Here is a 121896-nt window from a genome sequence, read left to right on the forward strand (position 1 = left end):
GGGACCATGAGGACTCCGATCTGCTTTGTTTAAAAGTAGGAATTGAAATTGAAAAGCGGCAGTCTCGGTCCGTGAACACTGCCTGTGGCCCCGTGCTCTGCTGGCGTACGATCCAGGGCAGTTGGCACGGAGCAGAGTGAACCAGTCTATCCCGAGCGTGGCCTGCCTGCCTCTCGGAAGCGTGGCTTGCAGGCAAGTGAGAAGTGGCTTAAAACCCTGCCCAAGGCTGGTGCTGTGAGTGTGACATGCTGCTGGGCCTAGATGGGGACGGAGCTAAACCTGTCATTGTCCAGGCAGCCTTTCCCTCACCTCCACGCCAGGACCCTGAGTCTAGGCAGGGAAACCGTTCTCCAGCTTAGCCCCTGAGCTTTGTCTTGGGCATGGGTCCAGGACAACAGACCCCTCTGAGATACTGATTCAGGATGGGGGTGGCTAGCCCCAAGGCCCCTACTGGCTTCCCAGAGACTAGTTGTCTCCCCAGGACCTTCGGTCCTCAAGTTGCCTCAGGGAGAGAAAGAAAGAACTGCGGCCTCAGGAGATGGTCTATTTGAAGGGTGGATAGTTGAGAGCCATGGGCTTCAAGGAGTTTATCAAGCTAGGTTTCAGGGTGCTGTGGCCTGGGACCCTGCTCCTAGGAACAGAGAGGTGACCCTGGGGACAGGTGGCTCTGAGCCTCCATGTGATGTGCAGAGCTTGGTGGCTGTCCCAGAACCACAAAGAGGCAGATCTCAGTGTCCAGCTGAGCAGGAGAGGCCCTCTTGACCCTGAACCTCTTGCGTCTTCAAGGTGGCTGCTACCCACCTAGGGGGCTCTGTGCAGGGGGAGTAAAGGGGCAGTGATTTGTCAGCTTCTCTGGCTGGTGCAAGATCCCTCTCCTTCTGCCAGAGGAAATTAGGTGATGTTATCGGCTCCGCAATTGTTTTTCTTCCCTCACAAAGGGAAATATATGCAGACCCCTCCAAGAGCAAAGCCGAATCCTCCCCTTCTGGGACTGGCTGGAGAGATAAAGATGGTGGGGCACTTGGAGGCCCTCTCAGAAGCCTATCCGTGGCAATTTCAGACCATCTTCCAGGACTTATGACAGTCCGTCCTGCGGTCTACCTTGAATCCCCCTTCCGTCTTCTTCAAGCCGTCAGCAGTGCCAGGTGCCACTTTCTCTGAAGACCTCTCTGGCAGGTCACTGGCCTCTCCTAACCCATCTCCTCGCCTTGGGAATCCACAAGTTCAAGGGCCATGACAACTTGGTCTAAAAGAGGCCCTTTGAGCCCCACGTTCACTTCCTTCTGGTCTAGACATGGCTCTGGAGACCAGGAATCATTTGGGTTTGACAACAGTTTGTTCTGTGCCTTCCTCTGCAGGGGACATCCGGAATCTCCTTGTCTGGATCAAGAAGAATTTGCTAAAAGAGCGGCCAGAGTTGTTCCTCCAGGGAGACAGCGTGTGAGTCCCTTGCGTCCCTTCCATAAGGAGGGCGGGTGGACAGAAGGAAGTTTGAGCCCCTGGCCTGGGTTCAACCACAGCCTCTCCAGTCCCATTCTCTTCCTTATCCTCCCCTTCTTGGAGGAAAGAGCTGCTATCCAGCTCTGTCATAGGTTTATTTTCAGTTTTCTTTTTACACACTGGACTGTTGGGGATTTTTTAAAAGCCCAGGTCAAAAGACTGATAAATTTCTCAGAAAACTTCGTTTCCCCCTTCTGGTTGCTGCAAACATGCTGTGGAACCTTAGGTAAGTTATTTCACTACTCTGGGCCTCAGCTACTCTCTCCTTACAGAGAGTACTGAGAAAAAGATGCTGCCTAAAGTCCTTTCATCCCTCAACAGTCTAGGGCAGTGCTATCCCAATAGAACTTTCTGCAGTGATGGAAATGTTTTATATCTGTGCTGTCCAGTATGGTAGCTGCTAGGCACATGAGGCTGTTGAGCCCTTGAAATGTGGCTGGTGTGACTGAGGAACTAAATGTTCAGTTTTATTTCATGGTAATTTAAATTTAAATAGCAAATGTGGCTAGTAGATACCCTTTTGGACAGCGCAGGTCTAGGATTCCAGGATGTCACTGTGCCTGTGTGTACATGCACGCATGTGTGCACATGCACGCACGCGTGCTCACTGGGGACCCCCCTCCCCCCAGCCCAAAGCTTCTGTACCTGTTCCAGGCCCAGCTCAGCCTCCTAGGAAAGGAGCCAGGTTCCATGTGCCAAGAAGTCACTTTACTTCTGCAGCAGGGCCAGCCTAATGTGTAAAGAGGCAGGCAGGGCACTTGTGGCACTCATTCATCTGCCTTGAAGCAGAGGTCACCAGCAGGCCCTGGGGGCTAGTGCTACCCTCTAAGCCCTGGCTCAGGTCATGGTCCAGCAGTCATGGAGGCCACCCCCAAGGACAACAGTGCCCCTTGGGCCGCTGCCAACAGGAACCAGGCTAAGGGGCCTGTCCAAATGTCAACCTAGCCTGCCTTATGCCAAGCAGGGCTGCCCTCTGGCACTCCGGTACTCGGGGCCTCTGGCAGCCTTCCCTGATTCAGAGGAACCAGAGAGCCTCCCTTCCAGCACAGGCCTGTGGAAGGCTCAGGAGAGTGAGGTCAGACCCTGGAAAGTATGCTACTACCAGTGGTTACCATGACAAACCCTGGCAAGCAAGCCCCACATGCATGATCCCGTTACATCCTCGCACGGACCTTGAGGGGAAGGCACTGTAATTCACCCCATTTTCAGATGAGGAAACTGACACTCAGAGAAGCAAAATGCCCTGCCCGAGGCCTAGGAGGTGGTGCTGGAATGAGCACTTTTTCCATCTGGCCCCAAAGACCATGACTATCTGACCTGATTTCCTTTAGACTGGGACTGTCGCCTCTACTTCCTGGGACATCTTTAACCAGAACCTCAGGAAGAAAGGCTCCCACCACACTCTGCTGCAACCCAAATGTCTAAGCCTCTCCACCCCTGCTCCTGCCCACCTCCCACCCATCACTCCCTGCTACTCACTGCCATCTTTCCCACAGGCGGCCAGGCATCCTGGTGCTGATTAACGATGCCGACTGGGAACTGCTGGTCAGTACCTCAGGGGCCCTCCTTCCCCCAACCCCTCCCCTCACTGCTTTAGTAGGAAAGCCTGGGGCCTCTCACCAGGCCCAAATAGGGTGGCTGGATAATCCTCTCTCTCACTTTGGTCTCCAGACTGGGGCTACTCAAGTCTCCCACCTCAAGTGAGGAAGGAGTGGGTAGCTGGGGGGAGTGGGGAGCTTTCCTCCATCCTGGAGATTTGCAAGTTAATGGATAGGGTACCCGTTTTTCTGCTAGATTCTGTCTTTCTCTCCCAAAGCAGCCAGGCCCCCACTCTTCCCCTCCCAACACCTAGGGAGAAACCTAGGGAAAATTGCCCCTGATGGTCTCCTTCCCATTTTTCTTCTGGACCAGGGTGAGCTGGACTACCAGCTTCAGGACCAGGACAGCGTCCTCTTCATATCCACGCTGCACGGCGGCTAAGGGCTCTCTGTGCCTGGGCCCCCTTGGGGTGGGGGGAAGAGAACAATCAGACATCCGCTTGGGCCCTGCTTCCAGATCTCCCTGTCCCCCTTGGCTGCTTTCTTCCCTGCTCTGTCCCCTGAGCTCCCTCCAGGCAGGGAAAAGAGGCCAGGTGCTAAAAATGAGCCTTTCTCAGGCACGTGAGCAGGGGAAGGCAGGCAGGCGCCTGAGCCTGGCACTTCCTCTCCCAACAGCCGAGGTGGGGGAGGGTGCCCCTGGTTTGTCAAGAGTGGAGGGGGCTTTGCAGCCGGGTGACCCAGCCGCCTTCCCCTCCTTGTGTCTCAACCTAAACACTGAGTGACCGCTGACAAGACCTGCCAGCTCCTGGGCCGCAGTATCTTCATGGGGAAGACGAACGAACCTAAATAGCTGATGGGAGGCCCTTCCTTTCTCAAAGACTGAAGGAGTCTCCGCCTCAGTTTCCCCATCTGGACAGCAGAGGGCTCTGCCTGTCCCCCACTGATATCATTATGGAACCCCAGCTGAGGTCCCCTATTCAGTGCTGACCCCCTCCCCCCAGCCAGCAGCTGCTCTTCTAACCACTTCCCTCCTCCTGCTCCCCCCATCCCCAGCCCTTGACCCTGGCTGGCCTTCCCCCCCATGGGCCACCAGATGGGCTCCTGAGACCCTCCCCCAGCAAAAGGCTGCCTACAGCTCATTCTGGAGAGAGAGAGGGAGTGGGCTGAACCTTGGACTGGCAAATAGAGGCCTAAGGGGGAGAGTCAGGTCAGTGTGCCTCAGTTTCCTCCTCAACAACAACTGAATATTTATAGTATCTGAAAACTGGGGTGATATTTGATGGCACAAATGTGTACTTTATGTCCCTTCCCACCTGCTGCAGGAAGCAGGATGGGGGCAGGCAGCACCTGGTAGGCAGGATGGTTCTCCCCTCCTCCCTCCATCCCTTCTGGAAGTCTTGGGGCCTCAGTGCCTGCAACAGCTGGCCTTGGGCAAATAAAAGACTAGGTTGTTTACTAGCCTTGCCTGGAGCTTCATCCTTAGAAACCAGTGGCACCCCACATCCCCCCAGCCGTGGTCTCTGGTCCATCCTCTCTGCACTCAGCTTAGGGCTCTCAGAGCTGCCCTTCACTGAAAAAGGGGACAGGGGTTGAAACGCAGACTGTCTGGTAGGGGGTGATCTGATAGGGCCATCTGGAGAAAGGGGTAGCAGAGCCAGTCTGTGCTGACCAGTCTGGGTCCCAGAACACTTCCGTACCCATCTGTCTGAGGCCAGGCTTTGTCCCACCAGCTGCAGCCCCAGAACCCAGGATGGGAGTGGCGTAGATAAGACTGCTGAGCCCCCCTTCCCATGACCTGGAGGAAAAGCTTTGTTTTCTGGAGGGAGACCTCAAAAAAAAAAAAAAAAAAAATTAGGGCATTAATATCATCCTGCCCAAAACTTTGCTTTTCATTAAATGTCAATAAGTTAAGGTGGAATTTCTCTCATTTGGTGGAGCTAAAGTGCCAAATGGTGGTGCCAGCCGTGTTGGGGGGATGTGTGTACATATCACTGTCAAGGCTTAGAGGACAGACGACCCCCTGGCTGGTGAGCTTCTCTTCAGCACTGCTGCAGGTGGAGGCAGGGGGATCAGGGGACCCTGGGGGTGGTGGGGGTGGCCATGTGGGGGTTAGTGGTAGGAGCTGGTCTGGGTGCAAATTAAGGTCAGCGTTGGGGTCCAGGTGGGGTCCTTGAGAGGCTGTATGAGCAACCCGCTCTAGGTGCTGAGGTCAGGGTCTCCATGTTAGGGAACAGAGGAAGGGACTTGAAATGGCCCCCTACCAGCCTCCCTGTAGAGGATTGGCCTGTCCCCTGATTGCTGTAGTCTGGAGGTCATTCCCTGCCTCCAGCCCCACTGGTTGTCCCAGAGGGGATTCCAAGTCCTGGAAACTGGGCAATAGGATTCCTTTCCGCCTACTCTGGGAGGAGGAGAGGGTAGACATGGGATATCCCTTCCCCCACCGCACCCCAATTAATGCTGAGGAGCAGGGCAGGAGAACACACTGGGAAGACTGGGTTCTCCGCAGCTGTGAGGGATGCCAGTCCCGTGGCTGAAATTGGCCAGGGCCACGCTCCACAGCATTTCGGGTCATTTTCAGCCCTGAGCCCAAGAGGGGTCAGGGACAGGTGACCTGGGCTCAGCCCCATCAATGCCCAACTGCCCCTCCTCCCCCAGGCAACTCCTAACCCCCGCTTTTGAGGAAATAAACGAATAAATAAACCCCACTATCTCGGAAGATTTGTCTTTAATGAAAAAGATTCGTTTGTCCAAGTTCCGTTTCCAAGGCCGAGGCGATTGCCCGCCTGGAGCACATCATTCCCGACGCTTCTCCGACTCCGGCAGCGGCTGGAGGAGGCTCAGCCCATCGGTCCCCCTGGAGGGGCTGGGGGTAGGGGTCGGTTTATTTGGGATTTACGGGTCGGTTTAGGCTTTTTTGTTTTGGGTGTATTAGTCGGGGAATAGGTTATAACCATTTCAAAACGAGTTGGCGAGCGCATTCCGCCGGCATCTTATTTCGCCCCCGACTTCCTGCGGCTCGGGCCGAGGGCGGGCTCCCCGGACCACGTTCAGGCCCCGCAGCGGCGTGCCAGCTTCGTTCCCGGCCGAAATTTGAAAAAGGGAAAAACGATGCGATCGACTGGAGAACCCCGCCAGCCAGGACTGGTCACCCGCAGAGGAGGAGGAGGAGGACGACGACGACGACAAGGATGAGGATGGCGGCGCTGGTGGCAGGGACCGGCGTCCCTCCTTTGCGCGCCCGGCCGGGGCCGCGATCCTCGCGCTGGGGCCAGCCAGCCGCCGCACCCAGGGGTCTCGCCCGCGCTGAGCTCGTTCCCTGCGGCTCCCACCCCTGTTGCGCCCGGAGCTCAGCCACAGATGTCCAGCCACAATTCTCGGTTGGCCGCAGACTCGTACAAGAATTGCGTTTGGACAATCAGTGGCGAAGCCCCTGAGTTCAGGGACCCGGTGTCCTGCGGGGTTCTGCTTCGCTCCTTAAAAGCGCCGGACCAGATCTCCAGAGCTGCGCGTCCGGCAACCTCGCAGACGCTCAGCAGTCGCGGCCCATCCGGCGGTAAGGTGGACGAGCAAGCACGCGGATCCGACCCTGCGTGAGGATCCCCATCGCCCCTGGCGTGTCTCTCCTTCAGTCGCGGCTCCAGGTCCCTAGAGTAGCCCGCGTTGGGTCTCTGCGCCGCCCCAGGTCGGGGGAATCTCCTCTGTCAGGCCCGGGGAACCCCGACTCCTCTCTCCCCGCCCCCTGCCTGGGCTCCCCGGATTTGCCGGGAATCGGAAAGCAGGGGCCCGAGGCCGAGTCGCTTTTCCGAGCCCCGGGTCCGGGCGGCCGGACTCGTGGGTGCCCCGCCCCCGCCCAGCCCCGCGCACGCACCGGCTCGGGCGCTCTCTGCTTCCCTGTGGCTGAGTCGCGGCCGGGACGCCGGCGGTAGCGGTGGCGGCGGTGGCCGGGGCGGCGGGGAGCGCTGGAATGCGCCGCCGGGTCACCTGCAGCGCCCGGGGAGCCGGGCTCCGGGCTGGCGAGGCGCAGGGCTGAACCCGAGCGGGCGCCTCTGGCGGCTCGGGGCCGGGGCGGGCTTTTAGTGGGCCGCTCCAACAATACGGGCCTGGCGCGGAGAAAGGGGCTCGGCTGCAATTGGTACTGGATTTGAATAACGCCACGGGGCCATCAATGGTCATTGTGTCGGCGGGTAATGAATCTCCGCTGTCTCTCGGGCTGGCCAGGCAGCTGCAACCTGCGCTCAGGCAGCTCTTAAAGACATAGCGTGCCCCTCCCCGGGGGCTGCCCCCCCTGCGCCAGCCGGACCCCTCACCCTCCCACCTCCACCCCCGTCCTAGACTCCCAGTGCCCTGCCTGCTCCCTGGGTTGAACCCTTTGCTCATCGCCCCCTCCCTCCTCCTGGGCCAGGCACCCACATCTTGGCGCTGCACTCCCATGGACCTAATTCAGGCCCCTGGTCTTGGCTGAGCTCCCCAAGAGTGCCCAGGGGACCCCAGAATCTTTTAAGGCCCAGCCCTGGCCTCCTATCTGCATCTAAACTTGAGTCCTCTGGAGCCCTCCTTCCTTAAGCTCCTGCCCCAGGGGCTTCTAGCTGGAGGGTGAGTGGGAACAGCCTGGAGGTGGAGATCAGAGAGTCACCGCCTTAAAAGGCTATACTGAAGGGTAAGGGAAAGGATTCAGTCTCAACTTCCAGGCTGAAGGTGAGCCTGGAGACCACACCCCTACTAGGCATCTGGAGACAGCCCTCTCCCTGACCAAGGACAGGAGCTTGACTCCCAGGATGTCTCCTGCAGGCTCCTGGATACGTTGGCTCTAGCAGGGGGGTGGGGTTGAGGGGAACAGGGGGATCAGAGAGGGGCGTGGAATCTATTAATGCTTGTCTTGTCATTGTCTCTTCCACTGGGCAGCCCACCGGTCCAGGAGTGCAGGGGCTCTGTCTAGGTCTGATGTCCTCTCCACCCCAGCTCAGCCAGGTCTGGTGCGGAGAAGGTTCTCAGTCTGTTGGGGGCATACATGCCCACTTTCTCACTCGCAGAGCTCAGCCTCTTTCCCCACAGATCTCACACCCTGCAGGGGAGTGTGTACCCATCCATCCCAGACAGCCTGCCCTCCGTGCACCCCAGGGTTCCCAGGCACCCAGAGCGCCCTGCCCTGCCCTGCCCTGCCCTGCCCTGCCCTGCAGTCCTCTCCTCTCCTCACAGGCTGTGGGCCACCCCGCCACCTGCCCCCACGGAACTGTGGTTATCAGTTTGTCTATTCTTCATTCGGACAGGAAGTGGGTCCTACTGATCTTCATGCCTCCAGGGCCTAGTACAGTGCCTTCCCCCAACCAATCATTGACTATCCATCGGTGACTTAAAAATGAACCACATAAACTGCTTGGAGTTTCTTATAAAAGTTGAAAAAATGTGGCTTCTGAGTCAGGGTTTTAGAGAGGGAGGCTTGCTAACCAGGTCCCAACTCCCGGGAATGCTCCATCTGATAATAATAACAACAACTATAACCACAAGGAGTGCCATGTGTGCCAAGCACTAAGTGCTTTAAAGGCAGTAGCTTGTTGACTCCTCACAACAACCCTGGGGAGTAGGTACTATCATCAGCCCCATTTTACAGATGAAGAAACTGAGACTGGTGGCAGTTAAGTCCCTAGCCCCCAGCTGGCAGGTGATGGAGCCAGATTGGGACCCCGGGCTGTCAAACCCACTGCACACTATAGTTCCCCAGCCTTTACTTAGCAGATACAGAGGGCACAGGCGTAAATGCACACTCAAAACGGCGAGATCTGGGAGACACCCTGTGTCTGCTTATAAATTATAATCCAGTCCCATCCCCACCCACGCCTGGCAGGAACACAGCCTTGACGGAGCGGGCCATAGTGGTCTCTGCATGGTTGAGGCAGCTCCATTCTAGGAGGAGGGCTTTTCCACCCCTAGGTGTGTCACAGCTCCATAAAGCCATCCGTCCTGGGCAGAGAAGGGTCAATTCACCTAACCCTCACCCTCAGCGAAACGGAGGAACCCAGAAGCGTCCTAATGCTAGTCATTGGACAGATGTTTATAGAATGCCTACTGTCTGCTAGTTGGGGACTCAGCAGTGGACAGATGTCCCCAAAGGAGATGCACAGTAGAGACAGAGCTGCCTGGGGAGTGGGGAGTTAGGTGAAGCGGGCAGGGTGCTGAGGCTGGCACTGCTCCAGGCGGAGGGAGCAGCCCGCCCCAAAGTTAACAAGCAAAATAGAACTTGAGTTCTGGGAAGGAAAGAAATTCGCGTGGCGGGAGCGTGGAGAGGAAGAGGAAGTGCAGGATAAAGCTGGGGTTGACCCTGCCGGGCCTTGAAGGACATTGAGAGGATTTGTGATTTTATCCTAAACACAGTGGGGATCCTGAAAGGTCTGACAAGTTCAGATTTACATTTTTAAAGATTTGCTGGGGCTGGAGTGTAGAGAAGGCGGGGCAGGCGGAAAAGAGGCAAGCTGGATGACAGGAGACCAGTTAGACTACTGCTGGTTTGCAGGTGAGAGCTGGTGGTGGTCTGAGCTTAGGTGGTGGCAGAGCAGGGTCCTGAACTGTGTTCTTGACAATCCAGATGACCTCAGGCAGGTCACTTGGCAATGAGCAACATTTAGTGAGCACCTGAGGTGTACTATGTGTATGCTGGAAGCTGGGGAGAGAAAGATGAACAGAGTCTGATATTGCCTTTCCAGAAGTATCCATCCAGTGGACAGACAGACACACAGATACCCAGCCAGCCCCAGTGAGAGGAGCAGAGCCACAGGAAAATGCTTTTGCTGAAGTATTAGCAAAATTCTCTGGGATTATAGAAGACTGATTCGTTCCAGCAGGGAGGATGTGGGAAAACTTCTGGAAGAGGCAGCATTGCCTTGGGCTTCCAGGGCAAGTGAATTCCGATAGACTGAACCTTAGTTATTGCCTCTGTAAAATGGGGCCGTTATGCCTGTCCTGCCTCCCTAGAGATCATTGTGGTGTTGGGAGGATCCAAACACACCTTGCATTTGCTTGCAGTAAGATTTTATCATTATCTTCCACCACCACCACCACCACCACCACACACACACACAAACACACGGATCCGTGTTCAGGCTCATGCATGCACTCAGCTGTTCCTAGCCTCTGCTCTCTACTTTCTCCCTTATTAAGACCAGCTCTCAGAAAGACGGTGACAAAGTCATGCACACTGCCAGTTAAGCATGCCCTTCCCCCAGGACTGGCATTTTACCAAGGATTTGATAAAATGCTGTGCCCAGCACAAAGGACATGCTCAGTAATTATCTGTTGAATAAATGAATGAATGAATGAATGAATGAATGCTTTATTGAAGTAATAATTAAATGAATGAGTGGATGGACAGACAGATGAATGAATGAAAAAACAGATGTTGGGACAATTGAATGAAAGATGAAATGAATAAAGAATTGACAGTGGGTTCATGAATGTAGCTAGTCAGCTGAGGTTCTAGGTGTGGAACTACAGGCATTGCTGTGGGTGGGGCTCATTGTAGGGGGCTTCCTTCATGCTACAGCCTCCAGTCTGGGCTTCAAAGGCAGGTCTAAGACCCGGAGTGTGGCGGACGGGTGCCCAGGGAGCAGCTATGGCGACAGGTCGCTCAGGCTGCACCTCCGTGCTGGATATTTCCAACCGTGGAGTCCTGTCCTCAAATGCTCCCATCAATCCAGGTTTCACTGTGGCCTGGCCTTGCAGCCTGGGTTGGAAGAAAGAGCCCCCCCTCCTCAGTGAGCCTCCCCGGGCCAGGCCCTTGCCGGCTCCCGGCTCCGACTGCCCCGTCCCTATAGAGTTCTCTAACAGTGGCCAGCGCTCTTCCGTGGTGACCGGCTGAGTGGCCTGGCTTGGAAATTAACTGACAACCTGACATATCCCCAGTCTCAAAAATGAAAAAGCCAGTCCACGTCCCCACTCAGAGGGGATCCTAAGAACCCCTTCACCCAGCAGAGCATGTTTCAGTTCACAAAAGATGTTCCTCTTCATGAGTTGGGTGAAGGCAGGGCAGAGAAGCCTTCCAATCTAAAGTACAGATGGTCCTTGACTTACAATGGTTGGACTTATGATTTTTCACCTTTACGGTGGTGCGAAAGTGATATGCATTCAGTAGAAACCGTAGTTTGAATTTTGCCTTTTGATCTTTTCCCAAGCTAGCGATATATGATACAATACTCGCTGGCAGCGAGCCACAGCTCCCAGTCAGCCCCACGATCACACAATCACAAGGGTAAACAACCGATACTCTTAGAACCATGCTGTACCCGGACAACCCTCCTGTTTTTCACTTTCAATACAGTGTTCAATACATTACATGAGTTATCCAACACTATATTATAAAGTAGGCTTTGTGTAGATGATTTTGCCCAACTGTAGACTAACATAAGTGTTCTGAGCACGTTTAAGGTAGGTGAGGCTAAGCTCTGATGTTCAGTAGATGAGGTATCTTACATGCATTTTCGACTTATGATATTTTCAACTTAGGATGGGTTTATCAGGATGTAACCCCACCATAAGTTGAGGAAGATCTGTAGTTACCTCCTCCCACCTGGGATGCTTCATTCCATCATGCTGTGCAGTTGTCTTCAGCCCCAGTATCACTCTCTGAAAGCCTCTTATTTATCTGCTGTCTTATTTGTCTTGCCACTAGATTGTAAGCCCTGTGTGGACAGGGTTCACGTCCTGTTCATCACCATACCCCCAGCACTTAAATAATGCCTGACGGTTAGAAGGTGCTAACTTTTTTGTGTGTGTGTGTAGAAGATTAGCCCTGAGCTAACATGTGTCACCAATCCTCCTCTTTTTGCTGAGGAAGACTGGCCCTGGGCTAGCATCCGTGCCCATCTTCCTCCACTTTGTATGGGACGCCGCCAAAGCATGGCTTGACAAGCGGTGAGTCCATGTGCGCCCAGGATCCGAACCCTGGACCGCTGCAGCAGAGCATGTGCACTTAACTGCTGCACCACCGGGCCGGCCCCAGAAGGTGCTAACTTTTATTAAATGCCTGAGTGAAGGGATAAATAGATGGGTGGATGCATGGACCATTGTAGTCCTGTTAACAACTACCATATATTAAGTACTGGGCTCCGGGCTAAGCACTTTTCATGGGTCTCTAGAGCTTTGTGAGACATGCCATTACTTGCCCCACTTTACAGACCAGGAACTTGAGGCTCAGAGAGAGGAAGCTGAGCCAGGTTTTAGACCCGAGTCTAACAGCAAAGCCCACTTTCTTAGTGATGCCACAATCTGACACCTCTTACTCTATTACCCCGGTCCCCAGGGAGCTTGGAGCCATTGAAAGTTAAGAGTTGGGCCTCTGGGCCAGCCCGGTGGCGCAAGTGGTTAAGTGCACGCGCTCCGCTGCAGCGGCCCGGGGTTCTCCAGTTCGGATCCCGGGCGTGCACCGACACACCACTTGTCAGGCCATGCTGTGGCGGCGTCCCATATAAAGTGGAGGAGGATGGGCATGGATGTTAGCCCAGGGCCAGTCTTCCTCAGCAAAAAAAGAGGAGGATTGGCATGGATGTTAGCTCAGTCAGTGCTGATCTCCTCACAAAAAATAAATAAATAAATAAATAAATAAAACTACAATGCGATATCATTTCACAACCGCTTTAAAAAAAAAAAAAGAGTTGGGCCTCAGACATATTGTCTGATTCCATTTACAGAAATATCCAGAATAGGCAAATCTTAGAGACAGAAAGCTGATTACTGATTTGCCTAGAGCTGGAGGGAGGGGAAGTTGGGGAGAATGGGGAGTGAAGGCTAATAGGTACCTGGTTTTTTGGGGGGTTGATGAAAATGTTAAAAATTGATTGCTGTGATGGTTGCACAACTCTGTGACTATACTAAAAACCATTCCGTTGTACATTTTATTTTTTTAATTTTATTTATTTATTTATTTTGAGGAAGATCGGCCCTGAGCTAACATCTGCCAATCCTCCTCTTGTTTGCTGAGGAAGCCTGGCCCTGGGCTAACATCCGTGCCCGTCTTCCTCTACTTTATATGGGACGCCGCCACAGCATGGCCTGACAAACGGTACGCTCGCCGGGATCCGAACCGGCGAACCCCAGGCTGCTGCAGCAGAGTGCACGCACTTAACCGCTTGCGCCACTGGGCCGGCCCCCCGTTGTATATTTTAAATGGGCAAATTATATAGTGTGTGAATTACATCTCAATAAAGCTGTTGTTAAAGAGTTGGGGGGACTGGCCCGGTGGCGAAGCAGGTAAGTGCGCACGCTCCGCTGCGGCGGCCCGGGATTGCAGGTTTGGATCCCACGCGCGCACCGACGCACCACTTGTCAAGCCATGCTGTGGCGGCGTCCCATACAAAGTAGAGGAAGATGGGTTCGGATGTTAGCCCAGGGCCAATCTTCCTCAGCAAAAAGAGGAGGATTGGCATTGGATGTTAGCTCAGGGCTGATCTTCCTCACAAAAAATGTAAATAAATAAAAAGAATCTCACCCCTGGCACTTACCTGCTAGGCAGGTCACTCCATGTCTCTGAGCCTCAGTTTCCTAACCAGTAAAATGGGAAAAATAAATGTCTCATGGGGTTAATGTGAGCATTAAATGAGATAATATATATTATGATTCCCATTTTTATCAAGGAGGAAACTTAGGCCCAGAGAAAGGAAGTGACTTGCCCCAGAATGCACAGCTGGTGAGTGACAGGTGGGGGACTCGGGCCTGGGTCTCTTGGCACTGCTGCTTCTTTTAGCATTATGTGGACTGGATCACTGCCTGTGTACCCACCCATCCCATCACCACCACCACTGTCTTCCATCTTCCAGCTTCTCTTAGGCTCTAAGGTCCTGTCTCCCCACTGCCCATCCCAGAGCAGACCAAGGTAGCAAGGTCCCTCTAGAGCACAAGAAGCCCTGGCCCCCAGCCCCTACCCTGCTCCCCTCCTGGGGCCATGATGCTGTCTTGCTTTTGCTTGTAATAAAGAAAATATCTCAGCTACCCTTCCACGGTTGCTTGGCAACTCCAAAGCGGGGTGGGGGGAGCAAAGGGGAAGAGGGAGGGGGGAGGACTCTGGAGCCAATCTGGAGACAAAGAGTAGGATTTGGGTGACATGGAGCCCGTTCTTAGTGCTAACCTGGCCTGGCTAGGGTGGTGGGTGGGGGCCGGGGGCTTCCTCCCACCCCAGTGTCTCACACCAATAAATATGGATTAGGGAAATGGGCAGAGTTTTTCCCACGGGCCTGAAAGGCCACATCTGACCTTTCTACCCCCTTTATGTACCAACGTGACAGTCAGAGAGAGCAAAGAGCAGGACCCCTTGAGATGCCTCCCCCATGGCCTTCTGACTTAGGGAAACTTTTCACCCTCCTCCTTCCCCTGGCCCCAGACCAGGTCACAGCCCTGCCTGGGTCCCTGTCCCAGTGATGAGGAGGAGGCTGGTTTTCAGGTGGGAGTCAGAAGCTCCCAGCCTCAGGGTCCATCTCAGGCCCTGCCCACCTTGATGGCACAGAGCTGGGCAGGAGGCCCTGAGTCAGCTCCCTGCCTCCTGTGCCAGTCTCGCCCCACGGCTCCCCATTCTGTGCCGCTTCTCCCCACCCCACCTCTGCCTGGGGCCTCCTCCATGAGGAGCCCTGTTCTGCCCCCACGCCCTTTTACATCCTTCTGTTCCTCTTCTCTTTCCCGGCCTCACTTCGTGGCCCTCTTCTGCCACCACCCTCTTCTCCATTTGGTTTCCCTCTTTCTCTCTTCTCCTCTGGGGTGGGCCCCCTCTGCCCCAGTCCCCCTACTTCTGCAGTCTCTCCCGAAAACTAGGAAGCCCTCGTGCTGACGTTCCTGCAGTGAATATGGCAGGAGGGGGTTGCAAAGGAGAGAGGGTGGGGGCAGTGATCTCTCTCCCTGGTGCCCTGGCTCACTGGCCGCTGGCCGGGGGTGGAGAAAGGCCGCTCTGAATGGAGTCAGTGTAGAGACTGGAAAAGCAAACACCTCAGACTGGGCCGTGCTGGCCTGTTTGGGGCGGGTGGGGCAGGATGAGGCAGGATGGGGCAGGGGCCTGCTCCTCTCAATCTCCCCAAGTCAACCGGCTCCTGGCCCCTGAGGGCCCATGGCTTTCTGAACCCTTGGCCCACAGTGTCCAGAAAGGGAGTGGGTTTAGGGACTGGGGACAAGGAGACACCTAGGAGACACTTTTGCTGAAATCTTTCCAGGCCCCTCTGCCCAACCCCCTGCCAGTGCCCTCCTGCCTGTCAGATGCCAGGAAAATCTATGCCCAGAAAGGGCGGTCTGGCACCTGAGGGCCTGCCTGACCAGCCTGTCTCAGCAGCAGGAACTGGGTAGGGACGTCACCTTGTGCCAGAGACGGCCCCAGCAGTGCCATCTGCCTCCCGGGCCGAGGGGGACCCCAAGATGCTCTGCCTGGGTGAGTGTTCCTCTCGCTCCACAACCAGGCAGTGAGGGAGGGGGAGGCTGTCCTTCTTGGGGCTCCCCAGGACCCCCCCACACACACACACACTCCACAAGTCCCTAAGAATCTGTGACATTTTCCAGTAGACTGTCTTGCCCTCTGTCTGTGATGCATGTGTCACTGGCGGTTTGGTGAGGGGAGACGAAGGGATGGTAGAGAAGCTGGAGGTGAAGTCTAGGGATGCGGGAAGCCAGGAGGGGCTGCAGTCTGGGGAGCAGGACTCCTGAATTCCAAGCCAACTTTTTTATTAGACTTGTGGACTCACAGAGGGTCCTGTGCTAGTTTCCTTTGAACACTCCAGATTCTAAAAGATGTTTGGAATGAGCTCAGAGAGGGGCAGCAACACATCCTGGGTAACACACAGCAAGTTGGCAGAGCTGGGACTCAAAACCCACCAGCCCTGTGGATGCTGTCCTTGGCCACCTCCCCTTCCCTCTCCACAAACAGTTTGGTCCCTCTGGATTTAAGGGGCAGGGGGCAGACTCGGGATAGCACCTCCGAGGGCCTCCTTCCCTTTCTGTCCTTTCCACAGACACCTTGCCCAGGGCTGAGTAACCCCTGCCCAGGCATCAGAGAAGCTACAGTCTCCTCTGACTATCCCTGGGAAGCCATGGTTGGTCTTGCCTTACAGATCGCAGAGAACAGGGCCCCATTTGCTTTCAGTGTCTAACCATAGTCCCTCATGCTGTAATCAAAGCCCAACCTCTTCCTGAAAAGCAAAGTCAACAGCTGACTGCATGCCACAGTGTCCCAGCAGTGCCCACCTTGAGGTGTCCTGGCTGTGGGACCTGGCTGGGAGGACCTTGCCAAATAGGAACAGGCAGCCCTCACTGAGTCAGGCACTGTTCTAAGGCCTTCCATGTACCTCACTGAATGGTCATCACACTCGTACCAGGTGGGTTCAATTTTACAGGTTGGAAAACTGAGGCACAGATTGTTGAAGTAACTTGTCCATGGACACACGGCCAGAAAAACCTAGAGCTGGGATTCAAACCCATAGCCTGGCTTCAGAGCCCTGAGCCCTTACATGTTCTCCTGTCTTGCCTCTAATTCCTGGGAGGTCTCCACTAGAGGTCATTGTGTCCAATCCCCTGCATGTAAGTGTCTGCCCAGGCCAACCTCTGTTCACAGATAAGAATCAATCTCTTTTTTAAAGGCACCTGCTCCGAGGGTAGAATTCCCCCTGGGGGTAATCAGACATTTATTTATTCATAGCCTTCTGGCTGGGAGGAGAGGCCCTCCCACCCAGAACTCACCAGGATCCAGCTGCCTCATTGCCCCTTTCTCCTTCCCACTGCAGCATAATCAGAAGTGAACCAGCCTTGCCTTGTGTCTCGGCTCCACAGCCTCCAAGCTGTGTGGCCCTGGACAAGTGACTCAATTTCTCTGAGCCTCTGTTTATCAGCTGTAAACTGATGTTAATTATACACCTGGTTTGTGAGGTTGATGAGCATTAAATGATAAAAGAGGATGAAGTGCCAGAAAGGGGTTAGTGATCACAGTGCCTGGCACCTAGGAAGTGCCCAGAATGAAGCAGTAAATACTTCTCACCATCATCATCATCATCATCATTATTATTATTATTTTAGAAATGTTTTATTTATTTAATTTTATTATTATTTTTTGTGTTTGTGGGGAAGATCAGCCCTGAGCTAACATCTGTTGCCAATCCTCTTTTTGGCCGAGGAAGATTGGCCCTGGGCTAACATCCGTGCCCATCTTCCTCTATATGGGACGCCGCCACAGCGTGGCTTGATAAGTGGTGCGTTTGTGCACGCTGGGGATCCGAACCTGCCAACCCCAGGCCGCCGCAGCGGAGCACGCACACTTAACCGCTATGCCACCGGGCCAGCCCCATCATTATTATCGAAACCCTTCTGCCTGCAAGATCAGTGCCTTCTGCTTTCAGCCTTACAACTTAGCCTCCTTATTACAGATAGGGAAACTGAGGCCCAGAGTGGAGAAGGACTTCCTCAGTGTCACTTAACAAATTGGTGGCAGAGCAGGAAGCAGCTCTCAGGCCCCCTAATTCCCACTTGGATCCCCCATCTCTTTTCCTTTGCTTCCTTCCCACCTCTGCTCCTCCTCTGGCGTGCCCAGGGCCTGGGGCCCTGGCACCCACTCCTGCCCAGGCAGAGCCCAGGAGAGAAGTCAGCTGCACTGGATGAGTAGGCACAGAGGCCGGCTCCTTCTCAGCCCTGGCTCTTTGTCTGCTGCTTTGTGATGGTAAGTGCTGCTCCTAAATCAGTTCTGTGACACTGTTATTGTTGCCCAGGGCGCAAAGAGTCTAAACTTTTCCCCTGAGGTCAAGAATGTGGCCGGTCCCCAAGCCGCCTGGAGCAGGGGCCTGGGTGGCTGGGGGTGGGGCTGGGGCCTCACCCCGAGCTGAGGCGAGATGTGGAGGGGAGGGGGTCAGTGGGAACAAAACGCTTTGAAATGCCTCCTCTCCATCACTGCCAACATTGTCCGCTGCCCGCGGGGGGCCTGGCACCGCCTCGCCGGGGCTCCGGCCCCCAGCCCTGGCCAGGCCGGGCCCGGCATCTGAAAATGGACAGAAGGTTATTGTCCCTCCTCGCAGCTCTTTGTCTGCCCCAGTTCCAGATGTCTAGGCTGGGACCAGGGAGCTGACCCATGGTGGGCAGGGGGGAGGGGACAGAGGGGAGACCACGGGTCACTGCGTCCTGAGGGGTCTTTCCCAGACCCTGAGATCCCACCCAGCCGCAGCCCAGTCACCTTCTGGGCTGTCTCAGCCCTGGGATTGTCCCTATTCCTTGTCCCTGCTTCCCCTCCCACCAGCCCAGGTTCTGGCCTTGGGAGAGAAGGGGTGAGGAGTTACGAGCAGGGAGCTTGGAATCCCCACAGCTCTACCCCCGTAACTGTGTGCTCTGGGCAGGTTATGCCTCCTCTTAAAGCCTGCTGACCCCACATAGGTACTCCCAGATCACGGTTCATGCGTTCACAAGTAACGACAGAACCCTCCTATGTGCCAGCTCCATCTGGGCGTGGGGGCACACAGTGGTGGGTGGGCCACTCAGATCCTTCCAGATGTGTTACTAGTCATAACAGTAAGGGGTAACATTTCCCACCCGCTACCTCTGTGTTGGGTACCAGGCTAACCACTTTACCTAAGTTATCTTATCCTTTTCACAACAAAATCGAAGACGCAGTAGATACTGTTTTTATATCCATTATTCAGTTTTGGACACTGAGACTCTGAGACGTAAAGTTACTTGCCCGAAGCCAGGCTGCTGGGAAGCAGCAAAGCTGGGATTCTCGCCCAGGCTGACCGCTGCCAGCGAGAGGAACGAGCTGTTAATAAACACTTGGGAGGTGTTGAGGACGGAGCCTGGCACAGCCCTGGACTCAGCCTATGGGAGCTGGTAGTGGTGTTAATTCAACCCATCAGCGTTCCCGTTTCACAGATGGTGCTACCGAGGCCCAGACCAGGGAAAGAAAGCCTGGGTGAGGGGCTCTGGGAAACTTAAATAGCAACACCGACAGTGATTCCGGGGCCACCAGAGCTGGCCTGAGAGACAGGCAGCCCAGTTTCAAACCTCAACTCTGTGGGCTTGGGCAAGTGACTTAGACTCCCACGCCTCAGTTTTCTCATCTATAAAATGAAAATATTCCCTGCTTCACAAGGTTGTTGTGAAAATTAAGTTAGATAATACATTTAAAGCACTTGGCACAATGCCCAGCACACAGCGGTCAGTTAATGATAGCTCTTATTATTATTACTCGGAATGGGGTAACATTTATCCCTTTGAACCTTCCTCTCACGTGGGGTCACCTGAGGACAAGGCTCTGTTGCGGGGGGCGGGTTAGCGGTTGTCGAGGGGGTGGGGATAGCAATGCTTGGTCTTCTTGGGGTCTCTAGAAGTCTTGTGACAGGCTACTCCTGCGGGTCTAGGGGGTGGAGGGAGGCAGAAGGGATCTGGCTGGGAGAGGAAGGGGCTGCCTGGGCCCAGAGGAGTTAACAGCTCCCAGGCCCTGGCCCAGCGGGGCTGCCACGCTGCAGCCCAGCCACAGCAAGGATTTTAGCAGCGGAGCCAGCGCAGCTTCCTGATGGGCAAAACAGCTGGCTGCCTGGGAAAAACAGCTGGCCTGGCCCCAGCCTCCTCAGGACAGAGGCAGAGCCTCAGAGGAGGATAGCTCCACATCTGGGCTCCTGAGAGAGGAGGGCATGACCAAAAGGGAGAGAGGGTGGTCCCTTGGAGTGAGTGTGGGTGTTGGGTGGGACCCCTGGAGAGGAGGGCGTGGGCAGATTCTTAGAGCAGAGGCCAAGGTATGCTAGTTCTAAGAATGGGCAGAGTGACTCCAGCTGGGATATGGGGGTCTCAGTCTCCCCTCAGATAGGAAAGATGTGGGGCAGAGGAGCAGATGGGAGGCAAGCCTCTGCTCAGCCATGGGTTCTCTTGGAACCGGCCTTGGAACCTGAGGTGGGAGGGAGCCCAGGCAGGGCTCCTGGACTCCGTTTTGCTGAGCTGCACCCAGGACCAGGAGTGGGGTGTGGGCCCCTCCTCTGGCCAGGATCCTGGGCTCCCTTGGCCACAAAGCAGGACAGGGGCCCAGAGAGCCCCCAACCCAGGAGACGTGAAGCTGGCAGCTGGTAAGAGCTCCATCCAAGCATCCCCCCTGCCGTCGGCCCCCATTCCCAGCCTGCTTGGCTGCCAGGCTCTGAGGACCCCCAACCCTGGGCCCTGGGGTACCTCCAGGTTGCCCCCTGCCATTAGCAGGGAAGTGGCACCTGAGATCTCAAATGAGGTTGGGCAGGGTAGGCAGAGGGTTAATAGGGGTGTGGCCAGAGTCCACTGGACCAGAGCCGGCTGCTTGGGCTCCTGACCCCCAAGTCCCACAGGCCAGACACCCCTAATTTCTCTCTGACCAAGGAGGCTCCTCTAGCCACCCTCCTAACCTCCAGGAAGAGGGGGTTGGCCCCCACCTTGGGCGTGCCAGCCTCAGCGCCCCTCTCCCTGAGGGAGGCCACCCTGCAGAGACTTTGCCAGTGTGCAGGCCTTGGAGCTGAGGCCCCCAGGGGAAGCATGCCCTGGGGAGGGGACAGTTCTTCCAGGGTCTCTGTTTCACCAAGCCAGAGTGAAGCCTGGGGCACTGGCGCCACCACCTGGCTTTGGCCAGAACTACTACTGGCTGAGGGATGGGAGTGAGGATGCTGTGGTGAGGAGAATCCCGCCTAGATGTTGGTCCAGGGTGCTCTGGGTCCTATTGAGCCAGATGAGCCCAAACAATCATTTTTTTCCAGGCATGTATCCTATATGACCTGGAGAATGAGGCCTTAGGCCCCCTAGAACAGCAGCTTTAATCTTTAGCCTGCGTCAAAATCACCCAGAAGGCTTGTTGGTTTTATCTCTATTCCCAGAATTTCTGATTCAGTGGTATGGGGAGGGACCTAGGAATTTGCATTTCTTTCTTTCTTTTTTTCTTTTTTTGTGAGGAAGATCAGCCCTGAGCTAACATCTGATGCCAATCCTCTTCTGTTTTGCTGAGGAAGACTGGCCCTGGGCTAACATCCATGCCCATCTTCCTCTACTTTACATGGGATGCCGCCACAGTATGGCTTGACAAGTGGTGCGTCGGTGCGCGCCCGGGATCCGAACCGGCGAACCCCGGGCCGCCGCAGCGGAGCGCACACACTTAACCGCTGTGCCACCGGGCCAGCCCCAGGAATTTGCATTTCTAATAGTTTCCAGGTGAGGCTGACGCTGGCTGGCCCAGGGACCATGCTTGGAGAGATACTGCTTTAGAATTTCTGTGAATTTGGCCCAATATTACCTTTGAAGAGTAGGTCTTATTATATTTTGAGGCAAAAAAATGTGTAAGTGGGAGTACAGGTGCTCGATCAGCCCACCTCCATCAGTGACCTCACCATATTTCGATTGAGAGCCCACCCGATGCCCAGCTGGCCCTGCTCTAGGGCTGGGGGTGAAATGGTGAAGGAGGCAGACGGGTCCCTGCCTCAGAACTCACAGCCAGGCAGGTCTGGCATGTGATCTTTCCACCTGCGAATCTAAAAGGCAGCTCAAAATAAGGTCCCACACAGAACCCGATTCACATTCCACCTGTTTCTTCTCGGGTCTTCCCCATTTGGTGACTAGCCCACCACCCAGCCCAGTCCCAAACACTGAGTCACCCCATTCCTCGCTCCGTCTCCCGTGTCTAATGCCGCGAGGTGGTGGGCTCTGCCGCCATTATACATCTCAACCCTGCCCACCGTCATCTCTCCCTGTATGAGGGTCTCCTGCTTCCATCCTTGCCCCCATGGTCCACCCTCTGAGCTGCAGCCAGAGCCATCTTTTTAAGACAAATCAGGTCACTCCTCTGCTTACCCCCTCCAATGTCTTTCTTTTTTTTTTCTTTTTTTTTTTTTGTGAGGGAGATCAGCCCTGAGCTTACATCCGTGCTAATCCTCCTCTATTTGCTGAGGAAGACCAGCACTGAGCTAACATCTATTGCCAATCCTCCTTCTTTTTTTCCTTCCCCAAAGCCCCAGTAGATAGTTGTATGTCATAGTTGCACATCCTTCTAGTTGCTGTATGTGGCACGTGGCCTCAGCATGGTCGGAGAAGTGGTATGTCGGTGCGCGCCCGGGATCCGAACCCAGGCCGCCAGTAGCGGAGCATGCGCACTTAACCGCTAAGCCACAGGGCCGGCCCCTCCAATGTCTTTCTATTGCACTTAAAAAAACATCCCAAATCCTGCCAGGGCTTCCAGGCCTGAGGCGGTCCTCGCCTCTCACCATACCCTCGTTGCTCAGGTAGCTCCTACTACGCTGGCCGTGCCTGTTCCCACCGCAGGACCTTGGCCCCACATGTTCCCTCCATCTGCAACACTCTTCCCCCAGATCTGCCCTTGGCTGGCTCCCCTTCTGCTCTGAGATGTCTTCACTGACCCCTCTATTCAATGTTGCCTCACCCCCAGCTACTATCTGTCCTTATTAACTTGTTTTATTTTGTTCATAGTATTTACCATCTTTTGAAACTATCTATTAATTAGTCAGTTTGGTTGTTTCCTGTTCGTCTCCCTCTTGTTTTATTTTGTTCATAGTATTTACCATCTTTTGAAACTATCTATAAATTAGTCAGTTTGGTTGTTTCCTGTTCGTCTCCCTCACCAGAATGTGAGCACCCTAAGAACAGAGATTGTCTCTCTTGTGCACCCCAGTACCTCGAGTCCTACCTGCACCTGGCAGGTGCTCAATAAATATTTGCTGAATGAATGGGATTATACAGGATGCCATGTGGGGTCGTGTCCCCAAACATGACATTGGGGAAAGCTTTCCAGGGGAAGGAAGTTCAAGCTGAGACTGCAGGGACTGTAGGATTTGTCCAGGAAGAGAAAGACTCGTTGAAGCAGAGGAACAAAAAAAAAAGGATGTGGGAAGGTCCTAAGGCATGGAATGTTCTGGAAACTGTACATAGTCCAATTTGGTTGGAGCAGGAGATGGGGGGTGGGGGTGGGGTGAGAGGATTGCAGAAGTATCAGGCAGGCCATGGAGGGCCTCACTGCTCCTTGAGGGGTTTGAGCTCTATGCTGAGGGCAGTGGGCAGCCCCCGAGGGTGTTAATGTCAGGCATTTTAGAAAGGGCCACTGAATGCAGAATGGTTTCCAGGGAGAAAGCCTTGTGGGAGTGGGGCTGGGAGGTGCAGTGGCCCAGGTGAGTGGTGCTGATGCCCTGAGCCAGGCAGGTGGCAGTGCAGAAGGAAAGAGGCAGCCATGTGCAGGGGACGAGGAGGAGGTGGTCTTGCCAGGATAAGGAGATGGAGTGGGCTGAGAGAGAAAGACATGTCATCGGTGACACCCAGGTCTCCAGCTTGTAGGACTGGGTGGGCAGAGGTGCCATTCAGAGTAGGGGCACTATAGGGGGAGCAGGTTTAGGGGGAAATTGGGCTTCTGTTTTGGACAGATAGAATTTGGGTCTAGGTGTGCAGTGGGGCACGTGTCAGTTTTCCAGAAAGAGGGAGTGTCCGTGTGGTCAGGTGCTGAAGAGAGCCTTCTTGGATGAGAAGGAAGTGTCCACTGGGGGGAGTGGCTAGGAGGACGCTGGTCTCAGCAGGAGCAGTTTGGCTGGAGCAGCCTTGGCGTGTGTCAAGCCATGAAGGGAGGTGAAAAGCAAAGCACAGATCTGCCTTTCAAGAGGTTTGGAGGGAGAGAGAGAGGGCTGCAGCTGGGGGCCTGCAGGCGGCTGGGTGTTTTTGTATTTTAAGTTGGGGGGGATTTAAGTCCTTTGGAATGTCAAGGAAGGTTCCAGAAGAAAGGGAGGTTGGCGGTTCAGGAAGGGCAAGGGGATGGCATTTGGAGCCCAGGGGTGGTTCTGGAGTGAGGAACTGGCCTCTTCCGTTGTCCCAGGTGGTGGGAGCAGAGGCCATTTGGGGGCAGGAGGTAGAAGGTTTGAGTTCCCAGGTGATGGCTTCTCTTTTCTCCAAAAAGTGGCAGGGAGATCCTTGCTAGGGGGGAGGATGAATAGAGTGGGGGCTTCAGGGGACTCTGGGCATGTGAAATGCCACTGAGGAGAGGGTGCAGGAGCACAGAGGAACTGGACTGTTGGGCTTGGGGAGGGTCCAGCTGAGGGGAGAGATCATGAGTTTGCAGTACCCCACCCTTCCCCAAAGCAAGATGGTTGTAGGGTTTTTCCAGGCAGGGATGATGGAAGAACCCTGGGGCAAGGGAGTCAGTGACAGGCTGGACCACTGGGTGGGCTGGGCAGGGAGGGAGGTGAAGATGGGAGAGGTCAATTCATCGGAGGAGGAGGACTTGAGGCAAGGGAAGAATCTGGAAGCCCTCATGACTAACAGGATGGGCAAAGGCTCTGGGATGACTCTGGGTAGGGTGGGGGACATTACTTTGCTTCTGAAAGGGATTCCCACTCTGGGGTTGGGAGTACCTTCCGTCCAGAGGCTACCATGCAAGGAAAGGGCCTGTTGTATTTCCCCAGGATGCTTCTATGGGCCTCAGGCCTTCCACTGCAGGGCCACTGGCCAGGAAGCGGCCCCACCTAGAAGCTTTGACTGGGGCCTGGTGGTGGCTTTGGGGCCAGCTGGAGACCAGGACTATGGGGTTTGATGCCCCCACATGCTGCCCCATCACTATGCAAGTCCGTTCCTTGTTGGGCCCCCAGCCCTCCCCTCTCAGTGGAGATAGTGTGCACAGGTTTATTCCCCCCTTCCTGACCCTAGGAAGAGGCTGAAGGAAGTCCCAAAGGTGCCATAGGAAAGTAGGTTCCCTGTGGGTGGGGGGGTGAATGGAAGGAGAGCCTGGCTTCTCCAGCCCTGTCTTCCCGCCCCAGGAACTCTTCCTGGGTTGCCGGGCTCCATGCAGAGAATTCAAGTGCATTCATTCTCTCAAGGAATCCTTGCAAACTTTGCTAGGTGGGTGGTGTTATCAGCCCGATTTTACCCATGAGGACCTGAGGCGCAGGGAAAGTGGCCTGTCTGAGGTCAGTGGCAGATACCACCTAGAACCCACCAGTGCCTCCAGGTGCCTCCCCTTTCCTGCCCTCTCCTAAGAGAGGCTGGAGACCCCTTTCCATCTCAGCAGGGGCCTCAGGACTCCGACTCTGCCCCAGGGGAGGCTGTATCCCCTGCTTTGGAGTGGGGCTGGGTCACCGTGAGGGGCTGTGTGGTGCCCCCTCCTTCTACAGTCTAATAGTGGGCTTTGCTCTCCTAAAGGGCCCGAGGAGTACTGCCAGTGCTGGCGACGGAGGCAAGGACGATGACACGCGGGGGACGCCAGGCTCGGACCGCGGCGGGATGGCACGCCCAGGTCAGTGGGGGGACCCCCACCCCGCCCCCCAAGCGGGTCTTGCTCTCGGGCCTCGCTGGTCTGCGAAGTTCGGTGCTGGCCCGCCAGAGGGCGCCCGGGGGCGGAGGCGGAGCGGGGCCGGGTAACCCGGGAAGCGCCGCGGCGGGTCGGTCGCGCCGCGCGGGGTCTGCGGCTCAGTCCGAGGGTCGGATGGATGGCCAGGGGATCCCGAGGCAGGACCGTCGGGCGCTCAGTGAAGCCGGATTCCGGGGGTTGAACGCTCGGGGATTCGGAGCCGAGCGTTCTCAGACGCCGGGGCGGCTCGGATGCCGTCACCCCAGACCCTCCCCTCGCCCCCCCCGCCCCCCTCCGGCGTGCAGCCGGGAGGGGGCCGCTCCTGGGTCGCGTCCGGGGCGGGTCTCTGGGCCCTGGCCCTCCGGTGCCCCTGGCCTAGGAGAGGACACTTGAGAATCCACGAATAGGGGTAGAGAGTGAGAGCCCACTTTTGGGGGAGTGCGTACTCCCCCAGCCCGCTCCGGGCCGGCCTCGGCCCCGCCCCGGCCCCAGGCCCCGCCCCGCCCCGGCCGCGCCGCCCACTCCCCTCGGCGGGGCCCGGAGCCCCGGGGGCCGCCGCCGCCGCCGCCCGAGCGCCCGCCATGCGCGCTGCCCGCGCCGCCCCGCTGCTCCAGCTGCTGCTCCTGCTGGGGCCGCGGCTCGAGGCTGCGGGCTTCGCGGAGCCCCCGCTGCCCGCCGTGGTCCTTGCCATCCTGGCCCGCAATGCCGAGCACTCACTGCCCCACTACCTGGGCGCGCTGGAGCGGCTGGACTACCCCCGGGCCAGGCTGGCCCTCTGGTGAGAGACCCGGGCACTGGCATCCACTGGGCATCTGCCCCCCAGCCCCACAGACAGCCGCCGCCCCAGATGGCCCGTCGGCTCCCCGCCCAGACGCCACCCAGACAGGCCCCTCCCCTCGCAGACAGGCCCTCCACAGCCCCCAGACAGCACCCCTAGCCCCCTGGTCCTGCAGACTGACGTCTGAGGCGTTAGATTGACCCAGGGGCACCCATTCCTCATTTCGGCTTCTGCTCCTCTTCTTGGGACCTCCTCTGGGTGTAAGCTGGGCCCAGCCCCTCATGCCCTAGCCCCCAGAACCCAAACTCAACCAGTGGGCCCTGTGGTTGGCGTGACTTGCAGTGGAGCAGGCAGGAGCAGCTGGCGTCCCCTGGGGCCCAACGGGGCAGAGATCAGCAGGACTGGGGGTTCCTGGGGAACGAGTGAGGGTGCCCTCAGCCCTGGGCTCCGTGCTGTCCTGCAGGGGAGTCAGACCCCTCCTCTTCCCCCTGGGCTGGTTCCAGCCTCTCTCAGCAGAGGAGCTGCGTCCTGCCAGCTGATGGTAGCGCCCCCTCCCTGGGGTCTCCCCGCAGGCGTCCCCACAGGGGACTGGAATCAGAGGCCACAGTCTGTGGAAGCCACAACAGGGGGAGTCCTAAGCTGAGGTTGGGGATAAACTGAGAGAAATGACAAACTACCCCCCACAACACACCAAAGTTGGGCTTGGGCTTGGGGTGGAGCCGTGCCTGGGAGGCCGCCCACAATTACCACAGTTTGAGTTAGTTAGTTCCCACCCCTCCAAGGCTTGACACGTAGTTAGTCTTCACTTCTGGGGAATTGGCTTAAAGAGGCAGCATCACCTAAAACCTGGGCTCTTGGCTAAGCCCCCGCACCCCCCTCCATCGTGGGAGCCGCTTCCACAGGAGAGGAGAGGCTGTGCTCTGGCCACGGAGCTGGCGCCCGTTAGCGCTTCTCAGGGACGCTCCGAGTGTGGTTTGGTCCTTACAACAATTTTCTGGCAGAGGGAACAGCAGCTCTTCTGTCCAGTCCTGACTCAGAGAGGGGAAGGGGCTGACCTGTTGTCACACAGCAAGAAACGAAGGTAACCAGGGAATGTTCCTCAAAGTTTAGGTACTTTTCATCATTCAAAATGCATTTGCATTCTGTTGTCTCCATGAGCTCAGCAGAACAGCTACAGTTACAGGGGGAGAAAGAGAAGCCCAGAGAGGGACGGGACTTGCCTGAGGTCACACAGTGGATCACAGACCTGTGATTCGGACCTGGCTGGTTGCCTTCAGCTCCTCCTCTGTAGCACACTTACCTCCACCGCTGCCAGGAGAGGCCAGCCTCGCAGGTGTTGGTGCTCCAGGGGTCAAGGCTGCCTCGGGGTGTGGTCCTTCTGCGGCTGCTCCCCCTCACCCTTCTTCCTCCTGTGTCTCCAGGTGTGCCACGGACCACAACGTGGACAACACCACGGAGATGCTGCAGGAGTGGCTGGCCGCTGTGGGCAATGACTATGCAGCTGTAGTCTGGAGGCCTGAAGGGGACGCCAGGTGGCGATCTGAGGGGAAAAGCCCTGGGGAAGATGGGCAACAGCTGCCACCCAGACAGGAAAGGGACAGCCCTGAGCCTCAGCCTCCAGGCCAGAGCTCTGTCCGCTGCCTTCCGAGGGGGAGACCACATGCACCTACCGCATGAGAACATCTCATCTCTTTACGCACTCAGGTCCTACCCAGACGAAGAGGGTCCCAAGCACTGGACCAAAGAAAGGCACCAGTTTCTGATGGAGTTGAAGCAGGAAGCCCTGACCTTCGCCAGGGACTGGGGGGCTGACTATATCCTGGTAAGAAAGCCTGGCCTAGGATTGGGCTTCCCACAGGTGGTGGTGTCTGTCCCTGATACAAATCTTGGTGTAACTTAACCACCTTTAGGCTGGATCCTTCAGCTAGCAACCTGGGTCAGAACCCAGACCAGCTATTGAGCTTGAATCCCTATGCTTGAGCTCAGACTAGGTACTAAGCCTGGATCCCTGACACAGATCCCAGCATATATACTGAGTCTAGATTCCTGGGCTAGAGCCCAGAGTATAAACTGAGCCTAGTTCCCTGGACTAGAGCTCAGAGTAGATCTTTGGATCTACTCCCTAAATCAGATTTCAGATAAAGTTCTCAGATCAGCAGTTGAGGTCTAATCTCTGGACCCAATCCCTGAGCCAGTGCCCCAGGTGAGATCCTTGGTCCAGAAACAGATCTACTGGTTTGTAGGTTAGACCTCTCTAAGGGAACTCCACTGGATCCTGGGAGCCAGGCTGGGTCTCTGGCAATTGGGAGGGATCTCACTCAGTGAGTCCTTGGGGGGCTGCAGCCCAGACAAGGCTGGGGCCCGTGACATCCCCCTCCCCGAAGTTTGCAGATACAGACAATATTCTGACCAACAACCAGACACTGCGCCTTCTGACAGAGAAGGGGCTGCCTGTGGTGGCCCCAATGCTGGACTCCCAGACCTACTACTCCAATTTCTGGTGTGGGATCACCCCCCAGGTAAGACCGGGGATGGGGCCTCAGGAGGCTTGAGGTCCTAGGAGGAGGGACATGGAGAGCAGAGAGCCCGAAGGCCTCAGGTCGTGGGCCGTGGCAGAGGAGCAGTGTTCTGGGGATGGAGGGAGCCCTCTCACAGCCGGGGCAACCCCCTTCCCCAGGGCTACTACCGCCGCACAGCCGAGTACTTCCCCACCAAGAACCGCCAGCGCCGGGGCTGCTTCCGTGTCCCCATGGTCCATTCCACCTTCCTGATAGCCCTGCGGGCTGAGGGGGCAGCCCAGCTCGCCTTCTACCCGCCTCACCCCAACTACACCTGGCCCTTCGATGACATCATCATCTTTGCCTATGCCTGTCAGGCTGCAGGTGAGGACCAGCTCTTTCTGAGCGTTCAGTGGAGCCCTCTAGGCCTTTGCACATCCTGTTCCCTCTGCTTTGCATGCTCTTCCCCACTCTGCAGTTCATCTTGTTAACTCCTGTTTGTCCTTCGGGTTGTAGCCTTTCTTGAGCCCACTGCCCCAGAAGGTTAGATGTCCTTCTGTCTGTCCCCATCATGGCACTTTCGTATATTCCTGCATCAGGCAAATATTTATGGAGCGTCAACCGTGTGCCAGGCACTGGGGAGACAGTGTAGCTAAAATCCAGCAGTCCCTGCCCTCCTGGAACCTCCAGTCCAGTCAGTCAAAGGATCACCCAAGTCGATGTCCAGTCACAACTGTGACAGGAAGAACTTCTTGATTATAGGTGCTCTGGGAGTTAGGCTAGTGTTGACCTGGTCAGGGAAGGCTTCCTGGAGGAAGTGAACTTTGGGGCTGAGATCTAAAGTGTGGGCAGACACTAACAAGGCAAACAGAGCAGGAAAGAGTGTTTCAGGCAACAAGACCAGCAGGTGCAAAGGCCCTGTGGTGGCAAGGAAGACAAGCAGGCAGGTGGCTGGAGCACAGTAAGCGAGGGGGCAAGGTGCAGGCCGAAGCAGGAAAGGCAGGCATGCTGGGCATGGGGTTAAATTTTAAATAGATACTGTGTGCCTGCCTCTGAGGAGTTCACAGTCTATAGAAGATAAAGAGTAAATAAATAATTATAATAAAGGTGACAAATATTGATGAAATAAAAAAGCCACTCTAGTTGCCAGTGGAGGACAGCATGGAGTGGGCAGGAGAGAGTGTGGGGTTAAGTGTAAAGATCTGGGTGAGGGCTGATAGTGCTGGATCTGGCGGGGCGATGGGGTGGGCAGAGGTGGGAGAGATTTAGGGGGTGGGGCAAAGCCCGGTGGCATCGTGTGTGGTCAGGTGGGAGTTTGCCTGCTCCTTCCTCGCCTCAATGCCCGAGGGCAGGGACTTTTGTCCATCTTGCTCACCACTGTCACCCTGGTGCCCAGCTGGTGCTCTGACACATCTGTTGAATGAATAAACCATCTCAGCAGAAAGGTCCCTTAGATATTGTCTGAGCCAAGCCCTTTCTCCCTCCAGTCCCACAGGTGGGGATACCAAGTCCCAGAGAGGACTCACGCACTGGGTCGCTGGCAGGACTGAGCCTAGGACTTCTCAGCTGGGTTCTGGGAGCCCTGCCCCCCTCCAGCACTCACTCAGCCTCTCTGCACAGGGGTCTCCGTCCACGTGTGCAATGAGCACCGTTATGGGTACATGAACGTGGCTGTGAAGTCCCACCAGGGGCTGGAGGACGAGAGGGTCAACTTCATCCACCTGATCTTGGAAGCACTGGGTGAGGACCGGGAGCTGGTGCATCTGTCTGCTGCCGCTGCTCCCTGCCTCCCCTCCCCATGTGCCCCTTCTCCCAGGCCCCAGACCCCAGACCTGGCTGGGCAGCGGGCTGGATCCCAGCCTCACCCTAACTCGCTCCCTGAATCCGGGCAAGTCCCTTTCCCCACTGAGCTTCAGGCTCCCCGTCTCCCTGCTGGAGGGAGGTGGATCCTGTGATCTCAGAGGCCCGTCCTGCTGGGCACTCTGCTGAGGGGGCTGGAACTCCAGAGTCGCCCCTGACCAGAGCCAGTAGGAACTCATGTTTGGGGTGCTTTCCTCTGCAGTGGACGGGCCCCCGATGTGGGCCTCGGCTCATGTGTCCCGGCCCCCAAAGAGGCCCAGCAAGATGGGGTTTGATGAGGTAAGTCCCCCCAGCCTGCAGAATTGGGGCCAGGAGGTGGGTGGGCTCTCCCCTCCCCCTGCACCCACTCCCCTGCCTCCTCCAGGTCTTTGTCATCAGCCTGGCCCGCCGGCCCGACCGCCGGGAGCGCATGCTGAGCTCGCTTTGGGAGATGGAGATCTCCGCGCGGGTGGTAGACGCTGTGGATGGCCGGTGAGGCTCCCTGGGGTCCATTGGAGCTCCCTGGGAGTGGGACAGATGAGTTGAGTTTCCTATTCTAGAAGGTGTTCAACAGGACCTGAGTAATTCTATCTTAGTGAGTCCCAGGGCAGACAGAAGCAGGACAGGATGGAGGGAGGAGAGTACAGTGGTTAAGGCCCAGGCTCTGGAGCTCCCAGGCTTGGGTTCCAGCTCCGCCACTTACCAGCTTTGTGACCTCCGGCAAGTTACCTCCCTCTCTCAGCCCTACTGTGTAAATGGCAAACAATTGTGTCTTCCTCTTAGGAGTTGGTAAGTGTCAGTGAAGATTTAGCCAGGGTCTGACCAATGGTTAGCATTCCAAAGCTTAGGTGTCTTTATTATGATCAGGGTTCTTCTTCATTCTGGACTCAGGTCCCTGGTGGGGGGGGGGCGGGAGCAGGCCGGTCATGTTCCCAGGGGAGCCAGGGGCCACATAGCCCCACATGCCTGCTGCTCTTTGCTGCATACGCCACCAGCCCTTTTGACCACAGGATTTCGTTTTTTGCTGGGCCTCTGCCCAAGGAGTGTCTGCTGTGTTCCCACATTCGTCCCGGGGTGCATCCTTCTCAGGCCACCGCCCGCCTCCCCATGCGGCCACCCCGTCACCTGAGGGTCACCCCGCAGGCGCTCCCTGGGTCTAGTCACTGATGGCTTCAGGCCACACGAAGCAGTAACAAGGCTGAAACCTCCTTCAAACCAGATCCCGGTGTGACTGTCCCCACATGCACAGGCCGGGCCTCCTGGGTGGGGCCGTGGCGGGCACCCCTCGCCCCATCACACCCGTCTTCCTCAGGACACTCAACAGCAGCACCATGAGGATCCTCGGCGTGGACCTGCTGCCCGGCTACCAGGACCCCTACTCGGGCCGCACGCTGACCAAGGGCGAGGTGGGCTGCTTCCTAAGCCACTACTCCATCTGGGAGGAGGTGAGGACCCCGGCCCCCGGTGCACGCCCTCAGGGAGAGCAGGGCCACCCTATTCACTGCTCTGTGCCCAGCGCTCGAGTGAACCAATGGGGGAATGAACACATGAAGACAGGGCCGGCCGGCAGCTTTAAACTTGTGTGTGTTCAACCCTATACCTTATTCATTCTCCAGTCTCTATTGAGCACCTACTGTGTGCTAGGCCACATTCTGCTTCAAGCATACAGAGGTGAAAAGGAAAATGCAGCTCAAGAAAGAACCAAGCTTGCCAGGGAGGGGAGATGTCAGGCTGTTCTAGGGTGTGGACCGGCCTGGACTCCTGGCTTGGTGTGGGGTCAGGATGGGCCACACCATCCAGCGGAGGGGAGAAGAGCCTGCTAGGCAGAGAATAACAGTGAGGGCAAAGGCCCTGAGGCAGGAAGAAGTTGGGTGTGTTCAGGAGTGGGAAGAAGAAAGGCCTGCTCAGCACTCGGCCGGGAGGCCTCAGCCCGGGGCTGGGATGTGAGCACCAGTGGGAGGCCTGGACACTAGAGAACTGAGGCACCCCCTCCAGGAGGGGCTCACAGACTCACTTTGTCTTTATTTCTACTGTAGCCAAAATATATGCATGTGAGCTTATATTTCTGTTTTTCTACTGTCTTTGAACAGATTGAAGAGTGATGTACATTTCACCATTTGCTGAGCTGATTTCATGTTCTTTCCACATTTCCAGAAGTTACAGAAAGTACTTTTTCTTAGAGATGTTGGGGGCCAGGATGGTCCCTCACCCCTGCCCAGCCCAGCTTCCTTTTTTTTTTTTTTTTTTCTGAGGAAGATCAGCCCTGAGCTAACATCCATGCTAATCCTCCTCTTTTTGCTGAGGAAGACCGGCTCTGAGCTAACATCTGTTGCCAATCCTCCTCCTTTTTTTTTTCCCCCAAAGCGCCAGTAGGTAGTTGTTTTGTTTGTCATAGGTGCACATCCTTCTAGTTGCTGTATGTGGGACGCGGTCTCAGCATGGCTGGAGAAGCGGTGCGCCGGTGCGCACCCGGGATTGAAACCCGGGCCACCAGTAGCGGAGCGCACGCACTTAACCACTAAGCCATGGGGCTGGCCCCCAGCCCAGCTTCCTTTAGGGAAGTTCAGGAGGCCGAAGTGAGGAACCAGGTCCCGAGTCCAGCAGATGCAGGGTCAGATCCCCATTCTGCCGCTCCCTGTCTGTGTGCCCTTCGACAGGTGGTTTCAGCCCCCGCACCTCCATCTCCTTACTGCAGCTCAGGCGCATCACGTGTCCCACCTCCTGAGGGTCCCAGAGGGCCCCAGAGGGCCTTGAATGCCAGAGCGAGGCATTGGGATTTTAGTCCCCAGCTGGCTTTGGAGCAGCTGAGTGACATGGCCGGGGCTGAGCATTTGGCATATAACTGAGGGAAAGTCTGTTGATGTTAGCCAGGTGGAATGGGGCAGCCCAGGTCTAAAGAGTCATCCCCCACCGTGTACCACAGGTAGTTGCGAGGGGCCTGGCCCAGGTCGTGGTGTTTGAGGACGACGTGCGCTTTGAGAACAACTTCAGGGGGCGGCTGGAGCGGCTGATGGAGGAGGTGGAGGCAGAGAAACTTCCATGGGACCTGATGTAGGCAGCCTGCACCCCCAGGGGCAAGAAAGAGGGGCGGGCCTCTGGCAGTCTGCCTCCTCCTGCTTGGAGCCCTAGCCAGCCCTCGCCCTGAGCGTGGCCTGTAGGATGGGGTCCGGGGAGGGGCCCTGTGACACCCCAGGACCTACAGTGACCCCTGGGACCCCTGGTGTCACCTGCAGCTACCTCGGCCGGAAGCAGGTGAACCCTGAGGAGGAGGCAGCAGTGGAGGGGCTGCCACACCTGGTGGTGGCCGGGTACTCCTATTGGACACTGGCATACGTCCTGAGCCTGGCAGGCGCCCGCAAGCTGTTGGCCTCCCAGCCGCTGCGCCGAATGCTGCCCGTGGACGAGTTCCTGCCCATCATGTTTGACCAGCACCCCAAGTGAGTCTCAGATGGGGCAGGGCAGGGGCTTCCTCTCCTGGGAGCCCACCTCAGCAAGTGGCAAGTCCTCTCGCTGGGCAGGTGGGGAGGCTGAGGCTGGCAGGGTTGGGTCACTTCTTCCAGGTCACCGAGGAGTGGCCCAGCTTCGCCCTGGAGTCAGACCAACCTATGTGTGAATTCTGTGCTGCCCGCCCATGTGGGTTTCAGTCAAGTGACTTCTGTGTTATGAGCCTCAGTTTCCCTATCTGGAAAATGGGGATAAGAGAAACCCTGCCTCTCGTGTTCGTTGTGAGGTCTAGATGGGGAGGGCAGTAAGGTGCTTCAGGCAGGTGAGGTGCCCGGCTCCAGGCAGGTGTACGGTCTGGTTGGAGGGACCCCCCTCTGCCCCCCTGAGCCGTCCTCCCACCTCACAGTGAGCAGTACAAGGAACACTTCTGGCCACGGGACCTGCGGGCCTTCTCGGCCCGGCCCCTGCTCGCTGCCCCCACTCACTACGCGGGGGACGCCGAGTGGCTCAGTGACACGGAGACCTCCTCGCCCTGGGATGATGACAGCGGCCGCCTCATCAGCTGGAGCGGCTCTCACAAGACCCTGCGTGACCCCCGCCTGGACCTGGCCGGCAGCGGTGGGCACAGCCTCCATCCCCACCCCCGGGATGAGCTCTAGGTGAGGGTGGGCTGGGAAGAGGGGGACCTGGGTTTTCCCTCCCTCTGCAGCTGACTCTGTGTGTCTGGGTCTCAGCCTGTCTTCTCTCTCCCTCTCTCTCTCTGCTTTGTCTCTGTCTCTCTTTGTGTCTGGCTGTCTCTGTCCACCCCTAGCTCTTTCTCTCTGCCTGCCTCTGTCCCTCTGTCTCTCTCACACTCTCTGTGTCTGCTTCCGTCTCTGCCTCCCGCTGTCCGACTCTAGTTCTTTCTCTTTCTCTCCTCTTGCCTCTCCTGTCCCGCCAGGTCTGGGTGGTGACTCCAGAGGAGGGCTCGGGAGCAGGCTGCAGCCGTCCAGGGAGCAGAGTTGGAAATCGCTGGCAGAGGCTGCCACCAGGAGCCACAGACCCACAGCTGCGACCTCAGGCGTGGCCACTCTGCCCTCTGGACCCATCTTTCATCAGGAGAAACCACTCCAAGATGGGGCCCTTCCCTGAAGGTCATGTGGTGAAAGGGCAGGGATCACAGGCCCTCTTACCCTGCCCGGCCTGACTCAGGGCCTGGGGTAGAGGGAAGGAGGGGGCTCCCCAGCCTGCAGTTTCAAGCTGGGCAGACAGGAGCCCTGCCCTCCCTGAGGACCCGGCTGCTGGGGCCCCTCTGCCGCCTTCTACCTCCACCTCAGCCACCTCTCCAGCTCGACACCTGGGTCTCACCTGCCTGGGCCCACCTTCTTCCCTGGCGGGTGGGAAGTGCAGGGAGGTAGGAGGACCCTTGCAGACCTGATGCCCAGCACACAGTAGGCCCTCAATAAAAGCTAGCTGGTACTTGCACTTTGTACTTTTTAACTCATGGCTGTGCCTCTTTGTGTGTCACAGGGTCTGGGAGGGAGGCTTCCCAATCTGTGGATGAGCAGGTGGAGAGAGAGAGGGGAGGACAGCTTGGAGGAGCAGGGCTGACCTGGCGTCATCTCCTTGCTGGGTGGTCCTGGGTGGGTGCCGTTCCTCCCTGCGGCTTAGTCTGCTCGTGGGTAAAGTGGAGCTGGAAGAGAAGTATCTCCTGGGCTGGGTGGGTGTGAAGGCGCCTGGCCGGGAGCCCAGCCCCCAGGGAGTGCTCACCCGCTGGGCCTTCATGATCATCACCGGCCTCACCTTGCTGGTCAAGGTGGGCCCAGGCCAGACCCAGGGCTGCTGATGCCTCCCCGCCTTTGGATCTTCACCTGTGCAGCTGGAACCTCCCCTGGAAGTGGCTGGGGGAGATCCGGGGTTCCCCTCAGGCCCTAACCAGTGTGGCCACCAGAGGGCACGAGGTGGGAGATCTGGACCTTGTGGGCCAGGGCGCCCTCTGCTGGGTTTGGGGCAACAAGGGGGAAGGGAGCCTAGGCGCTTGGAATCTGCCCCCGGGCTGTGGGCTGCCTGCAGCAGCTTGACACCTTCTGCTCTTCTGCTTGGGAACTGCCGGCCTTCCTCCCCGCTCCAGCCCTGATAGGGTCAGGCGTCTGGGCCCAGCAGCTGTCTCCAGTGCGTGCACTCAGGGAGCTGGACAGGGGGAAGGGGTTGGGGGGGCGGCTCCTTGCCTTGGCCGTGGCTGCCTCGGCCTCCACCAGCACAGGACCGAGGCACTGGCATCTCAGGTTTCCTTCTTCAGAGGAGCCCCTCCCCCGTGGCAGCCCCTTGACTCGGTCATGTAAACACCTGGGTCCCCGCAGGTCGGACAGGCGCACCCTGAGGCTGGGCCATCCCTCCTTCTGTCCTGGGGATGAGGTCCAGCAGCCCGGCTTCGGATCCAGGCCCTGCGTGGCTGTGAGAAGGACTTTGGGCCAGAGCTGTGGGATCGGTGCTTTGTTCATGCCAAGAGTGAAAGCCATTGATTCTGGATGGCTATGACCTTGAGCAAGTCCCTTCTCCTCTCCAGGCTTCAGGTGTCCCCTTCATTCATTAAAATGAACATTTATCGAGCACCTCCTATGGGCCAGGTTTAGGCACTAGGGATACAGCCGTGAATATAACTGAAAAAAAATCCCTGTCCTCATGGAGCTGACATTCTAGCAAGGGAGATACAGAAACAAATAAGGAAATATTACAGGGTGATAAGCGCTATAGAGCAAAAGGAGGGAGGAGAATCAAGTGTGAACTGAGAAGTTAACATCTGACAAAGACTTGAAGGAGGTGAGGGGGCCAGCTATGGGGATATCCAAAGGAAGACCATTCCAGGCTGAGGGAGCAGCATATGCAAAGGTCCTGAGGCAGGACTGATGGGTTCAAAAGACAGCAAAGAAGCCACTGTGGCTGGAACAGAGTGAGCAAGCAGGAGCAAAGTTCTGGAGATGATGGAGCCGAGGTGAGGGCCAGAGCAGGGAAGGCCTTGGAGGCCATTTTGGCTTTTACTCTGAGATAAAGAGCCCCTGGAGTGTTTGAGGCAGAGAAATGACACGATCTAACATACATTTAACATGATCACCCTGCTACTGTGCTGATAATGAACTGTAGGTGGGTCCAGCATAGAAACAGGGAGACCGATTGGGAACCCATGTAATAATCTGTGTGAGACAATGATGCCTCAGACCAGGGCAGAGGTGAGAAGGTAGAGCCAATGGAATTTCAAGAGAAGGAGAGGAGCCCTTGTAGACGCCGACGATGCCACCTACCCGAGGCGCCCTGCGCTGCCTAGCCACGGTCGACCCCACTATATTCTCCAACATCGACAGCAAGCCCTTGGGCCAAGTCTCCTTCAAGCTGTTTGCAGACAAAGTTCCAAAGACAGCAGAAAACTTTCGTGCGCTGAGCACTGGGGAGAAAGGATTTAGTTATGAAGTTTCCTGCATTCACAGAATTATTCCAGGATTTATGTGCCAGGGTGGTGACTTCACACAGCATAATAGCACTGGTGGCAAGTCCACCTCCAGGGAGAAATTTGATGAGAATTTCATCTGGAAGCACACAGGTCCTGGCACCTTGTCCGTGGCAAATGCTGGACCCAGCACAAGCGGTTCCCAGTTTGTCGTCTGCACTGCCAAGACTGAGTGGCTGGGTGACAGGCATGTGGTGACAGGCATTTTGTCTCTGGCAAGGTGAAAAGGGCATGACTACTGTGGAAGCCATGGGGTTCTTTGGGTCCAGGGATGGCAGGCCAGCAAGATCACCATTGCTGTCTGTGGACAACGCTACCAAATTTGACTTGTGTTTTACCCTAACTGCCAGATGATTCCTTCCATAGCTCAGGAGAGCACCTCTCACCCCTATCTGCTCACACATCCTCGAATCTTCATGCTCTGGCTGCAGTTCTGTGGGTCCCACTGTCTCCTTCTCCCCCTCAAGTCTAGCTGGACTGATGAGTTAAGTTTATGATCATGAAATACAGACTAAACAACAACAAAAAAGAGAGAGAGAGAGAAGGAGAGGGATTGAGGATGACGTCGTTTCTGGATGAATGGAACTGCCATGAACTGAAACACAGAGGAACGTGGGAGGGGCTGGTTTGGAGGTAGGTCAGATCAGTTTTAGACGTGCTCAATTTGAGATCCAGGCGTGGAGGTCAGGGAGTGGTTAGATCCACGAGTCTGGGACTCAGAGTTCAGGTCTGGGCTGAAGACAGAAGCTTGGAATTCCCTGTCCTGACCCAGAAGTCCTGGCCCCAAACCACACACTCCACCGCTGGTTACCTGGGGAGCTTGTTAACATGCAGGTTCCTGCCCGCTCCCAACTCCCCCGCACAAGGTTCTGATTCAGTAGCTTGTGGGTGAGGCCTGTTTTTGAACAAAACCACCCCAGGTGATTCTGAGGAGCTGACAGGTTTGGGACCTGCTGCTAAATCTACATACAGTAAAATATACTGTGATGATTTTCGACAAATGTAAGCCGTCATGTCACCACCACTACATGAAGATAGGGAATACATGCATCTCCCGGAATAGCTCCCCTGTGCCACTGTGCAGTCAACGCCCTCCTCCCCCCGCCCCTGGAAACCACTGATCTGCTTCCTGTGCCTATGGCTTTGCCTTTTCCAGACTGTCATATGGATGGAATCACACAGCATGCGGCCTTTTGTGTGTGTCTTCTTTTATCTAGCATAAGGTCTTATCTGGAAGTTTTATACAAAACTGAGTTTTAATATCATCCCTAATACTTTATACTATAGTTTCTCATCCTAATATATACTAGGAAGAATGTGTCAGGAAATTTTCAAGAAGACTTCCAGATACCCCCAATACCCTCCAGACTGTGTGTGCCCTGCTGTGAGAGTGTCGGGAGCCTTGCCCCGAGGTACACCCGCTGCTAGGGGGAGGCATGGATAACTAAAAGAAAGCGAGAAAGCGAGAAAGCGGGGATGGGCTCAGTGGGCAAGAACCACCTCTACTGCACCTCCCTTCTGGTGTACTGCTTCTAATCTGCTCTGTCCCCCCGAAGGTCGGTAGAATTGTGCTCAGACCAAGAGACAAGGGCTTACCTATGAGTAAACTGCAGTAGCTTTTGGCACTGGCTCTTTGCCAACTGTTGTGCCTGCTCTGGAAGCTTTTTGTTTCCCTTCCAGTTTCTCAGCCGAATTGCGGATGCTGGAGAAGAGCCCTTCTCGGCCAGTGGCTGTCTCTGCAAAGTGGTGTGGCCCCGTTAGGCACAGTATGCGCTTTGGGAGCAGAGAAAGCTAGTTTGAGTTCTGTCTCTGCCCTTGCTAGCCCTGTGACCTTGGGCAAGTGTCCTGACCTTTCTCTCGCCTCAGTTTTCTCCTGGGTAAAATGGGGTTAGCACTCCTGGCAGCCTCACTGGGTGTCGTGAGGATTCATTGAGCCAGTGCAGGTGAGCATGGTGCGTGGCAGAGAGGGGGTGCTGCCCTGATGGTGGCTGGCATCATGGTGACCCTCCGGACAGTGACAGAGTGAATCAGGACAGACTTGGGTGGTCTGCCTGAGTCAGAAGAAAGAGTGAGGGGCTCTGCAGACAGATAATCTACCTTCCAGTTTCACCTCTGCCACTTCATTGTCTGTGTCCCTTGAGCCAGATCCTTCTCCTCCCTGTAAAATGCCTCAGTTTCCCCCTCTGTAAAATGAAGGAGCATGACGAGATTTGCCCTCCAGGATCCCTCTGCAATGGTCCGGGAAGTGGTTCTCAAACTTCAGAGTGCACCCAAATCCCTGGAGAACTTGTTAAAATAGACTTCGGGGACCCATCCCCAGAGTTTCTGACGCAGTAGGTCTGGGGTGGGGTCCACGAGTTTGCATCTCTAACAAGTTCCCTGAGGATGCTGATGCTGTTGGTGCAGGGACCAGACTTGGAGAACCACTGGTTTGGGCAACTGTAGAACCAGGACTCTTCTCAGCTGAGCCCAGCATCCATACAACCTCAGAGGCCCAGGGCCAGTGAGGCGCTGTTCAAAGGGTCTGAGAGGAGCCAGACCTTGATGGGGCTGCAAGAATTTTCTTTCCCAGCTCCATCTAGGACTTGACATCTCTCAAGTAACCTGAAAGAAAAGCCAGAGCCACTCTGGAGCACAGATTCCTTCTCCCGGGGCAGTACTGCGACGGTTACATCAAGCCCCTGGAGGAGGTGCTCCTGGTGGAAATAACTGGTAATCAGACCCTTGGGCAAATGGAGAGGCCAGAGCCTGAGCCGAGGGGCATCCCACTGCCGGGAGGCGCACGCAGGCGGGGGCCCGGCGCTGGAGCGCATAGCTCCTCCTCCACCTGTGGTCATTGCCAGCTAACAAGGGAAGCCCACGCTCATTGCCGAAATTTAGGAAAAAAAAAACAAAACGAGGAAAATAAAATCGCCAGTGTTAACATTTTGAGATAGTGTCTTCTGTTAAATTTTTTTAAATCTCTTTTATTTCTTAAGCTAGGCCATGGCTCCGTTAGTGTTTATTTTATTATACATCTTTTGTGTGTGTGTGTGTGGGGGGAAGATTGCCCTTAAGCTAACATCTGTTGCCCATCTTCCTCTTTTTGCTGAGGAAGATTGTCCCTGAGCTAACATCTATGCCAGTCTTCCTCTATTTTTGTATGTGGGATGCCGCCACAGCACGGCTTGATGAGCAGCGTGTAGGTCCGTGCCTGGGATCCAAACCTGCGAACCCAGGCCGACAAAGCAGAGCGCACGAACTCAACCACTACACCACCAGGCTGGCCCCCTATTATACACCTTTGAATGGAACATATTCATTATGGTGTGAGTTGAATTGTGTCTCCAACTGTTCACATGTTGAAGTCCTAATCCCCAGTACCTCAGAATGTGACCTTATTTGGAAATTGGGTCACTGTGGAGGTAATTAGTTAAGATGAGGTCATACTGGGGTAGGGTGGGCCCCTAATCCGGTGTAATTGGTGTCCTTGTAAAAAGGGGAAATTTGGGCCAGCCCTGGTGGCCTAGTGGTTAAGTTTGGCTCGTTCCGCTTTGGCGGCCTGGGTTCATTTGGTTCCCGGGCATGGACCTACACCACTCATCTGTCAGTGGCCATGCTATGGTGGTGACTCACACACAAAAAGAGGAAGATTGGCCACAGATGTTAGCTCAGGGCGACTCTTCCTCAGAAAAAAATAAATAAATAAAAATAAATAAATAAAAAGGGGAAATTTGGACACAGACACACACACAGGGAGAATGCCATATATAGATGGGAGCTCTGCTACCAAGGAACTGCCAGAAGCTGGGAGAGAGGCCTGGAGCAGATCCTTCCCCAGCACCTTCAGAGGGAGCATGGCCCTGCCGACACCTTGATCTCAGACCTCTGGCCTCCAGAACTATAAGACAATAAGTTTCTGTCTAGGTCACTAGGTTTGTGGTGTTTTGTTACAGCAGCCCTAGCAAACTAATACACATTATGTACCCTCATTTGAAAATATAGTTCACAAATTTAAAAATTTTTTCATAAGTACCAAAAAAGAGTATATAATATAAGAAACACCCAAAATTTGCAGTCTTTTCTCTGTGAATTTATATCTACATCTCTCCCCAGCCCCTCAAACACATACATAAATTTATACTGAACTTGTTGTTCTACACCTGTTTTGTCAACCAATATGTCGTGAATATCTTCTCCAACAAGTTTTTAATCTGTTGATTTTTTTTTCTTTTTTGTAAGGAAGATTAACCCTGAGCTAACATCCGATGCCAATCCTCCTCTTTTTTTACTGAGGAAGATTGGCCCTGGGCTAACATCCATGCCCTCTTCCTCTACTTTATATGGGACGCCACCACAGCATGGCTTGACAAACAGTGCGTCAGTCCGCACCCAGGATCTGAACCTGCGAACCCCAGGCCACCAAAGCGCAGTGCGCAAACTTAACTGCTATGCCACCGGGCTGGCCCCTTTCATCTGTTGATTTTTTCTGACTAGAAACACATGTATTTCTTTTCAAAAGTACTTAAACAGAAACTTAGAATTTGCATGCGCAAATCTCCTCTAATTCCACTTTCCAGAAATAATCCATCCTGATAATTCAGTTGTATATTCCTTCAGACTTTTTTTATATGCATGTATTGACATACACAGGTTATTTTCATGCAGAAATGGCATCACGGTCCACTTAACGTGATGATGAAGTTTTGCACCTTGCCTTTTATTTTTCTCCGCTAGTATATGTTGGAGATCTTTCCATGTTTGAACCATAGATCTTTTATCATTTTAACGGCCCTGTAGTATTCCTTGGAATATATGTAACATAATTTATCAAGTGGCTAGGATTCCCCAAGCTTCTCCAAATATTAGTCATTTTATTGAGGTCTGAGATTAGATAGATCTGTGTGCTGGGATCTGGGACCTATGAGATCCCCCTACCCCACCCTAACTACCCTCTATTCCTAATTGCACCGCATCACTCATCCTTGCACCAGATTCCAGAGAGAAATAATACGTACAGGGCATGCACCGGGCAAATGCATATTGCCTATTACTAATTGGCTTTTGCTCTGAACCCCACAAAGTTTCCTGGTCCGCAAGTCTGGACCATGTGGAGCCCTCTTTTTGCCTGAGAGGACTCCTTTCTCCCTCTCCCTGAGTTTCTCACCCCCTCGGGAAGGTAAGGAAGGGTCAGTCCAAGGAAAATCATGTTGAGGAAAACAAGAACTGAAAGGGGATTTCTCTTTAAGGTCTAAATCTTTGCATACCTCCTTGATTATTCCATTAAAATACATTCCTAGGCGTGAAACTGCTGGGTCAAAGAGGATGTTAGTGTTTAACGTTTTTGATACATAATGTCCAATTGTCAAAAGGTGTCATCAACTTTTAAACCTACTAGCAATGTACGAGACTGCTTGCTTCCCAGTGTCCTCATCAGTGCTGGCTATTGCCTTTGAAAAAAGTGGCCAATGCTAGCCAGGCTCAGAGTGGTTTGCAATCAGAATACATGGTCCAGCAATCCAAAATAATATCAGAATACTCAAGTTCTTTACGTCCATTTCTCAAACACCACAAAAGGGACTGATACCCAGACCACAGCTATACTTTTAAAATTCCTCTTTCCTTTTGTCAACACAAATAATCCATAATCAATCTATAAATCAAAATTGGGGTGAGTTTATTATGAGCCAAATTTGAGGACCATATAGCCCAGGGCTTTCCTTCCCCAAGGAAGGGGTTATATACAGAGGGGTTATATACCATCAAAGAGCACATATCACATATGATTGCAATGTCCCTTTTACAAGTCATGAGATTGCCCCGTCAGCACAGTGATTGATGGACACAGCAGGTATCAGGTCTGCTGTCTTGGATGGGCACAGCAGGTAGCAGGTCTGTTGTCTCAAGCTGGGTGGTCACAGGATGAGTGCAGCAATTAAATCCTAGCCTAGGGAGAAATGCTTATCCTTAAGGAAATGCCAATGTGGGGGAAGTTGCATCTTAAGGGCATTTGTTCTTGTCTTTGGGACATGGTAAATGCTCAAAGCAGACATACAATGCATGTTCAAAGGCCAAGTCAGGCCCTTTTGGAAAAACAAGGTCAGGCCGAATTAGTTTTACACCAAATGTCTTCCTCATATGCTCCAATATATCCTATTGCTTGCCGTTTATTTATGACTTTCCCATCCCACATCCTTCACACACTACCAGTCCCTGTGCCATTGTCTTCAGCAGCTCTTCCCCCAATCCCTCCCTATTCCCTGTCTCCTGAGGAGCATTTCCTCCTCCTCCTTCCTGTCATCCAGCTCTAGTATGTGTGTGTGCGTGTGTGTATGTGACCTCCCAGTCCTGTCCATTCTCGGATTCTCCATCACAAACACCCCAAAGAGCTGCACTGGCAGGGAAGGACACTGGTCAGATGGTGGGGAGAGTACAAAACCACACAGGCAAACTCCTTCGATGGGTGGGGAGGGGAAAGCTTTAATCATTTTATCTGGTTACCTTAGAGTGGTCAACCATGGGCTCCTTGAAGATTGGGTGGGATGTATTGGTCTAGTGGCCCTCGAACTGGGGGCTTAGCACATAGCAGGGACTTAATAAACATTGGTTCAATGAACACAGGAGCACTGAGAAATGATCAACAATTCTCTCTTGGGGGTAGAAAGAGACATTTTCAGAGATGTTTGACCTAGGCCTGCAAGCAAGAAGTTTATCTTGGGGCAACAACAAGGACATCTCTTCCTCTGAAGGGGGTACTTAAGGATGGGGGAAGTCAAAGATGAGGGAGGGTGGAGAGAAGATGGAGGGAATTCCACCTCTTGCCTTTATTTTTCTCTATGGAAAAGGAGAATTGGAGTACAGAATGGGGAAGAGCAAAGTTTCAGAAAAGCCATGGGGGAGTGGGAGGAGTCCAGGGACAAAGAGAACAATTGCTGGGCAGTGGTGAGGGCTCAGATAAGGGTGGAGCAATGATTTGTGGACTTGGTCTTTGCAGAGCCTCAGGTGGTTGGGTTACAATAGGGATTGGGGATCCATCATTTATTCAACAAGGAGAAAATGAACAGGCCAAGGGAATGCAGGAGTTCCTAACACTGAGGAATGAATGCGGTAAGCATTAGACGGTGAGAACAAAGGCAGAAAAGCAGGTTCTGTTTGGAGAGGGGGGAGCTGGAATTTAAGATTTCACGTGGACCAGTTGTGTGACCCTGGGGTTGCATGGCTGAGGTGTGGGGCAAGGTCATGGAGATGAAGATGTCCAGGGTAGGAGAGGAAGAGAATTTCTCTACCCACTGGGTCCTTCTGGCTGGGCTACAAATTAAATTGACGTGAGACAGAATAACAGGAGAAAATCAAACAAAGCTCTATAACATGTATACATGGGAGAGACCCAGGAAAAGTGGGTAACCCAGCCATCTGGCTGAGGTTGTCATCTTAAACAGCGTCTTCGACTAAAGACAAAGGAGGATGCTGGGGGTAGCCAATTGGGGCTTCAAAGAGGAGCAAGGCAATTCACATGGAAATGGAAAAGCAAATGTTTGGTAAACAGAACTTTAGTAAGGATGGGCTTAGCAAGGACCCTCCCAGTCTACAGATACTGAGAGTTATCTATGGTGATGGCCCATCCTGGGGACAGGTCTTTTATCTTAAATTCTTTTAGGCAGTTAGGGGGGAGGCCAAAGTTCCTTTCAGAGTCTTTTGTTAAAAAGAATCAAACCAAGGCAAAGAGACACATTATAGGGTGGCCAATTCTGATTCTCCACACCAGGACCTGAGGCCAGGTTGGCCTTGAGGATGTTAAAGCCTCCCAGAATCCAGGGCGTCACTGTGACCCACGTGACAGCCGCCCAGGATTGGTTGACAGTGAAGCATAGTTGAGAAGATGGCGGCCCAGCGAGAACCTCATCCGAGTAGGTCTGTACACACAGCGGCAGGAGGGCCATGAGGAGCAAGGGGAGCGCGAACCCTTCCTCTTGTCTGGACAAAGACAGAGGGGATGTGGGGCAGGGGACAAAGTCTGGGTGGTGTGCAGGCTCCATCTCTGCACCACCAGTGGAGTACAGGCAGGGTTGGCTTTTTAGAAGCGGCGCGCAGCTCCGGACACTAACTTGTCCTGCGACCCCTCTCTGGAGCGTTTCCTAATACGATCAAACGAGCGGGCTCGAGTGTTAGCGTTTCTTTGATTCATGGGAATCAGGGAGGACCGAAGGCAGGGCAAAAATGGCGGAGGGGGGAAGCCAGGCCTTGAACGGCGGGGCAAGCCCAGGCGAGGCCGGCTGGTGGCGTCGCGCGTCACCATGGCGACGGGACGCGCGCCCGGAAGTGGGCGGAGCCTCGGGCGGGGCGGGGCCTGTCTGTGACGCCGGGGGCTGGGTCTAAATGGCGAAACCCGAGAGGCTCCCGGGGGGGTTTGAACTGGCCAATGGGCGAGCTGCCGACCGGCTGTCGGAAAAGGAGGCGGAAGAGGGGAGGAGCCGCCGCGGGAGCCGGACTGCATCCGCCGCGGCGTCTCCATGGCACGACCCTGGCCTCCGACTTCAACGACTTCATAAGGAGGCGTTTCTGGGCGCAGCCGTGTCGCTCCTGGTGAGAGGCCGCCGGCAGGCGGGACCCAGCGCGCTCCGGGGCGCCCCGCGGCCGCCGCCGGGCCCGGTCCCACGGGCAGGATGGCCCCCGCCGGGGTCGCTGGGTCCCGCTGCCCCCCCGGGCGCCCCCGCCTCCAGCCCCCGGCGCGCTCGGCCCGCTCCCGTCAGAACCTGGCCCCCTGCCCCGCCCCCCGGCGCGGGCCTTCTCCTCCTCCCGCTAACGGGCGGGCCGGCCGCCTCCCTCCTCACCTGGCCAGCGGCAGGGCTCCGCTCCCGCCTCCGCTGCCCTCCGGCAGGGCTCCGCCCTTCTCTCTATGGGCAGAAACTGGGCCCCTCCTGCCCGCTGGTGGGTGGTCGCCCCTTCTCCCCGCCGACGGAGACTGGCCCCGCGCCGTCTTGCCCGCGGTGGGCGTCGCCCCGTCCGCCTCTCCTTCCCCGCGGGCCTCGCACGGCAGTTATTTGCCCGCTCCTCGCAGGCAGCGCCGTCCCCCGGGGACCGCCTCCGGGACGCCCGACCCCGCTGGAGCCGGTTCACCCGTCCAGGGGGCCTTACCGGGGGTCCCGCCCCGCTCCCTGCACCGCCCGGCGTCTAACCCGCTCTAACTCGGATACTAAACCCCAGCGGCCGCTGCCGCGCCCGGGAGAATTTTCCCTCCGCGGTCGGGGGTACCGGCTCGCGGCCGAGCGCCCTTTCGCCCTGTAGCCTCCGCTCCTCCCTCCTTCAAATACTATTGGTCCTCTCCGGGTACCTATTCTGCCAGGAACGCCCCTTCTCCTAGGAGACACTTGCCTGGCCCCGCCCCGAATATCCCCCCAGCACCGTGCGCTGGGTCCGGCCCTTTGGGGCCCGCTTGGGGCCTAGCGGTTCTCTCCCGCCCTCCACGCACGCCAGCCTGCACCGCAGGTTTTCCCCCTGGTGGCCACCCACCTTCCCTCCCGGGTGGGGCCGGGCGTGGTGGTCGTTTCCCTCGAAGTTCCGCCCCCCGTCCCTCTCTGGGGATGGGAGCTCCCACCGCGCCCCCCACTCGCTGCCCCGCAGGTTGCTCAGCCTCTCCTATCTCCCCCCACTTTGGCAGGACAGTTGCTGTGCGACTTGGACAGTAGAGGAGCGCCTCCCAAGTTTTCATCCACCTGCCACCCCCAAAGCTTCCACCCTCCTCCCCTCAGGACGTTTGATGCCGGGCCCCTGAGATTCTCATTGACAAGCCCCTCTGGGTCCCCCTGAGCAGAGCCTGCTGACCCAATTGCCCACCTTTGCGGCTTTGATGCCTAGCCATGTCTGCCTCATCCTCAGGCGGCTCCCCCAGGTACTGCCAATGTGGGGGGCGCCTGTGCCATAGGGCAGGGAAAGGTGGTCAGGGGCCCCCAGACCAGGCTCGCTGAAGGCTCCTCTTTTCAGCTTCCCTGTTCAGTGTACTGAAAGTCGGGACCAAGACATTTAAAAATCACTTTTAAAGGGAAGGAGGAAAAATGCATGCACACAATCCCAGCTCGGCCTCTCCCTCCCTAGGTTCCCCATTTCCTTGTTTTCTGCTTATAATTTTCTGGTAGCAATCAGAGTCACCATTCTCTTCTCAATGGAGTACGAGGCTCAGATCCTTTTTGAAAGGAGGCCAGGTGTAAATAAATTACAATGATACAGGAGGTGGATGTGGCAGTTAGCAAGATGTTGGTGGAATCCAGGTGGTTTGATGGGAAGCCCACTGAGGGAGAGAGATTTCCCAAATCTATTGGCTTAAAGTGAACAGAAATGCTCTAAGTGAGGAGGGAAAAAAATCTTGTCTACTCAGATTTGGTGTTCCTTGAGTAAATGATTATAATGTAGGACTCAATAAATATTTTTTTCTTTTTTATCAAGGTGTCATTTACATACAGCAAAATGCATGCTAAAGTGCCCAAGAATATTTATGTTGCATTGTTTTCCCCAAGTATTTGTGGGGAGGGCGAGGTCATATTTTGGAGCTGTTAGGAGGCAGTGGGATGGATCAAATGAACTTTCCAAGTCCCTTCTCATCCTGGACATCTTGGATGTACTCCTGCCAAATTCTGGAGATTAAACTTTTGCTGTATTTGCAAATCTGGTGATGGGACTATTTATGTATAAGCAAGATGATTTACGCATGGTAAAAACAAAAACAAAAATAACCCTGCTTCTTAGGAGCTTAGAGGGTAGCAAGTGGAATATTTTGGGAAATAATAATTTTTCATCCTTTTCATTCAATATTTGACTGTTAATTTTATGAATTTGAGTCAAAGGGACTTTGTTTCTGAGCCTAGTGCTCTGTCTTTTTATGTCAGTCATTCACCGAGCATTCCCCCGGGGCCTCCTCTGCTCCAGGCCCGATCCTGGGCACTTTCACCCTTGGCCAAACGAGTACCTTGGCTGTTGCTCACGCGCTGCCTGTTTTTTGTCACCTTACAGATAGGATGACAGTTGGGCTTTTCAGCAAAAGGTCACAATACGTGTGATGCGATGGCAGGTTAAAAGGCCAGCCCTGTGAATGCCTGTTACCCCCTTTTTCCATCCCACTGCCGAGCACACCATGTGTATTTGGTGTAAAGGGAGCCAAGCGATTCCAGACTGGTTCTCCTAGCCGTGAACTTGTTAGCCACCATATGTAGTGTGTAATTTCGGGAGATCTAGTAGAAGAGCCCTAGTTTTCTGCTTGTAATCTGGTTCTTGTGCCTGGGTGCAGGTTTCCATCGTGTGGGAAGAACGGAGTAACAAGTCTCACGCAGAAAAAGGTCTTGAGGACACCCTGTGGAGCACCCAGCGTGACTGTGACGGTAGGTGACATGCTCATGGAGCAGCCTTCAGGTCTGCAGCACTGCCAAAATGCTTCTGCACACCTTTTCCAGGAGCTGCCGTACCCTGCTGGCACCACTGTGGCCCAGCGCTGTGCTAGCGGATCCTGCTGATTGATTTGGGTTTTTTTTTTAACCTGTGATAAGGCTGCCGTGTATGAGGAGGTTGTCTTAAGCTAATCCTTCCAGAAAATTCCAAAAATCCTTAGAACAGATTTTCCAAAAAAAAAAAAAAGAACAAGAAAGTAAAAAGAAGAATGCAGAGGGGATAGGAGCTGGTGTGGGCAAGGGGTAGCTAGCTAGGGTTTTGCCCTGATTCTATTTTCTTTAGAATTTCTACAACCTTCTCATCTCGGCATTTCCTCCAGCTTTCTGTTTTCATCGTCTTTTACCTGCCTGCTGCCTGATTGATTTTGCACCCTAACCATTTTGTGTTTTTCTCGTGCTAATCCACATGCCCAGTTCACATTCCAGTGTAGAGGGATTCACCTGCTTTCCGGCTTTGCTACGCTAAAATCTAAGGAGGAGCGATGCATTCCAGCAGGCTTGGAGGGAGATTCAGCTCTGAGGACGCTGGGGCATGGGTTTGGGCTCTTTTGTGGAACCGGCGGGTCTTGCCCCTCTCTTGAGTGGTCCTGGATCTCCCCAGTGGTCTTCAGCTGGGATCTCTGAGGAGCCTGCTGAATGGCACTCCTGCCTTGGTGCCTGCCTGCATGTCAGTAGTTGGTAGCTGTCCTGCTCGCTTGGTGGCTAGGCTTTCAGTGGCCCCCAGAGGCTGTGAGCTCTGTTTTTTATGCCCAGTTTACTCATCCACAGATCAACCTTTTTTGTGTTGTCCTCCCCCGCCTGCCAGAAGCGAACCATGAAGGACCGCTCTTCAACTCCCCCCTTACATGTTCACGTGGATGAGAACACTCCTGTCCACGTCCACATAAAAAAACTCCCGAAACCATCAGCGACCAACAGCCAGGTAGGAGCATGCCAGTGGGACAAGGCGAAGGCTGCGGAGCTGGGTGACACCTCCCAGCTCAGCCTCCTCGAGCTTCTAACTCCAAAAGTTTGAGAGAAAAACACACTCGTTTTCAGAGGTCAGTTGCCTGGTTAGAAGGTAGGCAGGACTGTCATCCAGAAATAGCGGCAGTAGCCTTAGTCAGAAGAGGCTCCCCAACAGAGTTGAAAGTGGATGCCACCACAGTGATGCCACGGCCCGCTATGTGGGAAGTGACCCTGCGTTTGTCCCTTTCCACAGAAATCTCATAAGCGCGGAATGAAAGGGGACACCGTGAATGTGCGGCGGAGTGTCCGGGTGAAAACCAAGGTACCTTGGATGCCCCCTGGAAAATCATCCACCCGGCATGTGGGATGCAAGTGGGAGGTAGGCTCACTCCTGTTCAGGCTCTTCTTCTCGGACTGGTCAGGTTCTAGCAGGCCTCAAACTCGGTACAATTCAGGGTCAGCTGTAGCTATTAGAGACATCCCAGTAGGTCCTGTTGACTGAGCGCCTTGCTAAACCCTGAAAGTGTGTGCCTTTCCTTGAGTCCTTACAACACTGCCATGTGGTAGGTCCTGCCTGCCCAACGTAGAGATGAGGAAACCCAGGCCTGGAGAGAGGAAGTCTCCCGGAGGAAGTCACAGAGCTGGAGCTAGGACTCAGGGTGTCTCCTTCTAGAGGCTCTACTTTTAGCCTCTCTGATTTGTATGCGAGGAACCACATGTCTTTTCCCACGTAACTGTGTTAGTATCTGAAGCACAATTTAAAAAAATATATACCAGTATAAAAAAATATATACATATCCAAGAAAGCATCGCCTTTTTTGAGGTAGTCCCTGTAAAAGACCATGGCTGTATTCCATAGATGTCATCAAAACCACTTTCGGAACCATCTCCTGGGGAATAATTGCCGTCAGTATTAGTTGTCAAGGTGCCGAGAGGATGGTTGTCATTTTTTAGCCACACTTCATCATGTTTTGCTTGTCCCTCCAACCGTCCATCTATCCATCCATGCAGTAATTCATGCAGCATACATTTATTGGGACTTGTGCCAGACCCAGACGCTGCTGGGCATTGTAGCTACAGCTGCAAACCGGCAGGCTTGCCCTCCTGTGTTATAGTCTAGTCAATTGCAATGCAAAAACTCAGTGATAAGACAAGGCTTTTGGCCGTGTTAGACAGAGATCTCATTATTGGGACAAGTAAAGGACTTGAGACTGTTTTAAGATGATGATGCCTGATCTGTTTTGAAAGATTCAGTCTTTTTCTTATAGTTTATTACTTTTAAAATTAGAAATAAAAAATAAAAATAATTACTCTGAAGTTTATAGTCATACTTCATGGTTTCAACTCCCTGGTTTACCAGTTTATCCCTAAGAGACAAAGGGAGTATGGGGTATATGGAGTGTTCTAGGGAATAAAGGAAGAGTGTTCTGACCAGTGTGTGTGTGTATATATATATAAAGTACAGAAAAGATGGGAATTAAAATGCCATCTTACATTTTTTACTACGTGTACCTCACTAATAGTGATATGTGAATTATAAATAACTATATTTTAAAGACAAAAACAACAAGCTATCATTTTTGTTGAAAGGATTACAAAGATCTCGTGTTGGCAAGCACATGGAGTATCAACGAACCTTTTTAGACAGTTTTGAGAGGATTGTGAAACTGATTCAACCATTCTGGAGGCAGTTTGGCAGTATCTAAATGTTGATTCTAGGGCCGGCCCCATGGCTTAGTGGTTAAGTACGCGCGCTCCGCTGCTGGCGGCCCGGGTTCGGATCCCGGGCGTGCACCGACACACCACTTCTCTGGCCATGCTGGGGCCGCGTCCCACATACAGCAACTAGAAGGATGTGCAGCTGTGACATGCAACTATCTGCTGGAGCTTTGGGGGAAAAACAAATAAATAAAATTATAAAAAATAAATAAATGAATAAATAAATGTTGATTCTATAGTTTTACATCTAGTAATTGATTTTATAGTTTTATACTTAGCAATTTATCCTAAAAATGTCACAGAAGAGTACAAGGATCCTATATAAAGACATTTGTAATAGGAAAAAAACTGGAAGCAACCTAAATGTCTATCGGGAGGGTATTGGTTAAATTATGATACATCCATACAATGGAACACCATGCAACCATTACAAAGATCGACGTAGGTAGGTATACATGATAATGAAGCATGGTGCTGCACGGTATGTAGAGTTCAGCCCTATTTGCACAAAAGGGGTATCTATGTCCATGTGTGTATGCATATGTTTGTATATGCATAACATTTTCTGGGAGGATATACAAGAAGTGATAAGCAGTGATTACCTTTGAGATGTGGGGGGCTTTATTTTTTATGGCCTGCTTGAAATTCTGTGTAACAAGCATACTATATTTTGTAATTAAAAATGCTTTTTAAACAAATGAAAAGACTTGGTAGTTTTCAAAGTATACATAAAAGATGTGCTGCTATGGAAATTGACTTCCCTGTTAACATGGGTTGCTAGGAGCTATGGTCCCATCTGGAAAGCTCAATGCCCCCTTCCAGTCCTGGGGCCACAGAATCCTAGAACTGGAGAGGCCCGGAGAGGTGACTTGTCTCTCAGATAGTAGCTGTCTTTCATGCTGCCCTCTTAGGCCAGCCCCTTTCCACTTCCCAGTGGCCCTTCGCGTTTCTGGGAAGCCCCAGCTTGACCCTCTCCATTATGGACAAGAGAGAAAGACCCTGGGAGGAGGAAATTTGGGGTGAGCTAGATGTGGGCCAGAATTTGGACCCAGAAGCTGCTGGGTGCATGTGGGGATTCTTGTTTGATTTTTTTCTTTAGTATATAAGATTGTTTTGGGGAGAAAGAGGGTCTGAGTTTTCTCTCTAACCTGTTGTTAAAAGTGACCTATTTTTATTACAGAAAGTTGAAAATATAGAAAAATAATCACCTGTAATTCTACTCTAATCTGGCTGCTATTAAGTTGTTTTTTTTTTTTTTAATTTTTATTTATTTTCCCCCAAAGCCCCAGTAGGTAGTTGTACATCATAGTTTCACATCCTTCTAGTTGCTGTATGTGGGACGCGGCCTCAGCATGGCCGGAGAAGCAGTGCGTCGGTGCGCGCCCGGGATCCGAACCCGGGCTGCCAGCAGCGGAGCGCGCGCACTTAACCGCTAAGCCACGGGGCCGGCCCCTATTAAGTTTTTTTTTAACATTTTATTTATTTATTTATTTATTTTTTGTGTGTGTGAGGAAGGTCAGCCCTGAGCTAACATCCATGCTAATCCTCCTCCTTTTTTGCTGAGGAAGACCGGCTCTGAGCTAACATCTATTGCCAATCCTTCTCCTTTTTTTTTCCCCAAAGCCCCAGTAGATAGTTGTATGTCACAGTTGCACATCCTTCTAGTTGCTGTATGTGGGACGCGGCCTCAGCATGGCCGGACAAGTGGTGCATCGGTGCACGCCTGGGATCCGAACCCGGGCTACCAGTAGCAGAGCGCGCACACTTAACTGCTAAGCCACGGGGCCGGCCCCTGCTATTAAGTTTTTTTTTTTTTTTTGATTTTTATTGATATTTTAATGGTTTCTAACATTGTGAAATTTTGGGTTGTACATTTTTGTTTGTCCATCACCCCATATATGACTCCCTTCACCCCTTGTGCCCACCCCCCACCCCCACTTCCCGGGTAACCACAGTCCAGTTTTCTCTGTCCATGTGTTGGTTTATATTCCACATATGAGTGAGATCATACAGTGTTTGTCTTTCTCTTTCTGGCTTATTTCACTTAACATAATACGCTCCAGGCCCATCCATGTTGTTGCAAATGGAACGATTTTGTCTTTTTTTATGGCTGAGTAGTATTCCATTGTATATATATACCACATTTTCTTAATCCAATCGTCAGTCGAGGGACACTTAGGTTGCTTCCACTTCCTGGCTATGGTGAATAATGCTGCAATGAACATAGGGGTGCATAAGCCTCTTTGGATTGTTGATTTCAGGTGCGTTGGATAGATTCCCAGTAGTGGGATGGCTGGATCATAGGGCATCTCTATTTTTAATTCTTTGAGGAATCTCCATACCGTTTTCCATAGAGGCTGCACCAATTTGCATTCCCACCAGCTGTGTATGAGGGTTCCTGTTTCTCCACATCCTCTCCAACATTTGTTGTTTTTTGTCTTGGTGATTATAGCCATTCTAACGGGCGTGAGGTGGTATCTTAGTGTTGTTTTGATTTGCATTTCCCTGATGATTAGTGATGTTGAGCATCTTTTCATGTGCCTATTGGCCATCTGTATATCTTCCTTGGAGAAGTGTCTGTTCATTTCCTCTGCCCATTTTTTGATCGGGTTGTTTGTTTTTTTGTTGTTCAATTGTGTGAGTTCTTTATATATTATGGAGATCAACCCCTTGTCAGATGTATGTTTTGCAAATATTCTCTCCCAGCTGGTTGGTTGTTTGTTCATCTTGATTCTGATTTCATTTGTCTTATAAAAGCTCTTTAGTCTGATAAAGTCCCACTTGTTTATTTTTTCTTTAGTTTCCCTAGTCTGGGTAGGCATGTCATCCGAAAAGATTCCTTTAAACCCAATGTCAAATAGTGTGTTGCCTATATTTTCTTCTATGAGTTTTATAGTTTCAGGTCTCACCTTCAGGTCTTTGATCCATTTTGAGTTAATTTTTGTGAATGGCGATAGCACATGGTCCACTTTCATTCTTTTGCATGTGGATGTCCAGTTTTCCCAACACCATTTATTGAAGAGACTTTCCTTTCTCCATTGCGTGTCCTTAGCACCTTTGTCGAAAATTAGCTGTCCGTATATGTGTGGTTTTATTTCTGGGCTTTCAATTCTGTTCCATTGATCTGTGTGTCTGTTTTTGTACCAGTACCATGCTGTTTTGATTACTATTGCTTTGTAGTATGTTTTGAAGTCAGGAATTGTGATGCCTCCTGCTTTGTTCTTTTTCTTTAGGATTTCTTTAGCTATTCGGGGTCTTTTGTTGCCCCATATAAATTTTAGTATTCTTTTTTCTATTTCTGTGAAGAATGTCATTGGGATTCTGATTGGGATTGCATTGAATCTGTAGATTGCTTTAGGTAATATAGACATTTTAACTATGTTTATTCTTCCAATCCACGTGCATGGGATATCTTTCCATTTCTTTATGTCATCGTGGATTTCCCTCAATAATGTCTTGTAGTTCTCATTGTATAGGTCCTTCACCTCCTTGGTAAGATTTATTCCTAGGTATTTTATTCTTTTTGATGCAATTGTAAATGGTATTATCTTTTTGAGCTCTCTTTCTGTTAGTTCATTATTAGCATATAGAAATGCAACTGATTTTTGTAGATTGATTTTGTACCCTGCAACTTTGCTGTAGTTGTTGATTGTTTCTAACAGTTTTCCAACAGATTCTTTAGGGTTTTCTATATATACAATCATGTCATCTGCAAATAGTGAGAGTTTCACTTCTTCGTTACCTATTTGGATTCCTTTTATTCCTTTTTCTTGCCTAATTGCTCTGGCCAAAACCTCCAGTACTATGTTGAACAGGAGTGGTGAGAGTGGGCAGCCCTGCCTCGTTCCTGTTCTCAGAGGAATGGCTTTCAGTCTTTCCCCGTTGAGTATGATGTTAGCTGTGGGTTTGTCATATATGGCCTTTATTATGTTGAGGTACTTTCCTTCTATTCCCATTTTATTGAGAGTTTTTATCATAAATGGATGTTGTATCTTGTCAAATGCCTTCTCTGCGTCTATTGAGATGATCATGTGGTTTTTATTCTTTGTTTTGTTGATGTGATGTATCACGTTGATTGATTTGCGGATGTTGAACCATCCCTGCGTCTCTGGTATAAATCCCACTTGATCATGGTGTATGATCTTTTTAATATATTGTTGTATTCGGTTTGCCAATATTTTGTTGAGGATTTTTGCATCAATGTTCATCAGCGATATTGGCCTGTAATTTTCTTTCTTTGTATTGTCTTTGTCTGGTTTCGGTATCAGGGTGATGTTGGCCTCATAGAATGATTCAGGAAGTGTTCCATCTTCCTCTATTTTTTGGAATAGTTTGAGGAGGATGGGTATTAAATCTTCTTTGAATGTTTGGTAAAATTCACTGGAGAAGCCATCTGGTCCTGGACTTTTATTTTTTGGGAGGTTTTTGATTACTATTTCAATCTCTTTACTTGTGATTGGTCTATTCAGATTCTCCATTTCTTCTTGGTTCAATTTTGGGAGGTTGTATAAGTCTAAGAATTTATCCATTTCTTCTAGATTGTCCAATTTGTTGGCATATAATTTCTCATAGTATTCTCTTATAATCCTCTGTATTTCCATGGTATCCGTTGTAATTTCTCCTCTTTCATTTCTAATTTTATTTACTTGAGCCTTTTCTCTTTTTTTCTTAGTTAGCCTGGCTAAGGGTTTGTCTATTTTGTTTATCTTCTCGAAGAACCAACTCTTTGTTTCATTAATCCTTTCTACTGTTTTTTTGGTCTCAATATCATTTATTTCTGCTCTGATTTTTATTATTTCTCTCCTTCTGCTGGCTTTGGGCTTTGTTTGTTCTTCTTTTTCTAGTTCTGTTAGGTGTAATTTAAGGTTGCCTATTAGGGCTTTTTCTTGTTTGTTAAGGTGGGCTTGTATCGCTATGAGTTTCCCTCTCAGGACCGCTTTTGCTGCGTCCCATATGGTTTGATATGGCATGTTATCATTTTCGTTTGTTTCCAGATAGTTTTTGATTTCTCTTTTAATTTCATCAATGATCCATTGGTTGTTCAGTAGCATGTTGTTTAATCTCCACATTTTTGTCACTTTCCCAGTTTTTTTTTGCTGGTTCATTTCCAGTTTCATAGCCTTATGGTCTGAAAAGATGCTTGTTATGATTTCAATCTTCTTAAATTTATTGAGGCTTGCTTTGTTTCCCAACATATGGTCTATCCTAGAGAATGTTCCATGCGCGCTTGAGAAGAATGTGTAGTCAGCTGTTTTTGGGTGGAGTGCTCTGTATATGTCTACTAGGTCCATCTCGTCCAGTTTTTCATTTAAGTCTAATATTTCTTTATTAACTTTTTGTCTGGATGATCTATCCATTGCTGTAAGTGGGGTGTTAAGATCCCCTACTATTATTGTGTTGTTGTTGATTTCTCCTTTTAGGTTTGTTAATAGTTGTTTTATGTACATTGGTGCTCCTATGTTGGGTGCATATATATTTATAAGTGATATGTCTTCTTGATGGAGTGTCCCTTTTATCATTATATATTTCCCTTCTTTGTCTTTCTTAACCTGTTTTATCTTGAAGTCTACTTTGTCTGATATGAGTATGGCAACACCTGCTTTCTTTTGTTTGCCATTAGCTTGGAGTATTGTCTTCCATCCTTTCACTCTGAGCCTGTGCTTGTCTTTAGTGCTAAGATGTGTTTCCTGAAGGCAGCATATTGTTGGGTCTTGCTTTTTAATCCATCCTGCCACTCTGTATCTTTTGATTGGAGAGTTCAATCCATTTACATTTAGGGTAATTATTGAAATATGAGGGTTGAATGTTGCTGTTGTGTCACTTATTTTCTGGTTCTTTTGCATTTCCTTTGTTTCTTGTCCCATTTGTTTTGGACTGCCAATTCAGTTTGGTTGTTCTGTCTTATGATTCTCCTAGTTTTCTCTTTGTTTATCATATGTGGTTTTAATTTGATTATTTGTTTAGTGGTTACCTTGAGGTTTGGGCGAAAAATCTTCTGTATGAGATAGTCCATTATCTGATAGCCTCCTATTTCCTTATACTAAGTCAATTCAGTCACTTTCCTCTTCCCCTTCTAAGTTGCTCTTGTTATACCTTATTCTATCTTGTGTTGTGGCTGTGTGTTTACAGTGATGAGGTTAAATTTATTTTTGGTGAATTTCTTCCTTTGATCTTTGAGTTTAGTATTTAAGTGGTTGCTAACCTATTCCGGTAAAGATCTACTATTTCTCTGATTTTGTCTACCTACTTTTCTCCTTACTCCAAGCTTTGTGTTCCCTTTCTCTTCTTGTTTTCAGGCCTGAGGGCCTTCTTGAGTATTTCTTGTAGTGGCGGTCTCGTGGCCATGAACTCCCTTAGCTTTTGTTTATCTGGGAGAGTTACTATTTCTCCATCGTATTTGAAGGATATTTTTGCTGGATAGAGTATTCTTGGCTGAAAGTTTTTGTCTTTTAGTATTTTGAATATATCATTCCAGTCTCTTCTAGCCTGAAAAGTTTCTGTTGAGAAATCCGCTGAGAGCCTGATGGGAGTTCCTTTGTACGTTATTTTTTGTTTTTGTCTAGCTGCCCTTAATATTGTTTCTTTGTCGTTGACCCTGGCTAGCCTTACCACTAGGTGTCGTGGTGAAGGCCTTTGTCTGTTAATATATATAGGAGTCCTGTTGGCTTCGCTTACTGGTATTTCCTGCTCCTTCCCCAGATTTGGGAAATTTTCAGCTATTATTTCCTTGAATAGGCTCTCTGTTCCTCTTTCCCTCTCCTCTCCCTCAGGAATACCTATAATTCTTATGTTACATTTTCTGATAGAGTCCGATATTTCTCGGAGTCTTTCTTCATTTCTTTTTAGTCTTAGTTCTCTCTCTTCTTCCATCTGGAGTATATCTGTATTCCTATCCTCTAAAGTACTAATTCTTTCCTCCATATTGTCAGCTCTGTTCTTTAAAGATTCCAGATTCTCCTTTATCTCCTCCATTGTGTTCTTCATCTCCATCAGCCCTGATAGGTTTTTCTTTATGATTTCAATCTCTTTTGTGAAGAAACTCCTAATCTCATTTAATTGTTTGTCTGTGTTGTCTCGTATTTCGTTGAGTGTTTTTATGATAGCTATTTTGAAATCTCTGTCATTTAGTTTATGGATTTCTGTGTCTTCGGGGTTGATTTCTGGGTGCTTGTCATTTTGTTTCTGGTCTGGTGATTTCATATATTTTTGCATTGTGGTTCCTGTGTTGGTTTTGATTTTCCTCATCCTGGAAGTCTCTGGTTGCAATTTCCACCTGCCGCCACTGTGTGGTGGTAAAGGGCTGTGTAGTCTAAGCCCCCTGCGCTCTGCCCCAGTTTTTCTGCTGCGATCCGCAGTTTTGTTTTGTTTTGTTTTGTTTCTTTTCCCCACTGCGATCCACGGGTCCAGTCCAGTTTATTCAGGTCTGCCTCGGACCGCTAGATCTGGTCGAGCTGCAGACTCCGGGTTGCGGGGAGGGGGGAGCTCTCTCTTTTGCCCTCTGGGTCCCTGACGTGGGAGGCTTCTCGTTTGCCCCTCTTTATCCGCTCTCTGGGTTGCTCAGATGTTGATGGTAGCCCTGTGGCTTCTCTGAGCCCTCTGTGCGGGAGTTTCCCACTGGCTGAGAGAGCCCGAAGAGCTACAGTTTCCCGCCGAGGGCCGCCCCTCCCCCCTCTCTGGGAGCCGCGCGGACCGGATCGCTGATCTGATGGGGAGGGAGCGGAGTTCTCCTTACCTCTCCCCACTTCCTCCGGGGGCCCAGCACGTTCCGCTCTCAGATGTGCGGCAGTGTGGATCCCTCCGCTCCAGCTTTTGACTGTCTGGGATTCCGTTGTTGGTCTGTGGCTGTTACTTTTGTTGTATTTTGTGGGGGAAGAATTCACGGGAAAGCTCACTCCGCCATGATGCTGACGTCACTCTCCTGCTATTAAGTTTTAAATAAGAGTTTTTGTTGACAAGTGCAGGAAAGTACACACATCAGAAGTGTGTTGCTTGATGTATTTTTATAAACTGAATGTACCTGTGTAACCATCACCCAGCTCATGAAACAACATCACCAGCTTCCCCAGAAGGTCTCTTCTGGTCCTGTTGCTGCCTCTACCATCCCTGAGGGTAACCACTGTCCTGAAACTACTACTATTTGGGTACATTTACTGTCACACTTTTCCCTATGCATAGTTTTGGGTTTTTTAAGATAGCATTGTAATCATCCTGTCTATATGTTTTCCTATTATCTTCGTTTTAAACATTAAAAATAACTTTTTTTCTTATAGAAGCAATGCATAGTCATTGTTGAAATAATAGAAAATCCAAATCAGCCCAAGGAAGAAAGTAAAAATCGCCTGTAATCCCACCACCCTGAGAAGACCCATGTAGCTTCTAGGGGCAAGCCTTCTGATCTTTTCTTATGAATAGACTCATTCTTTTGATTTTTTTTTTTCCTTTGGTGAGGAAGATTAACCCTGAGCTAACATCTGTTGCCAATCCTCCTCTTTTTTCTGAGGAAGATTGATCCTGGCCTAACATCCGTGCCCATCTTCCTCCACTTTATTTATACATGAGACATCTGCCACAGCGTGGCTTGGTGAGTGGTGTTTAGGTCTGTGCCCAGGATCCGAACCTGCGAACCCTGGGCTGCCAAAGTGGAGTGCACGAACTTAACCACTACACCACTGGGCTGGCCCCTCATTCTTTTGATTTTTGTAACAATGGGATCATATTTTACTTATCATTGTATGACATTCTTTTCAAACATATTTTGACTATATTTACATTGCACATTATTTTTTTAAGGCAGTATTCCATTGTGTGTATGTTTGTACCGTTACGTATTTAACCAATACTGCCTTGTCATACATTTCTCTCTATCCTTGCCTTGAACTTAAATATTCACATTCTTAGATATTCTTGATATATCCCTAGAAATAGAATTACTGGACAAAGGGCACATGGCATTTTTTAAATTGCGCCCTATGAGTCCTATTTGGTTGACATAATAGTTACACCCTCATTGAACCCTCCTTTTATTCCTGTTAACCATCATCTTCCCCTGGAAGTTGGCACAAAAGGTCAGCCACCTCAGCATAAGAGGAGCAAAGAACTGTACAAATCATGAGAAATAGCGATTACTTAATAATGCACCAGAATAAACTTAGAGAATGAGAGAGTCAAGTTCAATATATCAAAAACCCATGGAAACCTGGCCCCCAGCTTATAATATCTTTCTTTCTGGAGTCTTAAAAGCAAAATGTTATACAACTTTGCATAAACTTTTCTGAGGAGCACATGCATTTTAAAAAATGTATGTTTTTATGCTGATGTATTTAAATAAAGATTTTCCAGACATCATACTCTTCTCCCCCTAAATGATTCAGTATGCATTTCTAATAATATTTTCCTACATAACCAAAATAACAATGATCAGTTCTAAAAACTTCATTTCTTAATATCATATAATATCTGGTCCATATTCAAATTTCCTCACCTGTCCCTAAAATACCTTTTACGGCAAATTTGTGTCCCTTTGCAACTATACACTGTCGTGCATTCATATTCATTTAAAAGATTTTGACATATTTCACTTCTACCCTGGGTATTGAAAACATTTATTGCCCCAAACTTTTGACAATTTTGGGTACTATTACTATTTTTGCTAATTTGTTATATCCTTTACTTTAAACTTGACATTGCAACACAGGCTGTTTATTTCTGTTAGAAAATCTTCCAAAACCTCATTTAAACATGGGCAGTTGATGTGCCATCAAGAAGGTGCAGTGTGTTCTTCCTCCCAGGGTGCCTGGGGTTGGTCTTCTAGCAGTTTTAGCTCTTCCTGCCCCCAGTGCACAGCCAGGTGTGGTGGAACTGATGGTGGCAGTTTTGCCTTATGAGTTCATGTCTCTCTCCCTCCTCTATGTCAGAATCCACCTCATTGCCTGGAGATCACACCACCCTCTTCAGAAAAGCTGGTCTCAGTGATGCGGTTAAGTGACCTCTCTACAGAAGATGACGACTCGGGTCACTGTAAAATGAACCGTTATGATAAGAAGATTGACAGTCTAATGAATGCGGTTGGTTGTCTCAAGTCTGAGGTGAGGGAGGTTGGGGGGCTGGGACAGCTAGTGCCCCGAGGACGTGCGGGACTTTCCAGGTGGGTTCCTGGTGGACACTTCCTTCTGGCTGCTTCTCTGCAGGGCTCCCCACCTTCTGAGCAGGCTGCCCAGGGCTTCGGATGCCCCCAGGGAGGTAGCGGGCAACCTGGGATGCCCTCACCATCCAGCACTTAGCCCTGGCCTGCCCCTGATCTTGCCTGGTGCTCTATATGGATGGCCTGGTTTGATTTTTCACAACAGTAAATGAAGCTGGTGGTATTATTGTCCCCATTTTGGAGATGAAGTGACTGGGACACTGGGGACTCTGCTTTCCATTTTACACAAAAGTTTAAAAAAAAACAAAGCCCCAAAGAGGTGAAGGAAGTTTGTTTTCAGTCGCTGTGTCTTTGGGTGGGATGTGGAGATGGAACTGGAAACAACCTGGAAGTCCAAAGCCCCACCTAGGAAGTTGGCAGAGCTGGCGTGACATCCAAGTTTTGACCGCTAACGTGGCCTGTGTCCTTAATCTTCCACCCTGCACTGGGGGCCCTCGGGCCCTCCTGGAGAGCCTGGGGCTGGCTGCCTGGCAACAGTCCCTCCTTTCTCCATAGCCTGCAGTGCAGGCGCCTTTCTGTGAGATCCCTCCTCCTACAGTGTGCAGCTGAACCATGGTTTGTATCCTAATCTGTCCCCAACCAGCAAGTCACTCAGGCTCTCTGTACTCGGTTTCCTCAGAATGAGGAAATGAGAGGGATAATATCTGCCCAGCGTGTCTCTGTGACGATTAACTGAGATTGTGCCCAGAAAGACCTAAGTCCGTATGTAGCTCTCAATCAGAGGTGCCCTTGATTTGGTCCAAAGCAGTGGGCTGAGTGATGTGGCAGAAAGGAGGAGCCTCCCGTCAGTGGCCCCTGCTTCCGTGCCCCCACACAGGTCAAGATGCAGAAGGGAGAGCGCCAGATGGCCAAAAGGTTCCTGGAGGAGCGCAAGGAGGAGCTGGAGGAGGTGGCCCACGAGCTGGCCGAGACTGAGCATGAGAACACGGTGCTGAGGCACAACATCGAGCGCATCAAGGAGGAGAAGGACTTGACCATGTAAGCTGGCCCTGCCCGAAGTGTTGTCCCTCCTGGAGGCTGCCCCAAGCCCTGGGGATGGAAAGCAGTGGAGGAGGCAGGCCCAGGCACTGTCCCTGGATGACAGTCTAGCCCAGGTCACAGCTGTTCAGCACGGTCACACAGTCAGTTACCTGATGGCATTGGGTTCACAGTGTGAGGGAAGAGGAGGAGCCCACTGAGTGCGGTGTGGGGAGGGCTCAGGCAGGTGGGTGCCGGGGAAGAAAGCATGCTAGGGAGCGGGAACACCTTGTATGAAGGCCCCAGGGTGGGGGCACTTTGTGACTGAGAAGTGGAAAGCAGGCCAGAGTGAGGAGAGAGGATGAGCAGAGGGCAGGGGGTGCCACAGAGGTTGGCAGGGGCCAGCTCTTAGCGTCCACTTTGAGGAGTTTGCATTGAGGGCAGTTGGGAGCCATGGAAGGGTTTTCACAGCAGAGAATAATGTGACCAGACTTGGCTCGTGTGGAGAGTGGATGGGAGGGCTCAAAAGCGGATCCAGAGATGGTGGTTCGGAGACCGTGGCAGTGGCCGGGGGCAGACGTGATGCTAGTGGCTGTCTGAGAGACAAGCAGGGCTACAGGTGGCGTATCACCTGGTGTAGAAGCCCTGCTCTGGTGCCCAGGTGTCCTTCCAGAGGGCCGCTTGGGCCAGAAGGGCCGTCCTCTCCCCTCCCCCACTGTTCCCTGGCCAAATGAGGCTTGCAGGGCATTGTGAGGCGAGCCTCGGAGCTCCGGGCAGGCAGGGGCCTGGGAGGGCTCACAGAGCCCTGTTCTCTCTGGCCCCAGGCTTCAGAAGAAACACCTCCAGCAGGAGAAGGAGTGCCTCATGTCCAAGCTGGTGGAGGCTGAAATGGATGGGGCTGCTGCTGCCAAGCAAGTCATGGCCTTGAAGGACACCATCGGGAAGCTGAAGACGGTAGGTGGCAGGCAGAACAGCCCAGCCCTGGACTGGGCCCAGAGAGGGGCAGCTGCAAGCCTGGGGGGGCGGGTCTTTACGCAGTCATCAGGCTGACTTTATGACATCTCCGGGCCGCGGGAGGGCACACTTAACTCCTCAGCCCCCACCCCCACTCTCATTTCTGAGGCCTAACCCTCGAGGATGGCCTCTGGTGGCCAGGGCCTCTGAGGAGACCTCATCATGGTCTCTTGGGATCACAGTGAGTTGAGGCATGCATCTGAATCCTGCAAGTATCAGCTACCAGCTGTCCTCCTCCTGCTGCGCCTCCTCCAAGAAGCCTGCCCTAACTGCACTCGCCCACACTGAGCTCCCCAGTCCCTTTCCCTACTTTTCACTCTCAGCAGGCTCAGCTCCTGCCCATCCTTCCACCTCCAGGAAGCCTGCCTTTGACCCCTCTGGCCCTATACACAGCCCAGCTCTTCTAGCCTGAGCCTCCTGACACCAGCATCTCTTAAGTCTCCCACGGGGTCTGCCTCTCCTGGCTCCTGCCTTCTCCCCCTGTACCTTGTAAGACTGCCTGCTGTCTTCCAGGAGAAACAAATGACCTGCACGGACATCAACACTCTGACGAGGCAGAAGGAACTTCTCCTGCAGAAGCTGAGCACATTCGAGGAGACCAACCGCACCCTCCGAGACCTGCTGAGGGAACAGCACTGCAAAGAGGTGAGCTCCTGGCCGCGGCCCCACCCCTGGGCACTGGGACTCAGCTCCACCCCTCTAGCACCGCATGCCCCTCCTCTCTGAGCTTCAGTCTGCTCGTCTGTCAATAGAAGATACCATTGGTGCCTGACCTGAGAGGGCTGTAGAAAGATTTAAAATCATTCACGTGAAGTGCTGGGACCTGGTAGATGAGTGCTGTGTTAGTTGTTGAAGCTGGACCTGGCAGCACAGGAAGGACCTTGGAAGTCAGGAGAAGGGCAGTGGGGAGTCAGGGAGGGGTTCAGCCCGTTCCAGGGGTCGTGCAGCAAAGCGGGAGAGTATTAGACCTGGGATTGGTGAAGCAGAAGAATGACTAATGGCTGGTGGACACAAATTGTATGGTATCACGTTGTTTTCCTAAAAGATGGTCTCTGAAATATATTTTATGTTAGTGATTGATTCTGGAAAGCCTGACAATATAAACAGTTGTCTTCCTGTTTGATTCAAACCAAAGGGATATCAGGAATCTCAAAATTCCCGTGCTGATGAAATGACACTTTTCTTAGTTTGCCATCTTTTTCTTTTTCCAACATTGTCAACTTGTTTTTATTTTTAAAAATTAACATTTAGGGGCCGGCCCTGTGGCTTAGTGGTTGGGTGCACGCGCTCCGCTACTGGCGGCCGAGGTTCGGATCCTGGGCGTGCACTGGCGCACCGCTTGTCCGGCCGTGCTGGGGTGGAGTCCCACAAGCAGCAACTGGCAGGATGTGCAACTATGACATGCGGCTGTCTACTGGGGCTTTGGGGAGAAAAGGGGAAAGAATGGAGGAGGATTGGCAATGGATGTTGGCTCAGGGCCCGTCTTCCTCAGCAAAAAGAGGAGGATTGGCATGGATGTTAGCTCAGGGCTAATCTTCCTCACACACACACAAAAAAATTAACATTTAAAATAAGTAATATAAAGTGTTATACTCACTGTCCAGCTTTCCAAACAAACCCTTGTCCACAGAGTGAAATCCCTTTTGTGTCTCCTTTGGTGATAACCACATCTCCCTCTAGTCAGAGGGAACTGTTATCTTGAATCTAATTGTTTTCATCACTTACATATGTATCCCTAAGCAACATATAGTATTGTTTAGCATGTTTTCTTTTTTTTTTTGTGAAGAAGATCAGCCCTGAGCTAACATCCGATGCCAGTCCTCTTCTTTTTGCTGAGGAAGATTGGCCCTGGGCTAACATCCATGCCCATCTTCCTCTACTTTATATGGGACGCCGCCACAGCATGGCTCGACACGCAGCGCGTCGGTGCGCGCCCGGGATCTGAACCCGCGAACCGGGGCTGCCGCAGCAGAGCACACACACTGAACCGCTTGTGCCACCAGGCGGGCCCCAGCATGTTTTCAAAGTTTACATAAATGATACTGTTCCATATGTATTCTTCTTTTTTTTTTTTTTTTTAATGTTATCTATTTTATTGGTCAATCATCAGCTTTTGTTTTTATTTTATTTATTTATTTATTTATTTTTGTGAGGAAGATTAGCCCTGAGCTAACATCCATGCCCGTCTTCCTCCACTTTATGTGGGACGGACGCCGCCACAGCATTGCCTGACAAGTGGTGCGTCGGTGTGCGCCCAGGATCCGAACCCAGGCTGCCAGCAACAGAGCACGCACACTTAACTGCTATGCCACGGGGCTGGCCCCCTATATGTATTCTTCTGACTTTTCTTTTTTCACTCAATTATGAGATCTTTGTCCATTTTCTATCCTTGAGGCCTAAGGTAATTGATTTTCACTGCTGTATTCCATTTCTTGACAATACCACAATTTATTTATCCATTCTTCTATTGATGGAGACATATTTTCAGTTGTTTGCTATTACAAGCAGTGTTACTTTGAGCATTCATGTACACTCTCCTGGTGTACTTGAGAGTTTCTAGAATATATTTGTATGACTTTTACTAGTTATAGCTAAATTATTCTCTTAAAATAGTTATACTTTGTCGTTTCTAGCCTGGTGTTGTTCTTTTTTTTTTTGTGAGGAAGATTGACCCTGAGGTAACATCTGCCAATCCTCCTCTTTTTGTTTGCTGAGGAAGACTGGCCCTGGGCTAACATCCACGCCCATCTTCCTCTACTTTATATGGGACGCCATCACAGCATGGCTTGACAAGCGGTGCATTGGTGCACGCCCAGGATCCGAACTGGCAAACCCTGGGCCGCCGCAGTGGAGAGCCCACACTTACCCGCTTGCGCCATCGGGCCGGGCCCTAGCCTGGTGTTCTTGAGTGGGTGATTTTTACCTCTCTGGCCCTCAGTTTTCCCACCTATAAAATGGGAATAGCATTTTCCGCATGAGATTGTGTGAGAATTAGAGAATTAGAGATGAGGCAGGGACGAGGGATATGCATATTGCCTGGCACGTGATAGGTGCTTGGTCAGTGGTGGTGCTCCTGCTGTTTGTCCTGGGAATGGAGCCTTAGAAAACATCTTTTTACTCAGTTTTTTTCCGTTTGGATTCTAAGCTTCTACCATCCTGGAATCCCAGAATCTCTGATTGGAGGAGAAGGGCAGCTAATTTGAACTGCCACCCCCAGCAGGTGTTCCCTGTTTGGTGCAGGCTCTCATCTTCTGCTGCCCATGTGGCACTTGGGGCCACACTGCCATCTCGGTGCTTACTAGGGAGCGCTCGGTGTTGAGGGGACTGCTCTGGCTCTGGAGTCAGCTGGTTTAGGGCCCAGCTCTGCCATTTCAAGCTGTGTGATCACGGGCAGCTCACCTCACTTCTCCCAGCCTCGATCTCCTGATCTGTAAAATGGGGTGGGGATAATGCATGGCTCCTTAGAGTGGGGGCTTTGGTGACATTGTGTGTTAGTTTGTGTGGTGTCCCTGGAGGCTCGGAAGGCATGGCATAATGGGCAGTGAGGGCAGCGTCAGGCTCTGGGTCCCTGGCCTAGGCTTTCCTCCAGTGTTCTTTGCCTCTTCTTATTGCTAGAGAAACCACAATGCTGGCCTCTTTCAGTTCCTAGGTCCCCAGGAAACTTTGGGACCAAAGAGGCCTTTTCTCTTGGCTTGTGAAGGGGACCTGTGGGACTAAGAGGGAAAGGGCTGGTGAGCCTCCTTCTAGGAACACTTTGTTCTGGTGCCTGGGAAGAACAGAGATGGTTCACAAAGAGACATCCCAGTGGGAAATGGGCAAGGATATGAGCAGGCAGTTGGGGAAGAAGAAACTCAAATGGCTAATAAACATGAGCAATTAGAGAAATGCAAATTACAACAGCAGGAGTCGTGCTGGCAAAGGCTGGCACCAGGCAGAGGTTGGCTGCTGCCCGGTGCTCTCATGTCCTGCTTGTGGCTGTGGGAATCGGTGCAGGCATTTTGCAGGACATTTCAGCCACAAATGACAAACCTTCTGGCCCAGTCATTCCTCCTCTTGGTATCAACCTAGAGACACACTTTGCACATGCCCAGCAATGTACATGTCCATTGCTGCAGTGTTTGCAGTTGGAAACCCTGAGAACAACCTCATTGCCCAGAGGTTGTGGGAAGAGGTTAAAAATGCAATGGCATGTGAGAAACAGAAAGCGGCTTAGCGGTTGCTGGGGGCGGAGGGGAGGGGAAAATGGAGACCAACTGCTTGACAGGTTCAGGGTTTCCTTTGGGGTGATGAAAATGTTCTGGAACTAGATAGTAGTGATGGTTGCACAATATTGTGAATGTTCTATATGCCGCTGAATTGTACACTTAAAAATGGTCAAAATGCAAGGTTTGTATTATAAATATTTTACAATTTAAAAAAATTAGTAATGTAATATGCCAAAAACCATTGACTTGTACATTCTAAATGGGTGACCTGTATGGTATCTGAATTTATATTTCAATAAAGCTGTTTTAAAAAAATCAAGTTTTAGCACAAAAATACAGTATAATATCATCTTTGTAAAATTATACAATAATCCCTTCACACTCCCCCATCCCCCAAAAGATAATATTTCTCTAGGTATAGCTATATACACACGCGTGGAGAAAGGATGGTCAGGACACTCTTCAAACTAGTAACAGTAGGGTGGGGTTTGGAGGTGGGGTGAGGGGACCTTCAGCTTTATTGGTGTTCACTCAATATTTTATAATGAGAATGTAATTTATTACTTCTATAGAAATATAATTTTTGGAAAAGGAACAGAATCAGTAGGATGTAAACATCTGGGTTTAATGCTTAATGACTTGGCCTTCCTTTTGCCTTCCCTTGAAGGATTCTGAAAGGCTGATGGAACAACAAGGAGCATTACTGAAACGGCTGGCGGAGGCAGACTCAGAGAAAGCGGTAACATAAAGTACCCCCTGCCGGTTCTAGTGGGTTGCAGGCAACGAATCGTAGAGGTGCTGAATGGAGGCAGGAGGGCTGGGGCCTCACTCTGACATTTCTTTGGGTCTTTGTTTCATGCTCTGTAAAATGGGCTCATGTCGCCTATTCGGCCTACTCTGCTTGTCTTGTCTAGTTGATCGCTTGAGAGCTTGAGCCACCAAGCTGGACACCAACATGAGGGATGGTGGTGATGATGATGATGGATCTATAAACCATCAAAGTCTGTTACCTAGATTTCCTTATTTGTATTATGGATTAAAAGCCATCAAAAAGTACAGACTTTTTGATCAAGAATTCTATTTCTAGAAATCTCTCCCAAGTCGGCATGTTCCAGAGTCTATTCCATGGAACCCTATGTTCCTCAAGATGTTAACGGGTATAAGAAACAAAAGGGGGGAGTGATCCATGGCCAAATAAATTTGGGAAACTACTGGCTGGCCTGAACAAAAGTTCAACGAGTTTCTTAACTCCAAGACCTTTCGGAGCCTTTGCTCTATTAATACCTGTTGTGAGTCTCCGAGAGAGAGAGATGGAGGCCATGTTCCGAAGGTTTGGCCCTTGGCCCTCAATGCCTGGCCGGACACTGCTGTAGGAGATTCAGTGGCAGTGGTGGTAACACCTAAACCTGCTTTCCCAGCTCGAGAGGCCTGATTCAGTTGCGGTACGTCAGTAAACTGAAACGTTAAGCTGCTCTTTCAAAAGACATAGAAGATTGAATCACGTTATGGTGAATGTTGTGGAATTGTAGGTCATGGAACAAAGTGTGCATATGACTTTGTAACGTGTATTAACAGTGCTTGTTATCTCCGGGTGGGGGATTCTGGGGATTCTTTAGTGTTTTTTGTGTGTTTTTCAATGTTTTCTCCAGTTAATGGCACTTTATTTTAAATTGCAAAATAAATACATGTTTATCGTTTTAAAAAAATTTTCATGCAGATGTTAGGTGCTTCCCGCCAGGGTCTCTGTGACATGGGCCAGCGTGTTTGAGACCTCGGGCTGCAGTGGCCAGGCGTTCACAGGAGTGTGTCTCCTCTCTGGGCTGGGCCTCCTCGCCCTCCCCAGGGAGCTCATGATGGTGTACGTTCTCCCCAGCGCCTGCTGTTACTGCTGCAAGACAAGGACAAGGAGGTAGAAGAGCTCCTCCAGGAAATACAATGTGAGAAGGTACCGTGCCTGACACCGGCTCCTTCTTATGGGCCAGTAGAGCTTAGTGGTGGAGTGTGCTCTGGGATTGGAAAGCTGGGGTCAAATCCTGGCTGTCGCTTTCTCCATCTCTCCAAAGGCTCAAGCAAAGACAGCATCTGAGCTCTCTAAGTCCATGGAGTCCATGCGTGGGCATTTGCAGGCACAGCTTCGGTGCAAAGAGGCAGAGAACAGTCGCCTGTGCATGCAGATCAAGGTACCTGCTGGCCCCACCGGTGGGGAAAGAGGGGGCGGGGGCCTGTCAGTCCAAGGGTGATGGCCTGGCCAAGGCTGTTGCACTCAGGAAGGCTTTGCCCCCAAGGTTTATGGGGCAGCTGCTGCCAAAGCACTTGCGCTTCAGAGAGACTCTGGGACAGTGGCGAGAAGAGTGGACAGAGACCCTGGGGGTCTTGGCCGCCCCTCCCAGCAGTGATGGGATTGGGTGCTATGCCCCTGAGCCAATCACTTAATCTCTTAGGCCCTCAGTTCTCCTAACTACCCATGGGGAGGGGATGGTCTCAGATGCTGCTTGCAGCTGTGAGCCGGGGGCCCTCTGAGGTCACAGCTCTGCTGAGTGACTCGGGGAGATCTCTGACCTCCCTGCTGGGAGTTCAAGGAAGAATTCCAGAAGAGTCCTATCTGAATATTAAGACCTGATGGTTCAGCAGTCTGGAGAGGTGCTGTGGGGAGCTGGGAAGGGCCTTCATCTCTGGTCTACATTAGGGGAGCCCTGAGCCCCCACGCAGTTGGTGACCCATTTTCTCTCTCTCTCTCATTCCCACTTCTCATTGGTCCCTTTTTCTCCCTTTCTCCCCTTTACTCACTGTCCTGCCTTCCCCCGGCCTTTCTCGTCTGTTCTTTCTCTTCTCATCCCTGTCCCTCTCCCCTGATCTGCTCCCTGGCCCTCCCCTCCCAGAACCTGGAGCGCAGTGGGAACCAGCACAAGGCGGAAGTGGAGGCCATCATGGAGCAGCTGAAGGAAATGAAGCAAAAGGGAGACCGAGACAAAGAGGCCTTAAAGAAGGCCATCCGAGCCCAGAAGGAACGAGCTGAGAAGAGCGAGGAGTATGCTGAGCAGCTGCACGTGCAACTTGCTGACAAGGTAGCAGGCCTTCCCTGTGGAGGGCTGGCTGAAGGTGGAGGTGGGGGGTTAGATAGGTGGGGGGTGGATGGTGGAGGTGGTTTGGGTGGGTGAATGGAGGGATGATGATAGTGGAAATGGTGGATGGCTGGTGGGGTGGATGGCTGGGTAGTGGGGAGGCCGTGGGGGGATTAAATGGGTAAAAGGATGATAATGCCATGGGTGGCTGGAGATGATTGGGGGGTTTGTAGGTCAATATTGTGGGTGGGAAGGATTTACAAACAGGCTGCATGGCAATCTAGTAATTGCTGGAAATCTAGAAGCAACAGCTAGGCTCCCACTGTCACTCTTGGTGCTCTCTAGAAAGGGATTGCAGGAGTGAGGTTTAAGTCATCAGGGTGAGGGATCGTCCAGGGTGACCCAGTCCCCAGCTCCTTGGCCTCAGCACTGACACCAGGCTGATGGGCCCTGTTGTCCCGTGTTCCCAGGATCTTTATGTCGCTGAAGCTTTATCCACTCTGGAGTCATGGAGGAGCCGCTACAACCAAGTTGTGAAAGACAAGGGAGACCTCGAGCTGGAAATTATTGTCCTGAACGAGTACGTCTGTGTTAGGAGAGGGAGCGTGGGCCGATGGAGGGAAGTGAGTGTGCAGGTGGAAGGAGCCTGGTGACCTAAGGCAGGTGACATTGCTCACACGGCTGTGTTTGGTCTGCCCCAGTCAGGGGCTGCATTGGACTGAAAGGTGCGAGGCCCTGAGCCGGGCTTTCTGGTTGGGGCTGGGGTGCAGGCTCCAGTCCCAGTCCTGGGGTCCTACCCGCTGGTAGGCACTGTGGAGGAGCTAGGCTTCTCCGGTCAGAGGCCTGGGCCTGACTCTAGTGCCTGGGCCTGAACTGGGTCCCAGTCTGCACAGTATGAGGGACAGGGCAGCTGGCAATCCCTGTGTCGTCTTCTCTCTGTTGTTTTGCCCCTGAGTCAGTAGGTCAGAGGTATGGCCTGGGACTGGGGGGCAAAAGTGGCCTCAAGTTGCGTGTGACTCACTTCACCTTTCTTGCTGCTGGTGACCATTCTCAGTGTCAACTGTATTCACGTGTTCATTCATTTAAAAAATATTGATTGAGCATCTACCATATACCAGGCTCTGTGCTGGCCTTGAGGGTTATGGCACTAAAAAGACAAAGGCGTTCCCGGCTCTCGTGGAGTTAACTGGGTACTCTAGTAGAGGAGATGGGGCTACAGAGCCCTGGACTCCCTGGGCTAAGGATGGGTCACAGGGCAGCGAACTTAGTCTCCAGGTCAGAAAGGTCTTCCCTGGGCCGGCCCTGTGGCTTAGTAGTTAAGTGTGCACGCTCCGCTACTGGCGGCCTGGGTTCGGATCCCGGGTGCGCGCCGACGCACTGCTTCTCCGGCCATGCTGAGGCCGCGTCCCACATACAGCAACTAGAAGGATGTGCAACTATGACATCTACTGGGGCTTTAGGGGGAAAAAAATAAGGAGGAGGATTGGCAATAGATGTTAGCTCAGAGCCGGTCTTCCTCAGCAAGAAGAGGAGGATTAGCACGGATGTTAGTTCAGGGCTGATCTTCCTCCCTCCAAAAAAAAAAAAAAAAAGAAAGAAAGGTCTTCCCTGAGGCAGTGACTTTGCCATATTCAACTCAATTAGGCAAACCACCTGAGAAACTGCTATGTGCCAGACCCTACATGAGGTGCTGCCCTCAGAGAGTTCTCTGTCTAGTGGGAGCAAACAGATAATTAAGGGAGAAGGATGTATGGTACAGATGAGAGGGATCGGGAAAGAGATGCCCTGAGGAGGGAAATCTGAACTGGGTTTTTAAGGGTGAGTAGGAGTTTGCCAGGTAAAACAACATGATGTGTTTGCTTGGGCCTAGTCAGTGTGCAGTAAATATTTGCTGGATGAACTATAATTGATCCATACTGAAAGCACAGAGTGTGTGAAGGTTCTGTGTTGCGTCTGTGGTCAAGATAGACAAGCATCTGTGAGCCCCAATGCTCCTCTCAGGCCACAGTCTCTGTTCTTGGGTTATAGCCCTGCTGAGTGACTGAGGGGGAGGAGAAGGGAGCGAGGGCACGGGACGCATTTGTCTTTTTACTGCTCATGGCACCTGCCCTCGCCTGGGATAGAGACAGACCCCAGTGTGATCTGTGCCTGAGGGGGAGGAATGCCTGCGCTGTCCCTGAACCCCAGCCTGGGAGTGCTCTCCTAACTTCAAGACCTGATGGGCTAAGAGATCCACGGAGTGCCGTGGGGGCTGGGAGGGGAACATGCCTCTGGTCCTTGTCTTCAGGGAGTGTCTGTCCTCCTGGGAGAAGGCTTCTGGAGGGGGTGATATGGGAGACAAATCTTAGAGGCTGTCATAAGAGGTGGGAGGCATAGGAATGCCACAGCGGCAGTGCCAGGGCAGGGCAGGGCAGCTGCTTCTCCGGTGGAGACTGGGGAGCAGGCAGAGTGCCAAGAGGAGGGACATGACCTGGGCAGGAACTCTTGACCGCCTGCACACAAAGACTCCGGCTCCTCAGAACCTGTGTATTGATTCTCTCCATCTGCTTTCACTGTGTGACCTTCCAGCCGGGTGACAGACCTCGTAAACCAACAACAAACCTTGGAGGAGAAGATGCGGGAAGACCGGGACAGCCTGGTGGAGAGACTACACCGGCAGACTGCCGAGTACTCTGCATTCAAGCTAGAGAACGAGAGGCTGAAGGTCTGTCGTGGGAGCCGGGCCCGGGACAGTGGGGCGGAGAGCAGGAGGCCGATGGCTGGGCACTCCTGGTTGGGCCCCAGAGGTGACCATGAGGGCCTGGAGGCAGCAGCATGATGAAGAGGGCGTGCTCTGGAGCCAGAAAGGCCCAGATTCAAGTTGTGACTCTGCCTCTTACTAGCTGCAGGACTTGGCAGGACAGCTCACCCTTTGTTGCTGCAGGTTCCTTGGCGGGAGGAAACTAAGCCTTTGTGCGAGTGTGGTGATGCACGTGCAGTGCTTAACGTGCCACACCCAGCCCGTGCTCATGAGCTAGACCTGACCTTGAGGTTAACGTCGACTCTCCTGGGCGACTGCTGGCCCCTGCACAGGCGTTAGTTCTCACTTTAACCTCCTAGCCTCCCAATAGGGTGATGATTAGCTCTACTTTACGGAATAAGGAAACTGAAGCCTAGAGAGAGGTCAGGTTTCTTGCCAAGATTCTGCCCTTGGAAGTGTTGGAGTTGGGATTTGAACCCGAGTCTGACTCTGGAGCTCTAGCCTTTAACCACTTGCTGTACACCCTCCCAGCATGTCAGGGGCGTGAGGACCTGAACAGAGTGGACATTTCAGAGTCAGGTTTGAGCTTGGCTTTTAACTGATGTGGGCAGTAATATCTAGGTTTATTTTTTTATGGACTTGTGTTTAAGTAAGATTGATTTTAAGGAAGTATAATATACAGAAAGGTACACAAAATGAACCCATTTTGTCCATCAGTCACCCTGATTGAACCTTACCAGCATCCCAGAGACCTTGCCTGGTTACAAACCCTTCCTGCATAGGTGACCGTTTTTCTGACTTCTGTCACCACAGATTAGTTTGCCTGTTTTTGGACTTTGTGCCTGGCTTTTACTCAGCGTCATGTTTGTGAAAGTTAGCATGTTGTGTGTGGCGGTTTATTCATTCTCGCTGCTGTACACTATGCCGTTGTATGAATGCACCACAATATATTTATCCACTCTACCGTCGATGGACATTTGGGTTGTAGAACATCTTTGTACATGTTTTGGTGCACATACTTGGTGTTTTTTACAGGTGATGTACCTTGAGGTAGCATTGCCAGGTCATCGGTGGTGTGCATAAGTTCAGCTTGGGTAGATGTTACCATACAATAAAGTAGTTGCACAGACTTACACTTCCATCAGGAGTATGTGAGAGTTAATAAGTTGCTCCTTGTCTCCTCGGCAGCACTTGGCATTGTCAGTCTTTCATTTGAGCCACTCTGGTGGGAGTGTAGGAGTGTCTCATTTGTTGTAATGCAATTGTTGGATGAAGGAAAGACGACCTCCAAGTCTAACAGTGAGTTAGAGGATTACTCACAAGATGATATATCTGTGTAGTGTAATTCAGTGTGGCCATTCAAAATGATGTTTGTACAAGGGCATTTTCTTAGATATTACCATTACAAAGGTAAAATATGCTCATAGTAAAAGCTTAAAATATTACAGAAATGGGATACAAGAGTGAAGGTCTCTTTTAACTGTGCATATGTATTTTTCCAGTTTTTTCTCCCAATACTAATATACATATTCAAACACATACATGCCCATTCATCCATCTGTTATTCTGCAGCTTGCTTTTTTCATTCAACCACATTTCATGGATGTCTTTTTAGATCTTTTTTTTTTTTAGCTTTATCTCTCTCAAATGACTGCTTATCATTTTATTGAGAGACCATGATTTATTTTGTCTCATCAGCTAAGGTGAGCATTTGGGTGGTAGGAAGACATTTATTGACTTGAGAAGTAGTTCACAACACAATTGTTCATTGAAAAAGTATGTTGCAAAGCAGTAAGTACAATGTAATTCCACTTTTGTTGAAAATATGAGAATATCTATTCAGCTATTGATGTATAACCATATATCAAGGCATCATGCATCATGCTTCAGTTTTCTTCATTTTATCTCCATTTCCTGTAATGATTCTGTATGGCTTTTGTAGTAAGAACAAGAAAACACAGGAGCCACTTATTTGCCTCTATAGTGACCTGAGTTGGTCCCATTAGGCATCCTGCCTGGCGCCCCTCTGAGGAAAACAGCTGGCGTGGGTTTGAGTAGGCTGGGCTTCCCGTTGCTGGCCCCTTGGAGTTGGAGCTAAGGGTGGGATGGCCGCCTGCTTGGAACCTTCCTGTCGGTTACTCACGAGCCACCCCTTCTAGGCTAGCTTCGCCCCGATGGAGGACAAACTCAATCAGGCCCACATCGAGGTCCAGCAGCTGAAGGCGTCGGTGAAGAACTACGAGGGGATGATTGACAACTATAAGAGTCAGGTGGGCCTCACAGGGGTCGCAGCCCTGCCCGGGCAGCACCTCCCAGTAGGCTGGGAGATTAACCATGGGGCCTGTCCTGGGAAGGGTGGGGAGAGGAAGGTGTTTTTCACCAAAACTTGGCTCTGCCCAAGACGGCCCCATCTTTGTTGGTCCACAGGTGATGAAGACCAGATTGGAGGCTGATGAAGTGGCTGCCCAGCTGGAACGCTGTGACAAAGAGAATAAGATCCTTAAAGATGAGATGAACAAAGAGATTGAAGCGGTACTGCACGCCTTCCTCGCTCTCTTCCCCACCCAGTTCCATATCTGTCAATCTGTCTCTCTTGTTTGCCTTTGACCTTCCCGATGTGGAAAAAGATTAACGAATTGTCTCACTGCTGGGCTGGTCCACTCTACTGTGCACTTGCCCTCTCCTTTCTCTCTTCTCTCCCTCATGCTTCTTCTTAATCCCTTTTTCCCTCCTGGTTTTCTTCTTTCTCCAATTTCCTTAAAAAAAAAAATCTCTCCTGCTTGGAGCATTCAAGTGGATTCAAATCCACAGGTATGCCAGGTCTTAGGCATGTCCATTTCATTCTGTATGGTGGCTTTATTTTGTGCCAACCAAAAAAAGTGCCTCCCATCCCCTTCCCCGAAGAGCCTATTCTTCTAGAGACGGCTTGGCTATCTAGAAGCAACAGGATTATCTTAATAGTAACCTTAGAGATGAGTTGAGTCCAGGCTCAGTCACTAATGTGTTGCAAGTCCCTGCCCCTCTCTAGTCCTCAGTCTCCTTGTGATTACAAGGATGGACTAAGACTAGCGAGTTCTTACCTTTCCCTCTGACCTACAGCATTGTGATTGCTTTCCTAGGGGCCCTGGAGTTAGACTAGACTTTAATCCCAGCCCTAGCAGTTTCTAGCTGAGTGACCATGGGCAAATGATCCTTTGATCCCTAGGTTCTTATATGGGAACAACAGCACCTAAACATACTTTATAGGTTGTTATATGGATTAAATGAGTAATTCAGAGAGCCCTTAGCACAATGCCTGGGTCCTGGTGTTTGCTCTGTGGTTGCCCTAGTTATTCAATGACTAAAGGAGTGGCAGGCTCAAGGGGCAAGTCAGGGCCAAGTGTGTCCTCCCAGAGAACAACTGGACATCCTCAGTGGCTTGTGGGGAGGGCAGGCCGCGCTTCTGCCTGTGGATCTTGCAGGATTCTCTTCTAGGGACCGAGGGCAGCCCTGCCCTGACTCTAAAGGACTCTGCCTGGCCCCTCCAGCAGCCGGGCCCTTGCCAAGGGTGGGCTTTTCTCCCTCACTCCAGGCACGTAGGCAGTTCCAATCCCAGCTGGCTGACCTGCAGCAGCTGCCTGACATCCTCAAGATCACGGAGGCTAAGCTAGCAGAGTGCCAAGACCAGTTGCAGGGCTATGAGAGGAAGAACATCGACCTCACGGCTATCATATCAGACCTGCGCAGCCGGGTAAGGGACTGGCAGAAAGGGTCCCACGACCTGGCCCGAGCAGGGGCCCGCTTACCGAGATGAGCTGCACGCCCCCGAGGGAGGACCACTTCCTTTTTCTTGGCTGCCGCTTTCTGAAAGGAGTGAGCTATCATCAGTGCTGTGAAATAAAAGTCTGGTGTGCCAAATGCCTCGTGTTTGCACCATGTGATTGTAGTTATAGGAGCCGTCACGCGACTGGAGTTGTTGGGCCCTGCTGCAGTTGCCCTGCCCCGAGGGCTCCAGGTCCCTGCCTGCCTCTGTCCTTCACGCTCTGCTGCAGACACCAAGCCATAGGTTTTCTTTTTTTCCATCTTTCTCTTGCTTTAGCTGCCTTTCCCTACTTTAACAGACCCATTGCCGGAGATTCTGTCCTGAAAGAGAGCTCCCTTTTTCCCAGGAGAAATCTTCCTCTGGGTTACTAAGACCACGCTTATGGTGTCTAAGAAATTACATGCCTCTCATGTGCAGTGTGACCTTGGGCAAGGCCGTTCCCCCCTCTTGACCGGCTTCCTTGTAATAATAAAAAAAGCAGCTACTGTTTTCCGAACACGTGCTTGGAGCTCCAGCATGCTCTCTTTAATTCTTCCAGGAATTTGGTGAGGTATATTATTTTCCCCACTTTACAGAAAGCAGCCCAGGGCATAGAGGGGAAAAGTAATTTCCTGAGGTCACAGAGCTAATACTTAGTAAACAGGGATTGGAACCCAGCCAGCTCTGTCTGGTTCCCAAGCCCGTGTTCTCGGTACTCTTAAATTGCCTGCCTTCTGAACCTGACACTCTCGGGGCTTTTCGAGCCCTGGTATCTGAGGCTCCGGCGTAAAGCAGCCCTCTGATAACTTCTCAAACTTGGCAGCCTGCAAGACTGGATAGATTTCTTGTTGCTGTGCCTGCACTGCCTCCAGTTAAGGGGAGAATGAAGTCAGTGGTACCAACAACGTAACTGGTAAAGCTCCGTGTTGTGTCATGTGGGCCACTTAGGCCTGCCCTCTGCCTCTGCCTTCTCTCATCTGCCCCAGATCCCAGTGAGTGGCCTCTCCTGATCATAAGAGCATCGTCGTGGTTCTTCAGGAGCAAACCTGGCTTCTCTCGGTGCGGGAAAGCCTTCAGTCTTAGGAGCTGGGCCTAACCTGTCCCTGCTCTCCTCTCTCCTCCAGGTTGTGCGTTGAGACTTGGTCGCCTGCTGAGGGCAGCGTGCCTCTGTACTGGGTGTGGATGCCAGGTCACAGGGAGAAGGGAGGGCTGTACCGGGAAATTCTTTTGTAAACCAGTCTGTGTTCCTGTCCTTTTAGATCGAACATCAGGGGGACAAGCTGGAGATGGCGAGAGAGAAACATCAGGCTTCCCAGAAGGAAAATAAACAGCTGAGTCTGAAGGTGGATGAACTGGAGAGGTTAGAGGCACTTGGTCCCATCTCTGTCCTCTTCCTAGGACCTGAGACTTTCAGCCACTTAGCTGCTTTGGGCTTGGTGTGCAGAAGTGTTTGAGGGACTCAAGGCCTTGGAAGGTACTAGGCAGACCTCAGACGAGAAGCTGCTTCCATTGCAGTGGTAAGCACTATGGGAGAGAGGAAGGTGGCCTCTCGGCCAGGGGGACGCTCCGTAACTGTGTGGTCAAGATCACAGCACTCATAGGCACCACCTATCAGAAAGGCATGCTTCGTCCACACCCACCAGCAGGGCCAGGATACTGTGGTGGGGGGCATGCCCCCATTCGGTGCTTTGTTTCCGAGTGTCCTTCCCCAAGACCTCTCTGATCTGATTCTTGTCTGTTACTTATGGGCTACTGGAGGCAGTCAGAGCACACCTTTTGGAATCGGAAGCGCTGGCTTGGGTCCCAGCTTGGCCACTTAACTTGCATTGTGATCTTGAGCAAATCATTTAACCCTTTGGAACCTCTGTTTACTCATCTGGAGAAAGGGATCCACGTAGGGATAACCATCTAGCTCATGGGTTATTGTGAGTCTTCAGTGAGATTATCCTCAAAGGGCTTAGCACGTTACCTGGCATAGAAAAATGCACAATATAGTTAGTGTATATTAGTATTATCCCAATTTTATTATTTATTTATTTTTTTGTGAGGAAGATCAGCCCTGAGCTAACATCCATGCCAATCCTCTTTTTGCTGAGGAAGACCGGCCCTGAGCTGACATCTATTGCCAATCCTCCTCCTTTTTTTTTTTGCCCCCTTCTCTCCCCAAAACCCCAGTAGATAATTGTACATCATAGCTGCACATCCCTCTAGTTGCTGTATGTGGGATGCTGCATGGCTGGACAAGCGGTGCGTCGGTGCATGCCCAGGATCCAAACCTGGAGCTGGCCCCCAGTATTATTCCAATTTTAAATGTGAGGAAACTGAGCTCGGGTAGAGGGTAAGTGACTTGCCCAAGGTCACACAGCTGGTACCTGGCAAAGCTGCAACTTAGACCGCTGACTATCATCCTCCAAAGCTTTTAGCATCTGTAAAATGAGGGCTGGAGCCTTGGCTTCAGAGATGAAAGGCCTGAGGCTCCAGGAGGCTGTCACTGCCCCAGGTGGCTCATGCAGCCAGGGACTTGAACCAGGTGGTCTACTGGGCTCCACCTCTGCTCTGCTGGCCTCAAAGATGCAGCTGGATTCAGCAGGACTTGCAGAGTTCCTTAGATTGGAAGGTATTCTGAAGTGCAGTGGGACGGTGTATGCACATGGGGATGGTCACTGCTGCCCCATGGCTGATCACATAAGATGAGTAGTCCAGCTGAAGTCTCCTTGCTGAGGGAGGCAGCAGTGACCAGAAGTTGAGGACACAGGTTTTGGTGACAGACCTGCCAGCTGTGCTGACTTTGGGCCAATGAGTTTACCTCTCTGAGGCTCAGTTTCTTCCCCTAAAGTGGGGATGATGACGGAACCCACCTTCCCGAGCTGCAAGGTGCCGTATGACGATGTGCACACAGCACAGCCCACGGTCGGTCTCTGCTTGCTTTCCCACTCTTCGTACAGTTCTCCAACCAGCTGCAGTTCCTTGCCGCCTTGCTGATCAGCAGATTTCTTTAGTTCATTCCTGTGGCTCCTTGGAGATTCTTGGCAAGATGAGAGCCTCGGTCCAGGGGTGGCTGGCAGCCCCCTGGCGGGGCGGAACAGGACAGGTAGGGCATGAGCAGGACCTGACTGAGTGCTTTCACCTAGGAAACTGGAGGCGACCAGTGCCCAGAATATCGAGTTCCTACAGGTGATTGCCAAGAGGGAGGAGGCAATCCACCAGTCCCAGCTGCGGCTGGAGGAGAAGACACGGGAATGTGGGAGCCTGGCGAGACAGTTGGAGAGTGCCATTGAAGATGCTCGGCGGCAGGTCAGTCTCAGTTCCATTACTAACTAGCTCTGTGACCTTGGGCAAATCACCTAACCTCTCTGAGCCTATTTCCCCATCGGAAAAACGGGCATATGGTAGTAGTACCTGCCTCACGAATTCATCATAAGGATCAAATGAGCAATTCTTGTAAAGGACTTGGCATGTCATTCATGATTGCTCATTTAATTGCACCTGCATGGGACTCAGACAGGTTTACCACATCTGAGGTGATGGCTCACGGGGCGTTGGGAAAGGGCAGGTAAGGCTGGGTTGCAGAAGTTGTCCCCACAGTTAGCTCCTGCCCTGAAACTCCAGAGAACTCTCCCAGCCATGCACAAGTGCTGTCTGAGACTAGATAGTGGGAGTGGCCCAGCTGTCTCTTTGCCAGGTGTCCCCATGTCAGGTAAGCCAGCCCCACCTCTGTGCCTTTGGGCAGGTAGAACAGACCAAGGAACATGCAGTCTCCAAGGAGCGTGCAGCCCAGAACAAAATCCTGGACCTCGAGACCCAGCTGAGCAGGACCAAAACTGAACTCAACCAGCTGCGGCGGAGCCGGGACGATGTTAGTTGGACTGGGGGACAGGGGGGTAGGGAGCGGGGGGCAGACAAGAAGGGAGTGGATTGAGATTTTAGCTTCTTGGGGCCTCCAGGGCCAAGTGTTTTGTTGTTTTTATGAATATGACATGGTTTTATTTTTCTCTAATGACTTTTCCATCCCTTCAGGATATCCCAGGCAGATCCCTCTTTTTATTAACAGCTTTGTTAAGATAGAATTTACACGCCATAAAATTCACTCATTTAAATTGTACAATTCAGTGGTTTTTAGTATATTCAGAGTTGTGCAATTATCAGCACAATCTAAGTTTAGAACATTGTCAGAAAGAAACCCCTTACCCATTAGCAGTCGTTCCCATTCCCCTCCCTCAGCCCCTGACAACCATTAATGAAGTCTGTATGTCACCATGGATTTGTCTCTTCTGGACATTCACACACCTGGCCCGTGCTGTTTCTCCTCCTAGGCTGACCGGCGCTACCAGAGCCGGCTACAGGACCTGAAGGACCGCCTGGAGCAGTCGGAGAGCACCAACCGCAGCATGCAGAACTATGTCCAGTTCCTCAAGTCGTCGTATGCCAACGTGTTTGGGGATGGTCCCTACACTACCTACCTGACCAGCTCTCCCATCCGCTCCCGATCTCCTCCTACCTAAGGCTGCCGGTCTTGGGTCAGGAGCCCGGACTGATGCCGTGGGAACGGAGGAGTTGCAAAGCCATGCCTGCAAAGCCTGTTGGTTGTCCTCTCTCTTCCAGTGATGAAGTGTGTTGAGGCTCTTGTCTTAGCTCCTGGCTCCAGAAAAGTCCCTAAAGCAGCAGGGGCTGAATCAGGATCTACTTAGTTCTCTCCTCTCTGACAGAGTCGCCTAGTGGAAGTTTTAATTACCCTGACAGGCCTTAAATCTACTTCTGTTAGGGTACCAGATTTTAACTCACCGTGACTTTGCTCATTCCTTTCTCGAGAGAATGTTTGGACTGGACTTTTTCCTCCAGTCTCCTTACAGCCCTTCTCTTTTTAGGACTCTCTCTCTCAGTTTTTCTCTGACCTGAACCAGCAGGAGCTGTTAGCATAGGTCCGCACCACCCCTCCTGGGCTGGGAGCATGTTTACTTGCTGTTTTCCTTAGTTCATGGGAACGGTGTTTTCCCCAAGGCTCCCTTCTGGAGCCCGGTGGAAACCTCTCATGCCCAAGTGTCCTTGAGGCCACTTGTCCCCATGCACTTCACAGTAGACACTCAAGGGCTCCTGTCCCGTTGGCCTTGTACAAGTGTAATCCCAATCTCGTTGATTTTTGTTTCCCTTTGCCACGTTTGTAACTATAGAATGCATTTATTCTTGAAATATGTGTGTTGTTTTACAAAAAGCTTTTATAATCAATATTTAAGCCTCCACTGGATGATTTCCTTTACCCACCTCCATCCCTCTTCTAAAAATGATTAAGTAAAATGCTGCAGGAGAGCCAGTAAACATTTTTAAAGTACTTACTGTAGAAACATTAGGCTTTTCATTTCATTTTGGCCCAGGTTGCTTCTTTCTCTTTTGTGCACTTTCACTATATAATCCCACGAGATGACTGGATGAAACACACTTTGTGAAGTATTGCTCAGTGTTTAAGGACAGATATTAGCTGTTAGGAGGAAGATGGGATATGTATATATTACTATTTTTAGGAGGAAGATGGGATATGTATATATTACTATTTTTAAAATGCTAACTGGTTTCTAAATGATAAGATTATGGGCTATTTTTGTTCTCTTCACATTTTCCTATATTTAAAAGAAAGAACAACAAATTATTTAGAGAGAAGAAGACAATTTTGGTACTGTGCGGAACTCTAACCTTTCTGTTCTAGCTGGTATTGGCCTTCTGGGTGAACCAGTCTTGTCCTCTCTCAGCCACTCTAACCCCAGTCCAAAACTCCAGAGAATTCCCCTATGTCCTCAAAGGCCGTAGGTCCCGCCCAGGCATCTGGATTTCACAAGCAGAAAACCCCCTTCCCCTCCAAATTTTGGGGATATTTGTAGTTTCCAGCTCTTCATTTTGCCAAGGAAAGTTGTTGAAAAAACAACTACCAGCTACCATTGCCACAAAACCAAGCCTGTTTTCACATCCTTTATGTAAATGGACTTGAATTCACAATGTATGCAAGACCTTCCCAGGAAGGACAGTTAGTGAACTTAACCAATACATGTACATATCTGTATAACGCATTTTCGTCAAACTAACGGAAACCTCCTCAGCGCAGGGCACTGTTATTTATGATGCTGGTATGGGAAACACTTCACTGGAGCCCATTGCTTGGACTCTCCCAACAATGTTCTATTTTTCTTTGTAAAGTATTTTATTACAAAAAGTCCAGAGTTTGTAAAAAATCAAAAGATAAAAAATGTTTATATTGCTTCAAACTCTAGAGAGAATCCTTCCTACCTCAAACTGAGATCCCATGAAATGGGCATAAAAGGGTCACAAGTTAAGGGTTCTAGCAAAAAGCTGGCTCCAGGCAATGGTGAATCTTTGATTTATTTTTATATAGATATAAAAATATTACTGAGATATAATTCATGTACCATAAAATTCACCCTTTGAAAGTGTGTAATTCAGTGTTTTTTTAGTATATTCACAAAGTTGTGCAACCATTACCATTATCTAATTCTAGAACATTTTCTTCATCCCATACCCGGTAGCAGCCACTCCCCTTTCTCCGCCCCCCAGCCCCTGTCAACCACTAATAAAGTCTCTATCTCTGGATTTATCATTCTGGACATTTCACATAAAAGAAATCATACAATACTGTGACTGGCTTCTTTCGTGTAGCATAATGTTTTCAAGGTTCATCTGGGGCCGGTCCTGTGGCTTAGCGGTTAAGTGTGTGCACTTCGCTACTGGCGGCCCGGGTTCGGAACCCCGGGTGCACACTGACGCACTGCTTGTCCGGCCATGCTGAGGCCACATCCCACGTACAGCAACTAGAAGGATGTGCAGCTATGACATACAACTATCTACTGGGGCTTTGGGGAAGGAAAAAAAGGAGGAGATTGGCAATAGATGTTAGCTCAGAGCTGGTCTTCCTCAGCAAAAAGGGGAAGATTAGCATGGATGTTAGCTCAGGGCTGATTTCCCTCACAAAAAAAAAAAAAAAAAAGGTTCATCTGTATTATAGCAAGTATTTGTACTGCATTTTTATGGCAGAATAATATTCCATTGTATGGATACACCATATTTTATTTACTCATCAGTTGATGGACATTTGGGTTTCCACTTTTTGGCTGAGTAATGCTGCTATGAACATTCTACAAGTTCTTGTGTGGACACATCTCATTTCTCTTGGATATAAACCTAGGAGTAGAATCGCTGTGTGAATGATAACTCTAACCTTTTGAAGAACTGCACCATTTTAAAGTCCCACCAGCAAGGTATGAGGCTTCCACTTTCTCCATATCCTCATCAACATATACTGGATTTTCTGCAATCCGGAAGCTCCAGAAACCCCCTATCTGGCGGTCCCTGTAAGCGCCGGAGCCTCAGGAGGCCAAGCCCTGTGCGCAGGCGCACTGACGGTCGGGCTCGGCGCTAGAGGCTGGGCCCCGCAGCCGTTAGGGGCGGGGTTGCGCTGCGCTGCTGCGTGCGCGCCCCGGAAGCGGAAGCGAACACTCGTTTCCGGGCGGCTGATTCGAGGACGTGTTTTGTCAAAAGCTGCGCGTTTGAAGAGCCGCAGCAGGGGTGGCCATGCCGTCTGAGGGTCGCTGTTGGGAGACCTTGCAGGCGTTGCGCAATTCCGACAAAGGTCGCCTTTGCTACCACCGCGACTGGCTGCTACAGGGCGAGGTGAGCAGTGGAGCCAGAGCGGGCGGTGGCCCTTCGTCCCCTCGCGACGGGACCCTGCTGTTCCCTAGCCCTCGGCAGGTCCTGCGCCGGGAACCCGTGCGTTCTTTCCAACAACCCGCGTTTGGTTCTTGACTCCTGTGTGTGCATCACCCAGTCCTAGGGTTTCTGCCTCTCCAGCCTATTCTAGCCGTCGGGAGCTCCCCTTCCTTCAGAGGGGCTGTTCTCGCTGAAGGCTTCATTGCTACCCCCAGCCAAAGTTAGGCGCCTCCGCCCGTGTTGTCAAAGCAACCCTGGCCTCTCAGGATCAGTTAATTTACTGCGCGTCCGCTGTGCTAGGAGATCCAGATTTAGCCGTGAACGATGAACATGACTTACCTATTGCTGCCAGTGAAAAGACCAAATTTTTAGATGACATTGTGCGGACCTGGAGGGTTTAATGGGGGCGTGGTCACTGCGCCTATTATTTACAAAGCCCTGTACTAGACTGCCGGGTTTGGGGATGTAGAGACAGTTAAGGCATAGCTCCTGTTCCCAAGTTGCTGGTAATGTGATGTCCTCTTTCTTCAGACTTCTGTGTGAAACAGTTCCAAAACATTTCCGTCTTTTATGTCTTTGACAGTTTTAAAGAATACTTACCTTACATTCTGTAGGATGAATCCCAGCATGGGTTTGTCAGGTGTATACTCAGGTTATGCGTTCTTGGCAGGAATCCCACAGAAATGATGCTGTGTGCTCTGTAAGTCACATCAGGAAGCACACAGATGCTTCAACCCATCCCAGCACTGGTGAGGCTAACTTTGAGCGCCTGGACACATTGGTATCTGCTAGATATCTCCACTTAAATTCATCATTTTTCCCTTTTTAACTGATTAGTATTTTGTGTATTCCAAAATTACACCAATATCCTTTTTCTCATCAAAATTCCACCCTTAGCATTCATTGGTGATTTCTGCCTGAAGCAGTCACCTCTGTGATGTAGCCAGATGGTGTTTTTTTGTATCCACCATTCTTTCTATTTTTGTTAGTTGGCATTATACCATATGGGAGAGCTTTGTTTTCTCCCTTGTTTAATTATGTATATCAGTATGGACTCAAGAGTTCCTTTTTTATTCAGTGAGTTGTACTCCATTACTTGTAACTTTGTGCATGTGTATTGTGTGTATTTTCATTTTTGGGGAAGTACATCTTCAGGATAAACTCCAAGAAGTGAGCTTGCTGGGTCAAAAGGTAAACGTAGATGTAGTTTTGTTATATGTTGTCAAATTTGTTTTATGGTATATCACTTGGCCTTCCAGTCAGCAATGAATGATCGAGCCTGTTTGCCCACAGCCTTGTCAACAGAATGTATTATTATACTTTTAATTTTTGCTTATCTAAGAGGTAAGCATAAGGTCTCAGTGTAGTTTTTTACAATGCATTTCTCTTTTGATTGAGATTGAGCATCTTTTCATATGTTTAAGAGCCAATTTCATATCTTTTTTTTTTTTTTTTGTGAGGAAGATCAGCCCTGAGCTAACATCCGTGCTAATCCTCCTCTTTTTGCTGAGGAAGACCGGCTCTGAGCTAACATCTATTGCCAATCCTCCTCCTTTTTTTTTTTTTTTTTACCCCCCAAAGCCCCAGTAGATAGTTGTATGTCATAGTTACACATCCTTCTATTTGCTGTATGTGGGATGCGGCCTCAGCATGGCCGGAGAAGTGGTGCATTGGTGCGCGCCCGGGATCCAAACCCGGGCCGCCAGTAGCGGAGTGCGCACACTTAACCGCTAAGCCACCGGGCCGGCCCCAATTTTATACCTTTATTTGTGAATTACCTGTTTATGTCTTTTGCTCATTTTTTTTATTGAGGATTTGGTGTTTTTCCCCCAATGTTTACAAATTCTTTATGTATTAGGGATAATACTAGACTTTTATCTGTGATATATATTAGATATATATTTTTCTAGTTTGTCAGTTGAATTTTTTCTGTTTATGGTGTTTTTTATATATATGGTTTAATTTTTTACAGTTGAAACTTTGCCCCTGGAATTAATTTTGGTGTAAGGAATGAGTAAAACATATTATTTTAATATGTTTCTAAAATGAGCCTCATTACTATACAAAGTGTGCATACAGCATGTTGCTTCTATGTCCAGATTGTTCCCTATGGGTTGAATATCTGTTTATTGTACGTGGGATGTGTACCTATGATCTAGACCAGGATTTCTCAGCCACAGCACTGTTGACATTTTGGGCTGGGCTATATAATTCTTGGTCGTGGTGGGCTACTGTTGCTGTCCTGTGCGTTGTAGGATATTAGCAGCATCCCTGGCCTCTACCCACTAGATGCCAGTAGCGCCCTTCCAGTTGTGACAACCAAAAATGTCTCCAGACATTGACAGATCTCCCCCGGGGGAGGGGGGGGAGGGAGTAAAATTGGCCCTGCTTGAGAACCACTGATCTAGGTAAAATAATAGCTTGCAATTTTTGAATAATTATTATGTGCCAGGTACTGTTCTAAGTACTTTATATCTGTTATTCATTTAATCCTCCCCAAATCTTTTGAGGTGGATCCTTTATTCCGTTTTAGAAGCCATGAAGCTGAGGCACAGAGAGGTTAGGTAACTTGCCTGTGGTTATACAAGTATTTGGAATGCAGAGATGGAATTCAAACCAAGAAAAGCTGATTCCAAACTCAGTACTCCAGATCACTATTATACTATTTCTCCATATTTCCTGGTAATATTTTCCTGATGTTGAGTAAAGTTCCCAGCCAAAATTTGCTGTCTACTTCAGCCAGAATTAAATGGTATGAGCTTCTCTGGTTTAAAACAGTGTACACTAAACATATAGAAATGATAGTTAACTAGTACAGTTGAGTAAGTTGTCCACACATATTGTATGGGGCTTGTTTTATAGTCTTTCTATTATAAATCCCATTTTATATAAGCCATTGGCTCTTACATCAGTAACCGCTTTTCTATGCCTATTTTTTATATACTTATTTGCATTTAAAAAATCTTAACATGTTCATTTAAAAATTAAATACAGAAGATTAGAACAAAGAATTATGTCACTCATCACCCAAGCATAACTTTGGGTATATTTCCTTCATGTCTTTTGGTGTAATAGCATTTGTTTTTATTTTATATAATTGTAGATATGTTATAATTATACTCTTATTTTTTCACTTAAAATTGAATCTTAAGTGTGTTATTACGTAAGATTCACAATCAGTATTTTTAAATGACTAGTATTCCACTGATTGTGTATACTACAGTTTACTTCAGAATTCCTCTTGTGTTCTTTTCTGTTCCAGCATTTAGATTGCTTTTGAATATGCTTTAATGGCCATCTTTGTGCATTGTTCTTTTTTCTGTAAGTAGAGTTTTTTAGTCTGATACTCTGGTCATTATCAAGAAACTACTGTACTTGTCTCTTCATCTCTGATTGTTAATACAGTTACTTTGGGTCTTTGGTATTTATGTATGTATATATGTACGTACGCCTTCTTAGGTTTCCAGTAAGGCATGTGATGGATTATTTTTGATTGCTTAGATCAGTTGACATGCAAGTTGGGCTTAACCTTCTTCTTCTCTCCAGGATGTTTTAGAAGAATGTATGTCTCTTCCCAAGCTGTCTTCTTACTCTGGATGGGTGGTCGATCATATCCTACCCCATACACAAGGGAACCCACCTTCCTCTGAGGCTTCAACATCCTCTAGACCTACCTCAGCCCTAGACCAACCTTCATTTGTTCCCAAATCCCCCATCAGAAGCCCCGCCTCGTCACCAGCCTCCCCAGCAACACCAGCAACACCAGATGGAACCGAGGTAAGGTTTTTTATCAGCTGAAGACAAAAGACAGTGGTGGCTGCAAAGTTGAAGTGTTTAACATTGGCATACGACGGGGAAAATAATGATTGCTTCTTGTTGTAGCTGTTTGTAGGGACAGTGTTAGCTACATCACCCAGTGTTCTCTTTATGAAGACCTAGAGAAGGAAATAGTAATTAGTTTCATGAGCATTGGATGTTTTTTTCTCACGAACCTTGCATCTCTTTAACTGGTAGGTCTCGCTTTTTGTGTTGGCTGTTGGAAGGCTTAGAGTAAAGTTTGTACCTGCTCTTAAAATTCTTGGATCTTACTTATCGTTGGTTCTGTATGAGTTTTTACCCTATTTTTGGGTCTGTTTTATCCCTGCCTTTGTTTCTCCCTCTTAAAAAGTTAAATTTTTATCGATGGCATTCTTTTTTTCTTCCTTTCTTTCTTTTTTTTTGTTGGTATACTTTCAGAGTAGTTTGTGTATATACAGATATACAGGAACATAGATGGTAGAATGTAGTGTTAGGTACTTTGTTTTTATTTTTTTCACTTGACAATATATCTAGGAAATCATTTCTTCTCTATCTCTATATCTATCTGTATGTGCCTCATTTTAATATTTTTTCTGACTTTTAATTTATGTTTGTTGTTATATTTAATTTTCCTTTGTAAGTTGCCTTAAGTAGCTTTCTGGATCAAAGTAGGATAGAAATAGTATTTCGCATAGAATGTCAAGAGTTAATAAAAAAAAAAAACCTTCTAAATTGCACTATTGTGCTTTCTCAAGTTTTAGATTTTTATGCCAGCAAATTAAGACTAGGCACTTTTTGCGGGGGCCGGCCCCATGGCTTAGCGGTTAAGTGCACGCGCTCCGCTGCTGGCGGCCCGGGTTTGGATCCCAGGCACACACCGACCCATCGCTTGTCGGGCCATGCTGAGGTGGCCAGCAACTAGCAGGATGTGCAACTATAACATACAACTATCTACTGGGGCTTTGGGGAGAAAAAGGGGAAAAAAAAAAAAAACTAGGCACTTTTTAGAAAGGTGGAGATTATGTTTCTCATGTTTAGCTTCCAAAACAGAGATCTTTGTTCTTTTTGTCCTTCTCCACTGCAAATTTTTGTTTATTGAAAAAATATTATCATATTATCAAAAGAAAAAATTTAAATCTCCCTATGATTTCATCATTTCGGTCAACATTTGCTCCTTTGCAGTCTCTTATGCTCGTGTATTTGTACCTAGACATAATTAAATTGTATGTGCACTTTCATATTCTATTTTTCCTTCCTAACCTTATTTTGTTCATGAACTATTTGAGCTATTTGTTCATGTTATTTCCACCTTTGTAAATACCACACTTAGTGGACATATAATATCCTATGATTTATTGAACTGCTCCTTTATTATTAGGCATTTAGATGATTTCCATTTCATTGCCTTTAAAGATATCACAGTGAAAAACTTTTTTTTTTGGTGAGGAAAATTAGCCCTGAGCTAACATCCCATGCCAATATTCCTCTTTTTTTTGCTGAGGAAGACTGACCCTGGGCTAACATCCATGCCCATCTTCCTCTACTTTATATGGGACACCATCACAGCATGGCTTGACAAGCAGTGCGTCGGTGCACGCCTGGATCTGAACCCGCAAACCCCAGGCTGCCAAAGTAGAGCACGTGCACTTAACCCCGCTACGCCACCTGGCTGGCCCCCAAGATTTTTTCCTTTTAATCTTAAAATATACAACTATTATCTTAAAATAAATGCCCAAATGACTGTGTCAAAGATAAAAAGGGTGTGCACATTAAAATTTTTTTAATCTTATTTTAAAATTGTGATAAAATATACATAACATAAAATTTACCATTTAACCATTTTTCAATGTACAATTCACTAGCATTAGGTACAGTCACAATGTCCATCTCCAGAACTTTTTCATCATCCCCAACTAAAACACTGTACTCGTTAATAACTCCTTATTCCCCCCTTCCCCCAGTCCCTGGCGACCACCATTCTACTTTCTTTCTCTATGAATCTGACCATTCTGGATACTTCATAAGTGGAATCATATAATATTTGTCCTTTTGTGACTGGCTTATTTGACTTAGGATAATGTCTTTAAGGTTCATCCATGTTGTAGCATGTGTCAGAATTTCCTCTGTTTTTTTTTTTTTTAAAGATTTATTTATTTATTTTCCCCCCAAAGCCCCAGTAGGTAGTTGTATGTCATAGCTGCACATCCTTCTAGTTGCTGTATGTGGGATATGGCCTCAGCATGGCCGGAGAAGCGGTGCGTCGGTGCGCGCCCGGGATCCGAACCCGGGCCGCCAGCAGCGGAGAGCACGCACTTAACCGTTAAGCTACGGGGCCAGCCCCTCCTCTGTTTTTAAGGCCAAATAATATTCTGTTGTAGTATATACCATGTTTTGTTTATCCATTTGTCTGTCTCTGGACACTTGGATTGCTTCCACCTTTTGACTGTTGTGAATAGTGCTGCTGTAAACATGCATGTACGTGTATTATCTTGAGTATCTGTTTTCAGTTCTTGTGGGTATATACCCCGAAGTGGAATTGCTTGATGATATGGTAATTCTGTGTTTAATTTTTTGAGGAACCACCATACCATTTTCCACAGCAGCTGCACCATTTAAATTCCTATCATCAATGCACAAGGGTTCCAATTCTCCACATATTTGCCAACATTTGTTGTTTTCTGGGTTTTTTTTTTGTGATAATAGTGGATGTGAAGTGGTATATCATTGTGGTTTTAATTTGCATTACCCTAATGATTAGTGACGTTGAGCATCTTTTCATGTGCTGTCTTCTTTGGAGAAATGTCTTTGCCAGAGTTATTCACAACAAACAGGAATTTACTGTACAGTAAATAATAATCCTAAAAAGGAATATAGGACAGAGATGATTATTCATATTATAAAAGACTGCATGGTTCTATACATATAAAGTGTATTTTTTAGTTTATATTTAGCACTTCATCTTTAAAAATTTTAGTCTTTAAAAAATATTTCTGGGGCTGGCCCCGTGGCCTGCTCGTTGAGTTTGGCGTGCTCTGCTTCAGCAGCCCTGGTTTGGTTCCCGAGCATGGACCTGTACCACTCATTGGTAGCCCTGCTATGGCAGCAAGCCACATACAAAATAGAGGAAGATTGGCACAGATGTTAGCTCAGGGCGAATCTTCCTCAGCAAAAAAAATATATATATATTTCTAGCAATTGGGCATCATAAGTAAAAAAATGAACTTCAACCTAAAATTCACACCTTACATAAGACTTAACTCAAAATGAACATGGACTTAATTGTAAAACTATAAGACTTTTAGGGAAAACAAACATAATGAAGACCTAGGGCTTGGTGAAGTTTTTAGTTTTGACACCAAAAACACAATCCACAGAAGGAAAAATTGATAAATTGGATCTCATCAAAATGAAAACCTTTACTCTGTGAACGACTGTGTGAAGAGGATGAAAAGACAAGCTACTGACTGGGAGAAAAAAGTTGCAAACCACATATATCACAAAGGTTTTGTATCTAGAATATATAAAAAACTCTCAAAACTCAAATGTTAAAAAAAAAACTGCTTTCTAACTCTCAGTTAGAAAATGGACAAAAGATATGAAGACATTTCACCTAAGACAATATACAGATGGCAAATAAGTATAGGAAAATATATTCAACATCGTTAGCCATTAGGGAAATGCAAATTAAGACCAGAACGAGGTAGCACTACACATCTATCAGAATGGTTAAAATAAAAAATAGTGACAGGGCTGGCCCGGTGGCTTAGCGGTTAAGTGCACACGTTCTGCTACTGGCGGCCTGGGTCCGGATCCCGGGCGCGCACCGACACACCACTTGTCTGCCCATGCTGAGGCTTCGTCCCACATACAGCAACTAGAAGGATGTGTAACTATGACATACAACTATCCACTGTGGCTTTGGGGAAGGAAAAAAAGGAGGAGGATTGGCAATAGACGTTAGGTCAGAGCCGGTCTTCCTCAGCAAAAAGAGGAGGATTAGCACGGATGTTAGCTCAGGGCTGATCTCCCTCACAAAAAAAAAAAATTAGTGACAACACCAAATGCTGGCAATGATGTGGAGAATCTGGATCACTCGTACATTTTGGGTGGGAATGTAGAATGGTACAGACAGGTGGGAAAGTTTGGCAGTTTCTGATAAACCTAAATATGCACTTAACCATATGACCTAGCACTTGCATTCTTGGGCATTTTTCCCAAAGAACTCAAAACTTACGTTCACATAAAAATCTGTATACCAATGTTCATAGCAGCTTTATTTATAATATCCAAAAACTGGAAACAACTAAATGTCTTTGAACAGATGAATGGTTAAACAAACTGTGGTGCATCTATACCATGGACTACTACCAGCAATGAAAAGCCAATCTCAAAAGGTTACATACTGTATGATTCCATCTGTTTAATACTCTTGACATAAGATCATTATAGAGATGGAGGACAGATTAGGGGTATAAGGTTGGTGTGGCACAAGGAAGCCTTGTAGGGATGAAACAGTTCTGTACCTTATCTACACACGTGATCAGTTGCCTAGAACTATACACGTACGCAAGTGAGTTGCTGTAAAACTGGAGAAATTTGAATAAGTTCTGTGGCTTGTACCAATGTCCATTTACTGTTTTCGATATTTTACTGTATTTATAAAAGATGTTACTATTGGGGGAAATTGGGTGAAGTATACACAGGACCTCCCTTATTTTTGCAACTTCCTATGAATTCCAGTCACTTCAAAGATTTTATTTATTTATTTATTTCCCCCCCAAAGCCCCAGTAGATAGTTGTATGTCATAGCTGCACATCATTCTAGTTACTGTATGTGGGACGCAGCCTCAGCATGGCCGGAGAAGCAGTGCGTCAGTGTGCACCGGGGATCCGAACCCCGGCCGCCAGCAGCGGAGCACGCGCACTTAACTGCTAAGCCACGGGGCCGGCCCTCCAGTCACTTCAAAATAAAAAAATGTTTTAAAGTTGCTATGAGCAGCTTCTCAGAGGCAGCAGGTTCTAGTTCTGGTCCTATTAATATTGTGGCATGCCCTCTGGCAGGAATCTTTCCCTCCTTAGGCCTCAGTTTCTTCATCTGTAAATCTGGTACTGGACTGAATTGCTGAGGTCCTCTCCTGGTATAAAATTCCATAATTCTTGAGATTTAAATACATTTTTGGATGGCTTTATATAATGGATTATTGTGTCATTTAGGAGTTTTTGGTGTTTAAGTAACAGAAACCCAGTTTAAACTTAGCTTAAACAAAGTGAGTGGGGGAGGGGAATGACAAGGAATTGATTAGCTCCTATAACCAGGAAGTCTAGGAGTGCATTTGGAATCAATCAGATGTAGACGGTCTGTTTTCTGCTTGACATTATTTCTAGCTTGATCCAGTGACCCAAATGTAAGGCTTTGCCTCTCCAGCTCTCAATTCTGCCTAACTCTTCTTGGTTTCATTTTTTAGACTTTATGTGGCAAGACGGCTATTGGTAGCCCTAGACCCACATCCTCTTAGGTTAGCATCCCCAGAAGAAGAGAAAGCCTTCCCAGATGGCTCCATTAGAGAAATTCAGAGATAGACTCTGGCCTCACTTGGGTCATAAGCCTCATTCCTGAAGTAGATCCTGGCTATGGGAGGAGAGAGTACTTTGATTGCCAGGCTGGTCACGTGCTTACCCCTGAGGCCAGGAGTGTGAAAGAATTGGGCATGTGGGTTGAGGTTGCTCCATCCAAACTACCCCAGCACAAATGGACGCTTATCATAAGAAAGGGGAAAAATTTGCAGGGCAGATCAAAACAAAAAAGCAAAAAAAAAAAAAAAAAAAAAAAAACCAAAAAACTGCCCAAAGCAGCAAACATCAGGGGCCGGCCCCGTGGTGCAAGTGGTTAAGTGCGAGGGCTCCGCTGCGGCAGCCCGGGTTTCACTGGTTCGGATCCCGGGCGCGCACCGACGCACCACTTATCAAACCATACTGTGGCGGTGTCCCATATAAAGTAGAGGAAGATGGGCATGGATGTTAGCCCAGGGCCAGTCTTCCTCAGCAAAAAAAGAAGAGGATTGGCAGATGTTAGCTCAGGGCCGATCTTGCTCACAAAAAAAAAAAACACATCAATTTATTAAGGCAAACAATTAGAACAAGGTCAATATCATAAAAAGCACACTGGTTCTAACCTAAATTGTTTTGTTGCGGTGGTTAGTGGCTGTTGTTCATAAGTAGGGATGTGGTTTTTGTCTAGAAGGCATAACACCAGCTTTAACATCTTAAAAGCTTAAGTTTTCCATCTTCTGTCTAAACAGGGCAAACATGAGTCCCAGCAAACAGAATCTGTGGTACTTCAGTCCTCCCGGGGGATCAAAGTGGAAGGCTGCATCCGAATGTATGAGCTGGTGCACAGAATGAAAGGAACAGTAAGTCACCCGGGAAGTAAGGCAGGCTTGACCCTAGGGGACCACATTTAAATACAATTCCTTGGGGCTTTTGAATGCCCACCGTATGCTAGTCACCATGCCCCACATAGTAGGTCCAGATTTAGTTGGGGAGATAGTGTAATATAGCAGTCAAGACTAAGCTCTCTGAGGTCAAATCTGGTTTCAAATCCTGGCTCTTCTGTTTTACCTGTGACTTTGGGAAAATTACTTAGGTTTTTCCTGGCTTTCATTTGCTTCTCCAAAATTCGAAGATGATATGAGGTTGTCCATTAAGGTTATACTGAGAAGATGGACCTTAGCAGCCTCGTGAGATAAGAATGCACTATTGTAATTAATTCTTTTGACTTTATTTTTTTATTAGAAAACAATGCGTGATTTTGTAAAATTTTTTAAAGAAACAGTGAACAAAGTAGATGCGAATCCATGTCCTCATAGAGTTTATGCTGGTGGGAAAGACAGAAGTAAACCAGAGAAATAAGGACACTGTAGTAAGAAAACTATTATAACCTGAATGAAAGACAGCAGCACTCAGTAAAGCTTGCACTTTGACACTGTAACAAAGAAAGATGGTGGTTGCTTAGACTAGGGAGGTAGCAGTGGAGATAGTGATGAGCAGTGTGTGTGTGTGTATGTATCCTAGAGTTTTCTCAGCTCTGCTCCATCAATCAACACACACGGACTTTCTGTCTCCCAGAAGTATGTAGAAGGTTTTTCCCTGCTGATGGGCTCCTTCGTGTGTTCTCTGATGTTGAGTCTTTTTTCTTCCCAACTCTTATTTAACTGGTCTCAGTGGAGAAGATACGTATGCTTGTGTTCAATTTGCCTTCTTGCACTGAAAGCTTTAAAATAACTTCTAAAATAGAATAACATAATGTCTTAATATATTTTGACATATCTCTGTGCCAGCATATATAGCATCTCATCCTCGTTAAAGGCTGCAAAGTATTCTCTAATATGACCCGCTATAGTATATTTAATCATTCCCCAGTTAATTTAAATTGTTTTAAATTTATTGCAATTATCAACAGGGCTGCAGAGAGCATCCTTGTACATATATCTTTGCACACATATGCAAGCATTTCCTCAGAACAAAATCCTAAAATGGAACTGGAGTCACAGGATATATACACTTGAAATTTTGATAGTTAAAATGTCAAGTTGCCCTTAAAAACCGTATGAGAGGGGCCGGCCCTGTGGCACAAGCGGTTAAGTGTGTGCACTCCGCTGCGGTGGCCCGGGGTTCGCTGGTTCGGATCCCAGGCATGCACCAACGCACCGCTTGTTAAGCCCTGCTGTGGCGGCGTCCCATATAAAGTAGAGGAAGATGGGCACAGATGTTAGCCCAGGGCCAGTCTTCCTCAGCAAAAAAGAGGAGGATGGGCATTGGATGTTAGCTCAGGGCTTGTCCTCCTCACAAAAAAAAAACAAAACAAATGAAAAAACAACCATATGAGAGTACTCGTGAATCATAAATGAAGTACCAAATTCCCTTAGGTATAAAGGAAAGGGACTTTCCTAAGTGGAGGTGGGGGAAAAATCTAAGCAGAGATAATAACATGAGGAAAGGAGTGAGGCAGGAATGTGCATAGCAGGTTTATGGAATTAGAAAAAGGATTTCTGTAGATTACCGTGAAACCCTCACAAGAGTACACAGGATAGAAGCTTAAAAGTACAGGGCTGTTTGATACTGTGTTGGTAAATACCTATCCATTTCCAGCTTATACTGGAGTGACATAAACCATATGGGGCAAATTGGAAGAGCTTTCCAAAACAGCTGAATTTAAAGATCAACCCAAAGGGGAGAGGTGACTCGCAAAAGTTCTGAGAAGTAAGCAGATGATTCCATGCCCTTGATTATCTCTGAGGGAGTTAAGGACTGATGGGAGGGTATTCCATGGGGAGAAATGAGCAAGGTGGTAATGGAGCTCTGGAGAGCAGCATCTGATCCTTTTCAGGAGGGCCTGAGGCAGTGGCAGGAGGACCAGGAGAGGAAGGTGCGCGCCCTCTCGGAGATGGCATCTGAACAACTGAAGCGGTTTGATGAACGGAAGGAACTGAAGCATCATAAAGAATTCCAGGACTTACGGGAAGTGATGGAGAAGAGGTGAGTCTCCCTGAATTCTGACTGGGAATGTCGGTGTGGTCAGTTGGAACTCTTTCCCACCAGGAAACCCAAAGGGAAAGAGGTGAACTTCTGATGAGTCCTTAAATATCAAAATAAGATAGCCAGAGAAGCTTACAACCTAGGAGAATGACCAACCTTGGAAAGATGACCAGTGTATCACGAAGAGAGGGAGGCTTTCAGGAGAGGTCAAACAGTTGTAGGGAGCATCCCTGACTATTCCTCCCTGTCATTTTTCATTCAGCTCCAGAGAAGCCCTGGGGCAGCAAGAGAAACTAAAAGCTGAGCATCGTCACAGAGCAAAGGTCAGAGCCTGGGCGAGTCCGTGTGTGTGTTTCAGTGTCTGGCTGTAACCTGCCCGAAGAGTCAGGTTCTGCAGACAGTCACGGCGGGCCTGGCCCATGTCATGCCTGTGTGACTTTGGGCAGTCCTTTTTCTGCCGTGGGCCCCTCTGTGAAAAGATGTAACCACACAGGGCTTGATGAATGTAGAATGAGAAGGCCCAGGAGCCCCTCGGAGAGAGAAGACTTGACAGCTCTTTCTGTAGATCCTCAACCTGAAGCTGCGGGAGGCAGAGCAGCAGCGCCTGAAGCAGGTGGAGCAGGAGCGGCTCCGCAGGGAGGAGGGCCAGGCGCGCCTGCGGAGCCTCTATGCCCTGCAGGAGGAGCTGCTGCACCTCAACCAGCAGCTGGACGCGGACCAGCACAAAGACCTGCTCAAGGTCGACCTGTCGGCCTTCCAGACCCGAGGCAATCAGCTGTGCGGCCTCATCTCGGGGATCATTCGGGCCACTTCTGAGGTGAGGGGGCTTCCGGGGGGACTCCATCTTTGAAATGGAGAATCTTAAGAGCAAAGTTGTCTTCCGATTAAAGATAATGCCTACTTATTATCGCTTGTCATCTCTATGCCTAGAGATAACCACTGTTAACATTTTACATTTCTTTTCTCACAAGATGTGTGTGTGTGCGTGCATGCACGTGTGTGTGTGTGTTATCCTCACCCAAAATTGGACTCATAGAGATACAGAGTTTCTTACCTTAGATTAAAAAAATATTTGTTTCTTCTGATTGCAAAATACCTGAGTTCGTTCAGTAATATATACTGAATGCCTACTACACTTGTGGTAAAAATTAAAACCTTACAGAAATGTATATTGCTTTTTTCGGTTAACGTTGCATTTTGAACACATAATTACTATAATCGTTAAAAATATTTTGATGTTTTTAAGGCAGTGTGAAAAACTGCAGGTATTGCCTTGACACATAGTAGGTATTTAATTAAATATTTGATGAAGAGATGAAATTGGGTACTTCCAGCATGTAACCATACCAAACTTGATTGGAAAAAAAACGTGCCTAGTATGGAACATTTAAGTTTCTGTATTTTCACTACCATAACACTGTAGTGATATCATTATATACATATCTTATGTGTATTTATGATTATTTCTTTGAGATAAATTCCCAGAAATGGAATTACTTGGTCAAAGAATTTTAAGGTTCTTGATTCACATCCAAAGTTGTACCAGTTGACACTTCCATTAATTGTTTATTCTTGCCCTTAGTTCGTATTTCTACTAGAGTCTGTTTTAAAAAATCAATTTATGTGAGTTCTATATATCAAAAACTTTTGGCATTTATCATATTTGAAGCAAAAGTTTATTTTTATAGTTTATTATTCCCTTTGAATTCTCTTTATGGCTTTTGTTTATCTTTCTTTTTGTAAAATTTTAAACTTTTACAGAAGTAGAGAGAACAACTAATGTACCTTTGGGCACCCGTTCCCCTGCTTCAACCAGAATGAACAGCTCCCGATCTTGTTTCATCTCTACCTCCACCCGCACCTCCCCCCCAGATGGTTTTACAGTAAATCTCAGACATATTCCTTCATCTGGAAAATACTTTAGTGTGTATCTCGAAAAGATAAAACTCTTAATATAGCCAAAATACTAATATCACATCTAAAAAACTAATAATCTATTTAATATGACCAACTATCTAGTCAGTGTTCAAATTTCTCCAATTGTCTCAAAATTGTTTTTAACAATTGGTTGGAAAATTAACATCCATGCAAGGTTCAATCTTTCAATTTGCTCTGTCTCTTACTTGAAAGTCTTTTAATCTCAATGGTCTACCTCCCTTATCTCTTTTTTCTTGCCATTTAATTATTGAAGAATCTGGATCGTTTCTTCTATAAAATTTCCTACATTCTGGAAAATTCCAGAACGCAATTTCTCACCCTACCCCTGTGATGTTTTTACATTTTCTTTTATTCCCTGTAGTTCCCATGAACTGGTAACTTTATCTAGGGCAGCGTTGTCCAGCAGAATTTTCTGTACTGATGGAAATGTTCCATATCTGTGCTATGCAATACCATAGCCACTAGCCACATGTGGCTGTAGAGCACTTGAAATGTGGCTATTGTGGGCCGGCCCCGTGGCTTAGCGGTTAAGTGCGCTTGCTCTGCTGCTGGCGGCCCGGGTTCGGATCCCGGGCGCGTACCGAGGAACCGCTTCTCCGGCCATGCTGAGGCCATGTCCCACATACAGCAACTAGAAGGGTGTGCAGCTATGACATACAACTATCTACTGGGGCTTTGGGGGGGAAATAAATAAATAAGTAAAATTAAAGAAAAAAAAAGAAATGTGGCTATTGTGACTGAAGAACTGAATTTTAATTAAAAGCATTTTTTTTTTTTTCTTTTTTTTTTTTTTTTCTTTTCTTTTTTTTTTTTTTTTTTTGTGAGGAGATCAGCCCTGTGCTAACATCCGCCAATCCTCCTCCTTTTTTTGCTAAGGAAGACGGCCCTGGGCTAACATCTGTGCCTATCTTCCTCCACTTTATATGGGACGCCGCCACAGCATGGCTTGCCAAGCAGTGCGTCGGTGCGCGCCCGGGATCCGAACCAGCGAACCCCGGGCCGCCGCAGCGGAGCGCGCGCACCCAACCACTTGCGCCACCGGGCCGGCCCCCTAAAAGCATTTTTTTAATGAATTTAAGTGTAAATAGCAACATGTGGCTGCCTTACTGGCAGCACAGACCTAGAGACTTGACCAGATTCAGATTTGATTTTTTTTTTCGTTTGCACAACAGTACTTCACACTTGGTCGTATATACTTGTTATTCCATCACATTGGGAGGCGTATAGTATCTGATTCTTCTTCCACTTGTGATGTTAAGATCGACCAGTGGCTTCAGATATGGTCAGCCTTATCTTCCATTTTAAAGATCTCTATGAGCCTATGTAATTCTACTACATTGATTAATTAATCCCTATGTAATTCTACTACAAAGAAGAAATTTTCCCTATAAACTGTTTATCTTGAGGTACAGTCTGAATAGGAAAGGAAAGATAAATGTTTGATTCTTTCCTTTTATCAATTTTCAGAATGAGTTGCTTTTCTAGCATTCTCCCACAGTGATTTATGAGGGTTTTTTCCTTATTTTGTTAGCTATCATTAAGAATTTATGAATTTTTATGTATTTGTTGTGTAGTATATTTCACTCTGTTGCAGTTTTGTTGTTGTTTAAATGGTCTCATCTTTGACCTGTGGGAGCACCTTCAGGTTGGTTCCTCCATCCTTTTGGCATGGCCCCAGTAGTGTTTGTTGCAGCAGAAAGCACGTAAGCTAAGATGCTCCTACCTCATGTTGAACATTTTCTTCTCCAGACGTAGAATCAGGCATTGCTTCAAGGAACTTGATTACTTGTTAGTGGGAAAAGGTATTTTAGAAAACACAGTCTGGTTACTATGGTTTATCATTGTTTCTAGGCCTTTTCAATAGATAGCACTAGTACTTTTTGTGTGTGTGTGTGAAAATACATCATTAATTCATTCGGATCTTTTCCATTCAAATATAAGATTATAGCATTTATTTAACTTCTTTAATTTTATATATGTGTCATTGTTATCCCATTCTGAAAATCTGTTTCTTTCTTTCTTTTTTTTTTTTTGGTGAGGAAAATCGGCCCTGAGCTAACATCTGTTGCCAATCCTACTCTTTTTGCTTGAGGAAGATTGTCACTGAGCTAACATCTGTGCCAGTCTTCCTCTACTTTATATATGGGACACTGCCACAACATGGCTGGATGAGTGGTGCATAGGTCCCTGCCCGGGATCTGAACCTGCGAACCCTGGGCCGCCAAAGCAGGGTGTGCAAACTTAACCACTCTGCCGCCAGGCTGGCCCTCAGTTTCTAAATTAATGAATGTTATTTACTTTATCCTACTATATATAGTATAATATGTGTCTGTATATGTGTAATTTCATAACATAATTTCAAAATAATGATACCAATACTAACAATATGATTGCTGATAACAGTTTAAGGTTTCTTGGTGCTTCTTTTTGCCTAGAACTATATACCACTAAGGGGCGTACAATTAAATTACTGTTTCATTTCACTTGAAATAATTCTCTTTATTGTTAAGATACTAACTTGATAAATGGTTGGGTTCATCTGTTTCATTTTTAAGAATTTCTTTCAACTGGGTTTAATTTTGTTTTATACTTATTTGAAACACTTACATGGTTCCAAAGTCAGAACTACAAAAAACGTGTAGTTGGAGAAGTCTAGCTTCCTTCTGTCTCCACCCTGTTCTTGTCCTCTCTGCAAGTGACCATTTTCTGTTAGCTTTTGGGTGTTGTGTCCATTCTTTAAAAACAAAAGCAAATACCTACGTGTGTATTTATCTCCCCCTTCCCAGATAAAAGATAGCTTACCATGTGCACTGTTCTGGATCTTGCTTCTTTTGCACTTAATTTATCCTGGCAAGCACTGCTTAGCAATGTGTAGAGTTTTCCTCATTTCTTTATATAACAGCATAGTACTCTGTTGTGTGGGTGTATAGTACAAACATAGTTTATGACATTTTTTAATTTTATTTATTTATTTTTTCCCCCAAAGCCCCAGTAGATAGTTGTATGTCATAGTTGCACATCCTTCTAGTTGCTGTATGTGAGACGCGGCCTCAGCATGGCTGGAGAAGCGGTGCGTTGGTGCGCGCCCGGGATCGGAACCTGGGCCACCAGCAGCGGAGCGTGCGCACTTAACTGCTAAGCCACCGGGCCGGCCCAATGACGTTTTTGATATAAAGAAGTTATGGATTTTTTCCCCTCATTTAATCCACTTGAAATTTATTTGATTCTTGGTGGGAGATGTTTATTTTTTTAAATATTCCTACTATTTTACCACCACCCACTTTTTCCTCCTGATTAGTAAATATCTCTTATCACCCTAAATACTATCCTGGAGCTCTTTCTCAATATTCTTTTCTAGGGGCTGGCCCCATGGCCTGGTGGTTAGGTTCAACATGTTCTGCTTTGGTGGCCAGGGTTTGGTTCCCGGGCGTGGACCTACACTGCTTGTCGGCAGCCATGCTGTGGCGGCGACCCACATGCAAAATAGAGGAAGATTGGCTCAGATGTTAGCTCAGGGTGAATCTTCCTCAGCAAAAGAAATATATATATTCTTTTCTATTTCTTTGATACATTTTTTAATTCTTATACCAGGATCATTGTATTTTATTTATTTATTTTTTTGTGAGGAAGGTCAGCCCTGCACTAGCATCCATGCAATCCTTCTCCTTTTTCTTTTCTTTTGTTTTTGTGAGGAGATCAGCCCTGTGCTAACATCTGCCAATCCTTCTCTTTTTTTGCTGAGGAAGACCGGCCCTGGGCTAACATCCCTGCCCGTGTTCCTCCACTTTATATGGGACGCCGCCACAGCATGGCCTGCCAAGCAGTGCGTCAGTGCGTGCCCGGGATCCAAACTGGTGAACCCCGGGCTGCCACAGCAGAGCCCATGCACTTAACTGCTTGCACCACTGGGCTGGCCCCTAATCCTTCTCTTTTTGCTGAGGAAGACCGGCCCTGAGCTAACATCTATTGCCAATCATCCTCCTTTTTTTTTCTTTCTCCCCAAAGCCCCAGTAGATAGTTGTACGTCATAGTTGCACATCCTTCTAGTTGCTGTATGTGGGACGCCGCCTCAGCATGGCCTGAGAAGCGGTGCGTCAGTGCATGTCCAGGATCTGAACCCAGGCCGCCAGTAGCGGAGCACGCGCACTTAACCGCTAAGCTACGGGGCCAGCCCCCATCCTATTTTAATTGATGTAGCTTTATAATACATCTTAATACCTAAAAGGGAAAACCCATCATGAATTTCCTGTAGAATTTTGTTGTTTGTATTCTACCTGGGACAAGTTGGTTTAAAATGAGAGACCTCATTGATTTAACAGATAAAACTATGAAATATGTTTATAGGACAGAACATAGAAAATAATGCAGAGCTTCTCAATTCATTTTATAATTTTGATAGTCAAATTCTAACAAAATAGCACACTGAAAGAAATGTGCATGTCAGTCTGACTTATATGCAATCTCACTTATGAACAGAAGATCTAAATAAAAGATAAATCAAATTTATTAGTGCCTCAAAAAAATAATGCACTATAACCAAAGAGGTGTTATTCTAAGAATAATATAAAGCTGGTTCAATATGAAATCTGTTCATGAAATTCATTTTACTAATAGGTTAATGGAGCAAAATCATATGCTTATTTCATCAGATGTTATAAAAGTATATGCTAAAATTCAACATCCTTTCCTGATTTAAAAAAACCTTGTAGTAAACTAAGAATAAAAATGTGTTCCTCGTTAATATGATAAATAGTATATATTTCAGATATTCCCTTCAAGTTGGGAAAGAAATAAAAATATACCGCATTGTTACTGTTGTTTAATGTTGTTATAGAAGTTTTAGCCAATAGAAGGTAATAAAAACAAAGTATAAATATTTAAATGAAGAAATGTAATTTGATGACAGTGTGATTGTCTACCTAGAAAGCCAAGAGTAAAAAGCTGGAAACTATTAGGTTTTTTTTTGTTTGTTTGTTTTGTTTTTTTTGTAAGGGAGATCAGCCCTGTGCTAACATCCATGCTGATCCTCCTCTTTTTGCTGAGGAAGACCGGCTCTGAGCTAACATCTATTGCCAATCCTCCTCCATTTTTTTCCCCCAAAGCCCCAGTAGATAGTTGTATGTCGTAGTCGCACATCCTTCTAGTTGCTGTATGTGGGATGTGGCCTCAGCATGGCGGGACAAGCGGTGCGTCGGTGCGTGCCTGGGATCCGAACCCAGGCCACCAGTAGCGGAGCACACGCACTTAACTGCTAAGCCACGGGGCCGGCCCCTAATGAGACTTTAATAATGTGGCCAAAATTTAAAATATTCTGGCAAAAAAAGAGTTAAAAATATGATGAAATTATATAATACCTAGAAATAAACTAGCATAAAGTGGATGTGATATACATAAAGAAAAGTACAAAACTTAATTAAATTTATAGACTTGAATAAACGGAATAATTTACCGTGTTCCTGAAGCCTCATTAAAATAAGCTATCAGATTTGCCCAAGTCAGTAAATTTTGTGAAATTCTAATAAAAAATATGTTAGACTGTTTCAAAAAAGAAACCTAGTGGTGGCAGACTTGCATTATCAAATATAAAAACATTTTCTAACACTACAGTTCAAGCAGTTTCTTTTTGCCTAGGAACAGACAGCAAGATTAGTGGAACAGAATAGCAAGCCCAGAAGGAGACATATTTTTTGTAGGATAATTAATATATTATAAAGGTTATCATTTCAAATCAGTGGGGAAAAGATGGATTATTTAGAACCATAAAAGTAAAGATTAAATTTATCCCATTCTTTCATCTTATTAATTCCATATTTCTTGGATGTTTAAGTGTAAAAACAAAGAGAAAAACAAAAAAAAATAAATCATTATGTTCAGTGGAAAAAAACATAGGTGAATATTTGAATTATAGTAAGGTATAGAGGCCCTGTGTAAGCAAAGCAAGAAAAATAAATGTCATAATGGAAAAGATCAATAGATATGAGTACGTAAAAGTTAAAGTCATATTCAAGTTAGAAAACATGTTTGTAATATACACAGCAGACCTAAATTTAATGTTCTTGATACAAAGAGACCTCTTGCAATTTATGGCAAAAAAAAAGATAAATAAATCACTCTCTACCTCCATCCCATTAATGGGAAAATGAGCAAAGGACAGGACAAGCAGCTTATAAAAGCAAAAATGTAATTGTCTAGTACATTTGAAAATAAATGCAAAATCACCATTAATATATGGAATGCAGATTAAAACACAGTATCATTTTTATCTAGACTTTTGTCATAAGCTTTTAAAAAATTATTCCAGCCAGTGTTGGTGAGAGCACGGAAGAATCCGTACTTAGATACTGTGGATGTGTTGGTAATTTGGTATTACCTTTAAGAGAACAGGAAAGCAATAAATATCAACATGTTGAATGTGAGTATTCCACTGGCACAACAATTCCAATTCTAGAAATGTATTTACTTGTGTGAGGTACGATTCCGCCCCACAGGGTGCCTAGGGTATTACCACTAAGCTCTGCCTCTGTCACCCTGACAGAACGGCTTTCCTACCACAGAGGACCAAGCTGTGGCTGAGAGAGCTCTGCAGGAAATGCGGGACCTCCTTACGAACTTGCAGCAGGAGATCGCCAGGGCCTGTGAAGACAAGAGGAGGCAGGATGAAAAGGAGGCCCAGATAAAGCAGCAAGAGTCACAGATGCAGCAGGGGCCACAGGTCCACAAAGAGTCCCCGGCTCCCAGCCTGGGCCCGGGAGGGAAACAGAATGAAGGTGAGTTTGGATGTGGATGTGGTCCTTTAACTGAGTGTAAGTTTCAGAATGTGAAAAGAAACAAGACTGTGTTTTTAGTATTGTATTAAACTACAGGGCAATTTGCCAGAACTTTTACATAATGTAAAATTTAGTACTTGTACTGAATTACGTTTAGTTTTGGATGATATGGAGCTTGACTTCAGATTCCAACACTTTCCATGAAGACTTGAACTTCTGTATAATTCTAGTAGATGTGTCATTCCAAGAGTTGCTGTTGCTGAGCATTTTCAATAAATATGTACAAAATGTGTGTTCGTTTAATACGTAAGAGAATCAATATAGCATAATGGTTGTGAATGCTAGCTTTGGAGCCGTATCTGTGGGAATCTAGTTTTTCTGCTTCCTAGCAATGTAACTTTGGCAAATTACTTAAGCTCTCCATGCCTGTTTCTTTATCTATTACAATGACAGTAATAGTATCTACTTCATAGGGTTATTGTGGCAATGAAAGCAGCTAATACATATATAAGGTGATTAGAACAGTGCCTGGCTCACAGTAAGTGTTCACTACCTACCAGCTATTATGAAAGCCTGTCTTTGATTCCTCAGACCTGCAGGTGAAGGTGCAAGACAGTACAATGCAGTGGTACCAGCAGCTGCAGGATGCTTCCAGTCGATGCGTGTTGGCCTTTGAGGGGCTGACCAGCAGCAAAGACAGTGAGGTAGGAGGGATCTAAGTCAGGAATTCTCTGGGTCTGATAGGCTCCCCACAGCCTCGTGTCCCAAAGGAATGTAGCTAGCATGTCACGTTCCCCAGTCCTCGTGGCATCTACTCAGCTCTTCAAAATACTATCTGCCTTCTCACTGTTCTCTTCTGGCAGGCCAAAAAGATAAAGATGGACCTCCAGAAGGCTGCCACCATCCCAGTGAGCCAAATCTCCACCATTGCAGGTTGGTCAGAGGAGTTAAGAACATAGCCCTTCACTTCATTTTGTTACTTTTAAAGAAAAACTCCAAATCTACTTATCTGTAAGGTTCCTATAAACAGAGTGTGTTTGCACACATGTTGATGGTTGGATCAGGTATGTCTAAGTTATATGCATCCTATTTTGCTTTCCTCTGGTTCCTCTTCAACACAGAGAAGGTAATCATTATGTATTTGTTGACTCATTTTTTTTAATAAGCTATATATTAATAGTAAATTGTTTAGGATGGCCCTTACCTAAAGTCGAAAGTTACTGCTGAAAACATCACTAAGGGAACTAGGATGTGACTTGTATTCTTTGCTTTGTCCTACAACCTTAGCTTTTCCAAACTTGAAGCCTGCCTTGTTAATACTTTAGAACTTGTTCCTTTTCTCTCCAGAGACTGAGATTTAGAGAGGAAGAACCAGACAGGGGAAAGACCCTTCTTCCTCTTCTTCTTTAGAAACAAGTTCATTTTTATAGAGCTCTAGATGTGGAAGCCTCCGAATTACAGACTGTGCTGCCAAGTGGCTGAGGAGCATGTACAGCCAGAAAGCTGCTCTGATTTAGCATGGGTCCCAGTTCCCCTGGTTTACTTGTTGCCTAAAAAGCATAGGAAAGTTGCAGTTTCTGCCGTTGAGAGGCTGTATGACAGCACTTAGATATCACTTTGCTGCCTGAAATTCTCTCTGGAACAAGGACAAGGTATAAATAAATAAACACGTATCACTTTCTGGAATTTAAAGTGCCATTTCCTTTGATAGCAACAGCAACGGGGGAGAGGTTGACGTGACAGCCATTCCACACCTTCGCTGCCCTCCTCAGGCTTATCCTCAGTTTTTACCCCTCAGTTGACCACAGATAGCCTTGCATCCTCCTTCATCAGGAAAATCGAGACGCCGGTGTGAGATCCTCAGATGCCTGCCCCTTCCACCTTTGCACAGCTGTACTTACCTCTTTTCTCCTGTTTCAAAGGATGAAGTGTCCTTCCAGCCCATGCTTGACCTTCCACCTCCGCCTTTGTCCCCATCCCCTCTCATCTCCTTCAAGACTTTGCCTCATCATTTATCACCTTTCTCTCCCATTTTCTGCAGTACTCCCTTTACAGGCTCCTTTCCCTTTAAACGTGCTTGAGTCACTCACATCCTAAAATATGTTTCCTTTGTTTCTTTATCTTCTAAATATTTTCAAGTATTCCTCACATGTGGATTTGGCACTGTTGATCTTCCCATCTTTATGAAACTCTGCTCCTTTGGCTTCCATGGCAGTATTACTTTCCAGGTTCTCCTCCTGCCTCTCTTTCTCCTTTGTGGGTTCCTCGGTCTCCTCCGCACCTTAATTGTAGGTGTTTCCTAGGGATCCACTCTTACCCCTCAGTTCTTCTCGTTCTACAGACCCCATGGCTTCGGCCATGACCTGTGTGCAGATGACTCTCAGATCTGTCTCTGGTTCATTCCTTTCCTCTGAGCTTCAGATTCTCCAGCTCCAGCTCCCTGCGGAACTTCTCCGCCTGGCTGTCTCTCAGATACCTCAAGTTTAATATGTTTAGATCTGAACTCATCGTCTTCCTTATGCCTGCTTTGTCTCCTGTTTGCTCTAAGTAATCAGAGCACCATTATCTACCCAGTCTCCTTAGCTGGAAACCTGGGAGTCATCCCCATGACTGCCTCCTCTGTTTCATTCTCTACGTCTAGTTAGGGTCTAGTTTTGCTGTTCTTCATTTTCCTGCATTTTTCCTGACTGTGTCTCTTTGTCTCCATCATTATTGTAAGCCCTTTAAGAACTTACAGTCCAGCCAGACACAGACATGCTGTAGAGTTAGTGCTCAGTAAATGTTGGATGACCGAGAAGAGATCTAACTCCTACCTCTGTAAAGGTGGACGTCCACGAGTAGTTGGATTCAGAGCAGAATTTAAGTAAGAATGTGGTGCTGGGGTGGCATATGGGATGTGGGAGGCCATGTCAGGCATAGGGTTGGGAGCTGACTCTCCTAACTGGAGAGGCGTGGAGAAAGGGGCTGAGTGGGGATTCGGCCAAGAAGGTCCTTTGAAACCATCAGTAAAGTAGTAATAGAGTGTGACTTAGTAGGAGTGTGAGTGGGGTAAATTTGTATGGAAATGTACGTATTTTACTATCTCAGTAAGGTTTGAGTCCCTGTTTCTGTTTTTCTGGGATTATTAGCCTTGGGGCTTCTATGAGATCTCATTATTTAATTCTTGTTTCCCTCCTGCTTTTCTTACTTCCTAGAAAGGTGGCTAGCTGGGTTTTTTTGTTTGTTTTAATCAACCTGAATCAGTGGTTTGAGGAGGATATTTCTGAGATTCTTTTTTTTTTTTTATTTTTTATTTTTTTCCCCCCAAAGCCCCAGTACATAGTTGTATGTCATAGCTGCACATCCTTCTAGTTGCTGTATGTGAGATACAGCCTCAGCATGGCCGGATAAGCGGTGCGTCAGTGCGCGCCTGGGATCCAAACCCCGGGCCACCAGCGGCAGAGCTCGCGCACTTAACCAGTAAGCCACGGGGCTGGCCCTCTGAGATTCTTGTAACATTTTTTAAAATGATTAGGAGCTTGTCAGGATATTTCTAAACTGGAGATGCTGTATTAATTTAAATAAAATTAAATTGATTGCAAATAGTGGAAACTAATTCAGATCTGTTTCTGTAAAAAACAAAAAATAAAACAAAAAAGTTTGTCCTAAAGATAACAAGGTATTTTACAGAACCTGATGACGGGAATGGGGCTAGGTCTCAGGAGCTAGAAACTTTAGGACACTTTTCTCTCGCACCTTGTCTTCCCTCTGTACATGTCCATTCTTATTTTATAGACTGCTGTTCTTTGGTCCACATGGCATTTGCAAGGCTCCACTGCTCACAAGTGTATGTGTTCCAGGCCAGCCACTTCAAGGAATTAACTCTGTCAGTCGGCTGATTGGCTCAGCTAGACTATCCTAATCTAACTTTAGGCACTATAGAGGATAGGACACAGAGGATCTTTCATACAAGTACAGCTACTAGGAACCCACTTCTATGTCTCTGAGGATGGAGAGAGGCAGGTCCCAGAGAAGGGGAGGAAATCATTGTGAGCTGGGAAGATCCTTTAGAAGGTTTTTCCTAAAGATGCAAATGACTCCTTTAGGGACATCAGCCATGGCCCATGGGATCTATAACAATTCAAAACCTATTTCCATATTGTTCATCTCTCTGTTTGATGTGTCAGTTTCAGGATTAGTTCATTCCCAAATAAGGAATTCCTTTGAAATAGTACTATGTCTTATGTACTTTTTGCACCCCCCACAACATGTATTTGATTGACATTTATTTTTCTGCATGAGTATTTTGGCTTTAGGCTCTGAACTGCTGGAGGGCTGCACAGCTGGATTTATATAGATTCCTTGTTATTACAGTGGTGAAAATTAGATTGATCTGCAGTTGTATCTTTTAACTAGCTTCCTCTCTTTCATACCCAGGCTCAAAGCTGAAGGAGATCTTTGACAAGATCCACAGCCTACTCTCTGGAAAACCTGTTCAGTCTGGTGGGCGCTCTGTGTCTGTGACAGTTAACCCACAGGGCCTGGACTTTGTCCAGTACAAACTAGCAGAGAAATTTGTGGTGAGAAACCTTGTTTACAGAGCTATGGGAAGAAGAGGCTGGTGCACAACATTTAAGCTTTTCTTGAGTATTAACTTAAAATTGTCCCCATTTCTGTGTTCCCAGAAACAAGGAGAGGAGGAAGTGGCCTCTCATCACGAAGCAGTCTTCCCCATCGCGGTTGTGGCCTCCGGGATCTGGGAGCTCCACCCCAGAGTGGGGGACCTCATTCTTGCTCACCTACACAAGAAGTGTCCTTACTCTGTTCCTTTCTATCCAGCTTTTAAGGAGGGAATGTCTTTGGAAGACTATCAGAGGTGAAGTTGTTTTTCTCCTTCCTCACTGTCCCTAGGGTGATCAATGAAATATAAATAGAATTTCTTTTCCTCCTCCTCACAGCTCCTCTTATGTACCTTGAATGTTCTATCGGAGAATACAATGTCTTTCATGCAAACTGGATAGCTTTGGAATTTGTGGGTTTAGGTACCAATAATCAGTATAGTTTACTGGAAAGAATACTGGATCTAGAATCCAGGGGTCTTAGAATCTTATCCCTGGTTTGCATTTAATAGCTTTGCAAAACTGGGTAAATCATTTAACATCTTTGAGCATCATTTTCCTTATTTGTAAATAATATCTGTAACCTCCTGTGAGTTTACCTCACAAGGCTTATATGATGCACAGATTGGATAATGGAGATGAGTGCTTTGTAAACAAAGATTCTACAAATGTAATCATATGTAATAATTTATTAAGAATAATATATTGCTACTTTTAGCCATAAAAAGTAATCTCTGATTTGTCACCCTTGCTTTGGCCTTGTCACATTGAATTTTTTTTTCCCATGTAGGATGCTTGGCTACCAAGTGACGGATTCCAAAGTGGAACAGCAGGACAACTTTCTCAAACGCATGTCTGGGATGATCCGTCTCTATGCTGCCATCATCCAGCTGCGGTGGCCTTATGGAAACCGACAAGAGGTAGTAGAAAAGACTTACTGTCGCTAATGAGAGGCCGGACCATATAAGTACATTCCATCTGCAGGAAATATTGACTTTCTTTCAGAGAGGGCAGTCGAGTTACATGATAAGTTAAAGTGTATTCATAGGTATTCTTTAGAGAAGTCGCTGATTGTTAGAGAAATTTTGGATCCTCAGAGCCATTTGTTCAATGATTGACTCAGCTGAGGCTTTAAAGAACTGAGTTTATTTATTTATTTATTTTTTTGTGAGGAAGATCAGCCCTGAGCTAACATCCATGCTAATCCTCCCCTTTTTGCTGAGGAAGACTGGCTCTGAGCTAACATCATTGCCAATCCTCCTCCTCCCCCCACCCCCAATGCCAAAGCCCCAGTACATAGTTTTATGTCATAGTTACACATCCTTCTAGGTGCTATATGTGGGACGTTGCCTCAGTATGGCCGGAGAAGTGGTGCGTCAGTGCGCGCCCGGGATCTGAACCCGGACCGCCAGTAGCAGAGCACGCGCACCTAACCGCTAAGCCACGGGGCCGGCCCTAAAGAACTGAGTTTATAAAAGATTCTCCCAGAGGAGAGTCTGTTGTAAATTAATCATTAGGTTAGAAGATTTTACTAGAAGAGGAGTGAGCAAGAAATTGTCATATGAAACCTAGTTGGTGCCTTAGAGGCCATCTGGGTCACTAACTTTACTTCCCAGATGGACAGATAGGGGCTTAGCAAGCTGTGGTGATACACACTTGTCAATGGCAGAGCCATGGTTGGCTTTGGCCCACCAGCCCAAGTCTTTTCTCAAGGAATACAGATTAGAGAGATGGAGAAATTAATGGACTTAGAGACCTAAAGAGAAAAGAATATGTCAATAGAAACCAAGAAGTTTTTATTGTGCACCTGCTGTGTCCCAGGTTCTATGCTAAAGGTACCACGAATAATAAATAAAATGTCTGTAAGGGTAATTGTTGGCCTGTGAAATCCCTGAAACTGAAGCTGACAGATATGTATTGAAGGGATCTTGTAAAGAATGTGTGGGTACCAAGGTATTGGAACATTTAAAACCAGAATTCAGTGCCGGCCCCCGGGGCTTAGTGGTTAAGTGCACGTGCTCTGCTACTGGCGGCCTGGGTTCAGATCCTGGGCGCGCACCGACGCACCGCTTGTCAGGCCATGCTGAGGCCGCGTCCCACATACAGCAACTAGAAGGATGTGCAACTATGACATACAACTATCTACTGGGGCCTTGGGGAGAAAAAGGGAAAAAAAAAAAAGGAAGAGGATTGGCAATAGACGTTAGGTCAGAGCCAGTCTTCCTCAGCAAAAAGAGAAAGATTGGCATGGATGGTAGTTCAGGGCTGATCTTCCAAAAAAAAAAAAAAGAAAAAAACAGAATTCATTTGGCTTGTACTGTTTCTCCCCTGCAGCCTGTGCTTGGGTTAGGTGATCTAGGGGTTCATGTCCATCTAGTAATGGCTGGATGATAACACTGGAACTTTAGATCTCTGAATAAAATGAGATCAAATCATGACCAAGCTTCTCTCCTCCCAGGTTCACCCTCATGGCTTAAATCATGGCTGGCGCTGGTTGGCACAGATCTTAAACATGGAGCCCCTGTCAGATGTGACAGCCACCCTCCTCTTTGACTTCTTGGAGGTATGTAATGCAGGTATCACACAAGACAGAGCCAGTGGTTGAAGCAGCCGTGAGCCACTGCATGACATGAGTGGGGAAACAATGTAGAAATAGAGGCTGATGGTGAACAGCGTTAGGGTCCAATGTCATAAATTTTTTCCCGAGCCCTAAGACAAAACCTAGCATTTGATTTTTCTTCTCACTGTACTTCCCTTCTCTGTGTGGATGTCTTCTGCTTGTAAAGAACAGAAAACTGTATGGAAACTAGACTTGATGGTGAACACAATGCAATCTATACAGGAGCCAAAATATAATGATGTACACCTGAAATTTACAGTGTTATAAACCAATGTGACCTCAATAAAATTAAAAAAATTAATTAAAAAAAGGAAAGAAAATTATACGTCTTAGCACAAGTGAAAATGGGAGTTTGTTTTAGGGATTTAGAAGCGACTCCCAGAACCAAGGGTAGGATGTGTAGGTGAATTTCATGAGACCTGGAACCAGGAACTGGAATGTCACCAGGTACAAGACAGTCCCTCTCAGGGCCACGTGGTCTTTCATATCTGCTCTCCCTGCATGTTGCTGCGTTCCTGTTCTGTCGGCCAACTTTCTCTAGTTGTTTGTGCACGGTGGAGAAGATGGCCATCCTGGGCTGTATTGCTCAGCCTCAGTGTGCTCACCCAGTGTAGTGGGACTGGTATCCCACCTTTGTGATTCCTAATTCCCAGGAGAGAAAATATGATTAACCAGCTTGTGTCGGGTATCTCTCCCTTCCAGAAGGCTCCAAACAGTTCTGTCTGCTTATGAGAGGCCACCCTTATAGGGTGATGGTAAGGGTTTCTGTGGAAACAACATACTTCTTAAAGAAAAAAGGCACATGCCTTTTTTGGGACCATTTGGCCAAAGGTTCCTTGTCACCTTAATAGCTCCTGAGGTTACAGTATATGAACAATGATCCTGAAACATGGAGAGCACAAGTGGTATTCTGTATACTTGGCTTACTAAGGTTGAGAGGTATGCTAGACCTTTAAAAAGTCTTCCATTCAATAGAATCAAAGAGGAATAGTTAATAAAGTTTGATTCACATTTTCTGGTTTTCTGAAACACTTGGCTGCCTGGCATTCTGGTTAAATGGATGTATTGCCATATACAGAGAAATGCTTCAAAAGAAAGTTGGATTTTTCCATTTATTCCCTTGGTTAGCTAGCTAAGTGGCATTGTGGCTGAAATTCTTGATAGGACTGAAAGGCAAAGGGCCAGCTGTGCTTTCTGGCTCTCTCATATGAGTGTGCATTTTCATTCTCTGCTCTGACAGTGCCTTTCCTTCCCTCTAGGTGTGTGGGAATGCCCTTATGAAACAGTACCAGGTCCAGTTCTGGAAGCTGATACTTCTCATCAAAGAGGACTACTTCCCCAGGTATTAGACTTGTTAAGCAGACACGAGGGGATTCAGTAGTTAAAACTCGTGACAGCAGATACCCTTGGGTGCTGTACATGCTATTTTTGACTCAGTTAAAAACGTATTAAGTGTGACATCTTCTACTCTCATCCTTCTACTCTTTGATGTTTCAGTAAACACTTTTGAATTCTAATGAGAGTCTCTTTTAAATATTGTTGGCTAAATGAGAAAACAAATTAGGAAGATCTTAGATTCAGATACCTGACATTATTAAACTCTGTTCTTTTCCAAACTCCCCCAGATAATTGGGAGTGGTGATTACATGCAGTCATGAATGAAACAAGGTTATCAGGCCGCCTCAGTAAATCAGTTGTCCGCTTGACTCTGTCGCAGCATTCACCTTTAAGTACCCTTGTCATTCCTCTCAACCATCTGGCATTTCAAGTCGGTGAAAGGCCCACCTGACCACAAAGACATTGGGAAGGAGCACTGCTCTCTTCTCCTTTATCTCCTTGTTTGAAAAGAAGCTTGAAACCATTTGGAAGAGCAACAGAATCCTTAGACTAAAAGCCAGCTCTGCGAGTCATTTGATCTACCCTTCACTCCAGATCAGCAGGGTACCTAAGTCCTCTCCCGAAGAGGTGGGAATCATGTGTCTTCTTTCTCTCCCTTAGGATCGAAGCCATCACAAGCTCAGGACAGATGGGTTCTTTCATACGCCTCAAGCAGTTCTTAGAGGTAAGATGCCCTAGACTAACGTGTCCCACACTGTTGCTGGCCTGGAATGTGCTTTTGTGTCTGACGAGTCTTGGACCTCCAGACTCTCAGATTGCAGTCTCTTCCTCTGGATTTTTCGAAGCCCTACTTTTTGTCCATAATTCTCCCTTAACCTTAGGGGCTGCCAGTTCATCTTCTTTTTACATGTCATTCTCCATACTGCCTGTGGAGAAGCTAGCCTAAGAGATGAATAAAATATATTTAAGGAATCTTGTCTCAACAGTACATTTTTTGCATGGTGGCGAAGGTTTGTTTCTCAGTCTCAGGTCTGGGGAAGGGGTAAGTGTGGTCACATTTCTCTATGAGAACAGACTGCACATTCAGCCAGGCTCCTCCCTTATTTCCAAGTGCCAAAAAATTTTAAGAGGTTGATTTTGACAATTTAGAACTCTGTGGGAGGTCTGCCAAGATAGCCCGCTGCCTTCCAGTTTCCACTAGCCCAGTTGGTAAAATAGTGACAGTGAAAGACGAGGCCAGGCCGTGGGAGATGAGGGTGGGACAGGCATAAGAATTGCATGGCATTTGTCCTCTGCTGTAATTCACACAGAAGCAGAGGTTTTACACTCAACTATCCGTCTTACTGGCTTTTGCCTTTCTCGTCCGCTGTTCCGTAGGACTTAAACTTGCTGTCCCTCAAAGTTTCTTCCAGCTGTTAAGTGTTGGAAGCAGTGTGATCAGAAAATCATTCTGTTTTCTTCATCTTTCCCTGACCAGAAATGTTTGCAGCGCAGGGAGATTCCTGTCCCCAAGGGCTTTCTGACGTCCTCCTTCTGGCGTTCCTGATGTCACCCCGTCGCCCACCGTCACCATTATGTTGCAAGGGGCAATAATAAAGCAACTGAAGACAGCTGTATTTGGAAGAAGTCATGTCAGATTTAGGAATCTGTCAACGTGTATTTTCCTGTATTTGTACTTTGTGACTAGGAGAGGAGATTTTCATGGGTCACAAAATCTGGGAGGTACCTTAGTAGATCTGATGACTCCTTAAGGGCTCCACAGGACAGAGTAAATGGAATTGGCCTTTCTCATTTTTGCAGAAGTTAATGAGAAGAGGTTTAGCACTTGGTCTCATCCTTTATTTCCTTTGTCTCCAGTATCTTTCAGAAAGTAGGTGATACCTTAACCGGTTCACTCTGAGCTGAAATGAGCCCACCTCTTTCACTCCCTACCCGCACCCTCCATGCTGTCCCTGTTCAGATGAATTCCCCTTTAAAGTAGCTTTTAATAGTTGAGGCTCAAATCCTTACATGCAAGTCTGGGTTATGATTATAGTTGTTCCTCAGTTTGTGGAGTAATTATAAATTCAGAGGAAATGCCTGATGGAGACGTGGACTAAGTCCCAAATTGCATCAGGGACAGCTTAGGGTCTAGGGTTAGGACTGGTAGCACGTGTTCTATCGAACCAGGAAGCACTGTTGGTCCTCTAAATTTGGAATTTGGTCCCTGGATGACTAGGGACCCATGAACCAGGGGAAGTGCCTTTTTTGTTTTTCAGTTTGAATTAAAATAGGCTGAGATGAGGCTTTCAACATTATATATGAGCTGAGCATCCATAAGCAATGAATCAGAAGTTAAAGATGTTAAGGAGGTATTGAGAACTGCTTTATAATTTCTTACATGTTCTGAGTAATGAATGATGATGGATTTGCCTGACTAAAGCCACTACAAAAATCTAGAGCTTGGCTTTTCAGATAAGAGTTGAGATTTGTTTTATGGAAAGACTTATTCTCTTTTTATACTGCAGAGGCAGCAGTCATGGATCTATTCTCTGTAGTAAATGTTGTGTGCAGGAGTGTGTTTGTTGGGGAGTATTCCCTGGGAAGTGACCCATTCTATGAATTATTGACTGTGGTGCCAAAAAATAAGTAATAAACTTGATTCTTTAAAAATACCATTGCTGGGGTCCGGCCTGGTGGCGTAGCAGTTAAGTTCACGTGCTCTGCTTTGGCAGCCCAGGGTTCACCGGTTTGGATCCTGGGCACAGACCTACATACTGCTCATCAAGCCGTGCTGAGGCGGTGTCCCACATAGAGCAACTAGAAGGATGTACAACTATGACATAGAACTGTCTACTGGGGCTTTGGGGAGAACGGGGGAGAAAAGGAGGAAGATTGGCGACAGATGTTAGCTCAGGGCCAATCTTCCTCAAAAAAAAAAAGTCTTTTAACGTGGACACAATGGCATGAACCTAGAGAAGGAGTTGGGAAATGGGCTCAATTCACTTTTAGGTTTTGTGGCCTTGGGTCGGTCATTCACCCTCTCTGAACCTCAGTAGTCCCACCAGCAAAACATAAGAATTGGACTAGTCAGTAGATCAGTGGTTTTCAAATTGTGCTCCGTAGCAGTGCTTTAGGGCAGTGCTTCCCAGCTGGTGTGTCGGGGCACACTGATCCCTTAGCCCCCGGGGCCTGCGGTGGGTGGACCCCCCAGGGCCAGTGCCACTTGCACTTCCTCTCTTTACCTGTGCTTACAAATGGCATCGTCATCTAAGTATCGTGACAGGGAACAGGTAGGGAAGCACTGACTTCGGGGTGTTGAGTGGATGGGCTCAGCCCTGCCGTCAGTCAGCATATAAAGGCTTTGTGCAAATTCTAAAAAGGCATCCCTCCCTTCAAGATCCACTGCCATCTACTGGAAATTGTCCTATTAATAACTGAAAATCTATGATATCAGGAGTTGAACGGTGCCTACTAGAGTTACACAGCTCACGTTTTGCACAACCTCTAAGTGGGGCCCCAGTGGAGCTCTGGGATCCTCTCTGCCACAGCATTTTTGCTTTATGTGCTCTATATATTGGGGTTCCATATAAGACTATATATGGAAAAGTTCCTCTGCCAAAAGTAAAATGTGAAAAATCAAGTTCTCTTCCACTTTGAATTTGTGCCACTCCAAAGAAAATGCTTCTTAGAATATTTGAGTGTTCTTTCTCTAGACATGTTTAACAGTCTTTCCCATGTTGTTCAATGCTAGGTATTCCTAATGGGTTCTTGATGGTAAACCAAGAAAGGAGACCCCTGGGGAGGCCAGGTTTTTGATACTCACTGATAGTGTCACTTTCAGAGATCACGATTGCCCGCTGATAGATGCAACTCCTGGTGGGTGGTAGCATCAGATTCCTTAGAGTAGAATGCTAATGACTGCATAGAGTTTTTAAATTCAAGTACTCACTTGCCTGCTTGCTTCCTTTCAAGCTTGACCTCATTTCTCAGGCTGAGTGCCCATATTTTTGTCATATCATTGTCCTACGTCATTTTAGAGCAAATTTGATGATGAATTGAAAATTCCAATAGGAGAGAAACGCTACACATCCCTTGGGTAGAAGAATGGAGTTGTTCTGGGCATTTCCCACCCAGGTGCTGGGAGCTGTCCCCTACTTTCATAGGAATATGATGGCAGCAGTGACATAATTAGGTTTGGATGTCTTCTAACTCCATGCCAGGACAACCAAAAGAGCCACAGAGCTTCTTACAGGTGCCTTATCCAACCTGGTCATTCACTTCCCTTTTCTCTGTCCCACCTAATGAATTCCTGATGTTAGATTTCCTGGGACCTGCAGAAAGCAGGTGAGAGCTGGGGTCTTCCAGCTATGTGATGAATTTACAAAAACACCCATTATAAAGGAATTTATCCTCTAGTTTATCGCCGGGCTTCATTTTTTAAATACCAGTTCATACAGATGACATTCAAGAAATATTTTTCTTGGGGCCAGCCCAGTGGCATAGTGGTTAAGTTCACACGCCACGCTTCGGTGGCCTCGGGTTTGCAGGTTTGGATCCCAGGCATGGACCTACACACCGCTCATCAAGCCATGCTGTGGCAGCCTTCCACGTACAAAATAGAAGAAGATTGGCATAGATGTTAGCTCAGGGACAATCTTACTCAAGCAGAAAAAAAAAGCATGAAGTTGGAAAAATAACCTGTTTAGGAGGTGGCTAAGCTCAGGTCTGGAGAAAAGCAAGAGGAAATGATCCTGTGGAAAGGTAAGCTGGAACAAGCTTGAGGAGGCTCCTGAATCTCTATTGAAATAGTCTGCACGATTCTGTAGGCAATGGGAAGCTACTAGATTTCTGAGAGAGTTTGACATGGTTTGTGAAACATTCTAACTGTGTCTTCAAGATGAACAGGAGGTGTAGAGACTGACGGGGCCTAACAAGTCAGCCCACAAGATTACAGATATGACATAAGTGAGCTGAGTTAGGAAGATGTCCCAGGGGAGAGAGGAGCTCACCTCTCTGCTGTCACCTGCAGTCCTTTTAAGAAGGCCAGCCTGGGGGGCCAGCCCAGTGGCGTAGCTCCACTTCAGCAGCCCTGGGTTCGCAGGTACGGATCCCAGGTGCAGACCTACACACCACGCATCAAGCCATGCTGTGGTGGCATCCCATATACAAAATAGTGGAAGATGGGCACAGATGTTAGCTCAGGGCCAATCTCCCTCACCAAAAAAAAAAAAAAGACCAGCCTGTCAAGGCCATGCTCCCAGCAGTTGTCAGGCCTCTTCTCTAATGTGGTCTCTGATTTCAGAAGCAGTCACGGTGTCTCATTTTTTTTTTAATTGTGGCAAAATGTACACAACATAAAATTTACTATATTAGCCATTTTTAAGTGTACAGTTCTGTGGTATTAAGTATACTCATGTTGTTGTATAACCATCACTATCATCCACCTCCAGAACTTTATCATCTCACAAAACTGAAATTCTGTCCCCATTAAACACTAACTCCCTCTACCCCTCCCCCAGCCCCTGGTGACCCATGTTCTACTCTCTGTCTCTATGAATCTGACGATTCTAGGGACCTCATGGAAGCAGAATCATACAATATTTGTCCTTTTGTGTCTGGTTTATTAAGGTTCCTCCAGTCACTGTTTTGAAGGTCTGTGCTGTTCCTTGCCAGCTCTCACACTGCAGAATGTCGTCTGGGAAGCAGTGCAGTCCACTTCTGGCCTGACTTCCCAATCAGCTCCCTTGTTTCGAGGAAAAATAGAGGAATGCTTAGCGCTTGCTTGTTAACTGTGCTTGTTAACTGTGCGTGCGTGCGTGCGTGTGTGTAGAGACTCACCCAGAGAGAGTGGGCAAGTAACTTTCCATGGCCGGAACACGTGAAAATATCATTACAATTGATGTATTCCCCAACGGTTGACCTCTTGAACAAGTTGAAAATGTACTGAGACCACTTAGATGCCTAAGCTTACGGCATATACCAAACCTTCAGAGAACGCTGGAAACTAGGAAAAGGAGCTACCTGCGCTTTTCACGAGGCCAGGAACGAAGTGACTGAGAACCTGGAGTTGATTGGTTACAGAGCTGCTATACTGTCCTCTGCTTTTTTCTTTTTTTTTCTGAATGAGTTTCTCTCAGACAACAAAGAGGCCATTATCTGCTTTGTCATCTCCCTCTCCCCACACCTAGCAGAGTGTTAGGCTATGGTGAAATTGGTGGGAGGTGAGGTAGGCAGACAATAGAACATGTGAAAAATGGCTTTTTAAATGCCTCCAGTGCCAAATGCAGACTGGGGTGCATGAGTGAGGGGGAGGCAGAAGGGCTGGAGACACTGCTTTTTGGCCATGTCTCAGATCAGACAAAGGATCAACAAATATGATTTCAGTGTCTGTCTCAATATAGAAGCTCTCTCTAAGGTCAAATCTGTTTTGCATCTGGTAAAAGCAGCAAAACCCCCATTTCCTAATGAGGCCAGAGTGATCTAAAAGAAAAATCCTCCTTTTTTATAGCTCCTGGCCACAGGCTTGAGACCCATTCTTTGCCGGAACAGAAGGTCTTGGAAATTTTGGAGAGCTGTGATTGTGTTAGCCATTTTGTACCCAGAGCTGAATATCTGATTAAACATTTTGCTGCTCCCCGCTGGAGAAGAGGCTGTCGCTGCCATCAGCTGTTCCCAGAAATGCACACCCCAGGGAAGAGTTACCGGTCCTGTTTTCTCTACAGAGGAGATTGCAGGAAATGCCTCTCAGCTCCTACGTTTTTCCTCCAGATTCTGTAAAGCTGCTTCTGGTGTGTGGCCACTCCTTTTTTCTCTCTGCTCTGATGGAGTGAAGGAATGGGAGAATTTTTCCTCACTATCATGGCTACAGCCAAGACTGCTTAGAAACCAGATTGCAGATCCCAGGCACAGAGGAAGAAGCCAGACTGGAGAGGACCAGGAAGCTCAGGGCTCGGCCTGGGTGCAAGCTCTGGTGCAGTGCCCAGTGCCTTTATATTGATTTAAAGAGGGCTGCCTGGTAACTGGGAGGCTGAGGCCTTCCTGAGCTGCAGAGCTCCTGGTCTGCCTGACTGCACAGGAATGATCTGGGTGTTACTCCCAATGGCTGCCACCCAGCTGTCACCGGAGTAGGGGTGGGGAAAGGGCTTCCTAACCAAGGGCTTCTAGTTATAGAGTTTAGAGCCAGGCCCTTGAGCTTCTAAGACTGTAAGGAACAGAAATTCCAGAAAT

At 48.7% G+C, this 121896-nt stretch overlaps 4 protein-coding genes and 1 pseudogene across 10 annotated transcripts in view; all 5 read left to right on the forward strand.

Annotated features, from left to right (window-relative positions):
• URM1 (ubiquitin related modifier 1) overlaps positions 1-4496 on the forward strand; it is a 17193-nt gene extending 12697 nt beyond the window's left edge. Inside the window, exons 3-5 of the mRNA XM_058524180.1 lie at positions 1359-1440; positions 2997-3045; positions 3412-4496. Of these exons, the coding sequence (XP_058380163.1) occupies positions 1359-1440; positions 2997-3045; positions 3412-3480 (200 nt within the window). The 3' untranslated portion in view covers positions 3481-4496. The remainder of the gene's footprint in view (positions 1-1358; positions 1441-2996; positions 3046-3411) is intronic.
• A 15432-nt stretch (positions 4497-19928) lies between these two features.
• On the forward strand, positions 19929-35161 carry CERCAM (cerebral endothelial cell adhesion molecule). 7 transcript variants are annotated; one of them, XM_058524186.1, is made up of 14 exons: positions 19929-20083; positions 25158-25251; positions 27505-27615; positions 27788-27905; positions 28468-28602; positions 28761-28965; positions 30202-30321; positions 30644-30720; positions 30806-30912; positions 31733-31865; positions 33344-33471; positions 33654-33857; positions 34271-34523; positions 34805-35161. In XM_058524186.1, exons 3-13 carry the CDS (start codon positions 27542-27544, stop codon positions 34521-34523), a joined length of 1554 nt encoding a protein of 517 aa, XP_058380169.1. In that variant the 5' UTR covers positions 19929-20083; positions 25158-25251; positions 27505-27541; the 3' UTR covers positions 34805-35161. The 7 variants fall into 7 exon arrangements, with proteins under 7 accessions (XP_058380169.1, XP_058380164.1, XP_058380168.1 ...); XM_058524181.1 differs by lacking the exons at positions 19929-20083; positions 25158-25251 and adding an exon at positions 25872-26083; XM_058524185.1 differs by lacking the exons at positions 19929-20083; positions 25158-25251 and adding an exon at positions 25872-26083 and having other exon boundaries at positions 31733-31826.
• A 1948-nt stretch (positions 35162-37109) lies between these two features.
• LOC131393617 (peptidyl-prolyl cis-trans isomerase A-like) lies at positions 37110-37671 on the forward strand (annotated as a pseudogene).
• Positions 37672-45728: 8057 nt separating this feature from the next.
• ODF2 (outer dense fiber of sperm tails 2) lies at positions 45729-82577 on the forward strand. Its single transcript, XM_058524189.1, is given in 22 exon segments — positions 45729-45907; positions 48603-48693; positions 49565-49681; positions 49961-50029; positions 61341-61511; positions 62445-62605; positions 63409-63538; positions 64112-64243; positions 68471-68542; positions 69677-69748; positions 69867-69983; positions 70683-70868; positions 71336-71445; positions 73434-73569; positions 75765-75875; positions 76033-76137; positions 77177-77335; positions 78646-78837; positions 78839-78903; positions 80518-80680; positions 81117-81242; positions 81700-82577. Coding segments are annotated over 22 exon segments (2838 nt in total). The 5' UTR covers positions 45729-45743; the 3' UTR covers positions 81889-82577.
• Positions 82578-84892: 2315 nt separating this feature from the next.
• GLE1 (GLE1 RNA export mediator) lies at positions 84893-117341 on the forward strand. The gene is made up of 16 exons (XM_058524190.1): positions 84893-85057; positions 88640-88870; positions 95191-95301; positions 97278-97426; positions 97689-97749; positions 97992-98243; positions 105900-106131; positions 106723-106835; positions 106995-107064; positions 110548-110690; positions 110796-110986; positions 111520-111649; positions 113188-113292; positions 114609-114691; positions 115348-115411; positions 116165-117341. The coding sequence occupies exons 1-16, from the start codon at positions 84959-84961 to the stop codon at positions 116231-116233; spliced, it is 2103 nt and encodes a 700-aa protein (XP_058380173.1). The 5' UTR covers positions 84893-84958; the 3' UTR covers positions 116234-117341.
• Positions 117342-121896: the final 4555 nt, after the last annotated feature.

The sequence above is a fragment of the Diceros bicornis genome, chromosome 28 (assembly GCF_020826845.1).
Source record: "Diceros bicornis minor isolate mBicDic1 chromosome 28, mDicBic1.mat.cur, whole genome shotgun sequence".
NCBI classification, from domain to species: domain Eukaryota; kingdom Metazoa; phylum Chordata; class Mammalia; order Perissodactyla; family Rhinocerotidae; genus Diceros; species Diceros bicornis.

Coding starts and splice junctions, on each gene's coding strand:
- CERCAM (XM_058524181.1), top strand. CDS start 25,887: ATGCGCGCTGCCCGCGCCGCCCCGCTGCTCCAGCTGCTGCTCCTGCTG. Junction 27,616..27,787: donor AGGCCTGAAGGGGACGCCAG/GTGGCGATCTGA, acceptor TTACGCACTCAG/GTCCTACCCAGACGAAGAGG. Junction 30,322..30,643: donor CCTGATCTTGGAAGCACTGG/GTGAGGACCGGG, acceptor TTTCCTCTGCAG/TGGACGGGCCCCCGATGTGG.
- GLE1 (XM_058524190.1), top strand. CDS start 84,959: ATGCCGTCTGAGGGTCGCTGTTGGGAGACCTTGCAGGCGTTGCGCAAT. Junction 95,302..97,277: donor TGCACAGAATGAAAGGAACA/GTAAGTCACCCG, acceptor GATCCTTTTCAG/GAGGGCCTGAGGCAGTGGCA. Junction 113,293..114,608: donor TCCTCTTTGACTTCTTGGAG/GTATGTAATGCA, acceptor CCTTCCCTCTAG/GTGTGTGGGAATGCCCTTAT.